The sequence below is a fragment of the Musca autumnalis genome, unplaced genomic scaffold (genome assembly GCF_047663935.1).
Source record: "Musca autumnalis isolate F117 unplaced genomic scaffold, ASM4766393v1 scaffold_3, whole genome shotgun sequence".
In the NCBI taxonomy this organism is placed as follows: domain Eukaryota; kingdom Metazoa; phylum Arthropoda; class Insecta; order Diptera; family Muscidae; genus Musca; species Musca autumnalis.
Genome location: NW_027411866.1, coordinates 190,291,815 through 190,435,993, shown reverse-complemented (window position 1 = coordinate 190,435,993; position 144,179 = coordinate 190,291,815). Strand labels below are relative to the sequence as shown.

Genomic DNA, 144,179 nt, shown 5'->3' with positions numbered 1-144,179 from the left:
TGGATTTTTGCTAAAAGAATGTATATATGTAAAGAACTTGGATTGGGCGCCAGAATTTCATTTCAAAAGAATTCAAGACTGGTAGTCAGAGTTTTCCTAGTTCCTGATCAATTTATGAGAAGATCCACGATAGGAAGCCAGAAGTCCGACGATTGGACGCCGAAATTAGTCTACTGACAGATGCATGATTGGGCTACAGAATTTGTCATTTACATACTGTCGATTGGGTGCTAGAATTTCATCATGGATAGACTCACTATTGCTCAGCATTATTTCTCTATCAAGAAAACCACTATCGGCCTTCAGAAATTCTTTGTGATAAGATCTACGATTGGACACCAAAATGTCTTTAAGAAAATAACTACAATTTCTTTATGACAACAACAATTGTGCACCTGACATAATAATAATTGTTCCACAAACATCCCATGAAAAATTGAGCATATTCTGACACCGCAGCGTGATAAGAATCCAAAAAAATAAGACACGAGCCTCGTCGTTTTTTCCTTCTAAATTCTACCTGTAAATATGAAAAATACTAGTGGATACTAATGCCATTTACCATCTATAAATTACTCAATAAAATTGGAGCGGAAAATTGAAGCCGTGATTTTTAACTTTTGTGAAGTAGGAAACAAAGGAAATGTCCTCAACATTCCATGTAAACAAAAAATGAAATGTTAAGATATTTCTAAGGTTTTGAGATAATATACTCTTTCTTCACTGAATTACATAACACTCACTGTAGTTGTGAGTTATTTGATAAATTATACAACGAAAATATATGCGATTATTAATATATCCATTGTTTGGAACATATTATTATATTGTCAAAAGTTCTGAAAACAAGGGTAAATTGGTCAAGAAGTCTTACGTCATTGTAATTAAAAAATAGCAATGCAAATTTTTTCATCGGTAATACATGTCTAAAAAGGGTGTATATCATTGCTAAATAAGAAATGTTCGCTAATATGAACTTTCAAAATTTTTGTAGTGGTCAGAAAATATTTCCACCAAAAACTATGAACCAATGAACGGAAACAAACAAAACGATTCCCGTACCAATCACACAAAGCCACAAACTTTTCAGCTTCTCTGTATCGTTTCACAAACAAAAACACAAACTTTTCAATGTAAAAAGATGAAAACTGTACGATTGCTGTAATGTAACTTCGGCTATGCTTTGCCGAGTTGTTTCATTCACCACCGAAACGACAAGTATTTTTGGGAAACGTTTGCCGTGAGTATTGTCAATGGCACACTCAGACACACACATGTGATTGCTTAACAACCCTATAAGTTAGCATCAGCATACCACAGTGAATTTTATTTATTGAGTACTTTTCGCTTTTCGTTTTGTTCGTACTCACGAATGTAAACAAAACTAAACAGCGAGCTCGGCCAACGTGGGTTATGTTTCGTTTTGTATTGTTCCTATGGAAAATACGAAACGAAACGATTGGAAATGTTATTTAAAGTATTTTTACGTACGCTGCTATGAACATAGGTCCACGTTTTGATATACATAGCCCCCATGTAACCGTATCTCCCAATTTAAGGTATTTTGAATATCATGACTACATTTTTAATTCAACTTGGCTGTAATTTTGCATTCCGTGTTCTCACTGCGTATAAATCTTCTTGCAAAACATTTTCAATACGGATTTATGTTTCGATGTAGCCCCTTTTATAGTACCCCCGATTCGTTGAATTTTCACTTGTTATCCCATATTTAACACGTTCGCGGACGTGAATGCTATAGCATTCCGATGCAAAATGACGTGAATTCTATAGCATACACATTGTCAGCCAATTTTTGTTCATTTACTTGTATACAATCTTAAGTTTTGGTGATTAATATACATAATACGATTTATTTCAACAAGATACATTCTATAATAAATAAATAATAATAATAAGGAATAATTAATAAATAAAAACAAAAAACTAATTTCGAAAATAATTGGGTTTCACCACTCTGAATTTGCTTGCATCCGCGAACGTGTTAATAACATATTTAGCTATAATATGGTATTATAGTGTCTCCGGGGGTAGAACTCCTCCTTACAAACATTTCTCAAGATAGGTCCATACTTTGATTTAGCTCCCATACAAATGCACAGCTAAATTTGTATGAATTTCATGCAAAATCCCTTATTTTAAAAGTCCAGTCATCAAAAGATTTGCAAATATTTGCAGCCCGAATGTGGTTATTCAGTATCCAGAGAGTTCAATTTCATTCCCCAAAAAATAATCGGACCTATGTTCGGCCAAGTTTACAAGATGCACTCTATGGAACAAGCGCGTACAACCCAAAAAAACACTAAAAATTGAATTTTTTGAAAATGTATTGCTATATAACAAAGACCCCAAACTAATTTTTATAATTTAAATCACATCCTCTGCTATTAATTAAAAATATATCTTGTCCATTTTCATTACGAATTTATTTAACATTTAAACAAATATGAAGTTAATTTTTTGCAACAATTTTTTAAAATCTGATGCAACAAAAACTCTTGTCTTTGATAGTGAATAACTGAGTGAATATTTACAACAACAAAAATGAAAAAACAAAATCTTTGTCTGCAAAGTGTATGTAATCGATACAATGGAAAATATTTCGCAATTTTATAGTTAAATTCTTTGACTTTCGCGCCGCTACATCATTGGCGACGCATACATTAAGATATCTATGCCGTCTGGAGGGTGCAGAATTTCATAGAGGTAGAGGTTAAACAAATCCGGAGATATCACTCCTCCTTGGGGAAATCACTAGCGGTATTCACTCATGTTGGTAGAGTGGTGTTGTAGATCTTGTACATCTTGTTAATATTGTAGATCTACAAGTGTTTACAATACCACAACAACAAAATACATGAAAGTTTAATTTACAACAGGGTTGTTAATTTACTCGACCTAAAAGTATTGTAAACATTCCATTGTACTTTTACAAGGGTTAGAACAGCTGATTCTTGTGTCGTCACTTTGTTGTGAGTTTTATTTATGTCAGAGTTTTGTTTTTTTTGGTAAAAAAATGGGAAAAATAAAAAGAATGGAGGCAAGAAAAAACAATTTTTATGAAAAATGTGTAATAAAACTGAAACTAAAAGATAGACTTACGACGACGTTAAGATGCTTTGATTTGTTTACGATATTCACAAAAAAGACATTCACACTTCGTTGTAAAAAACCCTGGTACATATAGTACATTAACAAGAGTTGTAAATCTACCACAATGAGTGAATACCGCTACTGTTTTGAACATATTGTGTCTGAATTCCACAAACGAGAGAGTCTTCTCTATATCCTCGAACAGCTTGGCATGATTGACAGTATCGAAGGCTTTCGATAGGTTAAGACCCACCATAACTGTTCGGTCGCACGGCCTGTTCTGGTTCAGTCATCTATTGAAATGTGTGGATATGACATCTAATGCTGTTGTAGTACTATGAATTTTTCGAAATCCATGTTGATGTTGGGCAACTGGAAAACGGCTTCTCATTGTAGGGAGGACTAGTGCCTCTAGGATCTTTGCTACTGGCGACAGGAGTGAAATCGGCCTGTATGATTCCCCTCTGCTGGCATCCTTGCCAGGCTTCAGTAGCGGGACCACCCTGTCAACTATCCAGGCTTCTGGTACAATATGGGTGGCTAACGATAGTTTGTGGACATTTGTTAAAGACTCAACTCCGGGTTCATCCAATTGCTTAATCATTACCATCGATATTCGGTGTGGGCCCAAAGCTTTAGATGATTTCGTGTTTCGGATGGCATCTGCAACATCGCGCATTATTGTTGTTGTTGTAACAGTGTTTATTATTATGTTTATATGTTCGCATCGCGCATCGTAAACTGTGGTGGTACCTCCTCGGCTGGGAGGGCTCTTCTTATACGGCGTAGCAGACTCCTCTTCGCCCTATCACTCTCGGGGTACTCTATGAACTGCCGGTTAAAATAGCAACTCTTTGGGTCAGTTAATTTAATTTTAAATACAGTAACCTAGCCCATAGAGCCATGAGCGGTCCCAAAAACATCTATACAATAACTACTCTCAGTTGTCACGCCGTTGAAAGTAACAGGCGTTCTATCATCCTTCTTTCCCGAATTCGAGATTGGTTTAACAGTTGCCCACAAATTACTTAATCCTGAACCAATGTTGCATTGCTTCAGATGATCTAGTCATTTTTTTCCGCTTATGTTCGCCTACTAGCCTGTTGACTTCAAGAGTAAGCTCTCTAAGTCTCGGGTCTTTAGGGTTCCTACGACGAAGCTCATTGCGCTCATTTGCTAGTCTCGTCGCCTCTGCTGGGAAATTTTGTCTTATTTCGAGTATACGACCAGCGGATGCTATGATGATGTCCCGGAAAATTAACTCAGCTACCCGAGGATCTGAGGGGATGGACAGTTCCCTGAATATAGGGATGATAGGGAGGTGGTCCGAGCCAAGGGAAATGGTTTGCCAGGATACGTCATTTATCAGACCAGTAGTGCGATTCTCTAACTCATTTTTTAAGTTACCGACAGTTGTCAGTAAAATTAAAATGCTTATAATTTCGGTAATTACCGATGTTTCTTGGTAAGTTAGCGACGAATAGAAAGCAGTCGTAACGTTCTACTGATAGCAAGGGCGTTCTCAATTTTTATTTGAACTTTTCATTCATAATTTTACGTTTTAATTTTACAGATTTTTGTCGGTAACGCAAAAAAATGTGTTAGAGAATCGCACTACTGGGGCTGGATTCTTGTTCTATGAAAATTTGAAATGAAAAATATTTTCTTTATAAAGTTTTCTTTTGAAATTTATTTCCTTTATAATTTTTTTCATTTCAAATTTTCATAGAACAAGAATTGAGCCCCTGGAGCCACAATGGTGATATCTGGCGAGCTGAGGCAATCTTCTTTAATCCTCGTAGGAGCGTCTTCATTCACCGTGCAAAACGTGGAGCCAGCGCTGTACCCCTCTGGTCATTACCTAGGACGGAATGACAAAGCTCATGATGAGAATTGAAGTCCCCTAGCACCGGGATGAGCATTGAAGTCCCCACAGCTATTCATCGGAGGTATGTACACATTAAGCAGCTCTATCTCGGCAGTATCACACTTTACTGCTACCCCCATACATTCCATGTATGGCTCACTAGAGTCAAGCTAAAGCGAGATAGGTATTAGCAAGACAAGTCTTCCTCCTCCGTTTCCTCCTCCACCCATTTCATTACATTTCACCGATACTGACAGGTGGTGGATGCGGATCTGGCAAACGGAACAGATCGGGGTTCATCTCAATCACGGCACGGACCAAAAGAGTTCGGAGCAGGCATACCGTGATAAATTGCCGCTCCCATGGTGAAAAAATACACGAACACAACACATAATTTACGGTCCCTGATTGAAGATTCCTCCGAGTCAATCCGGTACATAGAACCGGCCGTCGTGAGACTGTGTTTGTTGTTGTAACAGTGTTTTTATTTTATGTTTGTACGTTCATTTTCTGCCTAATCTGGCTCAGGATCTATCTCCTGTTCTAGGAATGTAACTGCTTCTAACCACAGATATACTAAAGTTAGTTGATTAGGTTTGACAGGGCAGTTGAAAAGGTGCACTGTGTCGATCCTTGCTCTAAAGGAATTCAGACCGCTGCACCATGCCGAGCATAGTTGAACCAAAACTAATCTGGTTTGTCGTTGCAGCTGACGCTCATCAGCTGCGATAGATGGGGGATGTTCTCCGAGGACCGCATTCACACGATTGTTGTTTACGGCATCAGCGACTGCATCCATGTGAATACTATTTATACCTGCCTGTGAATACTATTTATACCTGCCTGATATCGAATCGTAATGAAATTTTGAAAGCTGATTTGGGTTTCCAGAGAGGAAAAAGGCTTATGTTTTTGGTGATGGTCGGATAATATTCAGGGGTCTTCGCCGAAAGAAATGTTTACCAGTGAAAAGCCTATGCACAGGGGTAGTTGTTGTTGTTGTTGTAACAGTGTTTTTGTTATGTTTATTTGTTCGTTCCTCTGTTCAATCTGGCTCTGGGTCTATCTCCAGTTCCAGAAAAGTGGCTGCTTCGATGGGATGTAGCCACAGATCCACTGGAGTTAGGTGGGTAGGTTTGGCGGGGCAGTTAAAAAGGTGTTGTGTGTCGTGCGGGCCCATGTCGCATACTGGGCATATGTCTTGCACGGCGCGATCGATTTCCGCCCAATAAGAATTTAGGCGACTGCAATATCCCGAGCGTAGTTGAGCCAAAACTACTCTAGTTTGTCGTGGCAGCTGACGCTCCTCAGCTGCGATAGATGGAGGATGTACTCCGAGTACTTTATTCACACTATAATTGCTTAAGTTGTGTGTGTTTTTGCTTTTGGTTTGTGTGTGTGTGTGCACAGGGGTAGTGTCACATAGTAGATCCCGTTCTGACTATAGCCTTTGTTCACTTGTTATATATATGTACGTATGGAAAATTCGGCCTTCCATTTCTTCTATAATTGTTAACACTTCATCTTCATCAAGATAATCTTTCTTTTATAAAAATAAAATTCACTTTACAATAATAAATTTTTTTCATTTTATATTCATTTATTGAATATTTATTTTTTTCTTTTATTACAAAGTAATAAAATATTTATTTTATATTTATATTTATGTTTTTTCTTTTCTTTTATACAATAAAGGAACTATTCCAAAAATACTAGAGAATAAAATTTGTAGGCGCGTAAATATAAAAAGTATTATTTCAAAAATTAAAACTAAATGAAAAATTAATGCATTGGTGTTCATTTTTTTACACAGTGGTATAATGGGCTTTGCAGTGAACTGAAAAAAGAAAATAATATTAGAAATTACAAAACAAGAAAATAGCCAATAACTTACCTATAAACTCTGAAACTGGATCATTATCACCTTCACCTCTCATCGTGCCGGTAATTTCTTCATTTTCCACCATAGGCAGAAATAGCTGTACAAATTCTGATGAATATGGATGTGTTATGGTTTCCAAAACTTCTGTAACAAAATATCGTATCAGCGATATGTCTGTGTCACCTTTACCCCAACACTGTTTAATGTATTTAACAACGGGTACCACACAACCTCGTGTCAACAGATTAACCATACGATCTAGCAACATTTTCTTCATTTCTAGCTGCACCAATATTTCCAATTCATCTTGTTTCGATTCGAAGAGACGTATTAGCAGCGTTAGAATTTGTTGATGTAGAGTGGGATGCACAGCAGCCACTTCATCCAAAATTGCCAAATGTGTCGGGCAACTGTCGGTGGAAAGTTTAAAGTATGAAGGTTCGGTAACTGTGTTTTCAATCCAGCGTATAACACCGACACCAACAACGGGAAATCTGGAAATAAAAACGAGAACATATTAGGAAAACATATTAGGATTATTACGTCGTAGAGCCGTTCCTTCAGAGTAACCTGGCGGTACCCTAATTAGCAGAACGTTTAAATCATTATTATTAGGCGATATTTTTCTGGAGAAGATTTTTTGGAAGGTGTTTTAGCCAAAACAGAAGGTTTTCTATCTATAGAAGACTTCCAATACATGGTAAGATCTCTTATACATGGGAAACCGTTGGGAAATCTTCTATTTATAGAAGAACTTTAATTGGTGGTTTATTCATAGAAGGCCTTTACGAGACATATCTGTTGAAGACCCTTAACAAATCTTCTATCAACAGAAGACCATTAACAGGAGGGCCTTCGTAGGGCTTCTACTTACAGAAGACACCTAGCAGTTCAGCTTCCTGGCTTGCCTGTTGATTTGTAAAAGATCAGGCAATACTTGAGCCTGGCAACAACTTGAGGACTTCGTTTCCACTTCTGAACTTATCGTAAATAGCACTGGCTTTCCCGGACGACTTTAATAAAGTTTCGAAATCAGCATTCTAACGCCCTATAGGTTAATGGGAGATTCATTTCAGCCGTTCAAGTGGCAAAGGATTTGGGAGTAAATTGGACGGCGGATATTTGTTATTCCTCATATAGAAAATGTGCATTGAGTCAAGTTTGTACACATTTAAATCTATGTCCTCGAACCGTTTCTATAATGAGGAGGAGTAGTACCCAAAGAATCTTCAACTACAGAAAGAAGGGAAATCGGCCTGTGTGTTTCGCCTCTGTGGACACCCACACTTCTCTTCCCCATTTGAGCAGTACGGAGCCAAATATTAAATTGACGAATTCTCAAACCAGGAATACGACGGTATATCAATCCCCATAATAAAATATGGTCCTGCAATTTGTTGTAGATACTTACTTAATGCAATTATATAGAGTCTGTAGTTCAGCTATAAGCTCCGTTGATCCTTTGTTGACATTGCAAATTGCATGAACCTTCTCGATAGCTTGTATTGTACTTTTCAGTTCATCTTTATTCAAAACTCTATCCGTTAGGGGCCTCTTCTTGACTGGTGTATCCACAACGGAGGCTGCATATGCCAACAAGTATATGTATTTGGATTTATGTTCTGGATTTATTTTTACTCCTGCTTTGAACAGAGAATCCACCAACAACTCCAAAAATTGGGGATTTCTTATCAAATCAATTGGTGGAGGATCTGCACCCGAATAATTACGATACAGCACAGTTATATCCGCTGGATTCAATGTATTGCGTGACAACATGGAAGATAATGCCTGGCAAGCCTGAGGATAGGCAGCGGAACCATTTAAAGCCATTGTTATGGGAGTTACGTTTTGATTGCTGTAAGAAGGGATAACAAAAAATTATAGTCTTTTAATACTTTCAAAAAAATTTACTTACTTTTGCAAGGCATATTTAGTGATTTCCTGCGACAAGCGCTTCATATTAAAACCACCCTTGGTTTCTTGACTCAAGACTTGTATCAACACCTGCGAGTAAACATATGTATGCTGGCCATGACAAACCATGCGAGCACACTCCTGTATTGCCCCTTGGATATCCTCGGGGTTGCTAAGAAATTTCGTTATCGAAGTCTTTAGCACCCGTGAAAACACCTCAATCTGTTGGGCCGCTGTTGATATCGATGTAATTTCACTTTGAAACCCAGCATCCGATATTAATTTAATGGTAAAATTTAACATTAAACAATCTGGATACTCTTCAGCCAAACGATATATCAAAGATCTCCAGGTTGGATGATCAATCATTTCTGTCAACCAATCAGGTGTCTCACCCTCTTCGGTGAAAATGGTATCAGCCTTTTTGGGATCGAATGTCTTCAAAATCATATCCTTTAAATGATTTTCAACCATAGCCTGAACATCGGTCACCTTAACTCCCGCCAAGATAAGCCATTCTGCCAACAAGTTTGCCATTTGTGCTACAGCTTTGTAGTTTTCGGAGAGCATCATAATTACTTCTTCCGGAGAGCCACCGGATTGAAAGTATCTTTTCAATTGTGTAAATATTCCCGGTTCCATAATATAATCGGGTGTTAGAAACTTTTCCAAACACTCTTGTATTGTTTCCTCGGGTGGCATTTCCTAAAAGAATAAAAGAATGCTAATTGTTTTTTGCCAAGACAAGACAATCATAACAAACCAACTCACCTCATCTTCTCCTTTCGGCCTACCTTGTTGCCAACCACTTTCATCATATTCCATTTCCATAGTTTTAAATGCTTCTCGGTTTGAATTTTAATGAATTATTCTTTAATTTATATAAATTTAAATTATTTATTTGGAAATTAATTTTTTTTCTCTTTTTCAGCTAACTTTTCTCCGTTTTGTTTTGCCACACGTAAACAAGCCAGAGGGATCTGTAGATCGAAAAATTTGAGTACTCAGTACTCTTGCCCAAGTTTTAAAGTACATTTATAACAGCGTTTATTACTATGATGTACTTTTATGGTAGGTTTACATTTACGAAATCCACTCGATTTCAACTGTCAATTCCATTGGTTACACGTCAAATGAAATCCAATTGATTTCAGTTGAGATTTCATTTGACGTATACACAAAGGAATTGACATCCACTCGATTTCGTAAATAAAAACGTACTATTACATGCATCCTTTATTGGATTAGAGGAAAATGAGCGTTGTCGAAATCAGGGCTGCTCATTACTTCACGGTAGCGTAAATTGAGAGTAAGCATCAGTCGTTGTTTGGCCTGCAACGGAGAAACACATCTTCAATGTGAGCACTCCTGGTCTAAATCATGGTTCATACATACGCAACAGTTGCTGCAATTTTACAATTCCGTTTTGACCTTCATTTTCACATTCTGCAGGGTTAGAAAAAACTAGCAAACATGGGTAGAAAACGTACAATGAAATTATGGTAATTCTTCATCACGCGTTTTTTGGAGGAATTTTTAATTGTATGGTTGATTTTCATCCGAATTCATCTCTTTTTAAAATCCCACACACATAGTTTTGAGCCTCTTTATTTCATAAAAACACACAAATTTATTTTTTATTACAGGCAATTCAAATTGTTTTGGTACATGAAAAGTACATTTTTGTTCACAAAGTAAGTTTGTTAGGCCCATACCTATATAGGGAGTGTGTGGTGAAAAAAGTAGAACACATGTATTCTTATGAGAACTACCGAAATACGTCGAGCGTATACTTTTGGTCTGTTCCTTTACTTTTGAAAATGTTAAAACCGGCAAAATTAGCAAAATTTGTAATCTGCTTCCATATAAATTGTATGGTGTCTGAAGTAAAGGAACGCTTTTCGAGTAAAAAGTTGCAAAACTTGAAGATTCTTGCACGTAAAGGAACAGACAATTTTTGTAAGTTGAACTATGACAGAACGTTATTGTTTGTATGTGTGTGTGTTTTGTATTTTAAAAACAAAAGCCCAACAAAACATGAAATACAATTCATTACAAAGAAAAATTATTTGTTTTACGAATGAAAACATTGAAGTAAGTTTTGGTCGCGGATTTTGTGTTTTAAATGTGATTTTGGACTCAACGTATTTGGGTAATACGGACGCTCAGAGCGTTGTTATGGTAGAAAGGTGAAATATTTGTGTACGTCCCGTCGTTATTTAGGTTTAGCAGTTACAAAAATGCTAAAGAAAATGCAACCCTTCTGTTAAACGTAAGAAAAGCGGTCAAAAAGGAATTGAACAATTGCAGAAACTGTTGCGTTTGTGTGAACCATGAGTAAATAACAATTAGTATGGAAACTGAGTAATCGGTACCCATTTCCAACTTAAACCACTTAGCGCCGAGATTTTTTGCGAGAAAACTTAAAATTGTTTATGAAAATTATATTTTTGAGACTTTTTAAGCATTTTTTATAAAATAACTTTTTTCTCTAAAACGTATAGTTTTCTTGCAATTGGGCCTTCTTTTAAAAGTGCCAAAAACTTGGAAGGGTAATATTGGTGTATCCTTCATGGTACAAATACACAAGTAGCCGCATCGGTAATTGTTGGGAACATAAGGTGTCAAAATTTGACATCAATTCAATGCAGTTGACATATTATGTTACCATCAGCTGGCATGATAATGCTACCTGTATTATTGTACCATGGTATCCTTACATGCCAATCCCTTGGTTTTTGATTGAGAAAATACTCTTACTATATTCTCTTACTATATTCTCTAACATTTATGATTAAATTTTTATCGCATATTTAAATTTTTCATCAAAAGTCGAAAATTACAAAAAGTCGATTTTTTTGAATATCTTGAGTTTTAGGCCAATTGCGTGGAAATGCGTAGGTCAAATGAAGGTAGAATTAGACGTGACATGGCCATAACGCCATAACCATAACCATAGACATAAACATAAGAACTTATTTTTGCCGGTTAACCCTTTCGGTGCTTCTTTTTTGTTTTTGATCTGAAAAATAAATTTTACCAATTTTATATATACTTAAACCCACTATATGAATAATCAAAACTATTTTTTTAACATTTTGTTTGGAAAAGTGGTTTTTGGACACTATGCCATATGGCATAGAATGTATTTAAAGGAAAAAAACCAAAACTAACATATTCAAGTTTTTACATGGTTTAATAATAAAGGTTAGCTAAAGCTTCCTGCCAATTTAAATTTTTTTCTTTCGACTGTTCCTAAAACTTCAAAACAATATACACAATCTTTGTATGTGTGTGTGATGTTTGAATAATATGCCAACAATTTTAAAAACAATCAAATTCAATGATTTTCAAAATTGTTTTTGGAACATTTGTATTGAAACAAACATTTTATCATATCCACAACTCGATTATGTGGAGAAACCTTGGCCCTTCATTCATTTTTCGCGTTTTTTATAAAATGCTCAAAATTGGTATTTTGTAAACAAACCCACTTGTTGCCTTTTTGTTTACTAATCTTGAAGTTTTATGAATTCAGGAAAAACATGGGTTCTATAGATTTTTTTCATTTAAATCTACCTATTTACTTATACCATGAGTTTTTAATTAAATTTCATCTTATAGAAGACCAGGAGGCCTTATAGAAGAGGAAGAGGTCTTCTTATAGAAGAACAGGACGTCTTCTCATAAAGGAGCAGAAGGTCCTCTCATAGAAGGGCAGGATGTCTTCTCCTGGAAGAGCCAAAGATCGTCTCATAGAAGGACAGGATGTTTTCACATAGAAGAGCAGGACGTTTGCATATAGAAGGGCAGGAGGTCTTCTTATAGAAGAGCAGGAGGTCTTCTTATAGTAGAGCAAGAGGTCTTCTTATAGAAGAGCAGGAGGTCCTCTTCTTGAAGAGCAGGACGTCTTTTCATAGAAAAGCAGGACGTTTGCATATAGAAGGGCAGGACGTCTTCTGATAGAAGAGCAGGACGTATTTTCATAGAAGAGCAGGACGTTTGCATATAGAAGGCGGGAGGTATTCTTATAGAAGAGAAGGAGGTCTTCTTATACAAGAGCAGGAGGTCTGCTCATAGAAGAGCAGGACGCCTTCTCGTAGAAGAGAAGGACGTTTGCATATAGAAGGGCAGGAGGTATTCTTATAGAAGAGCAGGGGCCCTTCTTATAGAAAAGCATAAGATCTTCTCATTGAAGACCAGGAGGTCTACTTATAGAAGACATGAAGGTTTTTAATAGAATATCTGGAGGTCTACTATTAGAAGATTTGGGGGTCTTCACATAGAAGTTCTTCTTATAGAATATCTGGAGGTCTTCTTTTAGAACATTTAAAGCCTCTTATAGAAGACCTAGGGTCTTCTTATAGAAAAGCTAGGGTCTTCTTATAGAAAACCTAGGGTCTTATGGAAGATTTGAGGCCTTCTTTTAGAAAAACTGGAGGACTTCTTATAGAAGACCCGAATGTCTTCATATAGCAGATCTGAAGGACTTCTTATAGAGCACCTGAATGTCATCCTATAGAAGGGCTGGAGGTCAGCTTGTAGAAGACGTGGGGGCCATCTTATATAATATCTGGAGGAGTTATTTTAGAAAATCTGCAAGAATTGTTATACATCATCTGGGTGTTTTCCTATGGTGGATCTGGAGGTTTCCTTATAGAAGACCTGGAAGTCTTCGTATAGAAGACCTGGAGGTCTACCTATACAATATCTGGAGGTCTTCTTATAGAAGACCTGGAGGTCTATTTATACAAGATCTGGAGGTCTTCTTATAGAAGATCTAGGGGTTTTACAATAGAAGATCTGGGAGTCAAACAAAGTGAAACATTTCCGTTGGGAAAAATCTATGTCATATGGCATAGTATGAGTTATAAAAAATCTGGCAGCTCCATTGAACTATATTTCGGATCTTTTTTTCGTTTTAATTATTAAGGCAATGATTATCTACTAAATTAAATACAAAAAGTAAACAAAAAAATATTTTTGTTAATAAAATATATAAAATTATAAGATGGTATTTTCATGCAAATTTTAAATCGAACGAGGAGCGCTTGCTCTTTGAGACATTACAATGTATAGGGTCCACCAATCAAAAATGTTTGTTGAATTATTTTTAGATAACACTTCAGGGAAAAATACAAAATTATTAAAAAAAGAGTGCCCATAAGTATTTTGCCTTAAAGCGGGCTTCAAAAACTGGTTATGCCATATTTATTTATTTATTTATTTATTTGCTTTGCAATTGAAGCCAATTTTGAGGCCAATTTATATAATTACAAAGAATCCACCTAGATATCATAGCTACTCTAAAAACAATTTCATATATATAATTCATCTTAAACCTAGAAATTGGAGATCTAATTATTTTGGTTACAATTATATTCTTTAATTTTTTTTTTTTTAAATTCTTCATTACGTCATAGCTACTCCAATTTTAAAGCAACAGATTGATAATAAGTATATCGTATAAGTTATTAGTTAAATTATGAAATGATCATTAAGAGATGTATGATGTGGTATGCAAATGATAATAAGTTTTCGCGCAGTGATAAAAACTGGTTAAAGCTAGAAAAAATTCTTCATTACATCATAGCTACTCCAATGTTAAAGCAACTTGTAAATTGAATACAAATTAATAATACAATATAAAAAATTTAATGTTTATAATAATCAACAGATATATGATGTGGTATGTATGTAAATGACAATCAATTTTCGTGCAGGGAAAAAAGTTGTTAAAGCTAGAAATTGGAGATCTAATTACTTTAATTACGGTTTGCTCTTCCGTTTTTTTTTTTTTTTTTTTTTTTTTTAGAAAGTTCTTCATTACATCGTAGCTACTCCAATTATTTCATAGCTACTCGGCCATATGGCATAGAATCACCGAAAGGGTTAATTATGCCATAGCCGTAAACATTTGTTGACAATAAAAATATAAACAAACATTTTGTACAAAAATTAATCGAAATCAATAAATAATTTTTTTGTGCAAAAATTAAACGCCCAATCAACAAATGATGAGCAGCGACGACGAAATTGATAGTTTATTCATTTCTATAATTGCATTATACTCCAAAAGAAGAAAGTTAAAACGTAAAAGACGATGGCGTTTCCGGCCTATCAATACTGACTGGTTCCAAAACGGATATCAGCGGAAAGTGTTCCTTAGGATAAGGGAAATGGACGAGGAAGAATTGTTTCCACATACAAGAATGAGTCGTAAGATCTATGACCTATTTTCAAGGTTAATGGTTCCATTTATCCGAAATTTCAAGTGTTCTATTGGCGCGGAAGAACGAATTTCTCTCACACTATTGTAAGATTGACCATTATTATTCATCGGGCTAATTAACTTGCCTTTAATTTTTAGGTACTTAGCTCATGGAGTCCCTCTCAAAACACTTGCATGGAGCTATAAAATCGGAAAAACTACTGCAAGGAATATTGTATTGGAAATATGTGACGTTATATGGAATGTACTTTCACCAATATATTTAAGTGAGCCAACGGAGAGACAATATAAAGACATTTCCAATGAATTCAAAACTATGTGGAACATGCCAAACTGCGTGGGTGCCATTGACGGCAAGCATATTGCCTTAAAGTGTCCTCCCAAATCAGGCTCCATGTTTTATAACTATAAAAAATTTTTTTGCATCGTACTTTTGGCAGCCTGTGATGCTAAATATACGTTTACAGCTGTAAGCGTGGGAGCTTATGGAAGTGAAAGTGACGGCGGTATTTTTAATGTTACAAGGTTCGGAGAAGATCTATTACAAAATCGATTACCACTTCCACCTGATACTCCTCTCCCTTTAACAAATACTCCCTTTCCGCATTATTTCGTCGGTGATTGTGCATTTCCCTTAAAAAACAATCTTATGAAGCCATATCCAGGCACAAACACAACAAGAGAACAACGAGTTTTTAATTACCGTCTTTCGCGGGCTCGACGAGTTATTGAAAACGCCTTTGGAATTTTAACGACAAGGTGGAGAGTATTAAGAACAACATTGGAGTGTCACCCACAAAATGCTGAAAGAATCGTTCTAGCGTGCTTAGTTCTCCACAATTTCATTATGTTGAACGATACGGATCGATGGTACTGTCCAGAAAATTACGCTGACAATGAAGGGGAAAATGCAGAATGGAGAAACGAATTAAGGAGCTGCGGTGGACCATTACGATCAGTACAAACATTCCGACGCAGGGGTCGAAACAGTGCTTACGATTACAGGGAGTACCTGACTAATTATTTTATGAACGAAGGTGCAATCCCTTTTCAAAATAATGTAGATTAAAAACCCTACATTTTTAATATTTATTTATTACAGTAAATAGTTACATAAAAACGGTTAACAAATAATTACAAAACTAAAAAAGTCTTTTCATCTTTTGTAAAACAAAAACTAAAAATCCATATTCTTGTGAATTCAATGAGATCAATTGCGTATTTTGTAATTGCTACAAAGCAGGAATTTTCTGTTTTTTACTGTCCTTCATTTTCACTAATCTGGGCATCCATTACAATGTTTGTACATTGGCGCATAACAATCGCTTGGGTGCTTTTTTTCATTTTGGATATAGCAGAGCATATCATGGCACCGAAACTGCTGTATTCCTCTCGACGTGCTTTACGTGCACATGCATCCTGGAATGTTTTCATTGTTTCCATTATTGTGCTGTCCAACTCGTCCAGTTCCTTTTTTCGTTTTTTTGCCTTTGATGATGACGATGTTGACGTTTGGTCCAGGTCCTCCTTGTTTGCCTGTGATGAAAATGTTGATGACTGTGTGGACAAATCTTCCATTGAATCTGATATTGTTAAAAATTCCTCATTCCACTGGCATGTTTCATCTTCAAGGCTATTGGCTGCATGCACTTCAACAAGTGGTGCACTCTGTCTCATTCTATTAAAAATACTCATTGTAATCTTTTTAGCATTATACAAATTGTTTAAACTTACGGGCGAGGAATAATATGGTCTCTCAAAAACTGCAAACTATCAAAAAGCGGCCATTGCTTTCCTAAAGAAGCGCGACTTCCAGACGAGTTTCTCGGATTTCTCATCTCTTTGCTGAACCGCTCTCTTAAATTTCCCCATCGCTTCATTACTGTTGACTCTAATTAGAATAGACAATTTGCTTTATTTTTTTATAAACGAACACAATTCGCACTTACCATCTGCTCCCATATTTTTAGAAATTTCCGTCCAGGCCAGACGTTTTTTTTCGCGATCCTTGTACTCGGCGTTTCTTTTGTCATAGATGAGTGGAAAACTTTTCACTAAATCTATTAGTTGTTCGTCATCCATGTTCTAAAAATAAAATAACGTGTATAGTAATGAAAAAAATAACAATAATATAAAATGAAACTTACCGACGATTATCACAGCCGCTTCAAAATTAAAAATTCCAAGAAGAAATAGGTACAAAAATGTAAACAATAATCAGCTGTTTTCTATGGTTATGGCAAAAAACCAAAAACCAATTGGTTCTTATGGTTACGGTTATGGCTATGGCATTATGGTATGTTACTACTAATCGAATACATTGATTTCCATAGGTTTGGTTGAATCAGCTGATTGATATGGCCTTATGGCTTTATGGTTATGTCACGTCTAATTTTACCTTAACGAAGTGTTTTGAGACCCATACGTCCGCATACCCAGGGCGTGTGTGAAGAAAAAAGTAGAACACATGTATTCTTAAGCTGGGTACACATTGTCAGTTTTGAATGACAGCTTTGTTGTTGCTTGCTAGTGTGGCCGTTAATTTTTGTCATTCATCATGCAACCACAAAATGTTTTGTGGTTGCTGGACGGTTTGACAGTTATCGATAATTGCGAAATATCGTCATTCAAAACTGACAATGTGTACCCAGCATTACGCTGCAGATACACATGCCAGTAAATTAGTGCCAGTTGAGTACATGTATTATACTCGAAAATGCCGAAAAAGTGTTCGACTGGCATGCAGTTGTCTTGTGTGTTTACACATACCAGTGCATGTTCAATTTCAAAATTATTTTAAGCCGCATATATATTTCAGATTTAAAACATAATTTACAACATATTTTATTATTTTTATTTTATTTCGTTTTAAAAAGATTATTTTCAATCATAAACATTATGAATCTGATATTGCCGAATTTTCAATATTATATAATCCCAGAGGGGAAATTATTTGTCAACCTATATTTTCATGAAAAACATCAAAATTATGTATTTGCCACTAATATATTATAGCTATACCTAATTTAAGCCCTGACGTACAAAAAATATTCACCTACCTTCCACAAAAACGCTCTCTGAGCGTCCGTATTACCCAAATACGTTGAATCCGAAATCCCATTTAAAACACAAAAACCGCGACAGAAACTTTATTAAATGTTTTCATTCGTAGAAGAAACATTTTTCCTTGCAATAAATTGTATTTCATGTTTTGTTGGCCTTTTGTTTTCAAAATACAAAACATACGCATACATACAATAACATATCATACGTTCTGTCAAAGCTAAAAATGTTCAACTTACAAAAAGCTCGACGCATTTCGGTAGTTCTCATAAGAATACATGTGTTCTATTTTTTTCACCACACACGTCCTGGGAATACGGTCGTATTTAGGCATAGCAGTTACAGCTACCGAGATGTACAAATACAAATAATATTTCATAACTTTTTTGAAAATATGCATTAAATCTTTGCATTCTTAAAAGACGCAAAAATGTACATGGATTAAAAAAATAGTCTCGGCAACTCTTTTTTCATTTTCGACATATCACTGGCAAAAAGTTCAAAATTTTACTGGCATGAAAAATCTAGTGCCAGTGAAGTCGACAATTCAAAAAATGTAATTGTGGTAGTAAAATATTGTGAATGTATTGACTTTAGCTTTGTTCCTTTACTTTTTTAATGGTAAGAGTGGTAAAAGAGAAACATGTCATAATTGTTCAAAATTGCTCGCTCATGAACATTTTTACCAGGAAAGTAAAGGAACGGAAAAATGGTAGGTCTGGCAGCAATGTCAGAAAAAAACATAAAAAAATCAATTTTCGTCTTTTATTTCACAGTTTTTAATTTAGTGTTATCAGTGTTCGACTTTTTCTTCGGTTTTTCGTCCATTTTGTGAAATAATCGTCAAACAATAGTCGAAAAATCAGTTCTGCCATTTTCTACCTGCAGAAATTTTGCTGGTAGCCTGTGGTAGAAGAGAAAGCCATTTTTGATTTCTCTCCCCTCTCACTCTCTTAAAAATTGCTTCCAGTTTTGCCACTTTTCGGGGTTAAGGAACGCTTTGCAGGTTAAAAATGGTAACAAATGGTTAAAATGGTAACCTCAGGTAAGTAAAGGAACACAGCTTTTTTCGAACTGTCACTGGCTTGTGTAAACGCTGGGTTATGAGAACTACCGAAATACGTCGAGCGTATACTTTTTGTAAGTTGAAAAAATTTAACTTTGACAGAACGTTATTGTTTGTATGTGTGTATTTTAAAAACAAATGCCCAACAAAACATGAAATACAATTCATTGCAAACGAAAATTTTTTGTTTTACGAATGAAAACATTTAAGTAAGTTTCGGTCGCGAATTTTGTGTTTTAAATGTGATTTTGGACTGAACGTATTTGGGTAATACGGACGCTTAGAGAGCGTTGTTTTTGTAGGTTGGTGAATAATTTTTGTACATCGCGCTGATAGTTAAGGCCAGAACAGAATAAATCGTCGCTTGCCATGGTTTAATAAGAAAGGTTAGCCAAAGCTTTATGTCAATTTAAATTTTTTCATTCGAGTATGCCTAAAACTTCAAAACAATATAAACAAACTGTGTATGTGTGTGTGGTGTTTGAATAATATGCCAAACAATTTTAAAAACAATCGAATTCAATGATTTTTAAAATTGTTTTTAGACCATTTGTATGGAAGAAATTGGTGAGATTTGCATTGAAACAATCAGTTTATCATATTCACAACTCGATTATGTGGAGAAAACTTAACTCTTCATTCATTTTTCGCGTTTTTATAAAATGCTCAAAAAATGCATCGTAAACAAACCCACTTGTTGCTTTTATTTTGAAGTTTTAGGAATTCAAGAAAAACAAGGGTTCTATAGATTTTTTTCATTTAAATCTACCTCTTTACTTATACCATGTCGCTTGCTTCCCCAAATTTCAAATTATAAAGGAATGCCAGAGCCTCTTTGCAAATCCGCCTGTGTTCTCCGTTAGGAGGCTCTGGCATTACTTTATAATTTGACATTTGGGAAGCAAGCAAAGCAAGAGACGAGTGATTCTGTTCTGGCCTTTAAGCGGGGTACACACGATCAGTTTTGACTGTCAGTTTTGCTGAAATAATCGGTTGCTTGCCAGTATGGCCGTTCACTTTTGTCAGTCATCAGGCAACCACAAAATATTTTGTAGAGTTGGGCAATATAGTTCCTGGAGCGGATCGATCTTTCTAGTTCCTTTTGCCAAAAGGAACTAGTTCCTTGATATAGTTCCATAGTTCCAAATAGTTCCGAGAGCGATATAGTTCAATTCATCTTTCTCGTTCCACGCTCTTTATATTTCATTCATTCCAAATAGTTCCGGGACCGTTATAGCTCAATGCATCTTTCTCGTTCCTCGTTCTTTTTATTTCCTTCATTCCAAATAGTTCCGGGAATGAAGTAGTTTAACGCATCTTTCTTTTTGTTTTAATTTTTTGGTGGATGAATTGACATAAAAATAAATAAATTGCAGCAATGTAACGAGGATGTAATTTACATTTATTAAACAATGTGGCCGCATTTGAATGATGAAGGAACCAAACGTGAAAGATCGAAGAAAGAAAATGAATTATATAAATGAAAGGAATTATATGCACGGCTGGAACTATATGAACTAAAGGAACTATATAAATGAAAGAGCCGGATATAGTTCCAATAGTTCCTTGTCCGGAATAGTTCCTTGGAACTAGTTCGTTCCGGAACTACACAACTCTCATGGTAGAACAAATACAAGGTAAAGTTAATACTACAACAAATACAACTCGAACAACAACCACAAAGGAATTTGTTTTTGTTTGTAAACCTTAGTGTCAACGTAAATGTAAACAAAACAAGGAAATGTCTATAAATTATTGGAATTTAAAAATCTAATAATTTTTCACATTTGATTGAATATTTTGGAAAACATGAATGAAAACTCGTTAGATTTTCAATTTGAATGTTTCCATATCATTCCACTAAATGCATAATTTCTCGCAGAAAGTAGAATACTTGCAAAAATGTTTCGGGTCGCTGGTAATTCATTGAAAAAAGAGAAGATGTTTCAATCATTTGCTTTTGAAAACAAAAAAGCACATGTTTATTAGGGCTTTATTCTTTTCAAGTTTAACAAAATACCACACATATTAACAAATATTGCACCGCCTCTATGAGCGGTGTTTTAGTCTGCGGCATGTCGTTCGGACCTGGAGGAGGTTACATGTCAATGATATGAAGCCGTCTTTATGGGAAATAGTTTTTTCTGATGAATAAATTTGTTCTTCAAAAATATATATCCCTAATATACATCGAACATAGAAATAAATACATAAAATGTCGAATGGAATTTGACACTAACACTACAACCCAGTTCCGTCAGCTGGGTATTGCTGCTACCTTTTCTTGTTCTACCATGCACAACTCTAATATTTTGTGGTTGCTGGACGATTGGACAATTATCGATAATTCCGAAAAATCGACAGTCAAAACTGATCGTGTGTACCCCGCTTTAGGTATAGCTGTGATAGCGACAGTTTATTTATTTAAGCACAGTACACATTGTCAGTTTTGAATGACGATTTTTTGCAATTATCGATAAATGTCCAACCGTCCAGCAACCACAAAATATTTTGTGGTTGAATGATGAATGACAAAAATGAACGGCCACACTAGCAAGCAACAACAAAGCTGTCATTCAAAACTGACAATGTGTACCCAGCTTAAAACGCAGGTCTGTAGAGCTGGCAATTCATCGATATTCCCAATATTAGATATTATCGATATAATTTCTTGAAATACCGATTGCTATCGATATTATCGTTAAGTTGTCAACACCATTAATTTGGAGATGAAAATGGCGGAAACGTCAAAGCTTTTCTTGATATTTTGCACAAGTAGTTCCCAGAAATGTATAAAAATATTTAAAAAAATGCATTTTACTTTTCCGATAAATGTGTACGATTAACCACGGACATAAGCTGTGTACACTGTACACATTGTCAGTTTTGAATTACAGCTTTGTTGTTGCTTGCTAGTGTGGCCGTTAATTTTTGTCATTCATCATGCAACCACAAAATATTTTGTGGTTGTTGGACAGTTATCGATAATTGCAAAAAATCGTCATTCAAAACTGATATAATTTTTCGTTTAAATTTTTGCTTTTTAATTTTGTGTTTTCAATTACAACAACTTTTGGTCTGTTCCTTTACTTTTAAGTTGGTAACAGTGGAAGAAAATGGTAGAAGTGGTAACTGTCCTCATATAAATTGTATGCTTTTAAAAGTAAGGGAACACTTTGCGGGTAAAAAGTGGTAAAAACTGGTAACCTCTGGCACGTAAAGGAACACGACTGTTTTTGACAGCTTACAGTACATCAGCTGGGCTGCTGCGGGTACCTGTATGATTGTTCCATGCTGAGAACTTAAAAGTTTTTGGAAGCAAAATTTTCCTTGTAAGAATTTGTAATGTTGATCAGCTGATTTAAATTCGAATGTTTTGCGGCGGTCTTTGCAATTCTTGGCAAAACATAAACAAACATTTGGTTATTAAAATAATTACAAGATTAACAAGTAAAAAGTTGTTAAGTTCGGCCAGGCCCAACTTTTGATACCCTCCACCATAAAATAGTTTTAATTAAAACGGAATAATTAGTTCTCTTTCACAATTTTAGGTAGAAACATGTTTCGATTATGGATACCCCAAATGCCAAAAATATCTAATCTAATCTTAAAAAGGTGTTTAGCCAGGTGAAAGGTATATACATATATATCAAAGTATCGATCTATATTCAAAAAATTTTGTTGAAAAAATCTATAACTGCAGATAAGCTAAAAAGTGAAATTATGGACAGTTCCGTCCATGGCACAATTATAGTGGCATCGTAAAATTTTGAATATGTTATGTCAAAACTTTCTTTATGTTGTTGGGCAAATTACAACAAAAATACTTTTTTTATAAAGGGATTTGACTTTTCATATTCGATCAACTGGTGTGATACCACTACCTGGTAGTTCTGCCATGGTTCCGTCAAACAATATAGCTAAGACCCTCAAACTACCGAAAATCTTGAGGTACCGTTATATGGGAGCTAAACAAAAACATGGACTTACATATGTTAACGATTTTTAATGGAGAAGTTTCGTCTCTACTGAAAACTTCAAATGTCAAATTACAGCCAGTAGCTAAAATCCTCAAAATACCGAAAATCGGGAGGAAGCGTTATATAGGGGCTATATCAAAACTTGGACCTATACACATAATTTTTTATAGATATGTTGTTTGCCCCCCTGGAACCCTAAATCCAAATTATAGCTAATTCGGTCTGCAAATGTACCCCCGTTATATGGGGGCTATGCCAAAACTTGGACCTATATACATAATTTTTTTTAGATATGTTTCTTGGCCTCCAGGAACCCTAAGTGCCAAATTATAGCTAATTCTGTCTGCAAATGTGGCAAATAACGTCAAAATACCTCAAATCCGAAGGTGCCGTTATATGGGGGCTGTACCAAAGAGTGGACCGATATAGCCCATCTTCGAACTTGAACTGCCAATGAAAAAAAGACCCTCGGGTCCAAAATTTCAGCACTCTATCTCAATTATTGCGGACGTTAGAGTGATTACAACAGACGGTCATGGCTAGATCGTCTTAGAATTTTATCCTGATCAAGAATATATATACTTTATAGAGTCGCAAATGATTAGTTCGATGTCATGATACAATGATACAAGGTAATCTCATTTGAAAACCCAGTCCTTGAGCTGTCAAATACAACCTTGTGTCGAAACATTATACATAAATGTTGTTTTTGTAATTGTATGCCAATGACAACAACAACAACATAACATACTGTTTGTTTACGTTCTCCAATAAAAATATTAAAAATAAATTATTAAAATATGTATCTCATAATTTTGGGAAAAATTGCCAAAATAAAATCGTAAGTAGCATATGTTGGAATGAAACAGACGTCGTGGCCAATGCGGAAAAATCCAAGTAGTGTAAAAATTCGCTAAAATAGCTCTGTAAATGCCAATCGGAATTTTGTTATTTGTTTCTCGGAAGTAAAAAAGTTTTAACTGGAATGTATTTCTATTGTTTTCCGTGTTTTTATAGGCCAACGCTGTTTGTGCTGAACTCTTCGTCAACGATATCCACCAATTGATGTGGCGTAACTGGCGCCAAACTTACATAAGCCGGTAAGTAATTGGGTTGGAGAGAATGATAAACGAAGCTAGCTGTCTCCGCACGAAGATTAAAAAAACATACCTACTTTTAATTTTTAGGTAATTCTGTTCTGGGAATGGCTTATTCATTTTGAAAAAAACATGCTGGCCGCGGTACCATGCTTGATCATCGTACACTTCTCATTGTTTGAGTTGTTTGTACCTTCTGTAACATTTCCGGCATCGAAACTATGAGTGTTGACAAGATGAACATATGAAATTGGCTCTTCCTCAAACTCTGATCCACGTAAGAAGATTGTGGTTTATCTTTCCTTTAGGTGCACCTGGCGGATACATACCGAATTACCACCACAGGTAGCCCTTTCTGTCATACTTCCAACGATGTACAACTTTTGTCCCGCAAATGTATACTTTAATAGTATAGGCTATTACCAAAAAAAGTTTACAGTTAAAAAGAACGTTTGTATCCATTTCCGAGATTTGTACATGTCTATAGGAGAAAGTCTCCTATCCCCGGCCAAAAGCCGGCTACTTGACGAATATTTACAATTTAAAGGAACAGCTACAGACGAACTCCGCGATGGTATATGGCCTGTAGCAGATTAAGTTAATTCATAAAGAGGTAGGACAGATCTGCATTGTCATACTAATGGAATATTCCATACCCAGAAATACTCTTGTTGTGCATTCATCACTCTCAAAACAAACCAATATATTCCCTTCATTCAGCTGTGCATGGCGGAATCTAAAGTGTTATATTTGATTGTAATATTACAAGAGCCAACTGTTATACTATCGAGTACAATGTATGTCATTTGATGTGGCTCTATTTTACAAGCAGTGGACAATTTTTTTAGTATGCAAATGTAGTCGCCAAAAACAATATGTAATGGTAGAAATCGTTTACAAGACAAGACAAAGCTACAAAAATTAAAAAAAAGAAAGACAAGAAAACCTGCTATGTTGCTAGGGTAATGAGGAATTTAATAATTCTGTTTCGATCTCTTCTATTCTGATCGTTGACCACTCAAGTTAAAACATTTTTCTAGTGGAACAGTATAATAAGAAACAAAAAGATAAAATGTACTTTGAAAGAACTTTGAAATTAAATCATAAACCTTGATAAACGATTTAAGTAACCAAAATACTGTTTTTGCAACGAACAATTAAATAATTTAAAAAGTACCGTGAAAATTATAAATGAAATTTAAAACAAAAAAAACTGGCATTTCTCATGGCTTAATTAATGCCTTATAATTCAGCGATATTATAAAAGTTTGCCCGTTTTTTGGACAAGTGCATCATCCAACGTGGAAGCATCCAGGCTCTCCTTACCGTCTCGCTTACATAGCGAATCTTCATAACCAACGCCCATCAGTAATTTGCCAATGGATACCCATAAGAGGGAGTGAGACATATTAATGGTGTTAATGGTGATTTCTAATGAGCTCTGCTGTTCCTGATATGTACAGTTTCTAAATAATGATAGCTTTTCGATGATTTTGATGATTTGCCGTCGGCTAAACAAAGCCAGAAATAATTTATATAAAAAAAAAACAACTTTTAATAAGTATTATTGGGAATTTTGTAATTTTTTTATGTGATTCTATTTTTGCCAATAATTAACTTAGCCTTCGCTAAATTTATTTTATCTCGATAATTAAAACATAAGAACGGATCATACAATTTTGCTTAAAACAATGCGATTTTCACTTGTGTGAATGTTTCATTAATTAATTAATCTTAAAATGTTTAAAAATGTAATTATTTGTAAATAATTTCTATATAACTTGCATGTTAGAGTTTATTAAAGTAAATTCTTTTTATTGCACGGTTTACCCCGTGAATAAAAGGTATAATCAATGTAAGAATTTGCATCAAAATTGAGAAAAGAGGTTAGGGTTTGGATAGGTGTTAATTGCTTTCTTTATATTTGCAGAATTATACAACACCGCATGTATTGAGCTCGATCCATCGGCAGTTTAAACCAAGGTAACATAACCTACAAATAATTCATCAAAACCTAAATCATCATCCTAACCTAATTTCATACCACTTCGTGTAAGTAGTCGTATAACATGCAGATTATATAATTTATGATAGACTTTTACCTTTATCTTTAAATTACCCATTATTTGAGATAATTTAAAAAAAAAAAAAAATCATTTACTTATAAGACACTAAAAGTGTAATCGATTTAAACAATGCATCTTAAAGAATTTCCTATTAATAAATGAATTGTAAGTTGTATTCAAAATGAACTAATTAGACCTTTTTATTGGAATTGTTGATAGTGATAACATAGCGGTTTAGTTGGTCTCATAAATGATTAGGGAAGTAGCTAACAGAATATCATGGACACTAGTTACTTATGTTTTATAGCGGGTGGGAACAATTTAAAAAGGTGTCTCAGCGAAAACATCATTCGCATACTCTTACAGTCTGTGATTCAAAAATTATAATAAGTCAGGTACTAGTAACAAGTCTTGGAGTGGTTACAACTTATTTCTCTTTGAACAGTTTAGCATTACTGGTTTGGAAAGAACCTCCCCCAATCCGGCGAGCTCAGCCCTTTTCAATACCACTCAAGCACTCCAAACCGTAGTGGAAAAATGCAAAAATTAAAATTATTCAAACAGACTGTTACAAAAAAGAGAATGGCGCCCAACGAGATTGGCAAGTTTTAATAATTTGTTAATGTCGTATTTTAGTTATTCATAAAAACGAGTCCTCGTGATAATTAGTATCGAATTTAACGCAGTGCTTTCGTTTTTATATCTTCCATTGTTACTTACTTCAGGTCATATGTTTTTTTTTATGAATAAGAACATATTGTTGTTGTAGGTCTATTTCTTTTGCACATATACCTAAGTGTCTATGTATAGAATGAGTCTAGAACATCATATTTAAAACTGTTGATTTCTTTATAGCAATTCTTACGTGACATTTTTTTTTTTTTTTTGCTAACCATAAACCATTAGTTTCAATAGTTTTTGTTTGCAATTTATGTAAGTCATATATATACTAAATTGGAAATCTGGAGTATTATAGCGACATGAATTGCATATAAAATTTACAAATGAGGGGATTTTTGGAACACAGATTGTAATTTAGACCATACTATCCGTTTTTGTTTTAATTCACTATCAACAATTCCATATACATGAAAATTTATAGATTGATACGAGTAAAGCTCGCATTTAAATTTTCAGACTCAGTTTGAGTAATGCCAAGGAAAAGAAAAGTAGTTAGTTTGTCAGATAGCGAAGATCCGCATAGTAGAAATACTGCATTAGAATATACTTTTGACGAAGATTCAGTAGTTCAGGCTACTAATAGACCTCGTTTTAATATAAGTCCTATTCGGACTAGATCTAGAGCTCTATTATATCAGCAAAATCGTATAAATTATTCGGATATGTCGGAACAAAATAATCTACCGGGGACTTCCCAGCAATCGATTAATGCACCTTCCACAAACGGGGTAGCAGACTTAACTGCTCGTTTGGAAACTGTTTTCGTGACTGAGTTTACTGCTTTACGACAACTTTTAACCGAAAGTTTAAACGCAAATAGGAATCAGTCTGCAGGTAATGAAAACATAAACCTTCAAAGTAGAGAAACTATGTCTAATAATGATCATTCATTAAACGAAAGTTTGAACACTTCTCGTTCAGGTGCACCTTCACCAAATATTTCTATCAAAGTTGATAAATGGAACATTTCATATGATGGAACTGAAGATGTGTCAGACTTTCTATTCAAGGTAGATACCTTAGCCAAACGTAGCAAATGTTCGGACGAAACTCTAATAGGCAGTTTTCACATTTTACTAAAAGGAAAGGCTGAAACATGGTTTTGGGCCTATTTGAGGCAAGTTCCAAATACCTCATTGCCTGATTTAAAGAGAGCCATGAGGAAACAATTCGGTAGAGCAGAAAATGAATGCGATAAAATTGTTAAAATCATAGAGAGAAGACAATTACCAAAAGAGTCATTTGACGATTTCTTTACCGAGGTAATTACCATGAATTCTCGTTTATCTCAACCTATGAGTGATATGAAAATGATAGATTTGATTAAAAATAATGTGAAAGAGTCAATAGGGGCTTTATTATTTATGGATGACTCACTTGATCTGGATAGTTTGAGAGATGCAGGGAGGAAAGCAGAGAGATATGTAAAACGGCAATATCAGCATAAAAATCGCAAATTTGTATCTGAAATAGAAAACTCCACTGAATCTGAAACTGTTGATGATAATGATTGTGACGTAGAAGCATTTAAGTTTCATAAAAATTCCAGTTTTGGAAAAAAAGAGATGGATACCTCTCGATTTAAATGCTGGAATTGCGACCAGATGGGTCATTCTTATTATGAATGTCCATCCAATGTAAGAACTCTCTTTTGTTATAGATGTGGAGAGAAAAATGTAACGACTCCGCTGTGTCCAAAGAGACATCAGGAAAACAGAAAAGTGAACGAGTAAATGAGGGTACCTCGTTCCCAATTCTGTATCCCTCTATCGATATAGACTTAAAGGCAACAACATCAGCAACAAATTGTCACACTGACACAAAAACAAACAATTCGCAAGACTGTAAACATACAGCTAATCAAATAGATTCTCAATTATCGTTGCATGAGAGAAAGCTAAGGTACGAAGAAATAAGAAATCGGATTTTTAATAAAAAACCATTGTCTAAAAAAATAATAAGATGTCGTGAACGATTTCAGAAACGAAAAGCTTTTAATAAATTAGTAGCATCCACTTGCATAAATGAGAACCAAGACTCAAGGCCGTATGCCAAGATTAATTTGGGTGAAGTAGAGCTTTTCGGATTGCTGGATTCAGGGGCATCAATAAGTGTTTTGGGTAAAGGTTGTCAAGACCTCTTAGAAAACTTAAAACTTGGGTTTACACCAATATTTAGCTCCCTGAAGACAGCAGATGGGGGTTCACAACGGGTTATTGGTTTTGTAGAAATTCCTGTTACTTTCAAAAACACCACTAAAAATATCGTATTTTACTTATCTCCTTCTTTGCGACAACCAGTTTACCTGGGTGTTAATTTTTGGAAACGTTTTAATATAGCCCCAGAGATTTTTGTGTCCGAAGTTTCTTTAGATAGTGAAGCTTTTATGACATCTACTGAAAACATGCATACTTTAACCGATTTCCAATTATATGATTTGAAACGTGTCGTTGAACTTTTTCCATCTTTTAAAAAACTCGGTCTTGGTCGAACTTCGATGGAAATTCATAACATTGATACGGCAGATTCAGAACCTTTTAAAATTAAACATTATCCTCTTTCACCACCTCGACAAGAAGAGGCATATAAAGAGTTGGACCGAATGTTGTCATTAGGAGTAATAGAAGAGAGTAATAGTCCGTATTGTAGCCCGATAGTTTTGGTCAGAAAACCTGGCAAAATAAGACTTTGTCTCGACTCTAGGAAACTAAATTCCCTAACAAAAAAAGATGCGTACCCTCTCCCACATATCAATGGACTTTTGAGCCGATTACAGGATACTCATTTTATATCAGGTATTGACCTAAAAGATGCATATTGGCAAATACCTTTAGATGACGTATCCAAAGAGAAAACAGCCTTTGCAGTGCCTGGACGGCCATTGTATCATTTTACAGTAATGCCGTTCGGACTCTGCAACGCGGCTCAAAGAATGAGTAGACTGATGGATAAAGTTATCCCCAGTCGACTCAGAGAAAACGTGTTCATCTATTTAGATGATTTGTTGGTGTGCACATCGGATTTCAAAAGTCACCTTGAGATGTTGGAAGAGGTCGCAAAATGCTTGTCTAATGCCAATTTAACTATCAACGTCGAGAAAAGTCGTTTTTGTCAGAAAGAAATCAAATACTTAGGGTATATTGTTGGTCAGGGTTGTTTGCGTACAGATCCAAGTAAAGTTGAGGCTGTTGCTAAATTTCCAATACCTAAATCTCCACGTCAGATCAGACGATATATTGGTATGACTGGCTGGTACAGGCAATTTATAGCCAACTATGCTGATTTAGCTGCCCCACTGACCGATTGTCTGAAAAAGACTAAGCAATTCGCATTGACTGACGAAGCAAAACTTTCCTTTGAAAAATTAAAATATGCTTTAACGACAGCCCCTGTACTAGTTCAACCCAATTTTGACAAAATGTTCACGATACAATGCGATGCTTCCCGAGTAGCAGTAGGAGGAGTCTTAACACAACTTGGTGACGACGATAAGGAACATCCGATTGCGTATGTTTCCCAAAAATTGAACAAGTGTCAAAAAAATTATACGGTCACGGAGTTAGAATGTTTGGCCGCGATAGTATGCTTAAAACGATTCCGACCGTATGTTGAAGGACTGCCATTCAAGATTGTTACTGACCATCATAGTTTGCGCTGGCTTATGTCGCAGAAAGATCTCTCAGGTCGACTTGGTAGATGGAGTTTGCTGTTACAAAGCTTTGATTTTGAGATAGAGTTTCGAAAAGGATCCACTAATATTGTTCCGGATGCCTTATCTAGGTTAGATGTAGACGAAGTTGATATACCTGATGAATCAGTACCTATAGAAATAGATCTGGCGTCGGAATATTTCAAATCAACAGAATATTTGAAGCTTATATCAGTTTTCGAATCCGAACCCGAAAATTTTCCAGACACGATTGTTTCCGAAGGTTATATTTATCAACGAGTTAAGTTTAGAAAAGGTGTATTCGAGGACGAAGATTTATTGTGGAAATTGTGGCTTCCTTTGGAACTAAGAGCCGATTTGATTGAACGTGTCCATAATGTTGCATCCTGTCATGGAGGATTTAGTAAAACTTTGCACAGAATTAGAGAGAAATATTTCTGGCCAAATATGGCAAAAGATATTAAAAATTTTATTTCCAACTGTGAAATTTGTAAATCTGTTAAACCCACTAACCAAATATTGAGACCTCCTATGGGTAAGCAAATCCTAACCGAACGTCCTTTTCAACGAATCTATATGGATTTGTTAGGACCTTACCCTAGGACCAAATTGGGGAACTCGATGGTATTTGTAGCCATCGATCATTTTACAAAATATATATTTTTGAAACCTTTGAAAAAAGCGAATAGTGCTACTATTATAAAATACTTAGAGGAGAATGTATTTCACCAATTCGGGGTACCCCAGTTTATACATTCCGATAATGGATGCCAATTCGTTTCAGCACAAATGTCCGAATTCTTGAAATCATATGGAGTCAAACATATTAAAACGGCCTTGTATAGCCCACAAGCCAATGCCTCAGAGCGAAGCAACAGAGAATTTATTATAAAATTGAGGATTTTATTAAAAGATAAACAAGACAAGTGGGATTTGCATGTATCTAAAATAGCCAGTATACTCCGAAGTGACTTTCATGAGGCAATAAAGTGCTCACCATACTTCGGTGCATTTGGATACAATATGGTGCTACATGGATCTTCTTATGCTGTAATGGACAAATTAGGGTGTATGACTGAGGGACAATTCAACTATACTTCAAACGATGTAAAACTTCAATTAGTACACGAAAAAATCAAAGAGAATCTCGTTATTGCTCACGAGAAAGCAACAAAAAGCTATAACACTCGAAGCAAAAATATACAGTACAAAGTTGGACAAGAAGTGTTTCGTAAAATGTTCCAGCAATCGGACTTTAAAAAGGGAGTTAATGCTAAATTGTTACCACCGTACTCTAAGTGTCGAATTAGGAAAAAGGTTGGCTCATCCTGTTACGAACTTGAGACGTTAAGTGGGAAATACATTGGCCTTTATCATGCTAAAGATCTTAAGCCATTTTGAATAGTTGCCCAGCTAACTTAATCTCAGGGTGTGGTCGTGTCCCACGTAAAAAATTTTAGCATTAATCTGTTTTCCTTATTTTCGTCTTCTTCTTACTCAGACTGCAAAGAAGGTTTGTAGCAGATTAAGTTAATTCATAAAGAGGTAGGACAGATCTGCATTGTCATACTAATGGAATATTCCATACCCAGAAATACTCTTGTTGTGCATTCATCACTCTCAAAACAAACCAATATATTCCCTTCATTCAGCTGTGCATGGCGGAATCTAAAGTGTTATATTTGATTGTAATATTACAAGAGCCAACTGTTATACTATCGAGTACAATGTATGTCATTTGATGTGGCTCTATTTTACAAGCAGTGGACAATTTTTTTAGTATGCAAATGTAGTCGCCAAAAACAATATGTAATGGTAGAAATCGTTTACAAGACAAGACAAAGCTACAAAAATTAAAAAAAAGAAAGACAAGAAAACCTGCTATGTTGCTAGGGTAATGAGGAATTTAATAATTCTGTTTCGATCTCTTCTATTCTGATCGTTGACCACTCAAGTTAAAACATTTTTCTAGTGGAACAGTATAATAAGAAACAAAAAGATAAAATGTACTTTGAAAGAACTTTGAAATTAAATCATAAACCTTGATAAACGATTTAAGTAACCAAAATACTGTTTTTGCAACGAACAATTAAATAATTTAAAAAGTACCGTGAAAATTATAAATGAAATTTAAAACAAAAAAAACTGGCATTTCTCATGGCTTAATTAATGCCTTATAATTCAGCGATATTATAAAAGTTTGCCCGTTTTTTGGACAAGTGCATCATCCAACGTGGAAGCATCCAGGCTCTCCTTACCGTCTCGCTTACATAGCGAATCTTCATAACCAACGCCCATCAGTAATTTGCCAATGGATACCCATAAGAGGGAGTGAGACATATTAATGGTGTTAATGGTGATTTCTAATGAGCTCTGCTGTTCCTGATATGTACAGTTTCTAAATAATGATAGCTTTTCGATGATTTTGATGATTTGCCGTCGGCTAAACAAAGCCAGAAATAATTTATATAAAAAAAAAAACAACTTTTAATAAGTATTATTGGGAATTTTGTAATTTTTTTATGTGATTCTATTTTTGCCAATAATTAACTTAGCCTTCGCTAAATTTATTTTATCTCGATAATTAAAACATAAGAACGGATCATACAATTTTGCTTAAAACAATGCGATTTTCACTTGTGTGAATGTTTCATTAATTAATTAATCTTAAAATGTTTAAAAATGTAATTATTTGTAAATAATTTCTATATAACTTGCATGTTAGAGTTTATTAAAGTAAATTCTTTTTATTGCACGGTTTACCCCGTGAATAAAAGGTATAATCAATGTAAGAATTTGCATCAAAATTGAGAAAAGAGGTTAGGGTTTGGATAGGTGTTAATTGCTTTCTTTATATTTGCAGAATTATACAACACCGCATGTATTGAGCTCGATCCATCGGCAGTTTAAACCAAGGTAACATAACCTACAAATAATTCATCAAAACCTAAATCATCATCCTAACCTAATTTCATACCACTTCGTGTAAGTAGTCGTATAACATGCAGATTATATAATTTATGATAGACTTTTACCTTTATCTTTAAATTACCCATTATTTGAGATAATTTAAAAAAAAAAAAAAATCATTTACTTATAAGACACTAAAAGTGTAATCGATTTAAACAATGCATCTTAAAGAATTTCCTATTAATAAATGAATTGTAAGTTGTATTCAAAATGAACTAATTAGACCTTTTTATTGGAATTGTTGATAGTGATAACATAGCGGTTTAGTTGGTCTCATAAATGATTAGGGAAGTAGCTAACAGAATATCATGGACACTAGTTACTTATGTTTTATAGCGGGTGGGAACAATTTAAAAAGGTGTCTCAGCGAAAACATCATTCGCATACTCTTACAGTCTGTGATTCAAAAATTATAATAAGTCAGGTACTAGTAACAAGTCTTGGAGTGGTTACAACTTATTTCTCTTTGAACAGTTTAGCATTACTGGTTTGGAAAGAACCTCCCCCAATCCGGCGAGCTCAGCCCTTTTCAATACCACTCAAGCACTCCAAACCGTAGTGGAAAAATGCAAAAATTAAAATTATTCAAACAGACTGTTACAGGCCCCCATTAAATTACAAGTTGAGAAGTCTCAAAGAATACATCTCCATATAAAAAATAAAATAATGTTTATTTGCATTTTTAACATTAAATTTCATTCCTATACAAAACAGAACAAGAAACTTACAACTATTTTTTATTTTACGTATTAAAGAAATAATTAAAAAGAATTAAAAAACGAGATGTTGGTAAATCCATGTAGTAAATCGTTGTATTTTTTCATATTGATACCATTTTCGGTTGCTTTTGCAGTTATCATTACATCTTTACTACTGGTACTGTGCTGATAGATACTTTTTGGGGTACACATATTTTCATAACTGGGAGAATTTTGGTCGAGAGTCCTTTACCCAGCCACTTGGACGTATGAAAAGAAAGAAAAAATATAGGAAGAAGAATTAAAATAAAATGAAAATAAAAATAACTTTTCAAACTTACCAAATATGACACATTTCCCATGGATGTTTAAGGAGCACAGCATTAAATTGTTTATCGCCTATTGTAGCTAAAGCTTTACTACGACTCTCCTCAGTCCAAGCCAAATTCCTCAGGCAATGAAGACCAAACAGATAGATAGTATCCAAATAGATGATATCAATAGTGTTATTCCAAAGGGTAGGTTCCTCTTCCATACCATGCCAAGTACGAAAATCTCAAGTATGGAGTATACATTTCTTTGTCTTCTCATTCTTATACAATAACATGATGTCATCTAAAGCAGTAATTTCAATGTTATTTACTACGACAGGTTCATTGATAGCTAATTCGTATATATCGTTCTTCAGTGGGTATAAAGGTTCGTGGTATTAGTTATTTTCGTTTTTATATTGATTCATCTTTAGGAGTATTTGATGATGTTGATCTGGGTTGAGTTGTTAGTAGATATTTAGCAGCACCTGGTTTGTCCGAATCAAAGACTTTAGGTCTGGAGGATGAAGATGTTATAGGTTTCGAATAGCCACTTTCTTCGTCGGATAAACATGTCGTACTAATAAGTGGCATTTCTTGTTTACTGTCTTATTGACATTTACTTGCGAGATAAATTCCTGATGTGGTTCTACAGGTTGCACATTCGCACTACACTTGTTCTTCCTCATTTTCCGAAATGCGATCATTGGATTGTTTTTCATTGCATTTTCATGACTACCGGGAGATTTGTTACTTTTGGTTCTTATGTCACCCAATAATTTATCATCAACAGAAAGCCTTTTACGTCTTGTCAATTTGGAACGTGCTTTTTCAGATTTCTTTTAACTTTGAATTTTCTTCACCTACCATGTAGCTGTCACCCCTTCAACTGTTCTATTGTATAATAGGCTTTTTTACAAGTCTAAAAGAATGCATGGCACGCAATTGATTGGGAGATGGCTCCTTAAGAACATGTTTTGAACGTTTTCCTATTGTTGGAGGCACATCAGGCAATAAACGCACTTGGACTTGGTGTGTTTCAGTGTTCAACTGTTGCTCCTAACGAAACGTTTTTCTTTGTTACGGATGTATTTGTTCAAACGCAGGCCAGGCTCCAGCTCCTCCAGCTGGACGAACGAACAGGAATAAACGACTGCAAATTGTATGAAATATTTAAATTCGAAAGTTTGAAATAATTAAATTTGTTATTAAATTGAAAATGTAAATATAACTGACATATGTATGTATGTTTTAACATATACATACAAAGTTTGTCAAAGTAATTTTGTCAATGAAGGGACGGCAAAGCGAATACAACTCTGTGAGCTGTGAGCGTGAGGTTACCTTGTATCATTGTATCATGGTTCGATGTGTTACAAACGGAATGACAAACTTAATATACCCTCCATACTATGGTGGTAGTGGTATCACACCATCGAATATGAAAAGTCAAATCCCTTTATAAAAAAATTATTTTAGTTGTAATTTCCCCAACAACATAAAGAAAATTTTGACATAACATATTCAAAATTTTACGATGCCACAACCTGGGTAATTGTGCCATGATTTGTACCATGCATGGTACAAATACACAGGTAGCCGCATCGGCAATTGTTGGTAACATAAGATGTCAAAATTTGACATCAATTCAATGCAATTGACATATGTTACCATCAGCTGGCTTGATAATGCTACCTGTATAATTGTACCATGGTTATTGAATGAATGTAGGGATTGCAGCATCGACATACTTGACAGTTTAATTGAAAATAATCCATATATTCAATAAAATTAATAGCTTTTACGCGGCATAAATCAGTCCTTACTCGCCCCATGATAGTTTAAGCTAAAACCAATGATGAAAATGCAAAGAAATTTAAAAAGTTCTGATTCAGATTTTCAAAATTGAAATCCCTATTTTTTCAAATTGAAAATATGACAATTTTCAAATTGAAGTTTAGTCTGACAAGCCCCCCCAAAAGGTAAGAACATCAAAAAAGGAAGAAAAGGAAAAAAATAAAAATAAACCGCCAAAACATGGAAATTGTGAAATTTATATTTCAAAAAGGTGTGGAACAATTTGGGTAAGTAGAGTGTGAATTAAAAACAAATAGTGATTAGTGAAATGAATGATTTTGTGGATTTTCTTCTTAAGATATCCAAAAATGTTTTGGTTTTGCGGAATATCGACATTGTATCTGTTGCAACAATTTATTGCTATAGCAGTTAAATGTGTTTGGTGTATTATTAAAATATTGGATACAATTATTTGGCACGATTTCCGCAATACCAATTCGTGGATATTCAAGATAGAAAAATCATTTGGATTTCATAAGAAATGTGTCATCCTACCAATTTTTATTGTATTTCTTATTTATGTTATACATATATTAGTAATAATATTTTTCATATATTTTGTCATATTGTATATCAAAATTCTTTGGTATTTATTTTGGAATTATTTATTATTATTCCGTTAATACCATAATCTTATATATTGTTTTGTTTTTTGTTGTTGTATGAATTTGAGAAATAAAAAAAAAAGAATTTGACAAAACTAAAACAAATATTTTTCTTTTTATTTTCCAGACTTTTCATTCAAATGCAAATGGAATGCCAATGGCTATGTGGAGGCTAACTTGAAATAAAAACTGAAAAAAGGACACAACAATACAGTCAATAAATATTAACGGAAAACTAGGGTGAACACAATTCAAAATAGTAGGATGACTGCATACCGTATGAGGAGAAGACATCTTTAGGAATTTGGATCTTGTTGAATCCTTGTTGAGAAAGGGAGGTATTCCTGAATTAGGCCACTATATTCTTTGAGGGGATTGGAGTCAAGATGAAATCAAGTTTTTATAAATCTGTACTTCAATAAATGTAAATGATGTATATGTTGCAATAAAATACAATACATTGTCTCTGGGCCAATATATATAGCGATATATGTTCTCTGAACTCTTATATAGAACGATAGGAGCCTCTGAATCCATCCATAGAACGACGATGATCTCTGATCCCATTTATAGAAGGATACATGGCCTCTGAGTTCATCTGTAGAATGATAGATGGCCTCTGAACCCATACATACAATGATAAGTGACCTATGAGCCCATGTGTAGAAATATAGATGACCTCTAATCTCATATATAGAATGATACATGGCCTCGAAGACCGTCTAAATTACCATAGATGGGCTCATAAGATATATCGTTCTCTAATTAACCCAGAGATCATCTATAATAGTTCATTGTATTAACCCCAGGCGATTATCATTCTATATATGGCATTAGAGGTCATCTATCATTCTATAGATGGACTGAGAGGCCATCTATCGTTCTAATGTTGGACTCAGAGGCCATCTATCGTTCTATAAAAGAAGTGATAGACCATCTATCGTCCTATAGATGAACTGAGAGGTCGTCTATTGTTCTATAGATGTACTCTGTGGCCATCTATCATTCAATTGATGGACTCAGATGCCATATATCGTTCTATCGATGGACTCTGAAGCCATCTTATCTCTCAGTCCATTTATAGAACGATATATGGCATCTCAGTCCATGTATAGAAGGATATATGACCTCTCAGTCCATATATAGACGATAGAGGGCATCCGTGTTCTTCTACAGAACCAGAGCTCACTGGTCTCTCAGTTCTTTTATAGAACGATAGATGGCCTCTGAGTCCATCTATAGAACGATAAGATGGCTTCAGAGTCCATCAATAGAACGATATATGGCATCTGAGTCCATCAATTGAACGATAGATGGCCTCTGAGTCCATCTGCAGAATGATAGATGGCCTCAGAGTACATCTATAGAACGAAAGATGGCCTCTCAGTTCATCTATAGGACGATAGATGGTCTCTCAGTTCACCTATAGAACGATAAGATTGTTTCAGAGTCCATCAATAGAACGATATATGGCATCTGAGTCCATCAATTGAACGATAGATGGCCTCAGAGTACATCTGCAGAATGATAGATGGCCTCAGAGTACATCTATAGAACGATAGACGGTCTCTCAGTTCATCGATAGGACGATAGATGGTCTTTCACTTCTTTTATAGAACGATAGATGGCCTCTGAGTCAACCCTTAGAAAGATAGATGGCCTCTCAGTCCATCTATAGAACGATAGATGACCTCTAATCCCATCTATAGAATGATAATCGCCTAGGGTTAATACAATGAACTGTAGATGGTCTCTGGGTAAATTAGAGAACGATATAACTTATGAGCCCATCTATTGTAATTTAGACGGTCTTCGAGGCCATCTATCATTCTATATATGAGATTAGAGGTCATCTATATTTCTACACATGGGCTCATAGGTCACTTATCCTTGAATGTATGGGTTCAGAGGCCATGTATCATTCTACAGATGAACTCAGAGGCCATGTATCCTTCTATAAATGGGATCAGAGATCATCGTCGTTCTGTAGATGAATTCAGAGGCTCCTATCGTTCTATATAAGAGTTCAGAGAATATCTATCGCTATATTTGTTGGTCCAGAGGCAATGTATTGTATTTTATTGCAACATATACATCATTTACATATATTGAAGTACAGATTTATAAAAACTTGATTTCATCTTGACTCCAATCCCTTCAAAGAATATAGTGGCCTAATTAAGGAATGCCTCCCTTTCTCAACAAATTGATTCAACAAGATCCAAATTCCTAAAGATGTCTTCTCATACGGTATGCAGTCATCCTACTATTTTGAATTGTGTTCACCCCTGTTTTCCGTTAATATTTATTGACTGTATTGTTATGTCCTTTTTTTCAGTTTTTATTTCAAGCTAGCCTCCACATAGCCATTGGCATTCCATTTGCATTTGAATGAAAAGTCTGGAAAATAAAAAGAAAAATATTTGTTTTAGTTTTGTCAAATTCTTTTTTTATTTCTCAAATGCATACAACAACAAAAAACAAAACAATATATAAGGTTATGGTATTAACGGAATAATAATAAATAATTCCAAAATAAATACCAAAGAATTTTGATATACAATATGACAAAATATATGAAAAATATTATTACTAATATATGTATAACATAAATAAGAAATACAATAAAAATTGATAGGATGACAGATTTCTTATGAAATCCAAATGATTTTTCTATCTTGAATATCCACGAATTGGTATTGCGGAAATCGTGCCAAATAATTGTATCCAATATTTTAATAATACACCAAACACATTTAACTGCTATGGCAATAAATTAACAGATACAATGTCGATATTCCGCAAAACCAAAACATTTTTGGATATCTTAAGAAGAAAATCCACAAATTAATTCATTTCACTAATCACTATTTGTTTTTAATTCACACTCTACTTACCCAAATTGTTCCACACCTTTTTGAAATATAAATTTCACAATTTCCATGTTTTGGCGGTTTATTTTTATTTTTTCCTTTTCTTCCTTTTTTTGATGTTCTTACCTTTTGGGGGGGTTTGTCAGACTAAACTTCAATTTGAAAATTGTCATATATTCAATTTGAAACAAATAGGGATTCCAATTTTGAAAATTTGAATCAGAACTTTTTAAATTTCTTTGCATTTTCGGCATTTGTTTTAGCTTAAACTATCATCAGGCTAGTAAGGACTGATTTATGCCGCGTAAAAGCTATTAATTTTATTGAATATATGGATTATTTTCAATTAAACTGTCAAGTATGTCGATGCTGCAATCCCTACATTCATACAATAACAAATCATTTTAATAATTATTTCCATTGACAATTAATAACAAAACCATCTCTTCCAAGATCTGAAGAAGGTGGTCAGGCGCGAGGATGGATGTATTGCTGGTGTCTTCTGTGTGTAAGGCGGACATGGGAACCATAATCCCCGATTTTCGTCCCCTTGTTTGAATAGGGTGATAGCAAATCGATAGTTGCTGAGCTATAGGTGACCATAGTGGTAATCTATCGAATTATAGGTGACCACAGTGATAATCTATGTAGCTAAACTAACCCAACATCAATTCTAGGCTGCTACATCAACACAACTTTCACATTTGCCTAATAATCAACAATAAACTTCTTTACAGATTACATGAATCTGCGAAGAGGACATCACATAGTGGGCTCTCTTATTAGAAAATGTTCGAACAGAGGATGGTCAGCGAATGAATGTAGTAAGCCGTAGTAATCTAATCATCTCATTAATAAAGCAATGCCTGCCGACTTAACTCTATGGCAGAGACGTTTATTGTTGGAAAAAGGTTTGGCAGTAGTGGTTTCAAAACCCACCTTCTTGCTTAGGAATGATAGTGAAGATGAACGTAAATAGTATCAGGAAGCGTTGGAAAAACGTCTATCACAACAGGAGAAAGCTTTGAAAGATGACAAACTAAAACAATTTAAGGAAAATATTGATAAAAGTATGGCATAAAGCGTAAGAAACTATTGGAACAGGAAGTTGCAGAAAAAGGTAAGAGACGAAATGAAATTAAATTTATTTGAAGATACTTGGATAATAATTGGAACATAGAAGTTTGGTTTTCTATTCAAAAGAATCTGTTTGGTGTTAGCACAGCAAGGCCTACCTCCAGTGAAGCTATCAACATGATTCGAGTGAAGCTGGACTATACTTATGGCAGACTTGTACTGTTTTTATCGATGGTCATGGGTTAGGTTTTCAACACGTCCATATTAAGAGATTTTTTTTAAGTTGCATGACTGACCAGAAATGAGTCTCTACACCTGACTTGGTAATAGTAATCACATCGTCGTTCCTTGCTAAAGATTTTTAAAACTAATTGAATGGAATCTGTTCAAATCGATCACAAATAAGTTGTTGGCAATATCATTAAGCGCTTCCATGACCAGAATGCTGCCTATTTCAATGACCGGACGAGCGAATTATTTAGACAGTAGAGTTATGGACTTTTTGATGCCAATCTCAAGACGACAAGAACTTGTCATTTAGTTGCAGAATAAAATGTCTGTGCAGTGAAGAAGAAGTGAGAATGGCGTATTCAGTAACAAACAGGGACCTTACCGATCTTATTTTAGATGACAAGGTTGTTGTTATTATAAGAGCTATTATTATCAGTAATCAAATTCTGCCTCCAATTCTAATTTCAGAAATGAAGGAAGAAAGGGCATTTAGAAGCTCCTTTCCTTTAAGAAATTATCTTTAGAGGCATATTTTCTTTTTGAAATGGTCTTTAGAAGACACCTTTCTTTCAGAAAGAGTCTGTACAAGCACCCTTTGTTTCAAAAAGGGTATCTAGAAGCGACCTTTGCTTCAAGGAAGTTCTTTAGAAGCAATCTTTCTTTCAGGGTCTTTAGAAGTGCCCTTTCTTTCAAAGTGAGTCTTTAGAAGCACCTTTTATTTTAGAAAGGATCTTTAGAAGCACCTTTTATTTCAGGTAGGGTCTTTAGATCGACCCTATCTTTCAGAAACGTTTTTTAGAAGCACCATTTCCGTCAGATAAGGTCTTTACAAGCACCATTTCTTTTCGAAAGGGTCTTAAAAAGCACTTTTTCTTTCCGAAAGTGTCTTTAGAAGCACTTTTTCTTTCTGAAAGTGTCTTTAGAAGCGCCCTTCCTCCAGAAAGGATCATTAGAAGCTACCTTTCTATGACAAAGGGTCATTAGAAGCAACCTTTCTATGAAAAAGGATCATTAGAAGCACTCTTTCTTTCAGAAAAGATCAATAGATTGCAGTTAAAATTCCACGCTTCTTTGTTCCGATGATCCAAAAAAAAAATATCCATAAACATTTTTTATCCACCACAGGCTAGAAGATATTTTAGTAAAATCTTTTCTTTTTCTCCTTCTTTTTATAGACATTAAATTGGATCCCCAGGAAATTCTTGCGAAAATTCGTCCAGGTCTCAAATTTGAAAGAAAAAATGCTTTGCTTGAAATACCCTGTGCACACCCTGAAACACATGGTAAGTCCAATGAATATCCTTCATATTTTTTCCAATAAAATACCTCTTTCCGTTTAGATGTCCACAGAGTGAATTTCCGAGCCTCTATATCCTGTCTCAAGTACTTGATCTTTCGTGATTAATGGTCACGGAGGAAATATGTCACTTGTGGTGATGCTGGTGCTGACTTTCTTATCTATCCAGGAGATCCCTTGCAATATCATGCTTCCCATATCGTTTTACTGCCGGAAAGTGGTACAGTGGAAGCTTTAACTAAGTTTTTTCTTACCGCAGACTGGTTTAAAGAGAAATAAAATGAAATAAAAAGAAAAAAAAAAATACCAACGATACACAAAAGGATAGATCCACTTCGTTTCAGACTATTTTCTTCTGGAAGGGATTATGTAAGCACCACTTCCTTCAGAAAAGGACTATAGAAGCCCCCATTCTTTTAGAAAGGAACAATAGAAGCAAAAAGGTTCTACAGAAGCACCCTTTCTTGCAGAAAGGTATTTGACGTAGTATTTTCATTCGGTAGCATTTTGACAGTTGAATTATTATTTATTTATTTTATATAATGCAATTTTAAGCCCAATGGCCGATTACAATTAAATTGCAGATTGAACTGCTCCATGATGATAATTATAAAAATATTAATATCTTAAAAATAAGTTATAATTATGATTTAATCTTTGAATATGACGTACATTGAATGTTTGACAAGTAAATAACTACTGTGGTATAATTTTTATAATTTAGAATAAACCTCCTTCTTCATCACATCACAGCACATTGGTGCAAATATTTTATTAACTACAATTTGTTAAGGGAGGGCAGGGTGATTGTAAAAACGGCCTGTATGATGTGATAGGAGCAGCCAATTTTTTCTTTACACTCCTTTCTATTCCATTAAGAAATGGTCCTGGCGGTAAAATGCCTTGTAGTTTTATAGACAATAAAACACATTCAAAGTGATGTTCATAGGAGTTCATAGCAAGTTGATCATTATTAAATGATTACGGCATGCCTGCTGTTTGTTGGTGTTAATCGGTTTTAAGCATTTCTTTCGATGAGTAAAGGGTAAGTTTTTGAACGTAAGTTTCGCAGGGGATAAAAAACTTCTTGTAAAACAATAGTCGCATAGATCTGCTTTTTCAAATGTACTTTCTTATGTCCCAATTTACATTAGGCGAGTTTACTTGCGGCAATTGTCAGTTTGTAGGTGAGAGAGGGTGCTGAGAGGCAAAGGGTTACCATATGCCTCACCTCTCTCTCCTACAAAATGACAATTGCCGCAAGTAAACTCGCCTAATGTAAATTGGGACTAAACGTTCAGAATAAAAAAGAAACAATTTTGTTCAAAAGATCCGTTTAACTGTTTGATTTCAGTGCAATATTTAGAAACCACCTTCGCGTTAACATGAAAGCATTAGCACACTATTCGATACAATTTTAAAACTCCATGGTATTACATGCAGAAACATTCCATACATGTTAAAGGCGGATTTTTATAGACATTCTCAATACCAGTGCTTCAATATTAAGTACTATTAAATACCTCCAGTACACTTATTTTACTACCACCTCTAACAGTGAACCTGACAACTTCTCCTTAACCCTCACACTAACTATAAAATTCCAGCATCTATTTTGGTACTATTTTGTATTTCCAATATTTCAGTCCTTAGCGACCTCCATACCTAATTTCAAAATTTGTATGCATTTCAAAAACTCCTTATCTGAACACCAACAAACAACCAAATTCAGTACTTATAATAGGTAAACGTTTCAAAAATAACATCGCGATATCCAAAATTATGTCCCAACCGCGATACTAATTTACAGCTTCATCTGAACAATTTTAACCAAATTTTGTGGCGTTTCGTAATCTTCGTTCACTTATCTCAACCCTACACACCAACAGCGACTATAATACCAAATTTCAGAATTCCACCGTTATTCGTATATCATTTAATACTTTTTGTACGATAGTTCGAATTTCAATAACTATCTCAATCCTCCACTCCAAATTGTACCATATTGTACCCATTCCCAAATGGTACCAAATTTAGTACCATTTGAAAATTCGTACTTATGTGTACTACAAAAAGTATTTTGTACACATAAGAACGAATTTCCGATATCTGTCTCAATCCTCCACGCAATAGTAATCATAATTCCAAATTTCACGATTCAGGCTCTATCCATTCCACTTTAGTAGTTTTACATATCTCAAACCTACACTTCTACAGTAATCTTAATTCCAAATTTCAGGTTTCCAACTCTATCTGTTTACCCAAATCCAAATTGTGCCAAATATAGTACCATTTAGTACTTTCCGTACACATAAGACACATAAGTCCGTTTTTCCAAAGCGATCTCATAAGCGCAGTCATAAACTTTAACAGTAATATTAGTTCTAAACTTCAGGATCCCTGCTCCATCCGTTGACCAAAACCAAATTGTAACAACTTAAGTACAACTTAGTACTTTTTGTACGCAATAAGTACGAATTTCCAAACTACCTCAATCCTATACTCCAACAATAATCTTATTTCCAACATTTAGAATTCCATCTCTATCCGTTCAATCAAATCCAAATAGTACCAAATTTAGTACCTGTTAAGTAGGAATTTCTAAAAATAACTACATATCTCAATCATACACTTCAACAGTAATCATTATTCCAAATATCAGGTGTCCAGCTTTATCCATTCACCGAAATCGTACCAAATTTAGTACCGTTTAGTACTTTCAAAAACTACCTCAATCCTGTACTCCAACAGTAATTATTATTACAAATTGTAGGTTCCCAGCTCTATCCGTTCACCCGAATCCAAATTGTACCAAATTTATTACCATTTAATACTTTTCGTACACATAAGTACAACTTTCCAAAGCTATTTCCATAACTCAATCCTACTCACAACAGTAATCGTAATTTCAAACTTTAGGTATGCAGCTCTATCCGTTCACCCAAATCCAAATTGTAACAAATTTAGAACAGTTTAGTACTTTTCGTACACTTAAGTACGAGTTTCCAAAACTACCACAATACTATACTCCAACAGTAATCACTATTCCAAATTTTCCACAACCACATTTATATCTCACACCAACAGCGGCTATAATGCCAAATTTCCGAATTCCATCTCTATTCATAATACCAATAACACTTTTCGCATGAAAGCACAAATTTCAATAACTATCCCTAACAGTAATTCCCAATTTCAGGATCTATCCGTTCACCCAAATCTAAAATGTAGCAAATTTAGTACTTTTCGTAACAATAAGTACGAACTTCCAAAACTATCTCAGTCCTACACTCCAAGAGTAATCTAAATTCCAAATTTCAGGATTCCAGCTCTCCCCGTTCACCCAAATCCAAATTAAACCATATTTAGTACTTTCCGTACCCATAAGTACGAATTTCCAAAACCACCTCAAACCTACACTCCAACAGCAATCTTAATTTCAAATATCTGGATTGCAGCGCTATCCGTTCACCCAACTCCACATCGTACCAAATTTAGTACTTTTCATAGCCATAAGAACGAATTTCGAAAACTTCCTCCAACACTAACCTTAACTAAACAATTTAGGATTCCAGCTGTATCCGTTCATCCAAATTTTAATTGTAAAAAATTTAGTACCATGGTACCAAATCTAGTACCATTTAGTACTTTCCGTACCCATAACTACGAATTTCCATAACTACATCGATCCTACACTCCATAAGTAATCTTAATTCCAAACTTTACGATTCCAGCTCTATATGTTCACCCGAATCCAAATTGTACCAAACTTAGTACCATTTAGTACTTTCCGTAACCATAAGTACGAATTTCGAAAACTATCCCATATCGAAATCCTATACTCCGTCAGTAATCTTAATTCAAAATTTCAGGTCTCTAGCTCTATCCGTTCACCCAAATGCAACTTGTACCAAATTTAGTACCATTTAGTACATTTCGTAAACATAAGTACTAAAAGCACCCCATATATCAATCGTACACTTCAACAGTTATCTTAATTAAATATTTCAAGTTTCCAGCTCTATCCGTTCACCCATATCCAAGTTGTACAAAATTTAGTACCATTTAGAACTTGTCGTACACATAAGTACGAATTTCGAAAACTACCCTCATATCTCAACCCTATACTCCGTCAGAATTCTTAATTCCAAATTTCAGGTTTCATGCTCTATCCGTTCACCCAAATCCATGATGTACTAAATTTAGTACCATTTAGTACTTTTCGTACACATAGGTACGAATTTCAAAAACTACTCCTATATCTCAGTCCTATACTCCGTCAGAATTCTTAATTTCAAATTTCAGGTTTCCAGCTCTATCCTTTCACCCAAATCTAAATTGTACTAAATTTAGTACCATTTAGTACTTTTCGTACAAATGAGTACGAATTTCACAAACCATTTCCTTTTATAAACACCACTTCCCAAACTTCATATCCACACCAAATTCCAAGTTTCTAGCTAAATCCGTTCAAAATATACAATTGGTACTAAATTTAGTACTTTTTGCACACTTAGAGGTCGATTTTCCAAAAACCCTTTGGTACATCTTTCTAGATCTCTATTAGTTACCCTCATTCCAAATTTCAGACTTCTAGCTCTTACCGTTTCCCTAATACAAAGGGTACTATATTTAGTACCTTTTAGTACTTTTCGTACACTTCTGGGTCGAATTTCCAAAAACCCAGCCTTATCTCACCCCTACACACCAACAGCAACCTACACCCAAAATTTCAACTTTCTAGCTTCAGCGGTTTCGTCTGGGCGGTGATGAATCAGTCAGTCAGTCAGTGAAGACCTCTCCTCACTGCTCTTTTATATATATAGACTAGCAAAGTGCCCGCTACTTCGTATGCGGAAAGGATATAAAAAACATATAAACAATATATAATATGGAAATGCCGAGCACTGAAAATTAACAGCGAGACCAACATTGCACAGCAATACTCTAAATCCAAAAAATACCGATTCCAGCACTGTCCCTACACCCAATAGTACGATTTTCCAAAACTGCCTCAATCCTTCACTGGTATAATTAATTAATTACTGGTGAAATCTTAATTCCAATAACAGGATTCGTGCCCATAAGTACGAATTTCAAAAACTACCTCCATGTCTCAATCCTATACTCCAACCGTAGTCTTACCAAATTCACCTGTACCAAATTTAGTAATTTTCGTACCCATAAGTACGAATTTCCAAAACTACCTTAATCCTATACTCCAACAGTAATCTCAATTCTAATTTCAAGGTTTCCAGATTCCAAATCCCAATTGTACCAAATTTAGTACTTTTCGTTCCCATAAGTACGAATTTCCAAAACTACCACAATCATACACTCCAACAGAAATCTCAATAACACATTTCAGGATTCTAGGTCTATCCGTTCACCCAAATCCAAATTATACCAAATTTATTGCTTTTCGTATCCCTAAGTACGAATTTCCAAAACTAACTCCATCTTACACCCCAACAGCAAGCTTAATTTTAAATGTCATTATTCCAGCTCTGTTCGTTCACCCAAATCCAAATTTTGTACTTTTTGTACTCATAAATACGAATTTTCAAAACTACTTCCATTTTACACTCCAAATGTAGCCTACGAAGTACGAATTTCCAAATTATCTCAATCCCATACTCTAACATCAATGTTAATTCGAAATTTCAGGGCTCTATCCGTTCACCCTAAATCCAAATTTAGTTCCACTTAGTACTTTTCGTAAACTTAAGTACAAATTTTCAAAACAACTTCCATTCTACAATCCAACAGTAGCCAGTCTTATACTCCAGCAGCAAATTTTATTCCAAATTTCAGAAATTCAGCTCTATCCGCTGACCCAAATCTTAATTGTACGAAATTTATTACTTTTCGTAACCCATAAGAACGAATTTCCAAATTGTCTCCATACTACAACATCAATCTTAATTCAAAATTTCAGGATTCCAGCTCTATCCGTTCGCCCAAATCGTAATTCTACCAAATTTAGTACCATTTAGTACCCATAAGTACGAATTTTCAAAACTACTTCCATTCTACTCTCTAACATCAGCCTTAATACAAATTTCAGGATTCCAGCTCTATCAGTTCGCCTAAATTATAATTGTACCAATTTTAGTATCATTTAGTACTTTTCGTACCCATAAGTACGAATTTTCAAAACTACTTCCGTTCTACTCTCCAGCTCCATCCGTTCACCCAAATCGTAATTGTACCAAATTTAGTACCATTTAGTACTTCTCGTACCCATAAGTACGAATTTTCAAAACTACTTCCATTCTACCCTCCAACTGCAGCCTTAATTCAAAATTTCCGGACTCCAGCTCTATCCGCTCAACCTAAATCCAAAATGTAGTACCATTTAGTAAGTCCATATTTATATTAGGCAATTTTCCTTTCGGCAATTGTCAGTTTGAAGGTGAGAGAGGTGAGGCATATGGTAATCCTTTGCCTCTCAACACCCTCTCTCACCGACAAACTGACAATTGCTTCAAAGAAAATTGCCTAATGTAAATGTGGACTACTTGTCGTACTCATAAGTACGAATTTTCAAAACTACTTCCATTCTACTCTCTAACAGCAACCTTAACTCAAATTTCAGGATTCCAGCTCTATCCGTTCGCCCAAATTGTAATTGTACCAAATTTAGTACCATTTAGTACTTTGCGTACCCATAAGTACGAATTTTCAAAACTGCTTCCCTTCTACTCTCTAATTCAAGTTTCAGGATCCCAGCTCTATCCGTTCGCCTAAATTATAATTGTACCAATTTTAGTATCATTTAGTACTTCTCGTACCCATAAGTACGAATTTTCAAAACTACTTCCATTCTACCCTCCAACTGCAGCCTTAATTCAAAATTTCCGGATTCCAGCTCTATCCGCTCAACCTAAATCCAAATTGTACAAAATGTAGTACCATTTAGTAAGTCCATATTTATATTAGGCAATTTTCCTTTTGGCAATTGTCAGTTTGAAGGTGAGAGAGGTGAGGCATATGGTAACCCTTTGCCTCTCAACACCCTCTCTCACCGACAAACTGACAATTGCTTCAAGGAAAATTGCCTAATGTAAATATGGACTACTTGTCATACTCATAAGTACGAATTTTCAAAACTCCTTCCATTCTACTCTCTAACAGCAGCCTTAACCCAAATTTCAGGATTCCAGCTCTATCCGTTCGCTCAAATCGTAATTATACCAAATTTAGTACCATTTAGTACTTTTCGTACGAATAAGTACGAATTTTCAAAACTACTTCCGTTCTACTCTCCAACAGTAGCCTTAGTTCAAAATTTCAGGATTCCAACTCCATCCGTTCGCCCAAATCGTAATTGTTCCAAATTTAGTACCATTTAGTACTCTTCGTACCCATAAGTACGAATTTTCAAAACAACTTCCATTCTACCCTCCAACTGTAGCCCTAATTCAAAATTTTAGGATTCCAGGTCTATCCGTTCAACCTAAATACAAATTGTACAAAATTTAGTACTTGCCGTACCCATAAGTACGAATTTTCAAAACTACTTCCATTCTACTCTCTAACAGCAGCCTTAATTCAAATTTCAGGATACCAGCTCTATCCGTTCGCCCAAATCGTAATTGTACCAAATTTAGTAATCTTCGTACCCATAAGTACGAATTATCAAACTACTTCCATTCTACCCTCTAACTCATGGTAGAATAAGAAAAGGTAGCAGCAATACACAGCTGACTGAACTGGGTTGTAACGTTAGTGTCAAATTTCATATGACATTTTATACATTTATTTCTATTTCGATGTACATTAGGGACATATATTTTTTGAGAAAAAAAATATATCATTCGGAAAAAACCATTTCCCAGAAAGACTTCTTTATATCAATGATATGTAACCTCCTCCAAGTTAGAACGACAAGCCGCGCAGTAAATCACCGCTTGTAGAGGCGATACAACGTTTGTTAATATGTGAGGTATTTTGTTAAAATTTAAAAAAATAAAGCCCTAATAAACATGTGCTTCTTTGATTTCTAAAACAAAACATTGAAACAGCTTTTCCCTTTTCTATGAATTTCCAGCGACCCCAAACTTTTCTGCAAGAATTCTACTTTCTGCGAGAATTTATGCATTTAGTGGAATGATGTGGAAACATAAAAATTGAAAATGTAACGAATTTTCATTCATGTTTTCCAAAATATTCAACCAAATGTGAAAAATTATTAGTTTTTTAAATTCCAATAATTTATAGACATTTCCTTGTTTTGTTTACAAATACAACTGGCAGTAACGTTACAAACAAAAACAAATTCCTTTGTGGTTGTTGTTCGAGTTGTATTTGTTGTAGTATTAACTTTACCTTGTATTTGTTCTACCATGCCTCTAACTGTAGCCTTAATTACAAATTTCAGGATTCCAGCTCTATCTGTTCAACCTAAATCCAAATTGTACCAAATTTAGTACCATTTAGTAGTTTTCGTACCCATGAGTACGATTTTTTAAAACTACATCCATTTTACTCTCCAACTGTAGCCTTAGTTCAAAATTTTAGGATTCCAGCTCTATCCGTTCGCCCAAATCATAATTGTACCAAAATTAGTACCATTTAGTACTTTTCGTACCCAGAAGTACGAATTTTCAAAACTACGTCCATTCTACTCTCCAACAGTAGCCTTAATTCAAAATTTCAGGATTCCAGCTCTATCTGTTCAACCTAAATCCAATTGTACCAAATTTAGTACTATTTAGTACTTTTCGTACCCATGAGTACGATTTTTTAAAACTACATCCATTTTACTCTCCAACAGTAGCCTTAGTTCAAAATTTCAGGATTCCAGCTCTATCCGTTCGCCCAAATCATAATTGTACCAAATTTAGTACCATTTAGTACTTTTCGTACCCAGAAGTAAGAATTTTCAAAACTACGTCCATTCTACTCTCCAACAGTAGCCTTAATTCAAAATTTTAGGATTCCAGCTCTATCTGTTCAACCTAAATCCGAATTGTACCAAATTTAGTACTATTTAGTACTTTTCGTACCCATGAGTACGATTTTTTAAAACTACATCCATTTTACTCTCCAACAGTAGCCTTAGTTCAAAAATGCAGGATTCCAGCTCTATCCGTTCGCACAAATCATTATTGTACCAAATTTAGTACCATTTAGTACTTTTCGTACACATGTGTACACTTTTCCTAAACCACCTCCTTATGTCAACTGTACCTTTTAACCTTGATTCTCACACCAAATTTCAACCTATAACCTTTATTCGTTCACAAAGTACGAATTGGAACCAAATTTAGTACACTTTAGTACTTTTCGTACACTTATAGTTCGAATTTCTAAAAACCCTTTAGTGCATCTTTCCTACACTCCATCAGTAACCTTCATTACAAATTTCAAAGTTCTAGCTCTACCGGTTCGCCAAATACAAATGGTACCATATTTAGTACCTTTTAGTACTTTTCGTACCCTTCCGGTTCGAATTTCCAAAAACCCAGCCTTATCTGACCCCTTCGGACCAAGAGTGATCCACACCCAAAATTTCAGGATTCTAGCTTCAGCCGTTTCGTCTGGGCGTTGATGAATCAATCAGTCAATCAGTCAGTCAGTCAGTGAATCAGTCACTCTACTCTTTTATTAATATAGATTAGGGATAGGTGAAAGTTGGTGATCTTGTAGCAGCCTAGAATTGATGCTGGGTTAGTTTAACCGCATAGATTATCACTGTGGCCACATATATGTAATTCGATAGATTACCACTATGGTCACCTATAGCTCAGCAACTATCGATTTGCTGTCACTCTAGTTTAAGCTAAAACCAATGCCGAAAATGCAAAGAAATTTAAAAAAGTTCTGATTCAAATTTTCAAAATTGAAATCCCTATTTGTTTCAAATTGAAAATATGACAATTTTCAAATTGAAGTTTAGTCTGACAAACCCCCCCAAAAGGTAAGAACATCAAAAAAAGGAAGAAAAGGAAAAAAATAAAAAAAATAAAAATAAACCGCCAAAACATGGAAATTGTGAAATTTATATTTCAAAAAGGTGTGGAACAGTTCGGGTAAGTAGAGTGTGAATAAAAAAAAAATAGTGATTAGTGAAATGAATTAATTTGTGGATTTTCTTCTTAAGATATCCAAAAATGTTTTGGTTTTGCGGAATATCGACACTGTATCTGTTGCAACAATTTATTGCTATAGCAGTTAAATGTGTTTGGTGTATTATTAAAATATTGGATACAATTATTTGGCACGATTTCCGCAATACCAATTCGTGGATATTCAAGATAGAAAAATCATTTGGATTTCATAAGAAATGTGTCATCCTATCAATTTTTATTGTATTTCTTATTTATGTTATACATATATTAGTAATAATATTTTTCATATATTTTGTCATATTGTATATCAAAATTCTTTGGTATTTATTTTGGAATTATTTATTATTATTCCGTTAATACCATAATCTTATATATTGTTTTGTTTTTTGTTGTTGTATGAATTTGAGAAATAAAAAAAGAATTTGACAAAACTAAAACAAATATTTTTATTTTCCAGACTTTTCCTTAAAATGCAAATGGAATGCCAATGGATATCTGAAGGCTAACGTGAAAGGGAAGTACTCCTGAATTAGGCCACTATATTCTTTGAGGGAATTGGAGTCAAGATAAAATCAAGTTTTTATAATTCTGTACTTCAATATATGTAAATGATGTATATGTTGCAATAAAATACAATACATTGTCTCTGGGCCAATATATATAGCGATAGATGTTCTCTGAACTCTTATATAGAACGATAGGAGCCTCTGAATCCATCTACAGAACGACGATGATCTCTGATCCCATTTATAGAAGGATACATGGCCTCTGAGTTCATCTGTAGAATGATAGATGGCCTCTGAACCCATACATACAATGATAAGTGACCTATGAGCCCATGTGTAGAAATATAGATGACCTCTAATCTCATATATAGAATGATAGATGGCATCGAAGACCGTCTAAATTACCATAGATGGGCTCATAAGATATATCGTTCTCTAATTAACCCAGAGACCATCCATAGTTCATTGTATTAACCCTAGGCGATTATCATTCTATAGATGGGATTAGAGGTCATCTATCGTTCTATAGATGGACTGAGAGGCCATCTATCGATCTAAGGATTGACTCAGAGGCCATCTATCGTTCTATAAAAGAAGTGAGAGACCATCTATCGTCCTATCGATGAACTGAGAGGCCGTCTATCATTCTATAGATGTACTCTGATGCCATCTATCATTCTGCAGATGTACTCTGAGGCCATCTATCATTCTATAGATGGACTCAGAGGCCATCTATCGTTCTATTGATGGACTCAGATGCTATATATTGTTCTATTGATGGACTCTGAAGCCTTCTTATCGTTCCATAGGTGGACTCAGAGGACATCTATCGTTCTATATATGGGCTTAGAGAGAATCTATCGTTCTACATATTGACTTAGAGGGAATCTAACGTTCTATGGTTGGACTCAGGTGCCATCTATTGTTCTATAGATAGGCTCAGAGGCCATATATTGCTCCACAGATAAGCTCAGAGGATCCCACTGCAAAAACGACACAATAATACAGCCAATAAATACTAAACAATATATTGAAATGTTAACGGAAAACCAGGGTGACCACAATTCAAAATAGTAGGAAATTTTGATCTTGTTGAATCCATTTGTTAGAAAGGGAGGTATTCTTGAATTAAGTCATTATATTCTTCAAGGGGATTGGAGTCAAGATGAAATGACGTATTAATAATTCTGTATTTCAATATATGTAAATGATGGATATGTTGCAATAAAATACAATACATTGCCTCTGGGCCTATATATATTAAGATAGATCTACTCTGAGCCCTTATATAGAACGACAGGAGCCTCTGAATCCATCTATATAACGATGATGACTTCTGATGGCCTCTGAGTCCATCTATAGAATGATAGATGGCCTCAGAGTACATCTGCAGAATGATAGATGGCATCAGAGTACATCTATAGAACGATAGACGGCCTCTCAGTTCATCGATAGGACGATAGATGGTCTCTCACTTCTTTTATAGAACGATAGATGGCCTCTGAGTCAATCCTTAGAACGATAGATGGCCTCTGAGTTCATCTATAGAACGATAGATGACCTCTAATCCCATCTATAGAATGATAATCGCCTAGGGTTAATACAATGAACTATGGATGGTCTCTGGGTTAATTAGAGAACGATATATCTTATGAGCCCATCTATGGTAATTTAGACGGTCTTCGATGCCATCTATCATTCTATATATGAGATTAGAGGTCATCTATATTTCTACACTTGGGCTCATAGGTCACTTATCATTGTATGTATGGGTTCAGAGGCCATCTATCATTCTACAGATGAACTCAGAGGCCATGTATCCTTCTATAAATGGGATCAGAGATCATCGTCGTTCTGTAGATGGATTCAGAGGCTCCTATCGTTCTATATAAGAGTTCAGAGAACATCTATCGCTATATATATTGGCCCAGAGACAATGTATTGTATTTTATTGCAACATATACATCATTTACATATATTGAAGTACAGAATTATAAAAACTTGATTTTATCTTGACTCCAATTCCCTCAAAGAATATAGTGGCCTAATTCAGGAGTACTTCCCTTTCACGTTAGCCTTCAGATATCCATTGGCATTCCATTTGCATTTTAAGGAAAAGTCTGGAAAATAAAAATATTTGTTTTAGTTTTGTCAAATTCTTTTTTTATTTCTCAAATTCATACAACAACAAAAAACAAAACAATATATAATATTATGGTATTAACGGAATAATAATAAATAATTCCAAAATAAATACCAAAGAATTTTGATATACAATATGACAAAATATATGAAAAATATTATTACTAATATATGTATAACATAAATAAGAAATACAATAAAAATTGATAGGATGACACATTTCTTATGAAATCCAAATGATTTTTCTATCTTGAATATCCACGAATTGGTATTGCGGAAGTCGTGCCAAATAATTGTATCCAATATTTTAATAATACACCAAACACATTTAACTGCTAAAGCAATAAATTGTTGCAACAGATACAATGTCGATATTCCGCAAAACCAAAACATTTTTGGATATCTTAAGAAGAAAATACACAAATTAATTCATTTCACTAATCACTATTTGTTTTTAATTCACACTCTACTTACCCAAATTGTTCCACACCTTTTTGAAATATAAATTTCACAATTTCCATGTTTTGGCGGTTTATTTTTTAGTCCGGTCAAAATAGACATGCGTATAAGGGGGAAATAGCAAAAATTCCCACAAAGCTGAATTTTGGTGGAGTGCTAGGGTTGGCCATTAGAAGCAACGTCCTAAAAGTCCCCATCGATCCCATGTGTGCAAAACAAGTTATTCGAGGTCAAAGGTCATTTTTGGAGGCATTATTCAGTTTTTTTAATTTTTCTCAAAAACGGTAATACTTAGCAAAAGCCCGCTAAAGTAAAAGTTGTAGATTCAATAATTGTCTACAAGATTGGCCTTTATGATTCTTAAAAACTACTTACCATTTTCGAGATATCTCGATCTAAAGGTCAAATAAAAAATTAGCCGCGTAAATACATTATGAGGCGAACCGGTTAAAGTAACGACACTATGTGTTAGATACTTCCGTAAGCTTTCAAACTATATCCACTTTGCAGTAATCGGTTCAGTAGAACCGGGTCTAACCCGGTTTTTAAATTTGGCCTTTCGGGTCTAATAACCGGCGAACCGGATCCGCAACCGTTGAAAATTATACATTTCCGTAATCAGCGCAACAAACCCTACCTTCGGACAAAACTTGAAAAAAAATCGGAGAGTTTTCGTTGGGGTCGTTCCCGTTGGTCTTTCGATTACACGTGTGGGTTAAATGGGCTATTTTTGCATAAAATGACTCTAATATTGAATAACTCTACTAAGCACGCTCCGATTTTGTTGGAGTTTTTTTTAGAAGATAGCTATAATTTCGTTCTTCAAGAAAATATATATTTTTTGGGGGGACAGACCCGATTATTTCGCTTATTTTAGCCGGTTCGTCTGAATATGTGCATATTTCCCTTATAAGTGCATAAAAATCATGTGTTTTTTAGAACAGCTATATCTCAAAAATGGTTCATTCTAGGGAAAAAATATAAAAGCCAAACTTGTAGAAAATTTCTCTGTCTACAATATTTACTTTAGACACTTTTTGATTAGATCAACCGTTTTCAAAAAATAAGTCCGAAAACCTAAAAACCCTTAAAATTTGACCTTTGACCCCGAATAATTTTTTTTGCACACATGGGATCGATGGGGACTTTTAGGACGTTGCTTCTAATGACAAACCCTAGCTCTCCACCAAAATTCAGCTTTGTGGGAATTTTTGCTATTTCAATGTCTATTTTGACCGGACTATTTGTTTTTTCCTTTTCCTCCTTTTTTGATGTTCTTACCTTTTGGGGGGGTTTGTCAGACTAAACTTCAATTTGAAAATTGTCATATATTCAATTTGAAACAAATAGGGATTTCAATTTTGAAAATTTGAATCAGAACTTTTTAAATTTCTTTACATTTTCGGCATTGGTTTTAGCTTAAACTATCATGGGGCGAGTAAGGACTGATGTATGCCGCGTAAAGCTATTAATTTTATTGAATATATGGATTATTTTAAATTAAACTGTCAAGTATGTCGATTCTGCAATCCCTACATTCATACAATAACAAATCATTTTTATAATTATTTCCATTAACAATTAATAACAAAACCGTTTCCTCCAAGATCTCAAGGAAGTGGTCAGGCGTGAGGATGGATGTTTTGTCGGTGTCTTCTGTGTGTAAGGCGGACATGGTAACCATTGCAACCCGATTTTCGTCCCATTATTTGAATAGGGTGACAGCAAATCGATAGCTGCTGAATTATAGGTGACCACAGTGATAATCTATGCTGCTAAACTAACCCAGCATCAATTCTAGGCACCAACAACTTTCATTTTCCTAATAATCAATAATAAACTTCTTTACAAATTACACGAAACTGCGATTATAACATCACATAGTGGGCTCTCTTGTTGGAGGATGGTTAGGAAATGTGGTAAGCCATAATTATCTCACTTTGATATGTTTCCAATCTCATAATTTCATTAATAAAGCATTGCCTGTCGAGTTGACACTTCTATTGGTGGAAAAAAGTTTGGCAGTAGTGGTTTTAAAAATGTCATCCTTGCTTCAAAAAGAAACTGAAGAAGAACAACGTAAACAATATCATGATAAGGTCGAAAAACGCAAATATATCCCAACAAGAGGAAGTTTTGAAGGAAATTATGGGAGGAAAACGTAGAAAATAGTAAGTTGCTGAAAAAGGTAAGGAGACGAAATGAAATGCAATTTAGATGAGGATGAGTGGATAATAATTTGACAATAGAAGTTTCGCTTTCCATTCAAAAGAATCTGTATCGTGTTGCTGTTAGCACACAAAGCCCTACCTATAGTGAAACTATCAACTGGACTATACTTCTAATAGACTTGTGCGGATTTTATCGATGGGTTTTCAACACGACAACATTTGTGACTTGAACTCGTGATACAATAAGAAAGTAGCAGCAACTGCCGTTTTTGGTAACATAAGATGTCAAAATTTGACATAAATTCAATGCAATTTACACATTATGTTACCATCAGCTGGGCTGATAATGCTACCTTCTTATTGTATCATGCTTGAACTTTAAATCGAGTTTTTGGAGGAAAATTTATCATATCTGAAAAATGGATTAAACGGATGCCACACATACTCAATCACACACGTACACAAGGGTTCATCGCTAGCTGTCCTGCATGCCCATAGTGTATGGGCCGCATTATATAAATGTGCCTTGGCCGTGACCAAAAAGCCGAAGGGAACAAGGCCAAACCAAATAAAAATTTCTTTCACGTATCCATACATTACAACTAACACAAGTAATATTTACGTAACTTATTTTTTATTCTTTGGTAAAAATTCCAAATGTCCTTATTAATTACTTACAATTCTATCGACGAGATCATTGCGACGCTGCAACCCCTGGACATTCTGTTCACTGCCCACAGCCACAGCAGTGACATTACTATTTGTGTCAGTGGCCCAATTGAATTTAACAACTTCCCGTTTCCGCTCAACATAATCATCTTCAATGGCTACACTAAGGTTATGAAGAGCACATACAGTTTCCAGAATTTTACGAACCTCCGCCAGATCACGAGCCTCCAATGCATATAGGGCATTAAAACGTTTAGCCATAATATCCAAAGTATCCTGACCCAGACGTAGTGCTGGCTCCAGTAGACGATTAAATTCCTGTTCTTTACGAAAACATGGATTGCTAATGGGTTTCATAAGATACGGTTTTAGCGGAAACGTTTTGTCACCAATTAAATAACATCCCTTGGGCATGGTATTTTCATTTAATGCCAATATTTGTCCCATTGGTGTTTCATCGAAGCTATATTCCTGTTCCAATTCCACAAAGCAATCGATTACTTTTTGATCAACGTTACATACGATTTGTAAAATAATCGAAATTTCAGCATCTTCTGAGGCGAGAAATATATCCAAACGTTTTATGGCTAAAATGCCAAAGAGGTTTGGAAATATTTTTAGCTGTGGATGTTTTTGAAAGCCCTGCAGTTGCAGCTGTTGGAACAGGTGGGAATTGGGCCACTTGATGTAGGATTCATATTTATCCGAAATGATGTGCCAAAATTGACTTACTATTAGCTCACAGTCCGGCTGTGGTATGTGAAACCGCCGCGATATTTCCTCAAAATGTTCATCTGTTGTTAGCTTCCATAGGGCCAAAGAGAACACTGTTTGCGCCGGCACACCGGCTGGAAATGTGGATTGTTGCAGCAAATGTTTGATAAATTGAAAAGTTTTCTGCAAAAAAAAAAAAGAGTGGACTTGTACATATATCATCAATGTTCCAATAAGAAATTCAGTAGTTTATACCAAAAAACTCATTTTACTCATGTGCAAATATCCTTCAAATTCAACATTCTCAAATTTGTTGAGCAAGTTTAATTCTCTAGGTTTTTTTCTGGTTCGGGTTTCTGTACATGTTTCACTTCCCGTCCTCTGCTGTGGATCGTAGAACTTATTCTGCTTCCTTGCGGCTGTTAATCTGTTCCTCAGTATATGACTTCCACTGGTACTTGGATTTGTTGTTGTTTTATTATCCTCCTCTTTGTTTTTAGTTGTATTACCTACACCGCTAAAAAATTGTTGCTTTGCACAAAAATCCTCATCTTCATCGTCCATTGATGCCAATAATGGAAATCGCATTTTATCTTCATCGACATTCTGATTACTATGCCAAAGAAAATGTTTGGGTTTCTTTTGACTATTGGCCTCATCGACAAGTATGTCCTTGGTAATAATCATGGTTATATTTGTCAACAGAGCACTTTCCTCCATGATGACTTCTATTCCTGAACGGGCAATGTGAGCAATGTGGAAGTAATGATAACTTCACCCCAATAATCCAATAATGTCCTGTGGGGTAGAACTGGCAAACTATCGATATATTTATATTTTTAGTTGGCAACATTATTTATAAACAAAAATTCACAATAGTGTTGTTAGCCACGGTGGCTCGCAGCAGAACTATAATACAATCATAAGATGACGTAAAACGGCCAGCAGAATTCACTTAACTATCAAATAACAAGTTTAATTCTCTAGGCATTTTTCTGGTTCGGGTTTCTGTGCTTTTTTCACTTCCCGTCATCTGCTGTGGATCATAGAACTTTTTCTGCTTCCTTGCGGTTAATCTGTTCCTCAGTATATGGCCTTCACTGTTACTTGGATTTGTTGTTGTTTTATTATCCTCCTCTTTCTTTTTGGTTGTATTACCACCACCGCTAAAGAACTGAATTCTCATCTTCATGAAAATCGTATTTTATCTTCATCGACATTCTGATTACTATGCCAAAGAAAATGTTTGGGTTTCTTTTGACTATTGGCCTCATCGACAAGTATGTCCTTGGTAATAATCATGGTTATATTTGTCAACAGATCACTTTCCTCCATGATGCCTTCTATTCCTGAACGAGCAATGTGGGAGCAATGATAACTTCACCCCAATAATGTCCTGTGGGGTAGAGCTGGCAAACTATGGATAGTCGTTTATATTTAAATTTTTAGTTGGCAACACTATTTATAAACAAAAATTCTCAATAGTGTTGTTAGCCAAAGCAGAAATATTACATTCACAATGGATGTTGTATTCTATAAAATACGTTTTCGAACACTACATTAAAACAGCTGAAGCAAATTGTGAATGATTTTCAGATTCCTTCTTTCCTCTTTCGCAACATTCGACACGTTTTTTTAAGTTGAACAGCGGCAAACAACTGAAGTATATTTTGTGAAAAAACATTTGTTAAAAAATATAAAAAATTAACGAGGAAGAAAATGGATGCGCATGATTTATTTCATCAACTAACAAGAGGAGTTAGATTCACTAAAAAACGAAATGAATCAAAAGCAAAGGTATGCCCAGTATCATTAATGTACAGAAGAACATAGAACATTCACTCATGACTTCTTTTTCAGAATGCTCCCGAAAAGTTAGCCAAACATGAAGAGGAAATGAAAATCAAAGATGAAGGTATTGCCACAGATGAAGAGGATGATGAGTACATGGACCACGACGACGAAGAAGCCGTGGACAATTCCAGCGATAAAGAAGAAGAGGAGGACAATGAAGAACAGCCATCATTTGAGTTTCTTTCGGGTGTAACAAGTGCTCCCAAAAAGTCGAAAAAGAAAAATAAACATACCCTCACAGAAGAACAGAAGCAAAAGCAATTAGAAGAAGAAATGATAGCAACAATACGTAAAGAGAACCGCATCAATGTACTGGGCAAAAATATTCCCCCACCCATTACCACTTTCCAAGAGCTACATACCACCTACAAAATGAACGAAAGATTAGTTGAGAATTTAGTGAACTGCAATTATGCCCAACCCACAGCTATACAAATGCAAGCCATACCCATTATGTTACAAGGACGCCCCCTAATGGCTTGTGCTCCCACAGGTTCGGGTAAAACAATTGCTTTCTTGGCACCCATTATAAATGATTTGAAAGGACCCAAGAAAGTTGGATTTCGGGCAATAATTTTAGCTCCCACCCGTGAATTGGCACAACAAATCTATCGAGAATGTGTGAGGGTATGTGAAAAGACTGCTTTGAAAATACACATTATAAGCAAAGTTAATCAAGCTAAACAAAAATTGGGAGAAGGCGCGGCTAAGAAATATGACATTCTTATATCAACACCAAATCGTGTAAGATTTTTGTTACAGCAAGAACCTCCACTCTTAGATTTAAAATCCATTGAATGGTTTATTTTGGATGAAGCTGATCGTCTCATGGAAGAAGGACAAAATAACTTCAAAGAACAACTGGATGATATTCTTGCCGCCTGTACAAATCCTAAAAAGAAGTTGGCACTGTTCAGTGCAACATACACAGTGCCGGTGGCTAAATGGGCCCTGAAGAATTTGAAAAATCTTGCTCGTGTTACGGTGGGTGCTCAAAATTCAGCCACCGATACAGTTGAACAGGAGCTACTGTTTGTTGGCTCTGAAAGTGGTAAACTGTTGGCAATGCGTGATTTGGTCAGAACTGGCCTTAAACCGCCTGTATTAGTATTTGTCCAGAGCAAAGATCGTGCCAAACAGTTATTTGAAGAACTTCTATATGATGGTATCAACGTAGATGTAATACATGCTGATCGAACCCAACAACAACGTGACAATTGTGTACGTGCATTCCGTGAGGGGCATATTTGGGTGTTAATTTGTACAGAACTTATGGGTCGTGGTATTGATTTTAAGGGTGTCAATTTGGTCATCAATTATGATTTCCCACCATCCACGATTTCCTATATTCATCGTATTGGTCGTACCGGTCGTGCTGGAAGACCCGGAAAAGCTATAACATTCTTTACACAAGATGATACACCAACGTTAAGGAGGTAAGTGACATTTTGTTTACGTATTGACATACAAGTTTCTGCTCAAAAATATAGTGTCAGAGAATCAACAGTTTTACATTTCTGACTATTTCGGATATGTTAGACTTTTCTGCAAGGCGAAAAGAACTGTTGTGCGATTATCTAACTAATTTTTTGAGTTTCCGACAAAAATCGGTAAAATTAAAATGCTTATATTTTCGGTAATAACCGATAAAAACTAGTGGTAAAGTTCTACCGATAGCAACAGTGTTGTAAACTTTTATATGCATTTTTCATTCATAATTTTGCGTTTTAATGTTACCGATTTTTGTTGGTAACTCAAAAAATGAGTTGGAGAATCGCACTACTGGTCTCACATCATTGAGATTTCAATAGGATTTTAAAGACGCCCCTTGCTTCTTATTTGTATACCCTCAGAATTTATGCTAACGAGGGTATATGAAGAAAAGATAAAAATTTTTTAGTTTTCCATAAAAAAAAATTGAAAATTTTTTTTTAAGCTACATGAATGATTTTTGGTACATACATTGGGAAAAAAATCCCATTCTTAAATCTGTTCGAGATACTAATTTTGGTTGTTGCGCGCAAAAGTTATGGCGGTTTCAATTCTGATAAAAAGAAAAAAATCTTTAAAAGACTCTAATCATTATATTGAGAAACTCTCTTAATTAGGGGCTCCCTACATACTATATGGTTACTGAGGTTCCATAACTTTAGTGAAAAAGTTGTAAATTTTCGCGGAAATTAGGAAAGTATTCAAAACAATTGGTAGTTTACAACTTGTTCTAATAAAATTCAAGCTGTTTATGCATCTGAAAAATATATATATATAATAAAAAATATGTACGTAATCTAAACATCGCGAAGATTCAAATGAAACCAAAACTATACAAATCCGTTTAGCGGTTTGCATATTATAGCAAAAAACAAAAAATATATTCAGGAAATTTATAAAATTTTTGTAAGAGAAAATATTTATTAAATTTATTTTGTGAGTTAGTTGAACAAAATGTAAGAAAAATAGGTCGGAGTTTTTCTTCTATTTTAGTTAAATTTCACGCAATAAATCACATTTTTTATTCTAATCACTTCTCGAAAACACGCTAACATCTAGCAGAAGATATGGATATCTTTCAAATAAATGTTGGGTTCCTTTAAATGGGGTATAATCTTGAAATAAAATTGTATCGGGTAATGTTCATTTTGAAATGTGTGTAAATCGCGAAATCCTCAAAATCACTTGATGCGCATGCGGTTTACCAATACAGCGAATTCTTCTCTTTAAATTTGTACACATTTGCCAGGATTTACTTTGTCCGCTAAGATGTAGCATCGTCTGCAGTTTAGTGTGCAACAAACTGTATAACGCTTTAATTTTGCACAAAGTGCATACACTTTTTATGCGCATCCGATTTCACTATCAACCGTGAAAAAATACATCGATCTAAACATATTTCAATAAAATACATCAAGAACCGTGGATGTAGCATCGCACAGTATTTTTTGGATAAATCGGATACAGCTCCCACGCCACTAAATTTTTCAAACCGCTGTTTTCGCACAAACGCGAGTGATGATTCACTTTCTTCATTGAAATGGAAACGATCCACATATAACGCGAATTAGTCAGCGATATTTTGAAAAACATTTTTTGCAAATTTTCCAATTTTTGCAGTAGCCATTTCCGCCGTTCTAGTAGATGGATTTTTACGATCTGTGATTCATATGATCCGGATCGTCGAAAAACTAAAATATCGCGGGGTACCAGCACACTCAAAACGATATTGTAAATACTGTACCCAAAAAATAGGTTTTTTAGAAAAAATATCGCACTAAATTTTTGCCTTTGGCAGTAGATTACTCTGCTGCTGTGTGGGCTACATACTCAATATACATATCAGATTATGCGAAATCGCGAGTTCTTTAATCCTATAATTGGTTTTTCGAAATATCCGAACGCGCGTCCCAGTTACATAAAAAATACAAAAAACACCTGAAATCCGGCTTCAAAATGTCAGCATCCATAAAAGGTGGATGCAGTGGAAATTTTGGAAAGTGATACATTAGTAGTGTAATCTTCATTTTGTATTCTCCAACTTTTACTTTGGACAGATGTCCGTCATTTGAATGGTTTAATCAGAAATCGAATAGCAATGTAAAAAACCTGTTTAGATTCAACGTGTTTTTACCTATGGTTTTTCCTTTACGCGGTCGTAACTACCACGTAAATTAAATTTTTTTGCTAAATTTTTGAGCTTTGTACAAAAACATCTAAATTAATCCAGCAATAGTCATAGTTACTGGCAAACTACAATAGTTCGCGTATTATAATAGTGCAAACCTTGGCTTCATGGAAACTAACAAATTTTGACTTTTCCTCATATACACTTTCATACGGGCAAAATGTGCCTCAGCGAAATAATGGTTTTAGACCCAAGTATGTTTGGACGAAATGTGTTTTAGACAATTTGGAGTTGATTTAGCAATGTCCGTCCATCTGTCTGTCTGGCTGGCTGGAGCGCACGATAACTCTCGAACGGATCAACCGATTAGGTCCAAAATTTGGCTTTCGTAATATTTTGTCCAAACTTAGGTTAAGTTCGAATATGGGCTATATCGGTCCACTCTTTCCGGTACCTCCCCCACAAAAGTTCGAAAATGTTCTGAAAATTTTTGCGCACGGTAACTCTTGAAAAGAGTAACCGATTTGGTCCATACTTTGCACATCGTGAAATTTCTACCAGACTTAGGTGAGGTTTCAATATGGACTCAATCGGTCCAATCCTTCGAGTACCTCCCACACAAAATTTCGGAAAAGTTCAGTATAGGACCTGCTCTCGAATCGCTTTGATTTTTGTTGTAACAACATGTATTCTCCGCCCCCCATACGATGGTACAAGTTTCATCAAGGGCAAGTCCATACTTCTTGAGAAAATAGCCTTAAAGGTGCAAAAAAAACCCTTTGACACCGTGTGTAGTGGTTGGAGCGCAAGATAATTCCGGAACGGATCTACCGATTCGCTCTACAATTTGGCCTTCGTAATATTTTGTTCAAACTTAGTTTAAGTTCGAAGAAAAGCCATATCGGTCCACTCCTTCAGGTACCTCCCCCACAAAAGTTCAAAAATGTTCGGAAAAATTGTGCGCACGATATCTCTTGATGGGAATGACCTATTTGGGCCATACTTTACACAACCTGATATATCTACCAGATATAGATCAGGTTCGAATATGGACTATATTTCTCCACTCCTTCGGGTACCTCCCACACAAAATTTCGGAAAGTTCACTTTAAGACCTGCGCTTGAATCACTTTGATTTTTGTTGAAGCAACTTGCATTCTGCTTCAATTTCGACGGTAAACGTTTTTTTTTTTAGGGGCAAGTCCATGGTTCTTGAGAAAACAGCCCGAAAGGTGTAAAAAATCCCTATGGTACCATATGTATAGGCTGGAGAGCACGACAACTCTCGAACTGATCAACCGATTTGGTCCAAAAGGTGGCTTCATCAAATTTTGTCCAAACTTAGTTTCAGTTCGAAGATGGGCACTAACTTCCGGTACTTCCCCCCAATATTTAAAAATATCACTAAAATGGTATGCACGATATCTCTTGAACCGGGTAACAAATTTGGTCCAAACTTTGGATATCCTAATAGTTTATCCAAATTTAGTTTAATTTCTAAAATGCCGATATCGGTCCTCTCCTTAGGGTACCTGGACAAGTCCATGTTTCCTGGAATATTGGTCCTAAACTTTTACGATGATCCACTGAAATGACTAGTGGGCGCGACATCTATCGAAAATATATCACTCCCAAAATAAGATCCACTTCCAGAATGGATTATATCGTTCCATTCCTCTAAATACCTCCCCAATCCTTTTGAACTTTAATCCTAATCCACATTTTTGTGCGTATGAATCGCCCAAAATTTTGAAAGCCCCCTAAATACATAAGTATTTTTCGTAATAAAGTTTTTCAAATTTAACAGGCTGAGGGTATATCTCTGTCGGCTAAATTTTTGTCGGAAATAAAATCCACATTGATTTCCATTTTTTCTATGGTTCAGTCAATATTTAGGTTTAAACTTGAATTATTAAAAATATATATTAATTCCTTTTTATTCCCCTTTTCTAGTATTGCCGAAATCATACGAAATTCCGGTGGTAAAGTTCCTGAGTTTATGCTGAACATGAAAAAATCGAAAAAATCTGATAAAAAGAGATTGGCTAACTTTGCTCCGAAACGCGAGGACATATCCACTAGAATAAAACCAGAAGAGGAGAGACAAGAAAAGCTAACAAAAATTGAAAAATCCCTTAAAAAGAAACAAAAATCTCCAAATGTTGATGATGAAACTAAAAATCGGAATAATCAAAAATTAAAGAAAATACAAAAATTGAAGACTGATTTTCAAAACAACCACCAAAACAAAAATAAGAATGCCAATAAACAAAAACATCAACCACAACAAAAATCAATGAAAAGTAAAAACCCCAAGAAAGCAAACATCAATCAATAATCTTCATTTAGAGTAAAATAAAAAATACACTTTATTACTAGCTTAGGATAATGATGATAATAATGTATAACAAATGTTGTATATTTAGTGTTATTATTTTTATAAAATAAATGTTTTATAACTTAAAAAATATATATGTTTTTAATTGCACTTGTCTTGATATGAATTTGTTTTTTAATGTATATATTATATAAAATATTTAGGCACATTGTTTTCATTCTACTTGTTTTACATATAGTTTTGACATTTAAAGCTAATAATTTCTAAAACAATTTACTTATTTTTTAAAAATAATTTATAATTATGACTCACAAAGCCAATCACATGGTAATTTTGGCATTTTACTCGCTGGCCATGGTAAATATCCAGCTGTTTTGAACACCCAATAATCGTAGGAAACTTTTGTTATTAGCGCCACCAAAAGTATAACTTCGGTGGCAATTAAATAATAAACATAATCAGTCCAATCGTGTGGCGATTGACACACTTTTAATTCCTGTAATTCCATAATGCGTTGTGGCATATTACGGCATAATATTTCATTGTAATCGGGTATATCACGACTTCGTTTTAGTAACCAAAGCTGCAAGAATTAAAAGGAATTAGAAATTTGATAATGAAGTGAAAATAGGGGGGTGTTGTTTAAAAATACCTTTAGAACCTTGGCTGAATTACAATCACACATTAGCTTGTTGCCACCCAAAAAGATAACACGTCCAACATTGCTGTCCAGCACATTTGTTAGCAGGTATTCTGGAAGCTGAAATCATGGAATTAGTATTTTGTTTATTTTTTTAAGTTAAATAAGTATTTTTTTCAAGTAACGAAATAACCTCCGTAAAGTAGATTTTCGCGGTTAGAGTATTGGACTTACCCTTTTTAAATGATTATTTCGAAGATACAGCTTTTGAAAATGGTCCATAAATTGTGTGCCCTCCAAATCGTGCATGGACTCAATGTGATTATTATCGGCAAACAATTTCACAATGCTTTGATAGGTGGGATTATTGTGGAAATGGTCACCAATAACGGTAATCTAAAAAAAAAAAACAAAAACACAACAATTATAACATAGATTAACACTAACTCGAATCATCATATACTTACATTATTATTTGTAATATTCAATTGAAAAGTGTTTTCCGGCAATTTTGGTGGTAATTCTGTTAAACCCAAATTGGAGCAGTCAACACGGCAAAATATTTTGTTCTTAGAGGGATCACCCTAAATGAAAAAAAAATGTGCAAATACATATATAAATGATGAAAATTTACTAAAATGTAAAATATTTACCGCCGACAACATATGTTCGGGATTACAGGTACAATTACCTTTGCCCTGTATAACAGGACAATCTGTATAGAAACGTCGTATTATATCTAATTGACTGATGGCTATGTAATCCGTTGAATTGAACCAATTGAAAGCGGAATCCAATAGGCAATATGTACTGTTGGGTGAAACAAATTTAAAAGATCCCCGAAAGATGGTGGCCATCAAATTATTGCACAGCATACGTTTATTTTGTCTGAAAGTAATGTAAAGTATTATTGAGAAAAATTAAGGAAATAAAGGAATCTATGGGAATATCAAATATCGGCTACACAACCGGAATCCTTTTCTCCAAAACTGATGGAATTCGGGAGGTTTTCCGAATTTTGTGATCTTTTATGGAAGCATGAACTTGTCGACAAAATACCTTTGGGGTATTTATTTATCATAAAGATTGTGGAGGTTCCGAATAAATGCTGTCGCTTTGCTCCTAACTTTGATTTGGGTGAAAGCCTAAAACTTTTGAAGTTTTACGGAGTAAGTACCCGAAGAAATAGAGTATGTCAGTCCAAAATGTCAATTGGAAATGGATCTTATGTTGGTAGTCATTCCTTTTGATTTGATTGATTTTTACCGCATGAGCTAAAAAAGTAAAAAATTCCAAAGCTTTTCGGGACAGCCCTCAAACTATGTTGAACTATTGTGAGTAAGGTACTACCCGATATAGACCCTCCAGGAACTTGATGTACCTTGGGAAGAAATTTTAGTTTAGGACAAATCGAATACTAAATTCGAAAGTTATCTTTCTCATAACATGTTTTAGATGGCACCGACAGAGTTTTTGAGCTTTTAATCTATTACCTCAGGAAATATGGTCTTGCCCCCGAAAAAAAAATATTGTCCTAGTAGAGGCCTTGAGGACAACATATTGCGAAAAATGTCAGTCCGAAGGAATCGGATACCGCCTATCTTTCAAGTTAAACAAGGTTTGGACAAATTATATAGTTGGGATCAAATAGTTTGATACAATCGAGAGTTATAGTGCGTTCAGCCATACATACGGAAGGACAGGTTAAATCGATGGTGGTAAAAACATACATGAAACCATTATTTCGATTAGGCAAATTTTGTGTATATACCCTCGTTAGACTAAAGCCTGAGGGTGTAAAAAGGATTAAAGTACTTTGTATACATTTCACCATAACAATACCCCTAAAACTTTGGATCTTCTCTACAAAATATGCAACTGCAGAAAGTAAAAAATCAGTCGGCTTTGCCAATGCCAAACACCAGCTTCTTCCGATACCGGATTGACGGGAGGGGGTGTATTTAAGGGTTTGCTCTGTACTCGTCCATGTGTGGGACTACGACAGGGACTATGTTGTCGCATACTGCGGAACACAGCCCCCAGTGAGTCAGGAGCATTTAACTCTCGTCGTTGTACATTCTCATGGCGGACGGTTTTGTATGCACCGGACTGACTCGGATGAATCTTCGACCAGAGGCCGTAGAACCCCGTGCCAGTATGGATCTGTTCCGTTTGCAAGATCCGCACCCCCCACATGTCAACAATGCACTGTGGTTCCGCCCGTGGACAAAAATCGAAAATTTTATGGCGACAAATTTGATTGCGATTGAAAGAAATATACATTAAACACATTAAATTTTTAATATCCAATATTATTTTTGCCGATTTCCAGCGGTAATATGTCAAGTTAAGTCGAAGAAGTTGAGACTTGTATGCGGTGCCTTAAAAACGAAAAATAGTTCCGCAAAGCATTCGTAGTTTATGAGTGAAATTAACAAAAATTAAGAGGTAAATGCACAATTTAGAATATGAAACTTTTAGTTGATGGCATTGACCATGGTACAATCATTACAAGGTAGGACACAGCAAACATATGATTACAATTTTTTCTTGAGGTCCGCCTATTGTGTCAAAACAGTTTTGACAAAGGTTGACAAACGACAAAACAGATGTATTGAATTCAAATATTTATTAAATTTATGTAAACAGATTTTGTTGTTTTTATATAAAACTTGATAATTCACAAACTAAATTCAATGCGTGCTTTATCTTGGTGGGAAAACTACATTTGCCGTGTTTTTTATATCCGAGCTATGCCAAACGTAAAGAAAGCCGGAAGTTGGAAAAAATGTTTTGGACGAATCCAGTGCCACAATTTTAGATGTCTTGGAGGAAGAATATGCTGCTTTATTAGGAGCATTTGACAAAAAGGTATGCACATATACGCAGTGTCCCGTTAAATGACAAGCATTGTATTCATGTCTGACTTGCAGCCCCAAAAAGCCACGATGATTTGTCCAAATGAGCTGGTGTCTGTTTGGTATGTACTTATCAATGCCACGAAAACCTAGAATTGCTTGAATTGAAATTTTCGCTGCGATTGTATAACTGAACCTACGGGTAACTCTAACATATGTATGTGTCTAAATCCTAGTTTGTGCAACAAATCGGAATAAATTGTACAATTAATATTTCCAGGAACTTTATTGCAATTGTACAAGCCGGCTGCTGAGAGCCCTCATTCAAAAAAGCCTAAACTGGACAATGATAATAACGAACCGAAGTCGAAATGTACTGAAAAGGGGACCTACATTAAAGGGCCAACATTTTAAGATACAGATTGGAGAAATTCACTTTTCATTGTCCATCGTACATGTTGATTTAAAAAAAAGAATAAGGTTCGATATCTTCTCGATTCCGAGGATTTGGCTAAAAGTTACGAAGAACGTGGTATGAAGAACCGCTGCTGAATCATCATTTCGGATGTTCATACATATATGTTCAATACAACCGGATGAAGGATAGATTAAATGACTACTTGTAGACAGTTATTCCTAGTAAAAAAATGACATAAATAAATGGCTTCCAATCTGGTTGATTGGACAAGCGAAACCACAAAAGACATTGTCTATGTCTTCATAAATGCTTTAACCTGGTTTACCAACTACATCGCGTTCATGCCATTATCACAACACTATACTAGGCAATCCTTAAATATGTCAATCGTCTGTTCATCCTTCTCTTCGGTCGGGCTTGGAAGCAAAGTAGCCAATGCAAAAACAATGGTTTAAAAATAACCTTTTTGATTGGGGCTATATACAAAATTTTGGACCGACAACTCTGTACAGAAATATATTATATCTCCAACAGATATAGGTACCGAGGTACCAAATTTTAGCCATTTCGCTTGAATAATGAACCTTAAAAACACCAAAAAAACGGGAGGTACGGCTCTATGGGGGCTATATCAAAACGCAAACCGATTTAACCGTTTTTAAGGGCAAAGATCCTAGGAGTAGTACAACTTACTATGTACCAAACTATAAAGGTCTCTCTAAATATTGTTTTATTTAATGTTAGCATTTTAATAAATGAAAATGAGTGGTTCCCATTTTAACAGCCAATGGCTCCCAGTTACAATCGCCTTCTCCCGAGTGCGAAGCATGTTTTGCTCTCAAAGCAGTTAACTGCTTGCAAGTCCAAAGTTGTTACAAAGACATTTCAATGGAACCAACACCAGAAATCAGACGTGGTTCAATTACCAAGTAACGTGCAACATGCAAAGCTTACATGCACCTGTCAACAGAATGGTACAAGTCTTGGGACTTCATCTACACTTGGTAATGTAGCTGAAGTACTCATAACCAACTTTCTTGTATTCAAATAGACCAGCCTGAGAAAGAGACCGAAGAGAGAGAGAGCCTGCGGTACTGAGGCGCGGAAAATATATGTAAATCATTAGTCTTACGCAAGTGTCTAATGACAATTACAAATTAAGTCAAACAAGATAAAATAAACAAAATGTAAACAATACAAACTTTGACAACATTTCAAATGAACGACACTTGTTGCATTTGTTATTATTAATTTTGAAGTTATAAGCAAACTGGCTTCAGAGTTGTTTTTTAAAAATTTTATCAACCTGCCCAACCTTCTAATAATTGAACCATGGGCATTGACTATGTTTTTACGAAAAAACTTATTGAAAATTCGTTTTCTAACTTCCTTTTAAATAAATTCTTTGTAAATGACTTTTTGTGATATTTTTAATATCATTACTATAAATTTATGTTGAGTTTTACTAATGTTGGCCCCGTAAGGGCAAGTCCATATATTTTTTTTAAATACAGGGGAAGGTCTCTAGTTTACGATAAAACGAGATCCAGCTGCCCCCAGCTGCCACCCTGTATGTTATTCCCCCTAAACCACGCCGTCGTCAAAATTCCGAAAAATCGGGAGCTATGTTTAATTGGGAGCTATACCTAAACGTGGACATATAGTAAACATTTTTTGCAAGGAGGTATGTTGTTCCCTCAGAACTCGAAATGCAAAATGACAGCCAAATCGGTTGAAAAATTTGGCTAAAATCTTCAAAATACCGAATATCCGGAGGTACGTTTATGTGGGTGCTATACCTAAACATGGACCTATATTGAAAATTTTTTGCACGGAGGTATGGTGTTCCCTCCGAAGTCAATATACAAATTTACAGCTAACTCGGTTAGAAAATTTAGCTAAAATCGTCAAAATACCGAATATCGGAAGGTACGTTTATATCGGAGCTATACCTAAACGTGGACCTACATTCATTAAAATTGTTTTTTCTCTCTTTTAGGTTCCTTATAAAACTATGTTTAAAATTTTGAGGCGGTTGCTCGATTATAACTATTTTTGGCACTTCTTTCCATTCAAGTGGGACGACTGTGGGATGTTATGGATGTAGGGAATGGGTGCACTTCCGAGGGTCTCTGGCCTTAGTCGCACCCAGGATTACTGCGATAGGTATGTTGCTGCATGCTGCGCCAGAACATCTTCCCCAGAGAATCTCCATCTTAGTCGTCGAAATACGCCTCCGCAGTCTCCCCAACAACAAACGCAGAATCTAACGCCACAAGTTGTTGTTCATCGGCCAGGAAATGCATCATTCCTGCAATTCAATTGAAATGGTCTTCGCAATAAGGTCAGCGAAATTGTGAACTTTATGAGTCGGAAAACAAAGCTCACCCCAATCTGTAGCTTGCAACGTTGTGATGGTTATAACGATTTGCGGAAGGATCGCACGAGAAGCGGAGTAGGAGGGCTTAAATTCCCAATACAACTTGACTCTAGTGACAATACATGGAATGTATGGGGGTAGCAGCAAAGTGTGGTACTACAGAGGCAGAGCTGCTTAATGTGTACATGCCGCCGATGAATAGCTGCGTTATATGACCGATATAAGTTCGCTTTTAGAGTGCAATAACCGTCTGGTGCTAGAGGACTTCAATGCCGACCATGAGCTTTTCCATTCTGTCCTAGAAAAGCGGATTGGCAAGGGTTCATCGCTTCAGAGAGACTTTTCCTGGACAGAATCACTGCAGCAGCCGTTCGCTTCATAACTGCTGGTCGAATACCCGAAATAAGACCAAATTTCCCGACAGAGGCGACGGGACTAGCAAATGAGAGTGATGTGTTTCGTCGTACGAACCCTGAAGACCCAAGAGTTAGAGAGCTTACTCTTGAAGTCAACAAGCTAGTAGGCGAAGCGGCAAAAGTGGCTAGACCACCTAAAGCAATGTAACATTGGTACAGGATTAAGAATTTCTGGGCAACGGTTAAATCATTCTCAAATCCGAAAAAGAAGGATGATACAACTGCTGTTACTTTCAACGGCATGACAGTAACTGACCCAAAGATGTCCGCGTGTTATTTTAATCGGCAGTTTATAGAGCACCCCGAGAGTGATAGGACAAAAAGGAGTGTGCTACGCCGTATAAAAAACCCCTGCCAGCCGAGGATGTACCACCACAAATTACGATGTGCGGTGTTGCAGATGCCATCAGAAACGAGAAATCATCCAGAACGTTGGGCCCACACCGAATATCGATGGTAATGCTTAAGTAACTGTATGAACCCGCAGTTGAGTATTTTATTTAACAAGTATCCCCAACCTATCGTTAACCATTATATTGTACCAGAAGCCTGGAAAGTAGGCAGCGTGGTCCCGCTACTGAAGCCTGGCGAGGATGCCAGCAGAGGTGAATCGTACAGGCCGATTTTACTCCTGTCGCCAGTAGCAAAGATTCTAGAGGCACTATTCCTCCCCATAATGAGAAGTTACCCAACATCAACATGGATTTCGAAAAATGCATAGTACTACAACAGCGTTAGGCGCCATATCCACATATATCAGTAGAAGGACCGAAGGCCGTGCGACCGAACAGTGGCACTTGAACTATCGAAGTTCAACCATGCCAAGGTATTCGATAATATAAAAAGACTTTCCACCAACCATGTTTTAAACGTTGGATAATCAACTTTAATGTGTGGACGCCAATCGTTTGTGGAATTCAGAAATAAGAATTCTAAAAACTGTAGAGTGAAACAGGGAGTTAGTTCTCCAAGGCGGGTTGATATCTCCGGAAGTGTTTAACCTCTACTTTTCTGAAATTCCACACCCTCCAAACGGCATAGAGATCGTAATGTATGCGGATGATTGTACGATCTTAGCGTCGGGTTCTATCATCCATGACATATGTGATAGGTAGACAGCGGAGGGAGTCATTTCTGTTGAATAATGTGGCTATAACTAACAAACTATCGAATATCGGGGGTAATGTTCTATGGGGCCATATATGTATGAAGACGTGGACTTATACCGCAATTGTTTTGGTGTAAAGTTGTATACCACCAACAAAGACTAAATACCAAATTTCAGCCATTTCCGTGGGATGTTGAGACCACAACCTTCAAAAACCCGAAAATCGGGAGGTACAGTTCTGTTGGTCTATATGAAGACATGGACCTATATAGACAAATTTCAAGCGGAAAGTTTTATACCCCCAACGAAGACTAAATACCGAATATGGCTGAAATTCGGTATTTAGTCTTCGGAGGGATATTGAGGGCACAACCTTCAAAATACCAGAAATCCGAAGGTACCGTTCTATGGGGGCTTTTCAGTCATCTCGGTGGGATATTGAGGCTAAAACTTTCATGGGCGCTATATGATGACGTGGACCTATGCGGACAGATTTCAGTTGTAAAGTTGCATACCCCTAACGGAGACTTAATACCAAATTTCAGCCATTTCGGTGGGATATTTAGACCACAAATCCTTGAATATATGTTTGCATGTGCTCATTTTATGCAGATAGGTAAAAATATGTCAAAATATGCACGATGTGCAAAATATGCAAACATTTTTGGGCCTAATTCGTTTTGTTTTGCAATAAAACGAGTTTTTGTCTAATCAGATTTTCTTTACGACCATCCTAACCATATATGCATTTGCATAGGATTCCGCAGTCTAGTGATAGGTTAAATGTCTAACGACCATTAACTACCCCAAGATAGTGGGCGTAACTTTCGACAGCATGTTTAAGACGTTCGGGTAAGCCTCAGTTATTTGCGATAAGATCAGAAGTAGGAACAAGGTTCTCAAGTCAATGGAAGTCCAGTGTGGTATGCAAATATTAACGCTACGTAGTGAAAGAATATTTAAACCTGCCAGAATGCCGCCGATACGACTGCAACAGGGTGCCTCCTCATGACACCAGTAGACCATCTTCATGAGGAGACGAAGATTTTACCGGTGCATTAGCACAACAAGACGTTGTCGATGCAGTAGTCGCTTGGGTGTTATTGTCATGGACATCCCTGTCAATCAATCATGTGGACAGGCTTCTCCCACCCAGACGCGCCAGGGAGGATATTCATGATCTAGGGAGAGAGGTTCAAAGATACAAGCGGGAACCTCTAGGCAGACTTGAATAGCATTTACACTGATGTAGTTGCACAGGCAGTACAAAGGTACAGTGTGAATGCCGACCTCGGAGACCACCTCCTAAGGCCAAGGCAAACACGAGTGGTATTAGCAGATTTAAGAAACGGACGATGTAGCCGCATCGATTCGTATTGGGCCCGAATTTATGGCACGCCACGCCAGTCCAGGTTGGAAAATTTTTGAATCTGGACACAGAAAAACCATCACTAAATTGTTCGTCGAAAATGTGTCTAAACACTTCTTTAACAAGTAAAAAAGTGTCAGTCGGCTTTGCCGAGAGATATATACCCTCAGCCAATGTGAAGTGAAACTTTCACCTAAGGTCTTTAGGTGACCTGAATTTTGTGGCCCTTTTTGGAAATTTAAACTTGCCGACAAAAATGTGGATTAGGAACTAACAGCACTATGACAAAAATGTTGAACTTTGTGGGGGTACCCTTAGAGAGGACCGATATGGGACATTTTAGAAGTTAAACTAAAAATTGGCAAAATATTAGGAGATGCAAAGTTTGGACCGAAAGTTAACGTGCGCTCCAACCACTACACACGGTGTCATAGGGGCTCTTTGCAACTTTTAGGCTATTTTCTCAGGAACTATGGACTTGCCCCTGATGAAACTTGTACCGTCGTATGGGGGGCAGTGAATACAAGTTGTTGCAACAAAAAAATCGATTCCAGAGCAGGTTCTAAACTGAACTTTTCTGAAATTTTGTGTCCGAAGGCGTGGACCGATTGAGTCCATATTGGAACCTCATCTAAGTATGGTAGAAATATAACGATATGCAAAGTATGGACCAAGTCGGTTATTCCCTTCAAGAGTTATCGTGCGCACAAATTTTCCGAACATTTTCGAACTTTTGTAGAGGAGGTACCGGAAGGAGTGGACCGATATAACCCATCTTCGAAGTTAAACTAAGTTTGGACAAAATATTGCGAAAGCCAACTTTTGGACCAAATCGGTTCATCCGTTCGAGAGTTATCGTGCGCACCAGCCAGCCAGACAGACAGACGGACGGACATTGCTAAATCGACTCCACATTGTCTGAAACACATTTCGTCCAAACATACTTGGGGTCTAAAACCATTATTTCGATGAGGCACATTTTTCCAGTATGAAAGTGAATATACCCTCGTTAGCATAAATGCTGAGGGTATAAAAAGGACCTATGTGGACGATTTTTGGTTGTTGTTGTTGTTGTAACAGTGTTTTTGTTATGTTTATTTGTTCGTTCCTCTGTTCAATCTGGCTCTGGGTCTATCTCCAGTTCAAGAAAAGTGGCTGCTTCGATGGGATGTAGCCATAGATCCACTGGAGTTAGATGGGTAGGTAGGCGGGACAGTTAAAAAGGTGTTGTGTGTCGTGCGGGCCCATGCCGCATACTGGGCAGATGTCTTGCACGACGCGATCGATTTCCGCCAAATAAGAATTTAGGCGACTGCAATATCCCGAGCGTAGTTGAGCCAAAACTACTCTAGTTTGTCGTGGCAGCTGACGCTCCTCAGCTGCGATAGATGGAGGATGTACTCCGAGCACTTTATTCACACTATAATTGCTTAAGGCCTTGGCAACTGCGTCCGTGTGAATGCTATTCAATCCTACTTGATATGCTTGTTGATCTAGGGATTCTCTCCTGTATCGTTGGACCTCTCCCTCTAGAGCATGTATATCCTTCCTGATCTCCCTGAATGGGCTGGGCCTACCCACAAGATGGTGATTGGGACGGCTCACACGATAACATCCAAGCAGGTACTGCAACGAAAGCATCTCATTGTGTTGCTTTACAGGAAGAATTTTTGCCTCCTCATGTAGATGGTCCACTGAAGATTTGAGGAGGCACCCTGTCGCTGTTCTCAGGGCTGTATTCTGGCAAGTTTGAATCTTTTTCCAGTTCGAATCACACAATCTCGGGGACCAGACTGGAGCCGCATAGCTTACAATAGACCGACCTATCGCGTTATATGTGGTCAACAAGGTTTCTTTATCTGCACCCCAAGTGCTGCCGGCCAGGGACTTGAGGACCTGTGTACGATTTTTGGTGGAGAAGTTTGGTGACCGCTGAAAACCTCGAGTGTCAAATTACAGATAGTTCGTTTAAAAATTGTAGCTAAAATCTTCAAAATATCGAAAATCGGGGGTGCCGTTATATGGGTCTATTCCAAAACATATACCAATACGTTTTTGGGGATTTTCGGGACCAATGTCAAATTACAGCCAGTTCGGCCAAAAAATTTAACTAAAATCCCCAAAATACCTTAAATCGGGAGATAAAGTTATATGGTACCAAAACGTGGTGGGAGCCGTACCAAAACGTGGACCTATATTGATACATTTTTTTGTAGAGAAGTTTTTTGGTCATTGGGAACCTCAAATGTAAAATTTCAGCTAATTCGGTCCGAAAATTTAGCTAAAAGCCTCAAAATACTTTAAATCGGGAGGTATGGTTATATGGGGATTTTATCAAAACGTGAACCTATCTAGGCAATTTTTAATGGAGAAGATTTGTGGTCATTGAGAACATCAACTGTCAAACTTCAGCTAATTCTGTCAAAAAATTTAGCTAAAATTCTTTAAATCGGAAGGTGCCTTTTTTATGGGACTTATATATACCAAAACATCGACCTATTTCCACCATTTTTGGTGCAGAAGTTTTTTGACCGCTTGAAACTCCAAGTGCCAAATTTGAGCCAATTTAGCTACAGCTAAAATCCTCAAAATACCTTAAATGGGGAGATAGCGTTATGTGGGGGCTATACCAAAACGTGGACCTATCTTAACAATTTTTAGTGGAAATTCCTTGGCCATTGTCAATTGTCAAATTTCAGATAGTTCGGTCAAAAAATATAGATAAAAATCTCAAAATACCTTAAATCGGGTGGTACCGTTATATGGGGGCTATACCAAAACGTTGACCTATATAGTCCATCTTCGAACTTGATCTGCCTATGGAAAAAAGACACTCTGATGCAAAATGTTAACGTTCGATCTCAATTATTTCGGACGCTAGAGTGATTACAACAGACGGACAAACAGACAGTCATGGCTGGATCGTCTCAGAATTTTATATAAATATATAAATATGTACTTTATATGGTCGCAATTGATTAGTTCGATGTGTTACAAACAGAAAAACTAACTTAATATACCATCCATACTATGGTGGAGGGTATAGAAATGGGTATAAATGTGATAATAATGAAATAATATAAAATAAACATAACATTACCTACCTTATATCCAATGTTATGTTATGATTTGGTGTTATTTGTGGTATCTCCGTTAAATTATTATTGGATAAATTTAAGAACTTCAATTGTATGGATGCCTTCATTGTTACGTTAGACAGATTATTATTTGACAGATTCAAACATTTCACTTTGTTCATACGTGAAAATTTCTTGGTAATATTTACAATATTACCATCCGTTATGGCCAATGATTGTAACGTTTGAAATATGGATAGCGATAAATCGATTTCCGGCATTGTCATATTGTAAATGTGTAAATTGGTCCAATTACTATAGTTTGGACACGATGAGACCATTGTCAACTGTGTAATGTTACAACAATACCAATTATTGTGGGTCGAATTTGAATTAGGATATTGACGACACATACAAGTATTTGCTGTTGGCGCAGTGTTATTGAAAAAATTAAGGCACATATTCTCCTCCATGGTAAAACAAAAATCAGGCGTTGTTTCGACATTACTGGTGGTGGCATTTGTGGGATTGGCGGTTTCGGTTGTTGTTGTTGTTGTGAGGCCATTGTTATTATTGCTAGGGTCGACGATGACATTCATATTGGGTAGAGCCGATTCTTGTTGTCCTGCAGCAAAATTTTCCTCCTCCATTCTTCGACCACTTGCTATGGCCACCATGCCACCATAGAGTAGGAGCAACGTCAGTAATAGCCGCCGCTGCAATTTATCATAGTGCTAAGAAAAGAAGAGAAGCAAGAGAAAATGAATGTTTTATTCAATAACCAGTGCAAACAAAATGCTAATAGCTGTCTTGTAATTGTTTAGATAAATATTGACGTGTGGTTTCGTTTTATTTGCATAGAAATGGAAAAAGGAGGGTGCATGTGAACAGTTTGGGAAATTAGTACAATATGTTTGACGTTAATGATTAAATTTTGAGGAATTTTTATTGGACTTTAAATTTCCAAATAGCGAGGATGCAATACAAAATATTTTATCTAAATTTACAGCAAGTTCAAAGATGGGTCGTATCGGTTGGATCTGTTCCATTAGCCAGATCCGCATCCACCACATGTCAATATCGGTGAGATGTAATGGATGTAGGGAATGGGTGCACTTCCGAGGCTGTTCAGGCCTTAGTCTCCTCCAGGATTACTGCGATAGAAGTTGCTGAGCATGAACATCTTCCAGCGTTTCTCTAACTTCGTCTTCCGATTCTCCGTCGTTGTCGAAATACCGCGATCCAAGAATCAAAAATCACCGTCACATGTAGCTTGCAACGTTGCTATGGTTACTACGTTTGGCGGAAGGATCGTACAAGAAGGGGAGGAGGTGGACTAGTCTTGCTAATATACCAGTCTGTCTAGTACAGACCTATCTCTCTTGAGCTTGACTCTAGTTACCCATACTTGGAATGTATGGGTTTAGCAGTAAAGAGGTAGAGCTGCTTAATGTGTACATACAGCCAATGAATAACTGTGCAGCGCGTTATATGTCCGATATTAGATTGCATTTAGAGGACAATAACCGTCTGGTGCTAGGGGACTTCAATGTCCATCGTGAGCTTTGGCATTCTGTCCTATATTTTGCACGGCGAACGAAGACGCTCCTACGAGGATAAGAGGAGAGTACCCAGCTCGACAGACATCATCATTGTGACACCAGGTCAGATAATGACGTATCCTGGCAGCCTGTCATTTCCCTTGTCTCAGACCACCTTCCTATCATCGTCTCCGTAAATAGACCACATCTAAACGTCTTACTTTTCTAAACCATGGGAAAGCTGATTGGCAGGGATTCTGAAAATTTACAAATAACCGCTTCAGAGAGTTGATCATTTTCTCAGATCCTCGGGTAGCTAAGAGAACGTTGTGGGAGGCTACTGTTGTTGTTTCCTAGCAGAGGCGACGGTATTAGCAAATGAGCGTGATGAGTACGAACCCACGAGTTAGACAACTTACCCTTAAAGTCATCAGGCTAGTAGACGAACATAAGCGGAAAATGGTGCTAGAGTCCCTGAAGCAATGCAACATTGGTACGGGATTAAGTAATTTGTGGACAGCGGTTAAATCACTCTCGAGTCCGGGAAAGAAGGATGATAGAACTGCTGTAACTTTCAACTGCGTGACGGTAACTGACCCAAGGAGGTGCGCGTGTTACTTTAACCGGCAGTTTATAGAGAACCCGGAGAGTGATAGGTCGAAGAGGAGTGTGCTATGCCGTATAAGAAGATCCCTGCCAGCCGAGGAGGTACCACCACAATTTATGATGGGCAATGTTGCAGAAGTCATCCGAAACACACGGAATATCAATGGTAATGCTTAGGCAACTGGATGTTCCCGGGGTTGAATATTTAACGAGTCTATCTTTAACCACCCATATTGTACCAGAAGCCTGGAAAGTTAGCAAGGTTGTCCCGCTACTGTAGCCAGCCGAGGGTGCCAGCAGAGGTGAATAGTACAGGCAGATTTCCCTCCTGTCGCCAATAGCAATGATTCTAGAGGCACTACTCCTCCCCGCGATGAGAAGCTGTTTTTCAGTTGTCCAACATCAACATGGATTCCGGAAAATGCATATAACTACGACAGCATTATACGCTATATCCACGCATATCAGTAGAGGACTGAACCTAACAGTTTATGGTTCTAGATCTATCGAAGGCCTTCGATACCGTCAGCTATGCCAAGCTGTTCGAGGATATAGAGAAGACTATCCTTTGGATAATCAACTATATATGTGGACGACAGTCTATTGTGGAATTCAGAAACAAGCAGTCCAAAACCCGAAGAGTGGACCAGTGAGCTCCCCAAGGCGGAAATTCCACACGGCACGGTCATCGTAATGTGTGCTGATAATTGTACGATCTTGGCGTCGGGTCCCATTGTCGATGACGTATGCCTACATAATAGCTGATCTAGAGCAGTTCTTCCATCTGAGTAATATAAAAATATCCGCCGCCTCTTCATGACACCAGTGGACCATCTTCATTAGGAGACGAAGGTTTTACTGGGGCATCAGCACAGACATCTTCATGATGTATAGAGAGAGAGGTCAAAAGGTATAAAATAGAAGCTCCAGACTAACGAACCTATCAGGCAAGCTTGGATAGCATTCACACTGACACGGTTGCGCAGGCAGTACAGAGATACAGAATACCGTACTTCGGGACCACCGCCACTCATCGCAGTAGAAGAACTCCAGCAGCAAGGCAAACACGAGTAATTTTTCCAAGTTAAGATCCGGACGATGCAGCCGTTTCAATTCGTATTGGAACGAATTGATGCCACGATACCCAACATATGCCCGGCATGTGAATCGGGACCACACGACGCACTGCATTTGTTTAGCTGCCCAGCTAACCCACTCAAGCCGCAAGTCCAAGTTTGCTGTATTTTTGAGTCAAGATAGAGAGGTTTCAGAACCAGATAACTGTAATAATTCACGAACGAACACATTTGCGTTGCTACAACAACAAAAATTGTGAGGGAGCAAAATGATTAGTGGGCCTAATAATTATCGAATGGAGTGATATAATAATTGTTCCACAAACATCCCAGAAGGCACAAGGAAGACTTCTCTCATATCAATGAGTGCACACCGATTCATATTAGCTCAATGATATGGGCCATACGCTGTTTAGCGCCGAGTCCGAACGGCGTGTCGTACGACACCACTTTATAGAAATACTGAAATATTTTGCCATCGTTGAAAATTTGATTTCTGATTGCAAGGCGGGTGTGCATACCGTTGCACCACGGTGGCGTGACTGCTATTAGCCCAATTTTCCGGTACCTCCCTAACAATAGTTTACAATTTTTGCTCAAGTGATGTTAAGGAGATATTCGATGATTGTTTTGAAATTTTCATCAAAGGTAGTACTGTGATTTCCATTACAACAATATAATTTTCTTCGTGGTCAAGTCCATTCCTCCTTTCATAATGACTTGAAAGCTCTAAAACTCTTCGGTGACCAACTAAATTATCGGTTGGCACGATAACTATCTTAAGAAATGACTCCCAAAATTCAATATGACTCCAATATTGACTATGTCAGTGCATTCTTTCTGGTACCTCCTCAACAAAAGTTCAACACTTTTGCGGTTTAATCCAAGGCCATTTCTGGGATCCTGTTGAAATTTTAATAGCGAGTAGTCCTTGTAATCATGGCAACATTATATATATATTTGCTAGGGGAAGCAAACACTTCCTAAGATATGGGACCCGAAATATTTCAATATTTAGGGTCACTCCTTCATACACCTCTCGCACTAAGGTTTAAAGGGGTGGTAAAAAGTTCAATTCGATCGGAACAATATTTACTGAGATATGAGCGTCGGAAAGAAAAAAAAAATTATAGAATTTAAAGAAACTAAAAAAGAGTTTTTCACAATATTACATTCTGAAATTGGTGCCAACTCTAGCATGAAAACTAACTAAAGGCCTCGTCACATAGGAGGATTTCTGGCTTAATTCATTAAGTTGTATGTTATTCCGACTTTAAGTCAGAAGTCAAAGCATACGAAACTGGTGTTTCAGCACACATTCAGGCGCATAGAGATGCGGCAACTCTACGCGGCTGAATGTGTGCTGAAACACGATTTTCGAATGCCTTGACTACTTTACAATCAGTAGCAACGCGTAGCGCACGAGAGAGGTATCGGGAGAAAAGAAGAGAGGAAAAACGTCTTTTCCGCAGGAAAAAGAGAGAGATGGAAAAGCGGGAGTGTGAACAAATCGAGATGTAGAGACCAGCAAGGTAATCTGGTAACTGATACAGATAGTGTGCTAAGGATATGGAGAGAGCATCCAAACTGTTGGTATCCAATAGTAGCAAATTCGACGAAGATACCACAGATTCTATCCCAGAAGATGGTATTGAATGTATACCACCCGACCAAGATGAGGTAAAGACAGCAATAAATCGGCTGAAGAATAATAAGGCAGCAGGAGCTGATGGCCTACCAGTCGAGCTATTTAAAACCGGAGGCGACACGCTGATAAGGTGTATGCATCAGCTAGTTAGCTCCATCTGGCAGGAAGAACGCGTACCCGACGATTGGAACCTGAGCATCCTGTGTCTAGTCCATAAGAAAGGAGATAAGACTTTATGCTCCAACTATAGGGGCATAAGTCTTCTCCCTATCGCATACAAAGAAATAGGAAAGAACCTCTCCGAAGAGTTTTGTACCAAAAGAGGTTTCAGGCAAGGAGACAGCCTTTCGTGTGAACTTTTCAACATCCTGCTAGAAAAGCTTATACGAGAGGCAAACGTAAAAAGAAGTGGCACAATCTACACCAATAGCCACATGTTACTTGCTTATGCTGATGATATAGACATCACGGGACGATCAGTAAAAGAAGTAACCGATACCTTTATGAAGGTCCAAGGAGAATCTGCTAAAGTGGGTCTGGTGGTAAATGGCGAGAAAACCAAATTGATGGTGTCGACGCGCAATGCGTCCATTGAGATCGGACCAACTGTTGAAGTTGGTTCCTATAATTTTGAGGTAGTAAAATACTTCGTATACCTCGGCACCGCCGTAAACACAACAAACGACATCAGTTTGAAATAAAAAGAAGAATTGTATTGGCCAACAGATGCTACTTTGGCTTAAGTAAGCACTTCAAAAACAAAGCCACAACTCGCCAAACAAAAATAACGCTTTACAAAACACTGATACTACCCGTGCTGATGTATGGTTCCGAAGCCTGGGTACTTGCGCAAGCAGATAAGGCAGTGCTTGGCGTGTTTGAGAGAAAAATTCTTCGAAAGATCTACGGACCAATCTGCGTGGACGGTGAATATCGACGTCGTATGAACCACGAGCTGTATCTGCTATACAACGACATCAATATAGTTAAACGTATCGAGATGCAGCGTTTGCGTTGGCTAGGCCATATAATAAGAATGAACGATGATGAACCCGCTAAAAAGGCGTATAAATTCGAGCCACATGGCGGTGCACGCAGAATTGACAGGCCAAAGAATAGATGGCACAAACAAGTGGATGAAGAGATGACGAGGCGCGGTATGGAACAAATGTTCTGTAATGGACCACCTAAGTAAGTAAGTATCAAGGATATTAAAATATTTTGTCCTTTTTATGACCAAAAACGTAAGTTTTTTAAGCCAAAAATTATGTTTTCACTTTTTTCCTCCACCATTTCCGTAAAAACAATTATTTTCTAAAAAATTGATCGATGACGGACTAGATCTTTATGTTATAAAATTTATGACGATCGGGTTATATGTTTTCGAGCTAAAGTTGGCAGCGCGATCGCTTTACCATCTTCGCGGACGCAAATACTCGAGGGCTGCAAAAAATTACACCCAATTTTTTCGAAATTAGTTTTTTTGTATTTATTAATTAACTAGGGGACCCGGCGAACTTCGTCTCGCAGTTTGTTAGGTACAGAACTTTATGGCTTTGGTTCAAACCTATAATACTATTATTGCTGTCACCTTGTTCAATGGCAAATTTTTCTTTGTTTTGAACTGTTTAGGACAATCTTTGAAGCAGATGCACATTAGACAATTGTACTTTCGACAACTGTCAGTTTGACGAAGAGAGAAGGTACTGAGAGGCAAAGTGTTTCTATTTTCCTCGACTCTCTCTCTTCTATAAACTGACAATAGCCGCGAAAAAATTAGGTAACTCTAAATCGGGACTAAGATATATTTTTTAAGCAAATAACACGTTTTGCGATGTAAATAAAAATATTTGGTAGCGCAGTTGAAGCAAAATAATATCATAACGCCCTACTCGTTTCATAATCGATGGTTTTCTGCAATTCTTGTTTCCACCACTGAACACGATATTTCACTCAAGCAATTGAATATGAATTTGAGTTTAATGCTGAATATAGTGCTTATTTGAATTTGCGTTTTAATCAATTAACCCATTTTAAACCTATTTACCCATTTTGATCCGATCGTTATCAGGTAACCACCTCGTCTGTTTTTATACCCTCCACAATAGTATGGAGGGTATATTTAGTTTGTTTTTCTATTTGTAACACATCGAACTAATCATTTGCACATATATTCTTGATCAGGATAAAATTCTAAGACGATCTAGCCATGACCGTCTGTCTGTCTGTTGTAATCACTCTAGCGTTAGCAATAATTGAGCTAGAGCGCTATATTTTTGCACCCGAGCGTCTTTTTTTCCATAGGCAGGTTAAGTTCGAAGATGGGTTATATCGGAACACTTTTTGGTATAGTCCCCATATAATGCTACCCCACGTTTTTCGGTATTATGGGGATTTTAACTACATTTTTTGACCGAACTACCTGTAATTTCACGTTTGGGGTTCTCAGTGGTCACAAAACATCTCCACCAAAAACCGTCAACATAGGTCCATGTTTTGGTATAGCCTCCATATAACGGTACCTCCCGATTATCGGTATTTTGAGGATATTAGATAAAATTTTTAACCGAACTACCTGTAATTTGACAGTTGAGGTTCCTAGTGATCAAAAAACATCTCCACCAAAAACTGTCAACGTAGGTCCATGTTTTGGTAGAGCCCCTATATAACGGTACCTCCCGATTTTCTGTATTCTGTGGATTTTAATTACATTTCTTGACCGAACTATCTGTAATTTCAGGTTTGGGGTTCCCAGTGGTTCCCAAAGTATATCCACTAAAAACAGTGAAGGTCCATGTTTTGGTATAGCCCCCATATAGCGCTACCTCCCGATTTTTGGTATTTTGAGTATTTTAGCTAAAATTTTTGATCGAACTACCTGTAATTTGACCGTTGAGGTTTCTAGTCATCACAAAATATCTCCACCAAAAACTGTCAACATAGGTCTATGTTTAGGTATAGCCCCCTATATAACTGTACTTCCCGATTTTCACTTTGATATAGCCCCATATAAGGTTCCTTACCGATTCAATAAATTTTTTATGTTTTTTTTTACCTTTTTTAGGTATCAGAGGTCACAAAATATCTTCGTCTAAAATTTTGGACAGGAAAGAATATAATTATTCCGTTTTAGTTCAGAATATTTAATGGTGGAGGGTATAAAAAGTTCGGCCCGGCCGAACTTAACGCTTTTTTACTTATTTTTTCTGACTTCTCTATTTAATGTGATCTCCCGAATTCTACTTGCACTGCAAATTCGGTATTAGATGCAATGGCTCTGTCAACATGGACGTTCTTTGTGTGTTTCGGATGCTTGAAGTCTTGTCACACTAACACGTGACTGTTGTCGATTTATTAATTTAATTTCGACGTAAATAACATAGTCAAATTAATATCACAAACTAATTAGCGATTAATAAGTATTTACCTACTTATGTCGCCGATAAAGAATGTTTGTCAGATATTTGATTCGACCAAAAAAATCTCCAGTACCTCCGATTTCTTGTTTTTTTCCAATTTGAATATCATCCTTTTTTCGAATGACATACATACAGTGTACCAACAGTACCAATGTACATATGTATGTTTTGTATGTATGTATTTGGCCGTTTGTAATTGCCTTCCAGCTCTGCGGGAACTAAATTGATTGAATTCATACTCCTTTTACAGTGGGGGCATCATTTTTGTTGTATCATGGCAGAATCTAAAGTATCAAATATATCTGGTACAGCTTAAATATTATACCGCATACATCGGAAGTTTATCTTTCGAAGATGTTTTTACCTACGGTTTAAAAGTATACATATGTATATGCCACAACTTCACTTCCAATGAAATTACCTCGGAGCTCTTGACGTTTCAATTAACCCACCAATTTTGTGGATTTGTACCTTTTTCCTCAAAACCTTGGAAACCACTTTTGGCATTATCATCTTAGGCTTTTCAATCGGTATCTGACAGAAACCTCCACTAATCTTTACAAACTCTAAACTAAGCCCTTTTAACCATTTTTCGCTGTTAATTTCCTAAAAAGGCGCTTGAAAACAAAATTTTCGCCAAAAACTGTCCAAATAAGTGCCAAGATTTACTCCAAACGCGAAGCTCGATAGAAATTTGTGGAAAAATTGACATTCTTGAAAAAATATTTTTGCAAATTTTTCGCAAATTTTCGCAATTTTTTTAGGTTTTATCCTTTTCTGCCATGAGACCATTCCGAATTGGTGCGAATTGTCAAAATCTGTTCAGCCGTTCTTGAGTTATAAGCGTAGTAACTAACATCATCCTTTTTTATATATATAGATTATTAATATTATATTTTTTATTTATTATATTATGGATATTTATATTAATCATATACAAACATACGGGCAAGGGAGACTTCTCTCATATCAATGAGTGCAGCCCGATTCATATTAGCTCAATAATATTGGACCTACTGTTTATTTCCGAGTCCGAACGGCGTGTCTTAAGACACCACTTGTAGAGAAGTTTTACGTGTCGCTAACATTACTGAGGGGTATTTTGCTACCGTTGAAATTTTTGATGTTGCCTGGCCGGAGAATCGAACCCACGACCTTTAGCGCGCAAGGCGGGTGTACATACCATTGCACTACGGTGGCACCAATCTAATCTAATCTAACGTCACCATGAATATGTATGCTATAACATTCAAGTCCGCGAACGTGTTAATAGAAACAGGGAATCGTATACGGTAATTTGCTACAAAACTGGGTCATATGTTTCAATATAAAAAATTCAAAAAGTAGATTAAGATTTGCTATTTGAGATGAACAAATCTACCAAAATAATCCGTAATTTTCTAAGAAAAAATCTTCTACCAGTTATGATGAATACCTTCTGAAATTATTTAGAAAATCGTATGCAGTCAAGATTCTCCTGCTAAATTGATTTCTTTTACCAAGACTTATAAACTATACTCGTTTATGCAAAAATGTACAAAAGTTTATTTTATTGTACTTGTAATTATTATGAAGGGGTAAAGAAGGTGTGGTAATAATTAAATAGAAACAACAATTTGAGAGGTTGGGCAAACGAAATTGAATAAAGCTATTTGTTTATTTTTCTTCTTCTTTCCGCGTTAAGACATTTGTTTTTGGGCAATGGCCTTGCAAAATATACATCACTTAAAACGATAATAAATCATTGAAAGAAATTTTACAATAAACGTGAGGAACTGTTGCAAAATTTTCAAGTAATAGAATGCTAAATGAAATGTATTCGTTTATGGCCCTCCCGGAAGGAAGGCCTAGACAAAAATTATTTTAGACTCATTAGAGTGCTCCTCTCCACGGAAATCTTTAGTAAAAGGCGAAAGATTTATTCGACAACTGAAGAGAAGCCAGAGTGATTTGAATCGCTGTCAAGCAAACATTAAGTATGAAGGTGAAAATAATGTCAATGAGAATTATTGTTAGGCAAGGGTAAATGTTTCTTTAACATTTTGGCACTCATCTTAATAAAAATAGTACATTAGGGTAGTAAGATGAAAACTCATTTCAAAGTCTGCTTTGAAGACAATGCGTTCTATAAATAAAAAAAACAGCTAAATGCATAATTTTTACCTGAGTAGGTAAAAGTGTTTGTGTGTTTATCATCTTGTCACCATGTGTACATTGTGCTAGGTAGTTGAATGAAGAATGATGATTGCAGTAGCTGGTGTGCAATTTGTCAAAGATCACTACAATTTGTTTGTATAAAATGTATTTGTTTATCATGTAAGTTAGTTATACTTATCAAATGTGTGCCGTGAAGAGATTAGCAACACGTTGTTTTTATTTTGTTAGTAGGTATGAAGAAAATATTGGGTAAATAATGCTTTATAAAATAAATAAAACAATATTCATGCTTGTAATGCTTTTACTACGGATAATCGATTATATAGGATATCTTCTTTAGATTTCCAACATATTTTGTTGTCTGTTCTAAATTCAAATATGTATGTATGTATTTTCAAGCAGATTGGCCACAAAATGCCATTTAACCAGTTTTAACTTTGATTTTGATTGATACAATTTTTGATAATCGTTGATTCTTTTTCAAAATTTTTATACCCTATACCACTATGTGGGGAGGGTATTATAAGTTGGTTTTGGGCAAAAAGTTTGTAAATACCAAAATGATTATCTCGACGAGCTGAGTCGATCTGGCTATGTGTGTGTCTGTCCGTCCGTCTGTCCATCTAAACCTTGTAATCACGCTACGGGTCGCAATTTTAATCCGATCGTCACCGGAGGGGAAGAAGCCTATTGATTTTGGTGATGGTCGGATAATATTCAGGGGTCGGAATGGGCAAAAAACTTATTTGGAGAAAAAGTCAACATTTTATTTCAAAGCGCTTCTATAAGGGGTACATCAAAAGCAAAACCTGCTAATGAAAGTAGAAAACATCACCTTTGCAACGATGCAACGTAGGTTGTCGCAGGTGGTCAAACAACGAAGATATCGCAATAGCCGCTAATATAACCCAACTTTTCATTTATAACAAGTAAAAAAGTATCAGTCGGCTTTGCCGACCGATATATACCCTCAGCCTGTGCAAATTGAAACACTTTTTTCACAAAAAAAAAAACTTATGTATTTAGGGGGTTTCAAAATTTTGGCCGTATGAACCGATAAAAATGTTGATTGGGATTAAAGTTCAAAAATTTGGCGGAAAAGGTACTTAAAGGAATGGACCGACATGGACCATGGGGGTGTCATAGGGGGTTTTTACACCCTTCGGGCTGTTTTCTCAAGAAATATGAACTTGCCCCTGAAACAACTTTTACCATCGTAATTGAGGCAGCGAATGTAAGTTTCTTCAACAAAAATCAAAGTGATTCAATAGCAGGTCTTAAAGGGAACTTATCCAAAATTTTGTGTGGGAGGTACGGGATGGAGTGGACAAATATAGTCCATATTCGAACCTGATCTATATCTGGTAGATACTATGAGAATGTGTAAAGTATGGACCAAATCGGTCACTCCCAACAAGAGTTATCGTGCGCACAATTTTTCCGAATATTTTTGAACTTTTGTGGGGTAGGTACCTGAAGGAGTGGACCGATATGGCTCATCTACGAACTTAAAGTAAGTTTGGAAACAATATTACGAAGGCCAAATTTTGTACTGAATCGGCATTTCAGTTCGAGAATTATCTTGCGCTTCCACCCACAAACATGGTGTCATACGGTTTGTTTTTCAACTTTCAGGCTATTCTTTCAGGAAGTATTGACTTGCCGCTGAGGAAACTTGTACCTTCGTATATGTTACAGCGAATACAAGATGTTACAACAAAAACCAAGGCGATTCGAGAGCAGGTCCTAAACTGAACTTTTCCGAAATTTTGTGTGGGAGGTACTCGAAGGAGTTTACCGATTTCCATATTGGAACCTCATCTATGTCTGGTAGAAATTTCACAATGTGCAAAGTATGGACCAAATCGGTTACTCCCTTCAAGAGTTATCGTACGCACACATTTTCCGAACATTTTCGAACTTTTGTGGGGGAGGTACCGGAAGGAGTGGACCGATATAATCCATCTATTAACTTGAACTAAGTTTGGACAAAATATTACGAAAGCCAAATTTTGGACCGAAGCGGCAGATCCATTCGAGAGTTATCTTGCGCTCCAACCACTACACACGGTGTCATAGGGTTTTTTGTAACTTTCAGGCTATTTTCTCAGGAAGTATGGACTTGCCCTAATGAAACTTACAGCGTCGTATAGAGGACAGCGAATACAACTTGCGTAAACAAAAATCAAAGCGATTCGAGACCAGGTCCTTAACTGAACTTTTCCAAAATTTTGTGTGGGAGGTACCCAAAGGAGTGGACCGATTGAGTCCATATTGGAAACTCATCTATGTTTGGTAGAAATTACACGATGTGCAAAGTATGGACCAAATCGGTTATTTCCTACAAGAGTTATCGTGCGCACAAGTTTTGCGACAATTTTTGAACATTTGTGGGGGAGGTACCTGAAGGAGTGGACCTATATGGCCCATCTTCGAACTTAAATCGAATCTGGACAAAATATTTCGATACCCAAAATTTGAACCGAATCGATTGATCCGTTCGAGAGTTATCGTGCGCACCAGCCTGCCAGACAGACAGACGGACGGACATTGCTAAATCTACTCAAAATTGTCTGAAACGGATATCGTACTTGGGGTCTAAAACCATTATTTCGATGAGGCACATTTTTGGTCGTATCAAAGTGTAAATACCCTCTTTAGCCTAAAGGCTGAGGGTATAAAAATAGTGACGAATACCACAGCTTTGGTCGGGGACCTTCCAAAAACAAAGTCTTCATACTCAGACATAGTAGAAAATCCCATCTTTACAATGATGCAAAGTAGGTTAGCGGAGATATCGCAATAGTCGGTAATACATCCAATTTTTCTACTTTTTTGTAATCACGCTACATATAGCAATTTTGACCGGATCGTCACGAAATTTTGGGGGGTTAATGGAGGTTCCATTGAGGAACAATTTTTTGATTTTGGTAATGGTCGGATATTATTCAGAGGTCGGAAGTGAAAAAAAAACTTATTTGGAGAAAAGGTCAACGTTTTATTTCAAAGCGAATATCTCTCTTCTGTGAGAGGTATATCGAAAGCAAAACCTGACAAGGAAAGTAGAAATTATCACCTTTACAACGATGTGAAGTAGGTTGTCATGCACATCCGCCTTGCATGCTGAAGGTCGTGGGTTCGATTCCCCGGCCAGGCAACATCAACAAATTTTCAACGGTGGCAAAATGCCCCACAGTAATGTTGGCGACATTTAGTGTGTATTTCGGCCGACACGCCGTTCGGACTCAGCGATAAACTGTAGGTCCCATATCATTGAGCTATTATAAATCGAGGTGCAGAAGTCTCCCTTGTCCCGGCTGGGATGTTGGTGGAACATTTATATAATATTATTTGGTAGTTGGATTCGACTGATTACTATTTTTCTTAATTTTTTAAAATCCGCAATACAATTGCTCTTTTACACCAGCGTGAAAAATTTGTTGTTTTACCAAAAAAAAAATAAAAAAATACATTTTTTAACATGGATATTGTTGTTTTATTTAGGAGTTTATTTTAAACATCTTAAAAACCCCTTCGATTTTTCCAGCCGGATAATAAACTAACTAAACTGATGATCAAATAACTACAGCTCGGGAATTATATGACTGTGCATCCGAGCCAAATAATCTACCAAATATTAAAGTGATATTTTCTTCAGAAGATGATTGTTTAAATACGAAAGAGGATTTGAATTTGAAATATGCAATGTCTAAACATATCACGGGCATAAAAAACATCATTCAGTAATCCCCACTAATGATGGTACACTAATTGCTAAACCACACTTAAGGCGCGATATCTCTGGAACCTTTAGTCAAAAAAAATCTGAAAATATACTAAAATGTTTTGCTTATGAGCAGAATCATCACAGCAACAAATAAAGCAAATTTCAATCAAAAATCCCCATACTTAAAATATATACATACATAAATGTGTTAATTTTTAATGTGAATCTTTTGTTAACGATTATAGATAAGTATTATGATAATTACAGTGATAATTGAAAATACCAACATTTCTGCATCACAAGAAAACTTCCGTAAATCGTCGTACGTCATGAAAACTGAGATGCAAGAAATGGGTACTCCAATGCGGTATGTCCACAGCAAATTTAAATTTTGATGAATACAATTTGAAATGTCATCTGTTAAAAGGTGACAGGTCAATGGATCAATATACTATTTGGACGGATAATCGGGCCTAGAGGACTACATTTTTTTTCTATATCCCTGATTTACTCAAAAAGTGTCATAACCCAAAAAAAAAGTTTTTGCTCAAAACGGATTTTTTACTGAATTATTTGATTTTGACATAATTATTAGAGATGGGTAAGGCCCATACCTATATACGGACGTGGTGAAAAAAGTAGAACACATGTATTCTTATGAGAACTACCGAAATACGTCGTGCGTATACTTTTTGTAAGTTGAACAAATTTAACTTTGACAGAACGTTATTGTTTATATGTATGTGTGTTTTGTATTTTAAAAACAAAAGCCAAACAATACATGAAATACAATTCATTGCAAAGGAAAATTATTTGTTTTCCCAGCAAAAAGTTTGCATCCACGGAAGCAGTTAAATCACTGGTGCAAGTGTCACGAAGTGCTTCTTTTTCTATGAATTCCTCAGTGAATTTTACAAGGGAGCGCGCAGAAAGGAAGCACTCCATTTTGCTTCCGCAGCACGCAGTTAGGAAGCACTCCATTTTGCTTCCGCAGCACGCAGCTAGGAAGCACTCCATTTTTAAAATTTTTACCACTTTTACGAGTTTTGCGTTCCTGTACACAAAATTTGTATGAAAATCGTTTACGACTTTTACCACTTTGTAAAGTACGGGAACAGGCCATTAATAAGACATTTTAATTTTATTCTTATAGGCCGTTTATATATAACAAGGTTAACCCAGTGGGTCTGGGTTTCAAATGTCATTTCCATTGTATATACTTCAAACAAATCCTCATAAAGAAGGTTAACCCTGCAAAAAACTATAATATAAACGCCGTATTACTTTAATTTCATTTGTTGAATGAAATTTGAATTTTTTATCGTTTATACATAAAAGTGCTTGTTGGATGTAATCCAAATGTGAGGAAAAGGATTGCCTTTTTCATTAGTCCACTGGAAGCGCATCCATGCATGTAATGAAATCCTCACTCCAACTTGCACCACTTCCATTTTTTTTTGCTGGGTTACAAATAAAAACATTTAAGTAAGTTTCAGTCGCGGATTTTGTGTTTTAAATGTGATTTGGGGCTCAACGTATTTGGGTAATACGGACGCTCAGAGAACGTTGTAGGTAGGTTGGTGAAATATTTGTGCACGTCCCGTCGTTATTTAGGTTTAGCAGTAATGGGCAAGGCACATTTATAGAAGGTAGAAGTGACAATCAGCTGTATTTTTACCTTTTTGTAATTTTGGTTTTCAAAATGTAATAGGGTCATGGTAGAACAAGAAAAGGTAGCAGCAATACCCAGCTGACTGAACTGGGTTGTAGTGTTAGTGTCAAATTCCATTCGACATTTTATGTATTTATTTCTATGTTCGATGTATATTAGGGATATATATTTTTGAAGAACAAATTTATTCATCAGAAAAAAAAACTATTTCCCATAAAGACGGCTTCATATCATTGACATGTAACCTCCTCCAGGTCCGAACGACATGCCGCACACTAAAACACCGCTTATAGAGGCGGTACAATATTTGTTAATATGTGTGGTATTTTCTTAAACTTGAAAAGAATAAAGCCCTAATAAACATGTGCTTTTTTGTTTTCAAAAGCAAATGATTGAAACATCTTCTCTTTTTTCAATGAATTACCAGCGACCCGAAACATTTTTGCAAGTATTCTACTTTCTGCGAGAAATTATGCATTTAGTGGAATGATATGGAAACATTCAAATTGAAAATCTAACGAGTTTTCATTCATGTTTTCCAAAATATTCAATCAAATGTGAAAAATTATTAGTTTTTTAAATTCCAATAATTTATAGACATTTCCTTGTTTTGTTTACATTTACGTTGACACTAAGGTTTACAAACAAAAACAAATTCCTTTGTGGTTGTTGTTCGAGTTGTATTTGTTGTAGTATTAACTTTACCTTGTATTTGTTCTACCATGTAATAGGGTCTACTCATGAAATTTGAAACTTCGAAATTTGCTAACAAAAAATACTTCTTTTCATCATAAACGTGTAATAAAAATTACCTACGAGATTTCTGAATTCGATATATTTACATTTTGATTCAAATTTGTTATATTTTAGACGATTTTCAAAACGTATTTATGTTTTTTCTAAAAAAAAATTTATTTATCTTTGACAATTAATTTTTGTAAATTTTTTTAGCCCGTTTCCACGGTACGTCGTTCGTTCTCTATTCGTTGTTCGACCCATAACTACGAATAAATTACTTATTCGTCCACACAAAATTCTATGAACGAACGACGATTTTTCTACGTTGTTCGATTATGAACGACGAATAAGTATGTCCCATCCCTAAGTCCCAATTTACATTGCAACAATTGTCAGTTTGTAGGTGAGAGAGGGTACTGAGAGGCAAAGGGTTACCATATGCCTCACCTCTCTCTCCTACAAAATGACAATTGCCGCAAGTAAACTCGCCCAATGTAAATTGGGACTATCAAATGAGAGAATTTATCGAAAAAATTTATTATGACATGTCTAAATTCAAAATTGAAAAATTTGTTGAAACACACAAAAATTTTTAGAAAAAAGAAAAAGATGAATAAAAATTAATGAACTAAACATTTTATATAGATGCAGTAGGAAGATGATTGTGTTTCCTTCTTAATTCCACACACATTAGTTTCCATTAGTTCAAAATCGCGTAAAAAATCAGTAACAAAAAGGAAACAAATTACTGAAAGTCTGTATCATGGCACAATTACCCAGGTAGTGGCATCGTAAAATTTTGAATATGTTATGTCAAAACTTTCTTTATGTTGTTGGGGAAATTACAACAAAAATAGTTTTTTATAAAAGGATTTGACTTTTCATATACGATCAGCTGGCGTGATACCACTACCTGGTAGTTCTGCCATGGTCTGTATACACCAACATTTTTTTTGGCATGTCTCTCTCTTTAATTTTGAAAATAGAAACATATAAAAATATATTGAAAATACAAAAAAAAATTAATGAAATGTGTGTAGTTAAATAAAGAAGATACATTTAAAGGAAAGTCTATTGCTTTTCCTATTTATTCAACTTATATTTAATGTGTGTTTCGGTGGAAACAAGGAAACAAAAATTAAGGAAATTTTGTTTATGTTTCTGTTAATTACGAATGGTGTCGTGGAAATGGGTTAATTCGTGTTCGTCGTTCGACAGACGAACAACGTAATGGAAACGCTGGGTAATGGGTAAATTGGGTACAAGATGCAAAAACGCAGTGTTTTAGCAAATTTTAACTGACTATGAATAACATTACGTTTTTGAATACGGGGAAAGTTAAAATATAAAATAATTTTGGTCCATATTTTGATAAATCTCTCATATATTATGACAGCATAATTTTGATATTTGAGAGGTTTTATAGTGGTTTGTTGCAGTTCTCCATGCAGGAAAACATTAATGCTGGATCGAGATCCAAACTTTATCATATATCAGATGGATTATCCCACGATTTCAGTGGATAATCTTGCGATTTAAGTCCGCCTCGACAAAGCTATAATTTCGCATTCATTGTTAAATTGTTGGCACAAGCAACTCCAACGACCGATGTGACATATAAAAAGTTAAGTCCGCGTGGTTAAACCGTTATCTGGTATTCTTTCTTTTTGATTTTCTGTTTAACAGAGAAAAAACATTTTGATTTCAAAATAAAATTTTATTTACCCAAATAAACACCAAAAAAATAAATTCATGTTTTGGGTAAATACCGTGTAGAATCCCTATTATAATAATTATACATTTTCTGTTAATAATATTTATGGGCGAATATTATGAGAATGGCAGTGATAATTGCAAATACAAATATTTCTGCAACACAAATAAATGTCGAAATTCAATTTTTTTATGAAACTCTGAATTGTGTGACTAACGTCTGTTTGAATATGTCGATATAAGATCGGGAAATTGTTATGTCTCGTTTTGCTGTTTTACAAATGTCAGAAAAAGTCGTATATTCACAGTCAAAAGAAAATATTTTAGAAAAAATATTATAAAATATTTAATTTCCCTACTTCAACATTAGGAACAACATTAGCGAAAAATTGCAAAAAAAAAATAAAAAATAAACAGAACTCTTAATAAAGATTTTTTTCTACAAAATTACACTGTGCGACAACAAAAAAAAAATGACGAGGAAAATCGAGTAGATTATGAAAGTAGAGCTAAAAAGATGAGACACGTGTATCGGCGTTTTAAAAGTTTACGTCGGAAAGTAACCAAAATAGTCGGGGCAAGTTCCGCCCATTTTTAATTTTTTCGAAATATTCGAGTTAAGATATCTTTGAATCCTTGCATTTCAGGTATATATAGTGTCTTTGGAAACTTTACAGAAGAGTATGTGGGCAATATTTTTGTTAAAAAGTAGGAGTTAGTCCCATCATTGTAGTTTTTTGGACCACACCAAATTGTGCATGTGAGAGCCCATACTTACAATATCCAAACTACGGAATTTAAGTTGAAAGTACTAAAAAATAGCAATTTGGGCAGGTCCAATGTGGGTTTTTATATTCCAAATATATTTATATGCACCACAAAGCATTATGAATGGAACGCACAACATCTTCTATATGAATTCACAACGAAAAACCATCAATATGATATTTACAGTATCCAATCACAACGACAATCTGTATGAAAATTGGGAAATATGGCCCTAAAACATATATATTAAAAACAAGTGGTGCTAAGAATGTTATATGCTGTGGCTACAGATTTCTTTTATTCAGAGACCCATAATGAAATTTCATTTGGAACATTTCTTTCTTTAACAATACTCCCAAAAAGTAAAGGATTTTGCTAGATTTTGATCCAGTATGGAATTATGTAAAATTAACAGTCCAAAATTAAAACATCTATTTTTTTAAGGAAATAGTATACATAGATATATGGTTTATTTTGAAACTTATAGTGAAATTTTGTGTAGAATTTTTGATCCTTTGACACTTTTCACCTATAACCAAGTTTCATATAACTTCCATGTACCAACTCGAAAAAAGAAGGAAAAATTGTTCACCAAAAAATTGGGAAATATTTTCATGCTTTTTCAGCAAAATTGATACTGATATTTTAATGCTATAAAATATAAATAGACATTTCATTTCTTTGGTGACCCATAGTGAAATTTGACGAAGAATATTTTTGTCTCTGACATCATCTCTCTAAAATTATGTTTTGTGGGACAATTTTGAATAAACTCAGATGAAGTCCGACTTTAACCCTAAAACGTGTTTTTCATTTTTAGAGATTCCTGGCGATTAAACAAGAGTTACAGATTTGGTGTATTCTGAGACCTATAGTAAAATTTTATGGCGAACAATTTTGTAGAATATTTGGATTTGATACAATCACATTTTTAAGGAGTTTTTGAAAGATTTTTGAAAAAAGGACAAAAAAGAGCCCTTTGATGAACCGCATGAGTGTTAAAATTTTTAACAAAAATATTGCCCACATACTCTTCTGTAAAGTTGCCAAAGACACTATATACCTGAAATGCAAGGATTCAAAGATATCTTAACTGGAATATTTCGAAAAATTTAAAAATGGGCGGAACTTGCCCCGCCTATTTTGGTAACTTTCCGACGTAAACTTTTAAAAGGCCGATACACGTGTCTCATATTTTTAGCTCTACTTTCATAAACTACTCGATTTTTCCCATCATTTTGAAAAAAATTGAATTTTGTTGCACAGTGATATTAAGCATGCTCTGTACTTAGGAGGGGGTGCCACCGTGGTGCAATGGTATGCACGCCCGCCTTGCACGCAGAAGGTCGGGGGTTCGATTCCCCGGCCAAGCAACATCAAACATTTTTCAACGGTGGCAAAATACCCCTCAGTAATGTTGGCGACATTTCCTGAGTATTTCAGCCTTGAAAAACTTCTCCATAAGTGGTGTCTTAAGACACGCCGTTCGGACTCGGCGATAAATAGTAGGTCCCATATCATTGAGCTAATTATGAATCGGGGTGCACTCATTGATATGAGAGAAGTCTCCCTTGTCCCGTATGGGATGTTGTGGAACAATGTTTTGTTTTGTTCTGTACTTAGGAGGTCGACCATTGATTATAACGAGGCGAAAAGGTTGATTTTTCTTCTTTCCGCCTTAAGACATTTTTGAGTAATTATTACAAAATGTACTTACATTATTTGAAAAGATAGTAAATCATTGACAATTTTACAACAAGTCAGGAGTTGTTGAAAATTTTTAAGTAAAAAGAAATGTAATTTGATGTATTGGTTTATGGCCCTCCTGAAAGGAAGACCTAGACAAAAATAATTTCACACTAACTAGATAATTTCACACTAACCTCTCCACGGAAATCTTTAGTAAAAGGCGAAAGATTTATTCGACAACTGAAGAGAAGCCAGAGTGATTTCAAATGGTCTAGATGATTTCAAATGGCCAATGAGAATTATTTTGAGTTTAAGCTAAAAACGTTTTTAACATTTTGACACTCATCTTAAAAGAAACAGTACATTAGGGTGACAATATGAAAACTCATTTCGAAGTCTGCATTGAAGACAATGCATGCTATTAATAGCAAACTCAACAGCAGTATTTCTTACCTGAATAGGTAAATGTGTTTGTATGTTTATCATCTTGTCGCGATGTGTATATTGTGGTAGGTAATTGAAGAATAACAAAAACAGTAGATGGTGTGCAATTTGTCAAAGATCACTACTCGCTTCATGCTGTTTGTATAGTATGCATTTGTTTATCATTGAAGTTACTGTTATCAAAGGTGTAATTGTTGCCGCGAGGAGATTATCAACAATATATTATTTAGTTAGTACAAAATATTGGCTAAATATTATTTTATTAAAATAAATTGCAAAAGGAGGCTTTTTATATGCTTGTGCACAAGGCAAATATAGAAGGTAGCCGATTCGGCGAATTTCTACAACAAAGCAACTTTTGCCGTAACATAATACGTCAAAATTTGTAAAGAGAATCAATTCGCCTTGGCGCTTAAACTTGCAGCGATTTAGCTTCGGCCAATCAGAACAAGATGCTTGTTTACATTTCACAATTACAACAATTTTATTTGACATTTCATATTCAATCAGCTGATACGAGTCGGCTACCTTCTTTAATGTGCCTTGCTTGTGCATTATCTTTTTGACTTTCCAAAATTCGAAATATTCTCTGCATTCTACAGTTTAAAATATACCATACAAAATTAACGATCACTAACTAAATGCGGTTTTCGGTAGTTTTAACTTTGATTTAAAGGTGTGATACAATTCTTTGAAAACAATTGATTTTTTCAATATTTCTTTTAAATGTAGCCACGTAATGAACTATGATAATCGTTTGTATAATGTCGAAATTCTGTTTTCATAAATTCACACCTTTAGCAATGTACTATATACCTACCCAAACTATATAAATTAATTCGATAAATACATACACATGTCTAGCTAAGATAGGAAAATGCTTTTATAAATACATACAAATATGTATTAGCGCACCCATTTAAAACACATACTAAATGTGTTGATTTTTAATTAGGAATCTTTTATTAACGTTAATAGGTATTATGATAATGACTGTGATAATTGCTAGTGCAAATATTTCGGCAACACGAAAAGACGTCCGAAAGTTGTACGTCATGAAAACTGTGATCCAATAAATTGGGGCTCAAATATCGTACGCCCAAAGCAAATCAACATTTCGAGAGATAACTATCGTTAATGTTAAAGAATGAGTCTTCAATTTGCAGGGATAATCAGATAATAATTAATGTAAACATTTCTATACTCTCCACTAAGTTCACGTTGGATGGAAGGTATGATTATATTTGTCATTCCGTTTGTAATACATTGAAATATTCGTCGGGGACGCTATAAAGTATACCTACATATTCTTGATCAGCATAAGTTTCTTAATTGAAATAACGATGTCCATCTATCCGTCCGCTTGTCTGTTGAAATCAAGATACAGTTTGAAATATTTAAGACAGAGCTTTATGGAATTTGGTACAGAATTTCCTATTACTCTTAGGATGATTGATATTGAAAGTGGTACCGTACCATTGAACCGTACCTCCCGATTTTCGGTATTTGAAAGGTTTACCGAAACAGCTGAAATGTTTCTTTGGAAGCTACTAAAGTTTTCCTCAAAAAATTGGTCAGTATTGGTAACGTTGTGACATAGCCCCATTGAACGGTGCCTCCCGAATTCGGTAATGACTGAAATTTGGTATTTTGTTTTTTTGGGGCTATACAACTTTCTACCCAGAAATCTGTATATGTCAACGTTTTTATCTAGTCCACATTATCTAACCGGAATAGCTGAAATTTGGTATTTAATCTTTGTTGGGGGTACAAAATATTCCCAAAAACCAAAAAATCGCCTTAGGGATTTTTAAATAAGTCGCGACCAAAGGTCACATTTTTAGGGGTTTTTTAGTTTAACTTGTTATTGCATGGAAACCGCAAGCCCTATCGAAATGGGACCAACAGCCTGTTTCTGTATGTCGAAAGAAAAATGTGTGCGAATGAAACAAGCCCAAACTTCAGTTTTCGAAACAGTTTTACCTTTGCTTCAAAACAAACAAGTAAAAAAGTATCAGTCGGCTTTGCCGACAGAGATATACCCTCAGCCTGTGCAAATTGAAACACTTTTTTCACAATAAACATATGTATTTAGGGGCTTTCAAAGTTTTGGTCGTATGAACCGACAAAAATGTTGATTAGGATTAAAGTTCAAAAATTTTGCGGAAAAGGTACTTAAAGGTATGGACCCACATAAACCAAGGGGGTGCCATAGGGGGTTTTTACACCCTTCGGGCTGTTTTCTCAAGAAGTATGGAATTGCCCCTGAAACAACTTTTACCATCGTAATTGAGGCAGCGAATGCAAGTTGCTTCAGCAAAAATCAAAGTGATTCGATATCAGGTCTTAAAGTGAACTTATCCAAAATTTTGTGTGGCAGGTACCGGATGGAGTGGACAAATATAGTCCATATTTGTACCTGATCTATATCTGGTAGATATATTAGGATGTGTAAAGTATGGACCAATCCGGCCACTCCCTTCAAGAGTTATCGTACGCACAAATTTTCCGAACATTTTCGAACTTTTGTGGGGGAGGTACCGGAAGGAGTGGACCGATATAATCCATCTTTGAACTTGAATTAAGTTTGGACAAAATATTACGAAAGCCAAATTTTGGACCGAATCGGCAGATCCGTTCGAGAGTTATCTTGCGCTCCAACCACTACACCACACGGTGTCATAGGGTTTTTTGTTACTTTCAGGCTATTTTCTCAGGAAGTATGGACTTGCCCCTAATGAAACTTACAGCGTCGTATAGAGGACAGCGAATACAACTTGCCTAAAATCAAAGCGATTCGAGACCAGGTCCTAAACTGAACTTTTCCAAAATTTTGTGTGGGAGGTACCCGAAGGAGTGGATCGATTGAATCCATATTGGAACCTCATCTAGGTTTGGTAGAAATTACACGATGTGCAATGTATGGACCAAATCGGTTATTCCCTACAAGAGTTATCGTGCGCACAAGTTTTGCGACAATTTTTGAACATTTGTGGGGGAGGTATCTGAAGGAGTGGACCTATATGGCCCATCTTCGAACTTAAATCGAATCTGGACAAAATATTTCGATACCCAAAATTTGAACCGAATCGATTGATCCGTTCGAGAGTTATCGTGCGCACCAGCCAGCCAGACAGACGGACGGACATTGCTAAATCTACTCAAAATTGTCTGAAACGGATATCGTACAAACATACTTGGGGTCTAAAACCATTATTTCGATGAGGCACATTTTTGGTCGTATCAAAGTGTAAATACCCTCTTTAGCCTAAACGCTGAAGGTATAAAAACAAATTTGAAAAACACACAAGATTTTGGGCGTCTTTCATTCGCACACATTCTTCTTTCGACATACAGAAACAGGCTGTAAGAAAAATTTTGCAGCAGTGAAAATCCTCTACAAGACTGACCTTTATGAATTTTTCCTTTTGAGATAATGAAGTTAAAATTGGGACAATGTACGGGCTGTATTGCCGCCATATAAAACAATGTCATGCTTTTTTATACCCTCAGCATTTATGCACTTTCATACGGGCAAAATGTGCCTCATCGAAATTATGGTTTTAGACCCCAAGTATGTTTGGACAAAATCCGTTTCAGAAAATTTGGAGTTGATTTAGCAATGTCCGTCTATCTGTCTGACCGGCTGGTACGCACGATAACTCTCGAACGGGTGAACCGATTTGGTCCAAAATTTAGCCTTTGTAATATTTTGTCCAAACTTAGTTCAAGTTCGAAGATGAGCCATATCGGTCCACTCCTTCAGGTACCTCCCGTACAAAAGTTCGAAAATGTTCGGAAAAATTTTGCAAACGATAACTCATGAAGGAAGTAAACGAGTTTGTCCATACTTTACACATCGTGAAATTTCTACCAAAGATGATGTTCCAATATGGACTCCATCGGTCCACGCCTTCGGGTACCTCCCACACAAAAATTCAGAAAAGTTCAGTTTAGGACCTGCTCTCGAATCACTTTGATTTTTGTTATAACAACTTGTATTTTATGTTCCCCATTACAGAAGTAAAAGTTTTATCAAGGACAAGTCCATACTTCCTGAGAAAATAGCCCGGAGTTGTAAAAAACCCCTATGGCACCATGTGTCATTTGGCCATCGTTATATTTTGTCCGAGCTTAGTTTAAGTTCGAAGATGAGCCATATCACTCCTTTAGGTACATCCCCAACAAAAGTTCAAAACATTTCACTAAAATGGTGCACACGATAACTCATGAAGCAAGCGACCGATTTGGTCCATACTTTGCACATCGGCTATATATGTCAATTCTTTCAGGTACCTCTCACACAAAATTTCGGGAAAAATGCAGTTTAACAACTTTGAGTCGATTTGGTCCATAATTTACCTTTCGCAATATTTAGTCCAATCTTAGTTTAAGTTCGAAGATGACTTATATCGGTACACTCCTTCTGGTACCTCCTCCACAAAAGTTCAAAAATGTTCGGACAATTTGTGCGCACTATAACTCTTGAATGAAGTAACCGATTTGGTCCATACTTTACCCATCGTGCAATTTCTGCCAGACTTAAATGAGGTTCCAATATGGACTCAATCGGTGCATTCCTTCTGGCACCTCCCACGCAAAATTTTGGAAAAGTTAAGTTTAGGACCTGTTCTCGAATCGCTTTGATTTTTGCTTTATCAACTTGTATTCACTGTCCTCTATACAACGGTACAAGTTTCTTCCGCGGCAAGTCCGTACTTCCTGAGAAAATAGAAAGATCCACTATGACACCGCGTGTAGTGGTTGGAGCGCAAGGTAACTCCTGAACGGATCTGCGATTTGGTCCAAAATTTGGCCTTCGTAATATTTTTTCCAAACTTAGTTCAAGTTCGAAGATGGGCCATATCGGTCCACAAATTGTGCGCACGATAATTATTGATGGAAGTGACCGATTTGGTCCATAATTTACACATCCTAATAAATCTACCACATATAGATTAGGTTCGAATATTGACTATATTTGTCCACTCCTTCGGGTACATCCCACACAAAATTGCGGATAAGTTCACTTTAAGACCTACTCGCGAATCACTTTGATTTTTGTTGAAGCAACTTGCATTCGCTGCCTCAATTACGGTGGTAAAAGTCTTTTTATGGGACAGGTCCATACTTCTTGAGAAAACAGACCGAAAGGTGTAAAAAAACCCCTATGGCACCTATTATAACTCTCGAACCGACCGATCAACCTTCGTCAAATTTCATTCTAACTTAGTTTCAGTTCGAAGATGGGCAATACCGGTCCACAGCTTCCGGTACTTCCCCCCAATATTTAAAAAACGTCACTAAAATGGAATGCACGATATTTCATGAACGGGGCAACCAATTTGGTGTAAACTTTGGATCTCCTAATATTTTGTCAAAGTTAATTTAACTTCTAAAATGGCCCATATCGGTCAGTTTAGAGTAAGTTCGAAGATCTTTAGATCCTTTAAGTACCCCCTCCGCAACACTTTTGAACTTTAATTCTAATCCACATTTTTGTCGGCACACTCAAATGTCCACAAAGGGTCAAAAAATTCTGAAAAGACCCTAAATATATTCGATCTGTCTGTAGATGAAAGTTTAAATCCACATAGGCTGAGGGTATATCTCAGTCGGCAAAGTCGACTGATACTTTTTTACTTGTTTTTAAAACATGTAAATAAACCTCGTCTGTCATTGTTTCCTCCAAAGTCTGGATGTCACCAACTTCGCTGCTTCGTATACAACCCCATACCATAACAGACAGTTTTCCGAACTTACTTACTTACTTAGCTGGCCTATTACAGAACATTTGTTCTATAGGCCGAACTAAGAAAAGATCTCCAATTCTCTCTATTTGTTGCTTCGCTTTCTGGAATACCGCGCCTTTTCATCTCATCATCCACTTGTTTGCGCCATCTATTCCTTGGCCTGCCAATACTGCGTGCACCGCCAAGCGGTCCGTGTTTATACACCTTTTTAGCGGGGTCATCATCGCTCATTCTTATGATATGGCCTAGCCAACGCAATCGCTGCATCTCGATACGTTTAACAATATTGATGTCGTTGTACAGCAGATACAGCTCGTGGTTCATACGACGTCGATATTCACCGTCAACGCAAATTGGTCCGTAGATCTTTCGAAGAATTTTTCTCTCAAGCACACCAAGCACTGCCATGTCTGCTTGCGCAAGTACCCAGGCTTCGGAGCCATACATCAGCACGGGTAGTATCAGTGTTTTGTAGAGCGTTATTTTTGTTTGACGAGATGTGGCTTTGTTTCTAAACTGCTTACTTAAACCAAAGTAGCATCTGTTGGCCAATACAATTCTTCTTTTTATTTCACAACTGATGTCGTTTGTTGTGTTGACGGAGGTGCCGAGGTAGACAAAGTCAAAGTCTAAAGGTATCAGTTACTTCTTTTACTGATCGGCCTATGATGTCTATATCATCAGCATAAGCAAGTAACATGTGACTATTGGTGTAGATTGTGCCACTTTTTTTGACGTTTGCCTCTCGTATAACCTTTTCCAGCAGGATGTTAAAGAGATCACACGAAAGACTGTCTCCTTGTCTGAAACCTCTTTTGGTACCAAACTCTTCGGAGAGGTTCTTTCCAATTTTAACTGAGGATCTCGTGTCAGTTAAAGTCATTTTGCAAAGACGGATGAGCTTTACGGTGATACCAAATTCAGACATGGCTTGGAATACCTTTGAACGCAGCGGGCTGTCGAAGGCTGCTTTATAATCGACAAAAAGGTGGTACGTGTCGATCTGCATCTCTTGGGTCTTCTCCAGGATTTGCCGCAGGGTAAATATCTGGTCAATGGTGGACTTGCCAGGTCTAAAGCCGCATTGGTATGGTCCAATTATCTCGTTGACCATTGGCTTTAGTCGTTCGCATAATATCCCTGACACGATCTTGTAGGCAATAGGGAGTAGACTTATGCCCCTATAGTTAGAGCATACAGTCGTATCTCCCTTCTTGTGGACGGGGCACAGGATACTCAGGTTCCAATCGTCGGGTACTCGTTCTTCCTGCCAGATGGTGCTAACTAGCTGATGAATACACCTTATCAGCGTGTCGCCTCCGGTTTTGAACAGCTCGGCTGGTAAGCCATCGGCTCCTGCTGCCTTGTTATTCTTCAGCCGATTTATTGCTGTCTTTACCTCATCTTGGCTGGGCGGTATACATTCAATACCATCTTCTGGGATTGGGACTGTGGTATCGTCGTCGTCTTCGCTGCTATTGGATACCAACAGTTTTGAAAAATGTTCTTTCCATATCCTGAGTACACTATCTGTATCAGTTACCAAATTACCTTGCTGGTCTCTACAGGAGGATGTGCCTGTACCAAAGCCATCAGTTTGATGCTTGACTCTTTGGTAGAATTTTCGGATTTCATTCTGGCTCCTGTACATCTCGATTTTTTCACACTCCCGCTTTTCCATCTCTCTCTTTTTCCTGCGGAAAAGACGTTTCTCCTCTCTCCTCTCTCCTTTTCTCCCTGTATCTCTCTCGTGCGCTACGCGTTACTACGGATTGTAAAGTAGCCCTATATGCCGCATTTTTCTCTTCGGTGGCAGCACGACACTCCTCATCATACCATGGATTCCTTGGTGGAGGTCTCTGGTATCCAAGTATGGATTTTGCGGCTGTTTGCATGGAGTGGGCAATGCTTTGCCATTGCGCTGATATGTTATCGGGATGAGGAGTGCTTTGATTAAGCGATTGGGCTAGTTGAGTGGAATATGCTGTGGCTATCTGTTGTGATTGCAGCTTACCGATGTCTAACTTTCGTGTTGTGTCTGTTCGTACTTTGTTTGCTATGTTTAAGCGGGTGCGTACCTTTGCTGCAACAAGGTAGTGGTCCGAATCAATGTTTGCGCCTCGGAACGATCGTACATCCAACACGCTCGATGTATGTCTTGCATCTATCACAACATGATCAATTTGATTTCTTGTTTTCTGATCTGGAGACAGCCAGGTGCCCTTATGAATATCGAGATGATTAAATCTGGTACTGCTAACTACCATGTTTTTTGCAGCGGCAAAGTCTATCAGCCTCATACCATTGTCAGATGTTTCACTGTGGAGGCTGAATTTCCCGACTGTTGGGCCAAAGATATTCTCCTTTCCTATTTTGGCATTAAAATCGCCTAGAATGATTTTAATGTCATGGGCAGGGCAACTGTCATATGTTTCTTCTAAGCGCTCGTAAAATATATCTTTGGTCTGTTCGTCCTTTTCTTCAGTGGGAGCATGAGCGCAAATAAAGCTGATGTTGAAGAATTTAGCTTTTATTCGAATTGCATCAAGTCTTTCATTCACTAGAGTGAAGCTGGATACCAGATGTTTTAGTCTCCGACTAACTACAAATCCGCAACCAAACTCATGCTTTACGTCATGGCAGCTATAATACAGTGCGTCACCTTTAGGTGTTGTTGTGACGCCTTTCCGAATCCATCGTATTTCCTGTATGGCAGTAATATCGGCCTTGTACTTTTCAAGTACGTCTGTCAATGCAAAGACTGCACCTTCTCTATAAAGAGTGCGAACATTCCAGGTGCAGATTCGCAGATCATGGTCCTTAAAACGTTTGCGGGGTTCGTCAACTGTAGAGGGGTTTGTTTTTCTTTTCTTTCGTTTTTTTCATAGTATGCTGTTTTTTCTAGGGGAGGGTTACTAGCCCGACGCCCAAACCCAAGTTTTTAACGTTTTTATGGGAGAACGCGCGGCACATGTTAGCTCACTACCTTTAACGGGTGTTAAAGACAGTTCCCCAGGTGACACCACGGGGAGGTCAGTGTCCACTTGAGATGAAAGAGGGACCAAGATAAATCCTGGGCTTTGCCATGTTAAAACCGGTCAGGACCGTTGCTTGGTATCTTCCATCCCCTACGTCATGGAACTTTTTCCGAACTTTACGGTATGTTTTAAATGTTTGTTTTCCATGGCCCATCGTAATAGTACATCATTTTAGTTTCATCAGAAAATATAACGTCATCCCAATACTTAAGATGGCGTAGAAAATTTGTCTGTAACATGTCTGAATAGTTTCTATATATTGTGCTGGGAGGGCAATGGTTTTTATCTAGTCAATTCGTGGATTTACTATTTTTGGCCAATCACGTAACGTCTTTAGTTTGAGCCTACCTTCTCTCTCGCTGCGGTATACGATGTTGCATGCAGTTCTCAGTTTATGAGAGGTAATTTTAGCGATTTCTCTGGTGGATTTACCGTTATTATAATTGGAATAGACCAAATGTAGCATATTTTCCGAAATCCGCCGGAAAATCCCACGATGTTATTGCACATTCATTCATTTTTCAGTTATTTAGTTGACCTATCCTTTTTTTCCGTTGTTTTTTGTTATTTCCGACCGATTTCTGCATTTATAGGCTTGATTTTGTCATTAACAGGTAAATCAACAGATATGTGCAAAAACCCAACATTATTGAAAGAATTTCCTGTAGTTATTCCCAATTAAACATCTAAATTTTTAAAAATTCATCGTTTGCAATAATATATTTGTTTAACTGTATGTATTATCAACGGGTGACGTTTGTTTGGGTGTTTAATATTTGACAATCTATATTTGCAAGTAACAATAAGGTGTATTTACCTATAGGTATTTATTTAATTTTCGATTTGACAAATTTTTAAGTATTTGCTCATTCCACGATTGTTAATTAATAATTCAATTAACACCCAAGTGTGATAAATCTTTTTTGTTGTTTGTTAAATAATTTGAGTACTGTACGAACATTCTAAATACATACATATACCTAAAAATCCTCTAACAACAATAAAACATTTCAGGATTTGTTTCCATATGAATAGTCATAAATTAATGTGAAAGTAGAGCAAATGATTGATGTCTGGTAATGCAGATACCTAAATATTTAAACATTCAAAATCGATTAAATTTCACACATATCATAAAGAGTGTAGATTAAAATTAAACAAATTATATAGGCCATAAATTTTCGAAAACAGTGTATTTTTAAATGTGTTAAAAAACAATGAGCAACATGAGATTTTAAGCGTAAATAAATCGTGTTTTTATACCACACAGACAAAATGCCTTAAAAAATATAATAAACTGTTGTACAAAGACTAAACACCTATGTATATTTATTTCATAGATAAATATCGACGTCAGCAGAAGCAAACTGAGATTATGAAAATAAATAATAACATTTGTTTTGTTTAACAGACACAATTAATTTGTTATGAATTTTAGCTACTGTATCGCCAACTGAAAAATAACGTTTTTTCACCACTTATTTGTTCTTCTTTACTTTTCAGAATGATGATGCTACATTTATATGGATTCATGTTTAAATTGATAAACAAATTTACTTGGTAATTGCTAAAAAAAATCATCTCTCTAATAAAAGTCATTTCTCATAAGACAAACAACAAATTTGGTGTTTGTGCAGTCATATATAAATAAACACGGCGATAACAATGACATCAAAGATAAATAAAATAAAATATGAAACATATACAGTTGTGGTTAAAGTAATAGCATTAATGTGTGCTGCAACCACAATTTTGAGTTTGGAATCTACGGAATATAAATTGTCGTTGTAAGAAAATAAAAAAAGTAAGAAGGTACCAGTAAAATAAAAATCGTCGATAATTTATTAATCGATTTAGAGCAGTGATGGCCACCAACAACAACTTTCCTATGCCCGCGGGCATACGACACACACGTACACTGTAAACACATTCATTCGGTTAACACATTGTTTACGTTTCCTCTCACACTAGCGCAAGTTGTAATCTGCAAATGTGTGATTTTGGCCATCACTGATTTAGAGCATACCTTGATTTTATACCCTGAGCCTTAAACGTAATAAGGTTAAGTAAATACACTTTGATACGATGAAAAATATGTCTCATCAAAATACTTAGTTTCAGACAATTTTGAGTCGATTTAGTCCTTTTCGTCTGGGTGGTTGATAACTCTCGAACGGACCGATCAATTAAGTCCAAAAGATAAAGGGTGTTTTTTTAAGCTAGATAGAACTTTAAATTGTAAAAAGTAACACAAAAAATTAAATTTTGATGAAACTTTTTTTTTATTTGTTTCAGTATACTCTGACAAATCATCATGAATAGACTCACGCTTGAACAACGCTACGAAATTATCCAAATTTACTTTGAAAATCAGTCGTCGATTGCCTCTAGAGCAGTTGGCAAATGACCCGTTGTTTTATCGCAAAATTGTGTTCAGCGATGAGGCGCAATTGCCGCATATGGAGTGAGACCAATCCACAAGAGACCCTACAGACTCCATTACATCCAGAAAAATGCACCGTATGGTGCGGTTTTCACGCTGGTGGCATCATCGGACCTTATTTCTTCAAAAATGAGCTCGCGTTACGGTCAATGGAGATCGTTATCGCACCGTGATCAATGATTTTTTGTTTGAAAATATGGATGACATTGATCCGGAGGAGATGTGGTTTCAACAGGATGGCGCTACGTGCCATACGGCGAACGCAACCATCGACTTATTGAAATCAAAATTTGGCGATAAGTTGATTTCGAGAAGTGGACCTGTCAATTGGCCTTCAAGGTCGTGCGATTTGACACCTCTCGATTATTTCCTGTGGGGCTACGTGAAGTCACTGGTTTATGCTGATAAACCAGCAACAATTGATGCCTTGGAGGCCAGCATTGTTCGTGTTATTCGTGACATACGGCCAGCAGTGCTCGAAAAAGTGGCCAAAAATTGGACGTCCAGAATGCACTTCGTCAAGAACAGCCGCGGTGCCCATATGCCCGAAATCATTTTCAAATGTTAATGTCACATATTGATCTTTCGAATAAAAAAAAAATTTGATTACAATTTAATTTTTTGTGTTATTTTTTACAATTTCGGGCTTAAAAAAACACCCTTTATGTCATATCGGTTCACTCCTTCGGTTACCTGACACACAAAATATCAAATTTTGTCGCTAAAATTGTGCACATGATTACTCATGAATGGAGTATCCGTTTGGACCAAACTAGTCGCATCGTAATACGTGGATCAGGTTCGAATATCGACTTCGGTCCACTCCACGGGTACATCTCAATTGTTTTTTTTTTTTTTTTGGTTAAGTTATTTTGGCTTAAGGTCAATTGAAAAAAGTCGTTGTTTGTTTTATTTTCTTTTTATTACGAGTATACCCTCAGCATTTATGCTAACGAGGGTATATGGTAAAAACCAAATTTCCTTTACAATTCCATTTAAAAAAAATTAAAAAAAAATCTACGATTTTTGGTATAGAGGTTAAGAAAAAAATCTGGTTTCAAATCTGCTCGTGTTCACAAAATTGGGCGATGCGCGCAAAAGTTATGGCGGTTTTTATTCTCTTATTAAGAAAAAATATGTATGCATATATCAGTAACAGCATTTGATATTCATCCATCATCATAATTTCTAAAATTTGTTTCTAATTTCGCGGAAAATCAAAAAATGTAAAAAAAATCTGGGAGCAAATCTAAATTATGCTACCTCAGAATCCGTATAAATCTCTAAAAAATAAATTAAAAATATCTACAGAATCTAGACAATGCATAGAAAAGTATGAAACCGAATTTGTAGAGATTGGGTATATAAATTGCAAATTTTAGCAACAACAAAAGAGAAAAAACTTATTGTTAAAAAAATATTATTTCAAATATATTTTTTGGTTCGATTAGAAATATTAGAAACAAGTAAGAACGGCGTTATGTTCGGCCGGGCCGAACCTGTTATACCCTCCGCCACAAGTTGTATTGAAGGAAAATGGAATAATTAGTTTCCTTCGTGTATGAAGAAGACTTAGTCCCAATTTACATTAGGCGAGTTTACTTGCGGCAATTGTCAGTTTGATGGAGAGAGAGGTGAGGCATATGGTAACCCTTTGCCTCTCAGCCCCCTCTCTCACCTACAAACTGACAATTGCCGCAATTAAACTCGCCTAATGTAAATTGGGACTTAATACTACATTTCAGCAATTTCGGTAAAACAATGTCAGGCACCGTTCTAGGGGGGCTATTTCAAAACGTCGATCTATACCGACAAATTTCTGGCAGAAAGTTTTTATAATCAAAGAAGACTCAATACCAAATTTCCTATATTTCGGTAAGAGAATGTGGCTAAAACTTAAAAAATACAGAAAATCAAGAAGTACGCTTCTATGGGGATATAGGAAGACGTGGACCTATACTGATAATACTCTTCTAGAATATTTTATAACTCTTTCGAAGACTTAATAACGAATTTCAGACATTTCGGTGGGATATTGACGTCACAATCTTCAGTATTACGAAAATCGGGAGGTACCGTTCAAAGGGGCTATATCGAAACGTGGACCTATACCGACGAATTTTAGTCGGAAATGAAAACGTGGACCTGTACAGACAAATTTCTGGCGAACAGTTTTTATCACATTGAAGACTAAATACCAAATTTTAGCCATTTTGGTGGAATATTGAAGCCACAACCTTCAAAATACGGAAAATCGGGAGGTACCTTCTCCATGGGGGCTATATGAAGCCGTGGACCTATACCGACAAATTTAAAGGGGAAGTTTGAGTACCCTTAACGAAGTCTAAATACCAAATTTCAGCCATTTCGGTGGAATATTGAACGTTCAAAATACCGAAAATCGGGAGTTACTGTTGTAAGGGGGCTATATGAAGGCATGAACCGATTCCAACAAAGTTCTGGGGGAAAGTTTTGTACCGCCAACGTAGACTAAGTACCAAATTTAAGTTTACAATTTCCAAGGTATCTATATCCATGGTTTTAGTGTATGGGTTCGATCGCGGAAGGGATCATTAGATCCGTCTCGTAAAAAAACTAAACTCGCGCGGGGATTTTAAACGCAAAAAATAGTTTTTTTTAAGAAAATTCTCGCATCACATTTTGGCCTTTAGACTCCAATCACTAGGATACTGTAAGGAGCACATTCGAAAAGTGAGTGTGATTCTCATTCATATGGGAATACTAGACACTTAAAGAGTTCGGTTTTTCGCTAAAAAGGCATCATTTCAAAAAACTGAGAAGCCAATTGATAATTCCCTTCGTCGGGATGAAATCATGATATTGGTAAAAAAAATTTTGCAACACTGTCAGTTCGTTTTGAAATACATTACTCTCTGTAATAGAGGGTAATAAATGAAGTTGAGCCAATGGGGGAATACTCCACTCAAGCAATCAAATGAGATTGAATCTTCAACAATAAACAAAAAAAAACAAAGAAAATTAATTTTAATGGACGAAATTATGAGATCCCTCCTAAAACACTTCATTTTAAGGAATTTCAGTCATACTAAATATAATATGTTAACCCTTTCGGCCCCAACGTTGCTTATAAGCAACTTCGATTTTAACGTCGTTTTATTTAAAACTAACGGAATTTTTTCCTCAAAGAACACATTGCTTTGGCTAATTGTAGTCCTAAGAATGCAAAAATTATAAAAAATTGCCAGTTGTATCCCGATCAACAGAACTACGATGCATTATTCAGTGTGAAGTCTGGAAAATCACGGCATGTCAAAAATCGATGTGTACAGTCCAAATTATTTAAATCGTTTCTAAATCCAAATATATGAGCTTTATGTTGAACTTTAGTTTTGATTCTTCAAAAGTAAGGTCAGAGGTATACTTCTATACGATTATAACATTTATATTTACATAATTGCACAAAATAATGAGCAAATAAATTTTAGATAAAATGTACTGTATCTTCCGAAATAGGCGGGGTAACGCCCACCAATTTATGTTATGTCTTAGTTATGACTTATACTTTAATTCTATGTTTTTAAAGTAACTACTAATGCGAGGAAAAAAGTTCGGGGCCGAAAGGGTTAACAGTTCGCGAATTCTAATTGGGTGAAACTCGGATTCATCGATTGTAAAACATTTTTGGTTTTTACCATATACAACTTGATACGACCAAAAATGTGTCTCATCGAAATATCGGTTTTAGACCTCAAGTATGTTTGGACGAAATTCGATTCTGACAATTTGAAGTCCATAACTCAATAACTCTCGAACGGATTAACCGATTCGAACCAAATTTTGAACTTCGTAATATTTTGTCCAAACTTAGTTTAAGATCAAAGATGGGCCTAAGTGAAGTTTAAGATATCCTCTCGGAACATTTTGAAATTTTTTCAACAGGTTGTCCTTGCGGCTCCCTTTACGGCGGTAATTTTTTTCGGGCGCAAGTTCATGCTTCCGCATATAATACCCTAAACCAGTGGAAGGCATTGTGACTCACAAGAGAGCCCATGTGCTCTAAGTGTGCGTAAATTTGTTATCGCTCACAGCCTGTGTAGATGCTAACACGATGCGAGCAACAACAAATTTACGCTCACTCTGCCCTAAACTCTCCAAGAAATCCTGACCGCACGAAATAAGACGGAAACGGAACGGAAGATAAATTTAAAAAATTTCCTACAAATTCGTTTATAATAATTATAATTGTTCCACAAACATCCCAGGCGAGACAGGGGAGACTTCTCTCATATCAATGAGTGCACCCCGATTCATATTAGCTCAATGATATGGAACCTACTGTTTATCGCCGAGTCCGAACGGCGTGTCTAAGACACCACTTGTAGAGAAGTTGTACAAGGCTGAAATACTCAGAAAATATCGCCAACATTACTGAGGGGTATTTTGCCACCGTTGAAAAGTGTTTGATGTTGACTGGCCGGGGAATCGAACCCACGATTGCACCACGGTGGGACCACCCTACAAATTCGTTTAACGTAATTTAATATTTCCAATTATATATGAATCAGAAGATTGCTCACTAAAAAATTTTGGTATATGTCAATGATTTTGTATAGCCCCACCTTACGGTTCCGACACATTCCACTAATTTTGAAGCAACCTCGGGATACAAAATTAATATATTTTTTGGTCAGAGGCTGAGGGTATATCTCCGTCCAATATTTCGTCTGTATACAACAGTCATATTCAGGGAATATTTCATGAGAAAAACAACAGCTTTATTACAACGGCACTAAACCTTTTTGGCAATAGTACATTTTAAGGACAATTTTCGGAAGATTTCAAACTTCTTGCAGCGGGTAGTTCTCGCGGTCTCTATAACAACGATACAAGTTTTTTCAGGGTCAAGTCCATATTTCCTGATATAATGACCAGAGGCGTAGCAAAATGTGCCTCCTCGATATAATGGTTTTAGGCCCCAAGCATGTTTGGACGAAATTCGTTTCAGACTATTTGGAGTCGATTTAGCAATGTCCGTCCGCCTATCTGACTGGCTCTCAATGGGAAAAATACAGATCTAGCGTGTAGAAAATAAAAGTCGATGTTTTATTGTATGTTTATCCACAATTTGGATAAGAATAGCTTTAGCTTTTACTTCATTTATTGATACATTTTTTTTGTATAAATTTTTTTATATTTTTTAATATAGCTCCGATAGAACAGTACGAGTACTTCTCGATTTTCGGTATTTTGAAGATTTCTGTCACGTTACCCAATCGAAATGGCTTAAATTTGGTAATTATTGTCCGTTGAGGGTATAAAATATTTTGACAGAGAATTGTCGGTACAGGGGCTGGATTCTTGTTCTATGAAAAAATTAAATGAAAAAGAATTGCCTTATTTCCTTTATAAAATTTTCATTTTAAGTTTTCATAAAACAAGAATTGACCCCAGGTCCTCGTTTTGATATAGCCCGCATAGAACGGTACCACCCGATTATCGGTATTTTTAAAGCTTCAGCCACATCACCCAACCTAAATGTCTGAAATCTGGTTTGAATATACATACATTATTTATAGTGGAGGTTATAATAAGAGTTCAAAATCGTCCCATCCTGCTCTTTTTAGTAATAAAAACTTGTACTCATCAGTTTGTTTGGAGACGCTTTAATACTTTAATTTTCTTACTAACCCCCCCCCCCCCCCAAAAAAAATTTCAAAATTTTTGAGGAAATTTTCATAATTGCTTGGAACAAATGTGTTGTATTTTGAGGTCCCTGTCTGCAGCATTGTGGGCAAATGTCCTCAACGTCTGTATGATTATGGCCAGGTAAGTGTTGCGGATGGTAGTTCTATGTACGTCGTGCTGTATTGCACGGGTATGAATGGCCTTTAACGAGGCAGACTGTGACAGTCGACCGATGTTCGATGATACGACATCCTGGATGTTCTTCCGAATGTGCCTAGGGGGAGGATTCCGTGATTTAGATGCATTGGCTGATGACATGCCAACAGGAAATCTGGAGTGAACAGCACATTATGTTGCGCATCCACGCTGAAAATGATCCACACTCGACATCAGGACACATCCGGTGACGTCGCAAATAACATTGTTCTGTGTATCATGCAAGGCTTTCTACTGAGTATCGCTTTAAAACGATGTTCATATCTTGTTGTACTGTACGGGTATCAATAGCCTTCAGCGACGCGCCCAGTGACAGTTAGTCGATGTCCGATGGTACGACATCCTGGATGTCGATGTCTGTATCGTCGGTTGCCCTTTTAGATGTGCCTAGGGGTGGATTCTGGACCACTATGATGCGTTGGCTGTTGATGTCGATTGCCTTCTGACGAGTGTAGTCCACACTCGACATCTGGACACATATGTATGTAAGTAGTCAGCAGAATCTACATATATCTGCATATATGTTTTAGCTCTTTATTTTTCGAAATTTTGTTTTAATGGCGAATGTATGTTTTGAGAAAGCTAAGAGGTTGTCCAAGATGACTCCAAGGTTGCTTGGATTCTGAAATATTGGAGAATCTAGATTTTCGATTTTGATGTTGAAGGTCCTCCTCACCTCCTTGGTCCACGATGTAAAGAGAGTTACAGTTGATTTGTGCCTTAAAAGCTGTAAATTTCGATCCTGCATAATTGGGCAGGCGTCTGCATATGTAAAAAGTTTTAAAGTAACAAGAAAATGAAGTATAATAAGACCTCCTTTCGGAACTACTTGAATTTTTTTCAGCACTTGGTCCCTGCGGCTGCCTTTACAACGGTACAATTTTTTCCGGAGTAATTCCATACTTCCTGAGATAATGGCGCAAAAGCTCCAAAAACCCTGTAATTCGTATCGTTTTAGGTGTAATTCGAGAATTCCATTTGTAATTTGAAACATTTTATTTGTAATTTGACAATTCCGTTTTTAATTCGAAACATTTCAATTGTAATTCGATTTATTCCATTTGTATTTCGAATTTATCCATTTGTAATTCGTATTATTCCACTTGTAATTCGAATTACTCCATTTGAAATTCGAAATATTCTATTTGCAATTTGAATTGTTCTAATTTGCAATTGTTTGTTTCGAATTTCAAATGGAATAATTCGAACTACAAATAAAACTCTTTAAATTACAAACTAAATAATTCGAATTACAAATGGAAATATTCGAATTACAGACAGAGAAAATTCAAATTACAAATGAAATAATTCGTATTACAAGTAGAATAATGCGTATTTGAAATTGAATAATTCGAATTACAAATGGAATAATTCGAATATCAAATGGTATAATTCGAATTACAAATAAAATAATTCGAATTACAAATGAAATAATTCAAATTATAAATGAAATTCTCGAATAACAATTGAATTGTTTCGAATTATAAATAGCGTAATCGAATTACAAATGGAATGTTACGAATTACAACTGGAATGTTTCGAATTACATATGAAAAAGGTGTAGCGTGCGAGATAACTCACAAACTTTTTAAAACAATTTCTTCCAAACTTAGTTCAACGTAATTTAATATTGCGAGTTCTCTATGTATCGAAAGTTTACTTAGAGGCAGTTTACACTAGCCATCAATGTCAGCACTTCAGTGAAATCACAGCCTACATTCTTATACGCGACAATTTTGTCACTTTCTTCGGAACTGAACGATTTCATATGCAATTTCCCATATTACAATTATATACCTATCCGAAAGGTGACCGACGTAAAGAATAATAATTGCTCCTTGATTTTGAAGTGTCTTGTACTGTAACTACATTTCTAAAGTCCCATTTTCGTCATTAGTTTTTTATATGTACATCCTACTTTGTTCCATCGAAATCGAAATGTCTATCAAAGATTACAATAAATAAACAATAACATATGGAACCCAAGGAATTCTCTAAAACACTTCAGCTGATAAGAAGAGCATCGTCGCATCAATGGAATTAATACAAAGCGAATAACGATTGCAACAACAATTAAAGCGATCTCAAAAACCATTTACATTATATTGCAGATACCTACTATATTCACATACATAAGTAAATTTTTACATACAATAATAAATACTTCTGTAGTAGGTAGAAGCAAAAAACAACAAGCGAAAAAATAAACCAAAACAAACAAAGCAATGCGCCCATGCTAAAAATAGAATAACAAGGAAGAACGAACAAACCAATAAAAAACCAACGACGACGAACCAATGCGCCAGCAACTCAACACACGATGATAAATAATTAAGAGAAAGAATAGTACATGAACAATTCATATAATTTCGTATTATAACAATGAAAACAATCATTTATTTCCCTACGTTAAATCACGGGAATTTTGGAATGTTCGTTCAACTCACCTTCGAAGACATTTTTGTTTTGAAGAATAATAAAATTTTTGTTGTTACATTTGTCTCAAAATTTAATAAATAATCACTGATCATTTATTTCTTGTTTACTACATCTAAGCAATTGAATTTGTGTATTTTGGCTTTGTATTTATCTTGGCACAAAATGAAATTGTCGAATATTTTTCTTTATGTTTATAATAACATTTTTTAAATTTGTATATTGCACTTCTTTTTATTAATATGTACCACAACACACTTTGTTTGATGTTAACGACCGAACACCAGTTGATTATTTTGTATATTTTCTTTTTCTTGTTTTTCTACTCTATTGTTGTGGAGGAGGCCCCAATAGTTAGTTAATTTACACTTGTAACTTTTCGTCGAAGAAACAAGCAACAAAAAATATATAAGAAGAAAAAACGAAACACCGCAAAGCACCAACCCCGTCTAGCTGAAATCTTTGAGATACTGAGATACAAACGATACCAAAAACAAAAACGAAACGCAACTGAATTAAATAAATAACAACAATCACAGAGATTAAATTATTTGCTCTCTCTAGCTCTCTTCTTGTCAATATCCTCTCCCCTACAGAGTTGCCGTTGTAACCTTTCTTCGAAGGCAACAAGTTGGAAGAAGCAACAGATGGTTTTTATTTAACGTTGATTCTTAGGACATTTCGAAACATAGAAATGGTCGCTTGTTTCAGTTTGGAAATTTTCAACGGAAAATTTTAATAAGTCGAACCTCGTGCGTGAATCGATTTGTTTTATTATTTTGCATCAATTAGCCGTGGAAAAAGTAAACCAAAGTGATTTATTTACTTATTTTTATTTTATTCATACCTGAACACATGGTACAATAATTTACAGGTATAATTATGTGCCAGCTGTTTTGATTCTCATGTAATACTAGTGTCAAATTCCAAAAGACATATTTTGTCTGTTCCTTTACTTTTGAAAAACCGGGAAAAATAGTAAAAGTTGTAAACTGCTCCCATTTGAATTGTATGGTGTCTGAAGTAAAGGAACACTTTTTGAAGATTCTTGCACGTAAAGGAACAGAGCTATTGTATTCTTAATTCTATGTACATTAGGGATATATATTTTTTGAGAGCAAAATATCATTCAGAATAAAAACTATTTCTCACGAATATATCCGAAGATAAAACTGGAAGACCTACCTCATATCAATGAAAGATTCTTCCAGTCCGAATAATCTGCCTCACCACATATGGGGACGTTTCTTCAGAACAATTTCGATCTTCAAATTGCGATCTTGCATATTATTGAATATTACTGTGTGTAATTTTTGAGTCATGTTTTATTAACCATATTCTGACTCCACAATGTGATAGAAAATCAAAAATGAGAAGACACGTGTCTCGCCTTTTTTCCCTATCTCATCAACTTTCGCGGTTATACTCTTCCAAAGGTTTGATGCTTTGATGTAAAAAGGGTCATTTAGTCAAGACTATATCTTCCAAACCGTTAGGAAATTTGAATTTATCTCAGAGGCAAAGTTGTAGCTCTTGTCTTAAGGAACAAAAATTGTGAACACATATAACCCATCAAACTTCATCAGCAAGGTCAAAATCGCCATGGTCAAATTTCTTTTAAAATTTTTCTCAAGTTTTGTTATACAGATATCAAACCGATCAAATTTGAAGCAAACAACCATCTTCAAAAATGTACCTCAGATCTCAATAAACATCTTTCTAGAATATACGAACTCTGTAGAAACGGATCTTAATGGTCAAAATAGCAAAACAATTGCGATTTTTATCCTCTTTTCTCGGCTTCTGCTCCATAGATATTAAACCGTTCAAAATTCAAGAAAACAATCAACCCCAATAGTGTAGCAAAGGCTTCAATAAACAACTTTCTGGAATATGCGAAATGTCTTTGAACGGTTCTTAATTGTAAAAATAGCAAAAATCTTCTGAAAATATCCAATTTTTATACTTTTTTCTCCGACTCTGGTCCAAAGATACACAACCGCCCAAAAATTAAGGACAAACGTCAAATGAAATCCAGATGAGATTTCATTTGACGTTTGAGCTATGGAATTGACAGTTGAAATCGAGTGGATTTCGTAAATGTAAACTTAGCATTACTTACTACCGTGGTCGTTTTCAACAGTTTGTTGTGTATAAGAAAACTAATGAAAATTGCATTGGAAAAATAGCTTTGTTCGTTATGTACGTATTTGCTTATAACCGTTGTTCGTTATATCCGAATTTATCTGTAAAAATCTTTGTTTTATCTTACTTTTACACATAAATAATTTAAAAAGTTGAAAAATCCTTTTATTCCACTGTTATTAATTTTTGCATCAAAAACAGAGCAAATTACCTATAGTGCATAGATCGGAACAAACCCTCCGACTTCTTCTTTTATCATCCTTCCTTTTCACCCTTCTTGAATTTAATATGATGACATGATCTACAAAATATCACACAACACAGATATCCACCGTCGACCCAGATTGGACCTCGATATTTCGCTTTAAAACTGTTTCACGACATAATTTCTAATGAAAACCGCTGAAATCTTTTTTGGTTTTCGATAATATATTCAATTATGAGGATCTTGTACTTTCTTCTCAAATTCTCTCAAGTACCACCAAATGACTCGTATGCATACAGTGACTGTCACTAAAAATGATGCAACATGAAAAAAATTTAAACGTTGATAACTTGGAAACGAGTTGAGATATTTTGGGGTCGATTATGGATAGCAACTCAACTGTAGTTGCGTTGCCAGGAGAGAAAATCATACAATTAAAATAAGTGAAACGACAGAAATGTTTGAAAAATGTATACAATATCAGCTACTAACTTGATTGTAAAAAAGTGTGAATTTCAATGTAGAAATTGGATTTTTATCATTAAATTTGCTACAGGCAATGCAACTGGAGTTGGGTTGCTATCCATAATGGACCCCTTTAACAATTCAAAAAACAATTTTGTAGGCTGAAAAGTTGTCTTTAATATGGCATACAAAAATATTCCGTTTACAGTACCGTTATACTTAAATGTTACGGAAAACAAAACATGGGAATTTTTAAAGTGAGCATTAAAAATTATGCACCTTAATATTCGATAAATAATTTCCAAATTTTTCGCTTTTTATACCATTTCAGTAATCAGAATGGTGGAATAATTAGTTCCCTATCGCCTTCAGTAGTTGTGTCGTTGATTCCGACAGAAAGAATGATGTTCTTGACGTAATTTTGCCATTGTCGTAATTAGTGTCCCTGTGCACTATAGGTCAAACAGCCCATTTTACTGGCCAAAAGTCAGATTTCGCACTTTGTATTTTCACTTATTTTGTGTTACTTTCTTGTAAGAAACACTTCAAATATAATAAAAATAAATTTTGTTTTTGTATGAGAAATTATACCGTTACATGACAGGCTGCCAAATATGTACATATTATCCAAATATCTTTAAAAACTTGTTAACGAAATATGTTTACTTGTATACGTTTAGGGTGAAGCAAAATCACAATATTAGCATAAGTAACGATTTGATTAGAAAGTATTCGATATCTATTTATCAAAAATGCCCTCCTATCATCATTTATGTGTATAAATAGTTATTAAATGGGTGTTAACTTTGAATTTTCGAAGAAAGTGGAACATTTTGAGGTTATGTACGCTTTTAAAGTCTCGGCAACGTTTGGCAATGAAAGTGAAAATTGAAATTAGTTCATTAACTCGTGCCGAATGCAGAAAATTTTATGTGATTTTGCGTAAATTTGCTCGACAAGAATTATACAACTTTTTTTAGGTTACCATATTTTCCATAATATTGATTTTTTTGAAGTCAGGGTTAAACCTCTTACCAAATAATGTTAGCCAAATTGGAGTCTACAGCATTCTACTATGTTCAAAAGTCAAATTATTTACAAATCTTTTATAAATATATACAGTTGTAGTCAAAATATGTCACATCATACTGTGGGATTTATTACCTTGAAAATCCCACAGTATGATGTGACATATTTTGACTTTTAAGGCATATTCACATTAAAACTAAAACGATACACAACAAGAAAGCTTCTGGACTTATCGGACGTCGTTGCCTTCAATTCTGTGGACATATAACATACCTTCCAGTTTTTGTCCCCAAAGGGTTAAGGTACCAGTTGTGTATTTGGTCCATAAAGGGTTAATTTTTTGGCCCACGTTGTTCCATTTTTCTCCCTGAATCTAAAACGCTATATTAACTAAAACCAAATACTTGTTTTAACTTTAAGACTTTTGGCCAATAAAATGGCCCGTTTGACCTATAGTGCTGTGTAGGCAATTTTGCTAGAAATTTCTAGTTTTTGAAGTTATTTTCCAAAAATGGCTATGAAAAATCATAAAGGGGTATGTCCAGAGTACGTACAAACTATCTAATGATATATGGAAATTCTTGTATTAGCCAGGCTTCACCTGTATTATACGAGTCTTTAGCGGCGTTGCCCTGATAGAGGTAAAAATCAGGGCATAGAACAAAATTTTGTGCACTTTTCTTTGAACATATTTTTTAGAAACATTGTTAACAACCCAGCAAAATGTTCGATGCCAAAGATGACATTCAATCATGGGTGCAAGTGATCTAGCATGTCATCTTTTTAGCATCTTCATCGATGAATTTTATATGAGCGTGGACCCCAAAAGATGACATTCTTTTCTGGATCCTAAGCATGTCATTTTAACCAATGCGTTGACATGTCATTTCCACCAATGCTTTGGCATGTCATTTCCACCAATCATTTGACATGTCATTTTCACCAATGCTTTGACACGTCATTTTCACCCATGCTTTGACATGTCATTTTAACCAATGCTTTGGCATGTCATTTTCACCAACCCCTTGGCATGAAATTTTCATGTATTGTTTGGAAAATGGAAATGCTGTATTGAAATATAGTTTTCATCAAAAACAAAACTCTTTATTAATTCAAACGAATTCATGAAATAACTACAATTAATTTGTCCGTTTAGTTTTTCAAAAGTTTACATCAACGAAATTGCAATGTAATCACCACCGCTGCAACGCAAAAGATTACTTCCTCCGTTCTCCGCAACTGATATTCTTTCATCTTACAAAAGGTTTTTTTCAATTATCTTCCCATCACCAGTTCAGATTTCGACATGGACTCCAAATGCACTCCTTTCAGTATTTTTATTTCGTAAATTACTTTTATTTTATAATTTTGTTATTTTATAACAACATTTTGGTAATTTATACTCTTTTGTTTAGTGAAGGAAATATGTAGGGATCTACAACCCGGCTTGCTTTAGGGATCTCTAAGAACAAAATGTAACGAACGGGGAGGAGAGACTTTTTCTGGAAAATACCATTTATGCTTAATTAATTTATTTTTAATTGTTTCTTTCCAAAAGTAGTTTCTTCTTTATTTTCAGATTCTTGTTCCTTTTCGTTTCGGACTTTTTTTTCAAATTCCAAGAAGCGAGATTTGATTGATTTCATTCTATGTCAGATTTAGAACAGACAAGGGAACTTTTAAAATAGCAATGTGTGCAGTCCGTTTCTATTTTTAGCTCGATGGTTGGGACTTCATATAATACCAATTGTTTAGAAGTTTTAGTTGTTTGATATGCAGGAAATGTAAGACAACATCACGACGACAGTTCTAACAACTTTGGTCTGTTCCAGAAACTGCAAGAATCTACTTATTTCTACTACGATAACAATTTTTCCTTTATGTTATCGGAAAAAATAGTAAAAATTAGTAGATTTTTGCAGTACTGGAACATACCAAAATGAAAATAAACAGGTGTGTAAATAAAAACACAAACATCATCTCTATTGGATCGATGGAATGGGTACAAATGCTGATGAAAAGATCGGATCTTTCACGACTTCCTTTGCATTGGTTCAAATCCTAATGAAAAGATCGGATCTTCCACGACTTCCTTTGAACCAATGCAAAAGATGACATGAAATCACGTCATCGCAAAGAACCCCTTCCGTCAAATTTTGCTGGGAATGTCGTAATCATGCTTGCTTTTATAAAACCATTCAAGCACTACTACTGCCTTCGACGAGTTTCATAGTATCGCTCGAATTCTTTTTTGCTGCGAGGTTTTTCAAGCCATGTCGTATTTTTGCGGACATTATGTGGTATAAAATTCATAGTTAGGATGAAAATCTGGATCATATCATCAGGATCATATCTGGTGTAAAATCGAAATTTTACATGTGGAAGAAGCCAAAACACACCTGAGTTTAAATAAATAAACTTTCGCTATCAAAACGCTTCGTAAGAAGTATTATTGTTTAGGCTTGAATGGCAACAAAGCGTGTTGAAATTTTTGTTTTATAGAAGCAAACATGGTCAAAACATTGTTAACAATAATTTTGAAAACTATTTTCAAAGAAAAGTGCAAAAAATGTTCTAAGCCCTGATTATTACCTCTATCAGGGCAACGCTGTTAAAGACTAGTATAATATCATAAGATTGTTTGTACGTACTCTGGACATGACCGTTCGTGATTTTTCACAGCCACTTTTTTTGGAAAATAACTTCAAAAACTAGAAATTTCTAGGCAAATTGCCTACACACATACATATGTACATATGTTCCCACAACATCCCTGAAGGGACAAGGGAGACTTCTCTCATATCAATGAGTGCACGCCGATTCATATTGGCTCAATGATATGGGACCTACTTTTTATTGCCGAGTCCGAACGACACCACTTGTAGAGAAGTTTTTCATGGCTTTAATACTCAGGAAATGTTGCCGGCATTAATGAGGGGGAATTTTGCCACCGTTGAAAATTTGATGTTGCTTGGCCTCTGATTCGAACCGCATACCTTCTGAGTGCAAGGCGGACTTGTTAACCATTGCACCACGGTGGCCCCAAATTGCCTACACAGGGACACTAATTACGACAATGCACAAATTACGTCAGGAACATCATTCTTTCTGTCGGAATCAACGACAAAACTACTGAAAACTATAGTGAACCAATTATTCCACCATTCTGATTACTAAAATGGCATAAAAAGCGAGAAATTTGGAAATTATTTATCGATTATTGTGGTGCATCATTTTTAATGCTCACTTTAAAAAGGCCCATTTTTTGTTTTCCTGTAAAATTTTATGATAACGGTACTGTAGACGAAATATTTTTGCATGCCAAGACAAAAGACAACTTTTCAGCCTATAAAATTGCTTTTCAACTTTTAGAAAATGTCAACTCGTTTGCAAGTTATCAACGTTTACATTTTTTATTTATGGTTGCATCATTTTCAGTGACAGTCACTGTATGCCATTGCGGTGGTGCATCTTCATTCACTCTCTTGATGTGACATTTGTTTTCAATTTTGAGCTATCTTGAATACAAATAAAAATCAAACTGATTGTAAATAAAAAATTATAGAACTTTCAAAAATTTAAAAAACATGGGCGTCAAAACAGCTTACACGGTTGGATTATATATGCCAAAAACTAAACAAAAATATTTCATAATGTACCGCAAATATAAAAGCTGCAAAGAATTGTATTGAAATATTGACTTCCTTCAACATATTTTTTTTTTGCAAATTGTTCGCCAATTTCCCGATTTTTTAGGTTTTATCCGTTTCTGCCATGAAAATTCGATGAGAATCGTATCGTCAGTTGCTTTACAAATGACTAAAAATGTGCCAAGTATTATGTTTCTTAACGCCGTAATACTTATGCTTGGCTTACATTTACGAAATCCACTCGATTTCAACTGTCAATTCCATTGCATAAACGTCAAATGAAATCCTATGGATTTCAGATGAGTTTTCATTTGACGTATACGCAAAGGAATTGACATTTGAAATCGAGTGGATTTCGTAAATGTAAACAAAGCATTAGTCCCGGTCAACACTAGCGTGAATTTCATTAAAAAATGTCATGAAATTAGGCGTTTTTAAATCGAATTCCCCACTACAGGAATTTATGATTTAACTCTAGGTCTGTTCCTTTACGTGCAAGAATCTTCAAGTTTTACCGCTTTTTACTCGAAAAGCGTTCCTTTACTTCGGACACCATACAATTCATATGGGAACAGTTTACAACTTTTACTACTTTTGCCGGTTTTACCATTTTCAAAAGTAAAGGAACAGACCATCTACTATAGAAGTCGATCTAGAGACGCATAATTTCATGCAAGTTTTTCAATGAAATCACTCTAGTGTGGACCGGGACTTAACAACTGCGAAGCTACGTGTTTCAAAACATCAAAAACACGCATTTTCAACGCAGGTAAAAAGCAAACATGTATCATTTTTATTTCTGAAACAACATTCTGATAAACAACACAAATAAAATGACGATACGGAAGTCAGCCTTACAGGTAGCTCACAGCTAAGTCCAAATTTACATTAGGCACCCAGCAAAAAAGTGTGGAAGTGGTGCAAAGCAGACTTATGATTTCAATACATCTTTTGATGCAGTCCACACGGAGTTATGAAGAATGCACTCAGCTCGACACATTTTTGAAGCACTCGCTTAAAGATACCTAGCCAAGCAAGACAATTTTTTGATCCCTAAAAATGTCGCAGTCTTTTTTCGGAACACAAGAAAGAGGGTCTAAAATTATAAGAATTTGTTTAAAAAATAAATAAATACAAACTAAAGTTACGAACATTGCTGTAATTCACGAGAAGCAAATTATTTTTGAAGTGTTGTTGGAGTTTTTAGGATATCTGAACTGGAGCAGGAGGAAAACTGAAAAACCATTTGGATGATGAAGCAAAATCGGTTGCTTCAGAAAAGAGGTGTAAACTCAGTTACGATTAAATTTAGTGGAGCATTTTTATAATTTGTGTTAATGTAATAAAGTTAATATTTTTGTTTTATACAAAGAAGAAATGTATTTTATTTATTTTGGGATATTTTCAATGGCTTCCATTTTATAGCATCTTTAGACTGCATTTAAATTCAATCCAAAACACTACATCAAAGGCTGTGATTTGAATCGAAAATGGAGTGCATCCTAGCTGTGTGCCGTGGAAACAAAATGGAGTGCATCCTAGCTGCGCGCTCTCTTGTAAAATTCATAGGTGAATTCATAGGAAAAGATGTACTCCAGCGGCAATTGTTCTAGTGATTTAACTGCATCGGCGGATGCAAACTTTTTGCTGGGTAGGTGAGAGAGGGCGTTGAGAGGCACCTCTCTCTCCTTCAAATTGACAATTGGCGTAAGGAAAATTGCCTAATGTAAATATGGACATACATCTGACTACAATTTTTTTCTTATTGTGGCATATTCTGTCAAAAACCAGGGTTGACATTTTTATTGTTATTGACATTATGCAATAATAAAGGTAGATGCATCGGTAAATTGTGCCAACAAAAAACTTCTGCTTCAATGCTATATCTTAAAATTAAAAACAAGTTCAAACGATTTTTATTCGCGATTCTTCAAATATTGAAATTAGTTAAAATTTGTTCCAAAAGTACAAGAATGTAAAACATACAATTTTAGTAAAAAATCTAGCTGAAATGTATCTGTATATTCTGGAGCGTAGCTAAAGTAATTTTTATTTTTTACTCTATTTGAGGGTTTTAATATGTAAACAGTGAAATTCTAAATTCCATATGTTTTTGTAAAACGCGGGAACTATGCAGATGCCTTTATTATTGTACCATGCCATTTGACGTTTTAAGCTATGCGATTTTAAAACCAACCCATGGCAGAACTACCAGGTAGTGGTATCACGCCAGCTGATCGTATATGAAAAGTCAAATCCTTTTATAAAAAACTATTTTTGTTGTAATTTCCCCAACAACATAAAGAAAGTTTTGACATAACATATTCAAAATTTTACGATGCCACTACCTGGGTAATTGTGCCATGAACCAACCTCTACTTTTTTGTATCATGATCGGATCTTTCACGACTTCAATTGCACTCATGAAAATTCAATGAAAAGGATCGGATCTTTCATGACTCCAGTCGAACTCATGATAATTCGATGTAAAAGATCGGGTGCAAAAGAACGAGTGAAATCATGATTTCATATGGAACCACTTCCTTTTAATTTTGCTGGGATAAAACCTTCTGTCTGTCTCAATCTTAACTGAATTGCAGGTAAATATCTACATGTAACCATAACGTTTCTTGTACGATATAATAACGTTTGAGTAACTTCACCAAAGTACTTGTTGAATGCTTTGCATGGTACAAATACACAGGTAGCCGCATCGGCAATTGTTGGTAACATAAGGTGTCAAAATTTGACATCAATTCAATGCAGTTGACACATTATGTTACCATCAGCTGGCATGATAATGCTACCTGTATTATTGTACCATGATGCTTTAGGTGTGTACGATAACCCAATAATTTGTACAAATTCGTACAAATTATTGCTGAACGCTGTTCGATAACAAAATTATCCAGCAAAAGAGAGCAAGTTTGGAGAGATTTTTGGAGAGTTTTGTGACTGAGAACTTGCAAATTTTTGCTGGGAAAAATTTGTCCCGCAAAAATTTGCAAGTCTGATCAGCTGATTTGAAAACATTTGTTTTGTTTTATTTTTTATTCTTGTTTGGCGAAAACAAAATTAAACATTGAAATATCAAAAAATTAAACATCAAAAGCTGAAAAATATAAAAAAATCATGGAAAACAAGAACATCAAATTGATACAAAAATTTTATTCTTCTTTTTCTTTTTCAAAACAGTTGGTTCCTTGCAAGTTTTTACAAATTGTTGTTCGATAACTTTCTGCAATTTTTCTTGCTTGAGAGAGTAAAATTCACTGAGAGAGGTTGCTGGAATTGACTGAGTAATTTTTGCTGGGAAAGTTATCGTACACACCTTTTGTCAATTCATAGAGTTGCCATTCACACTGTTTTTTCTTGTTTACCTTCACCTAATCGGAAGTAAAGTTAAGAATATTTTTTGCAAAGATAAACTTGTGAAAGAAAACAATTGATAAAGTCATATAAATCCCAAGTAAAATCGAAAGCAAAGAAGAATTTATTCAAATTCAATTAATTTATAAAAAACACAAATCGATAAAAATCAACCTAATTCGTGGAAATTGGCAATCATGCTTTACTAATCAAAACAAAAATAATTCACATGAGCAATAATACGAACGGAGGGACGGGAAAGCATAAACAGTATAGAATTATTAATAAAACAAATATTACTAATCATTATATATCCGTGATATAATAAAAATAATAAATAAAAACTATTCAACAAAATGCCTATCGATGGTAGGGAGCTGATTGAGGCCATATCTATTTTGGCGGATGAACGAAATGTACGAGTTACAGTAAAACAATCTGGAAAGGGAGCCATCATTTGTGCAGCTTGCTGTTTTGCTGGTGGAGTATTGCTGGGCCCACCGGGTCTGGCGATAGGTGGTGTGGCTGGTGGCGTTACAGCATATAAAATGACCAAAGGTATGTTGTCCTCATGACCCACCAAATGTGAAACTCCATCGAATCACTTATGTTAGATGGACTTTGGATTACGTGGCGATAACAAAGACTGATAAAAATGACTAATAATATTATGTTTATTAATTGAGAAATAATTTGCCGCATTTCTTCTTGTTTTTAACAGGTTCATTCCGGCCTTTGGGTGATGTGATAATAAATGATTTGAGTGACACACAAAAGGAACAATTAGTTCAACATGTAACAAATGCTGTTAAAGATATTCATCCCACCGATTTAGCCCTGCTTTTGCCATTGATTATGAATAATCAGTCTATTCAGACAGCTGTCCTAAAGACAGTTGTCAGTTTTGTTTCGAGTGAATTACGTTTGCAGATTATTGATTGATCTTCAATAATAACAATGTGGAGCATTGCAGAGGAGCGGGAATTAGTTTTTTTACATCTCGTTTAATTTTATACTTCTTTTTTGTTTTTTATAATAAGTAATTTATAAATTCGAAATCCTGGTTTTATTTTCCTGAACAAAAGGTAAGAATTTTTTTAAAGATATAGGAGAATATTATTATTTTTTGTATATACATCTAGGCACGTATGACCTTGATCGCCGGTTCTAATGACTGAGCGTTTAAACCAGTTCTGTGAGTTACTTCTGACGACGCAGATTCTCACGCCTTTACAGTTGTCAGCTTATATTGAGTGTACGCCGATCCATATTGATTCTATAGGAGCACCCTTGGTTTCAGAAAGGGTCTATAGAACTACCCTTTGTTTCAGAAAGGGTCTATAGAACTACCCTGTGTTTCAGAAAGGGTCTATAGAACTACCCTTTGTTTCAGAAAGGGTCTATAGAACTACCCTTTGTTTCAGAAAGGGTCTATAGAACTACCCTTTGTTTCAGAAAGGGTCTATAGAAGCACCCTTTGTTTCAGAAAGCGTCTATAGAAGCACCCTTTGTTTCAGAAAGGGTCTATAGAAGCACCCTTTGTTTCATAAAGGGTCTATAGAAGTACCCTTTGCTTCAGATAGGGTCTATAGAAGCACCCTTTGTTTCAGAAAGGGTCTATAGAAACACCCTTTGTTTCAGGAAGGATCTATAGAAGCACCCTTTGTTTCATAAAGGGTCTATAGAAACACCCTTTGTTTCAGGAAGGATCTATAGAAGCACCCTTTGTTTCATAAAGGGTCTATAGAAGCACCCTTTGTTTCAGAAAGGGTCTATAGAAGCACCCTTTGTTTCAGAAAGGGTCTGTAGAAGCACCCTTTGTTTCAGAAAGGGTCTATAGAAGCACCCTTTGTTTCAGAAAGGGTCTATAGAAGCACCCTCTGTTTCAGAAAGGGTATATAGAATAACCCTTTGTTTCAGAAAGGGTATATAGAATCACCCTTTGTTTCAGAAAGGGTCTACAGAAGCACCCTTTATTTCAGAAAGGTCTTTTGAAGCACCCTTTATTTCAGAAAGGTCTATTGAAGCACTTTTGTTTCAGAATGGGTCTATAGAAGCACCCTTTGTTTCATAAAGGGCCTATAGAAGCACCCTTTGTTCCATAAAGGGTCTATAGACGTACCCTTTGTTTTAGAAAGGGTCTATAGAAGCACCCTTTGTTTCAGAAAGGGTCTATAGAAACACCCTTTGTTTCAGGAAGGGTCTATAGAAGCACACATTGTTTCAGGAAGGGTCTATAGAAGCACCCTTTGTTTCAGAAAGGGTCTATAGAAACACCCTTTGTTTCAGGAAGGGTCTATAGAAGCACACATTATTTCAGAAAGGTCTATTGAAGAACCCTTTGCTTCAGAAAGGGTCTATAGAAGCACCCATTGTTTCCTAAAGGGTCTATAGAAGCACCCTTTGTTTCATAAAGGGTCTATAGACGTACCCTTTGTTTTAGAAAGGGTCTATAGAAGCACCCTTTGTTTCAGAAAGGGTCTATAGGAACACCCTTTGTTTCAGGAAGGATCTATAGAAGCACCCTTTGTTTCATAAAGGGTCTATAGAAGCACCCTTTGTTTCAGAATGGGTCTATAGAAGCACCCTGTGTTTCATAAAGGGTCTATAGAAGCACCCTTTGTTTCAGAAAGGGTCTATAGAAGCTCCCTTTGGTTCAGAAAGGGTCTGTAGAAGCACCCTTTGTTTCAGAAAGAGTCTATAGAAGCACCCTTTGTTTCAGAAAGGGTCTATAGAAGCACCCTCTGTTTCAGAAAGGGTATATAGAATAACCCTTTGTTTCAGAAAGGGTATATAGAATCACCCTTTGTTTCAGAAAGGGTCTACAGAAGCACCATTTATTTCAGAAAGGTCTATTGAAGCACCCTTTATTTCAGAAAGGTCTATTGAAGCACCTTTGTTTCAGAATGGGTCTATAGAAGCACCCTTTGTTTCATAAAGGGCCTATAGAAGCACCCTTTTCTTCAGAAAGGGTCTATAGAAGCACCCTTTGTTTCATAAAGGGTCTATAGAAGCACCCTTTGTTTCAAAAGGGTCTATAGAAGTACCCTTTGTTTCAAAAGGGTCTATAGAAGTACCCTTTGTTTCAGAAAGTGTCTATAGAAGCACCCTTTGTTTCAGAAAGGGTCTATAGAAACACCCTTTGTTTCAGAAAGGGTCTACAGAAGCACCCTTTATTTCAGAAAGGTCTATTGAAGCACCCTTTGCTTCAGAAAGGGTCTATAGAAGCACCCATTGTTTCCTAAAGGGTCTATAGAAGCACCCTTTGTTTCATAAAGGGTCTATAGACGTACCCTTTGTTTTAGAAAGGGTCTATAGAAGCACCCTTTGTTTCAGAAAGGGTCTATAGAAACACCCTTTGTTTCAGGAAGGGTCTATAGAAGCACCCTTTGTTTCAGAAAGGGTCTATAGAAGCACCCCTTGTTTCATAAAGGGCCTATAGAAGCACCCTTTGTTTCAGAAAGGATCTGTAGAAGCACCCTTGGTTTAAGAAAGGGTCTATAGAAGCACCATTTGTTTCAGAAAGGGTCTATAGAAGCACCCTTTGTTTCAGAAAGGGTCTACAGAAGCACCCTTTGTTTCAGAAAGGGTCTATAGAAGCACCCTTTGTTTCAGAAAGGGTCTATAGAAGCACCCTTTTGTTTTAGAATGGGTCTATAGAAGCACCATTTGTTTCAGAAATGGTCTATAGAAGCACCCTTTGTTTCAGAAAGGGTCTATAGAAGCAACATTTGTTTCAGAAAAGGTCTATACAAGCACCCTTTGTTTCTGAAAGGGTCTATAGAAGCACCCTTTGTTTCTGAAAGGGTCTATAGAAGCACCCTTTGTTTCAGAAAGGGTCTATAGAAGCACCCTTTGTTTCATAAAGGGTCTATAGAAGCACCCTTTGTTTCATAAAGGGTCTATAGAAGCACCCTTTGTTTCAGAATGGGTCTATAGAAGCACCCTTGTTTAATAAAGGGTCTGTAGAAGCACCCTTTGTTTCAGAAAGGGTCTGTAGAAGCACCCTCTGTTTCAGAAAGGGTCTATAGAAGCACCCTTTGTTTCAGAAAGGGTCTATAGAAGCGCCCTTTGTTTCAGAAAAGATATATAGAAGCACCTTTTGTTTCAGAAAGGGTCTTTAGAAGCACCCTTTGTTTCAGAAAGGTCTATAGAAGCACCCTTTGCTTCAGAAAGGGTCTATAAAGCGCCTTTTCTTTCAGAAATGGTCTATCAAATCACCCTTCCTTTCGGAAAGGCGTAATATTTAAGTGTGAATTTTGCAAAATATTTTCAAATTAAAAACCTTTGTAATAATACACGGAACATTGTATAAATTTGTGTATATTTATTAGAATATATCGATCGAAATAATTTATTTAACAAATTGGTGTATAATAAAAATAGCTTAAATATAAAACTAAAAGTTACAAATACATATAGAACTTTGTAATAATAATAAAGTAACTAATAATAATAGTACTTAAACTAAAATTAAAGGAATATTTAAACTAAATTAATAACTCTCTGTTGTAGTGTTTTACAGCAATGGAATTTTATATTTCTTAACAAAAGTTTGATTTATAATAGTTTCTTGATTTCAATTTGAAATTTTTCGCCCCTTGGTGAAAAGGGCTGTGACACAGTGCCATCTTTATTTTATTCCCAATCGACATTAACTTGATCCCAGTCTTCAACAAAAGGCTGATCAATTGTCTCAATCATTAGGCCACAATAAACACAATCTGCCGCTAGGATTTCTTCGATTTCTTGTTTAACCTTTTCACGTTTATACTTGGATTCATTTGATTTGTCGGCCATTGCCACAGATTGTGTTAACATATTTTCCAGCTGCTGCTTCAACATTGTCAGCTTTCGTGCTTGATCTGATGTTAAATGTGGTATTACCAATTTCTCCAAACAATCGGCATGAAATTTATGACCACAGGTGAATATAAAAAATGGCTTAACCAACAAATATGTATCACAACCATTGCACTGTTCATGGGCCTCAATGCGTATACAACTTTCGCGTATATTTTGCAAATCACTTTGTACCCGTTCAGCTTGTTTGCTAACTTCTTCCATATCATGTTGCAGTTCTTGGAGTTTGTGATTGTATTCCTAGAGGAAGTTATAATATCGTTGTTATGGATTTTTATGGGATATTTAACAAGTTTTCAAATACCTTGAGGGCCTGACAAATGGGTTCCTTGAAGTCATCAATCTTTTCAAAATCAGAGAAGAATGGTAGCAAATCTTCTATATGTAACAATTCACATTCTTTCAACAGATCCAAAGCCTTCTTTACATCATTTGTGTCCTTAATTTCATGATAAGCTGTTAGAAAAGAAATAGGTAGACATAGAAACGATTTAAACTTCAACAGAGCCACTAAGATTAAAAACTTAAAGCCCCAGAAAATTGTTAAAATATATGATAAAACCATCTAAAAAATTGCAATTGCAAATGCTGCTTGACTGATGAAGATACAGACAAGAAGACGAATCTTGTCAAAAATCATTATATGCAATAGTTTTCTCATATGAACCATCTCAATATTCACGCCATCATCGCGTAACATACCAGATTTGAGTCTTACAAGGATCGAAAAAAAGTTTCCGAATTTAATTTTACTCTGGGAAACTCTCCTAATTCACTCTACGTGTTCTGGGTGCCTCATCCGGATACTTTGGATCCGTGACGGGATGTTACATCCGCATCCACCACACTGAAGCTTCGGTGAGATGCAATAGATGTCGGGAGTGGGTTCATCTCAGGGGTTGCTTAGAACTCAGAACTGAGGGACTATGTCAGGGCCTATGTCACTGCATGGTGCGGGAACACAGCCCATTGTAAACCTAACCTAGTCGTCTTCATCAGAATATGAGACTCCCCACATTCTCTCAACACTAGCTCACACGCAGCACTTAACATGAGCCGTTGCTGTTCCAATATCTGGAAATTCATCCTTTTTGCAATTTAATTGCAATGGATTCCGAGGTAAGATCGATGAAGTAGTGGATTTCATGAGTCGGAAGAATATCATGGTCGCGGCGGTGCAGGAATCCAAGCTCAGCAACAACTGCCAGGTTGCAGAATATTTGAATTTGGATGCAGAGGAACCAGAACCTGATAACTGAAACAATACACGAACGAACATATTTGCGTTGCTACAACAACAACTGCAGCTTACAGCGTTTTGATCTTTACAATATAATGAGAAAGGATCGCACTAGGAGTGGAGGTGGGATTTAGCTTTTCTATTGCACCAGTCCGTTCAATACAGACCTGTCTCCCTTGAGTCCCACGTGGACTGTATGGGGGTGGCAGTCCGGGTGTGGAACTGCCGAAGTAGAGCTGCTTAGAAGAACTGTACTCCAGTTTATTAGCCCACTTTTGGAAGGTCATAACCGTCTGGTCTTGGAGGACTTTAATGCGCATGATGAGTTGTGGAAACGACAAGAGGGGTATAGTACTGGCTGAACAGATTCATAGCTTTACGTTTTGCACGATCAATAAGTACGCCCCTACTAAAATTAGCGGAGTGTTTCACAGATCGCCAGATATAACCATCTTGTCACCTGGTCTGACAAATGACGTCAGCTGACAACCTTGGGTTGGACCATCTTCCCATAATTGGCTCCATCAGCAGACAGCCCGATTTCATCACGTCTGAATACCGCACTTTCATCAAACATTGGAAGGCTAATTGGCCGATTTTCAGAGAGTTCACCAATCACCGCTTCATAGATCTGCCCAACCCTTCTGATATTCCGGAAAGGACGTCCCGAAACATCGGCTCTGTTGCAACCCCTCGCCATATACCTGCTGATCGAATACCCGAAGTGAGACCAGCATAAGGATAAGCAAATGAGCGTAAAGAGCTTCGTCCTGCCAACCCCATAGTCAGGAAGCAGACCCTGTAAGCTAACAGGTTGTCGGTGAGCATAAGCGAGTAAATGGCTAGATCATCTGAAGAATTGTAACATTGGAGCCCGGATAAGTGAATTGTGGGCAACGGTTAAGTCACTCTCGAACCCTTTAAAGGAAGAAGATAGGACATCAGTCACGTTTAGAGACGTTACGTTCGTCTTCGGGTCTGTCCGAAGAGGTGCGCAGAGTTATTTTAATCGATAATTTTCCTCAATTATAATTGTGGAGACCCTGGGAGGTTACTACGTCGCATTAGAATTCTTCCAGCCAAGGATGAAACCCCACAGTTTACAATGGATGATGTTTCCAAATGGCATCAGAAACGCTAAATCATCCAAAGCGTTTGGTCCTGATAGAATATCCGTTGTAGTGCTGAAACAGCTGGATGAGCCGGGAGTGGAGTATCTCACTAAAGTTCTCAACCTGTCGCTAACCATCCTCATTGTTCCATAAGTCTGGAAAATGAGCAGGGTGGTCCCGCTACTGAAGCCAGGCAAGGATGTCAGCAAAAGTGAATCGATCAGGTCGATTTCGATTTTGTGGCCCTTGATGCCATAGTCCTCTACAGCTGTAGAAATAGCTATCTACTTGCCGATCATCAGCGCGGATTCTGTAAGCTACACAGTACGACAACAGCGCTCCACGCCATATCCACACATATTTGTCGTGGACTTAACTAGGATGAGTCGTGTGATGGAACAGTGATGATGGCGCTTGACTTATGAAAAGCCTTCTATACGCCACGTTGTTTAAGGACATTGAGCAGACAACCACCCACCGGCTAAGCTTGAAACTTGTATAATCAATTATATGTGCGGACGCCAGTCGTACGTGGAATTCAGGAACAACAAGTCCAAACCGCGTTGAGTGGGGTGATATCTCCGGAACTGTTTAACCTCTATTCCGCCCCAGACGGCATCGAGATCGTAACGTATGGGGATGATTGTACGATCCTGGCGCAGATACCTACCCGGATGACTTACCACCTTTTTCCACGCGAGCAATATGCAGTTGCTAAGGCATAAGCAAATATATTGTGAATAAAGTCCTAGAAGTAAATCCCCCATCTATCGCAGCTGAGGAGCGTCAACTCGGGATATTGCAGTCGCCAAAATTTTTATAGGACAAAGATCGATCGCACCATGCAAAACATCTGCCCAGCATGCGACATGGGCCCGCACTGCAGACACTGCACCTTTTCAACTGCCCTGCCAAACATACTTATCTAACTCCAGTGGATCTGTGGTTACATCCCATCGAAGCAGCCACTTTCCTGAAACAGAGCCAGATTGAGCAGAAGAACGATAATGAACACTGTTACAACAACAACAGCATATATCATCAGTGGAACATCTGCATAAGGAAAGAAGATAATTCCAGTACGGCAACACAATGTAATGCTCTAATTGCAGTACTTGCTCGGGTGTTGCCGTGAGTCATCCTAATCACCGTATCGTGGATATGAACCCCGACACAGTCATGTTAGGAGTGATCTTCATGATAGAGAAATAGAGAAAGAGGTCCAACGTTAAGAGAGAATCGACAAGTCTATCAGGCATGTTTGAATAGCAATCCAAAATGCAGTCGTAAATGCAATAAACAACTATCGGCTGAACGTGGTTCTACAATTAAGCAAGGATTGACCACATCTGCCCAGCGGTACATAACCGCATAACACACTGCACCTTTTCTGCTGCCTTGCCAAATGTACCTTTGGTGTATTCCCAGACCTGTAGATAAATCCAGTGTCATATTAAGCAGGAAATCGAATATACAACCATATCAAATGCCGTCACAACAACTTAAAATATTCCCAACATTCAGAGTCACTTGAAGAAAATCTAAAATCTATTCTTTAAAATGATTAATGTAAAATTTTCACTTACCAATTTTGAGCCATAACTTTGTTTTAACTTTTTCATCTTTCGGTTTCGACGCCGTCTCCTTGGCCAATTTGATATCAAATGTTAGGGCCAATTCAACAGCTGCTGGCCATAACTTACGTAGAGAATATAAGAATACACATGCAATCTGAATACCAAAATCCATACACACCAACAGGGCATAATTGACATCATAATGTACCAATGTTATATCTTGTCCCTGATTTTCTAAATATTTCATAACTTTGTTCGGTTGATGTTCAGCATATAAACGTATAAGGAAATTGTGAATAGCCTGATAGGTTTCGCCCAAGTTGTAAATGCAGTATTCCAAATATTTGATAATTTCCGAAATATGCAATGGCGAATCAATGGTTGTTATGGTGGGTATTAACTTTTGAACATTCAATTTTCGCCCCTGCAACATCATTAGTTCGATGGTCTCTTTGGGTAAATATTCGATTAGCGTGGGACAATATTTGTAGTACAACTCAATGTTTTTCTGTTTCTGTAGAATATGTAAGGCTTCCAGATATTTTTCAGCTCCTATTTGCTGTTGCAACACCTCATCGTAGTCTTCATTGGCAATGGCAAACTGGGCTAGGTTATGATCATCGGCATGTTGTGTTATCAGATCTTGTATGGCTGTACGATTGGCTCGATAACATTTGATGACGGAAAAGTTCAGCATAAACTCATCGTATTCCATTTGCCATTGTTTCTTTTCTTCCGCGGTGCGTCCTGGATAATTGATTTCCGTTAAATATAGATCAATTAGCCAAGCAACTAAAACAAACAGCTGTTCATCTGCCTCGGAGGGTAATGTTTCCATACGCTTCTTTACATAAGTTATCATGGGACGTTTCTCTTGTAAATCAATAAATTTCAAACACACCTCCTCGAAGGGCATTTGGGTTTCTGCATATATTTTTGCTGCTTCAATGTACTGCTTCTCATCAAATGCTGCCTGGGCTTTGGTTTTCAGTACAGCATTAAGATTTTCATCATTGCCGGCAGCGTGAATTTCTGCCATTTCAAATGCTCCCATATTTAGGTAAATTTTCCAAATATTTCGTTGCTCTTCGCTAACTTTAAAATTGAATACCATTTTCTCGGTATACACATAAATACCACCCGTAAAAGGATCTTGAAAAATATTCAAAAGTTTTCCCATTTGTTCGTGGAAATATTCCTCATAGACCACCGATTGATCCAGCAGGCAAATGCCAGTAATGTGGTCGTGATACATGAGCAAAACATGATATTCGGTAAGCACAAATGCTCGCGGTACATTTAAACGTTTCTCTTCGTATGATAAGTGACGGCGTTGTTCTAAATCTTTATCTAGCGGTACCAAATCTTCGCCCAATAAGAATTTTTCATCTTTGATGGAACTTTGAGCAACCTAGAACAAAGTGAGAGAGATAAATTAGATCATTATTTCCCCAGTAATTAATTCTACTTACTTCTCCATGCCTTAAACCTGATCCACACAGCCAACCCCATTGTGTGGGATATTTTTCATTTGGCTGAGCATAGAATTGCAGCACCGAATATTTAAGATCAGTTTTAGCCACCTCATAACCATGTGACTGGGTACCACTTAAATATGTGTTAAATATCGGCTGTAGTGTCCGCTCTTCCATTCGCAGATGTCCTTGAAATGTAAAAATGCAATCTGTAGCTGTGGCCACAACAATATATTGTCCCGGCGTATTGGGTACATGGCGAAACTCCAAACCGGTTATGGCATATTTTGGTCGTCCTAGGCCCAAATCGTAGACCTGGAAAAAAATTAAAAAGGAAAACAAGTAAGAACGGCGTTAAGTTTTATGGATAGTTTGTTTGCCATTAAGTTTGCTCTCTTCTGTGAACACAAAATTCCAATTCGGTAGAACAATGTGGCTAAAATCTTCACAAAATCTTAAATGGAACTACACTTATATGGGTATTATACCAAACCGTGGACATATACTATCTGATTTTTGCAATGATGTTTTGTTCCTTTAATAATGTTTTGTATCTTTTGGGAAGAAAATCGAGGGTACCGTTCTATGGGGTCTCTATGAAGACGACAAATTTCAAGTTTATACCCCAACGAGGACTAAATACCAAATTTCAGCCATCCCGGTGGGATATTGAGGTCACAACCTTCGAAATAATCTAAATCGGCAGGTACCGTTCTATGGGGGGGCTATATGAAGACGTAAACCTATACCGACAAATTTCACGTGGAAAGTTTTATACCTCAACGAAGACTAATTACCTTCAAAGTACCGAAAATCGGGAGGTACCGTTCTAAGAAGCTATATCAAAACGTGGATCGGTATAGCCCAATTTCAATACCAAAATCCTAGGAGCAATATAATGCATAAATTGAATTCCCTACCAGCTGAAATGTTTACCACAGGTAGATCTTTACGTCCTGATTACAAAAATATAAAGTTTGTTGGGGGGAAGTCCATACTTCCCGAGATATGCGCCTCTGAAGTTCCGAAAATTCCCTTGTTAAAGTAAGAAAAAATTTTAATTAAAAAAAATTTTCTCGTGCCCTAAATTGGCTCCTGTCCATAGGAGAAAGTCTCAAATCTCCGACGAATATTTCGAGGTGTTACAAGGAATGAAAAAATTAATTATACTCTCCTTTTCACGGTGGAGGGTATAAAAATGAATGTGTTTCGTTCATTTACAAAACATGGTCACGCAGTCGAACACGTGCAATCTTCTGCTTTATGAATGGACTGTGATTCCAAGATATTTGAGGTAGGGTGTTGTCGAGATAATTTTGTTGGAACTTGGTATGTTTAACTACAATGATGTGGACTCCTTTGGCACATACATAAAGAGCGGGTTTCTATAATGCTTCTATGTTAAAAATGGAGCTTGTGTAATCAAGAACTCTTCTGCAACATTGTCGTTATGACATTTGTCTTTTTTCTGTAAAGCTTAATTACGCTCATTACCTGTTTTCGATAGAGTGGCTTATCAGCTTCCAGCGTCAACTCTGTTTCAAATATCAAGCCTTTACTGGTACCAAGTAAAATGGGTCCCGTTGTTGATTCTGTACCCATTTCATAATTAAATGCCACCGATGTAATTTCATGGTCCTTAAACTTCTCGATGCGACGAACTTTAGTGCCACTTCCATGGATATAAAGGAAATCAGCCGATAAGCCAGGTGATTTGGGTATTAAGCTAATTAGGATGTGATGACCTGTATAGTCCAGGAATAATTTACCAATTTTATAACCAGCTAAATATTTATCCAATGAGATTTCTATGGGGGAAACAAAAACAATGTCATTAAAGAATAAATGCATGTAATATTTTGTTGCATTACATTACCTAGTGGTGGCAATGTTCTTAGGAGGAAAAAACGAAATAGTGTAACTTGTCCAGATGATGGCTGTGGTGGAGACATTAGACAAACCAACCAATTTTTACATACCGTCAGATGAAGTAGATTTCCACTATAATCCTTGGGTAGGCGTAGTGTCATTTTGCGTTTGCTAAAAATGGGCGTATCATTGTCTTTCTCGTTGGATATAGCCGGCATTGATGAAACACTTGCCCTGTCTCCACCAGTTGATGTGAGAAACTTTGGCTTGGCCAATAACATTCTATCTGTTATATCCAGATCATCATCATTGTTGGCCATATTTTAAGAGAAACTTTCTATTTGTTAGTGAATACTGGAACTGATTACAACTTTTTTTCTCCGCTACAAACACAAATTTACAAATGTCTTCAATCTCCTCTGTAATTGTTTTGTATATGTCACTTTTCTTTGTGTTCTGACAGAACAGCTGATTGCCACAACTAGTGATGTTGATAACTAAAAAAAAGTATGATAAAAATACTCGGTTAGTACGGTTATTTGTTAATTGAAAATTAACGCAAATATCATGGTACAAATACACAGGTAGCCGCATCGGCAATTGTTGGCAACATAAGATGTCAAAATTTGACATCAATTCAATGCAACTGACACATTATGCAAAGACATAAATACAACAAGATAAGACATTCGGTTTGCTATCATTCTTCAGTGAATGGCTTTTGAATTTAACATAATGTTATATCACGATATGGTGATATAACATTTTTTTCTTTTATACATTTTTACGTATTTAACCGAATTTACCGATCCAATTGACATAGAATTATTCTTGAATAGATCCTTGAATTCATAAATTTCGTTTCTGATACCATTACATGAAATGTTCCTCCTTGGTTGCGATTTTGAATTAACTGCAACCTGTTAAGGGTAATGTTTCTATACAAAGTTTCGTAAACATTTTTTTGTTGCATGCATTTTGTCATGTCTTAGTTGTATTTATGTCTTTGCATTATGTTACCATCAGCTGGCATGATAATGCTACCTGTATTATTGTACCAT

At 36.0% G+C, this 144,179-nt stretch overlaps 7 protein-coding genes, 2 long non-coding RNA genes, 1 other non-coding gene and 2 pseudogenes across 15 annotated transcripts; 5 read left to right on the top strand and 7 right to left on the bottom strand.

The window, feature by feature from the left end:
* Window positions 1-6,626: 6,626 nt before the first annotated feature.
* Window positions 6,627-9,769, bottom strand: TH1 (negative elongation factor complex member TH1). Its single transcript, XM_073972513.1, has 5 exons — window positions 9,552-9,769; window positions 8,782-9,485; window positions 8,275-8,721; window positions 6,876-7,357; window positions 6,627-6,818 (listed from the first exon to the last, which is right to left on the bottom strand). The coding sequence occupies exons 1-5, from the start codon at window positions 9,609-9,611 to the stop codon at window positions 6,787-6,789; spliced, it is 1,725 nt and encodes a 574-aa protein (XP_073828614.1). The 5' UTR covers window positions 9,612-9,769; the 3' UTR covers window positions 6,627-6,786.
* Window positions 9,770-16,089: 6,320 nt separating this feature from the next.
* LOC141396835 (uncharacterized) lies at window positions 16,090-17,425 on the bottom strand. Of its 2 annotated transcripts, XM_073972512.1 has the most exons (5): window positions 17,411-17,425; window positions 17,160-17,177; window positions 16,962-17,097; window positions 16,747-16,903; window positions 16,090-16,690 (listed from the first exon to the last, which is right to left on the bottom strand). In XM_073972512.1, the coding sequence occupies exons 3-5, from the start codon at window positions 17,092-17,094 to the stop codon at window positions 16,270-16,272; spliced, it is 711 nt and encodes a 236-aa protein (XP_073828613.1). In that variant the 5' UTR covers window positions 17,095-17,097; window positions 17,160-17,177; window positions 17,411-17,425; the 3' UTR covers window positions 16,090-16,269. The 2 variants fall into 2 exon arrangements, with proteins under 2 accessions (XP_073828613.1, XP_073828612.1); XM_073972511.1 differs by lacking the exon at window positions 17,411-17,425 and having other exon boundaries at window positions 17,160-17,370.
* Window positions 17,426-34,251: 16,826 nt separating this feature from the next.
* LOC141398611 (uncharacterized) lies at window positions 34,252-60,170 on the bottom strand. 3 transcript variants are annotated; one of them, XR_012411676.1, is made up of 4 exons: window positions 59,547-60,170; window positions 58,587-59,474; window positions 34,645-35,767; window positions 34,252-34,563 (listed from the first exon to the last, which is right to left on the bottom strand). XR_012411676.1 is itself a non-coding variant. In XM_073976035.1 (3 exons), exons 1-3 carry the CDS (start codon window positions 60,009-60,011, stop codon window positions 39,423-39,425), a joined length of 1,407 nt encoding a protein of 468 aa, XP_073832136.1. In that variant the 5' UTR covers window positions 60,012-60,170; the 3' UTR covers window positions 39,330-39,422. The 3 variants fall into 3 exon arrangements, 2 of the variants coding, with proteins under 2 accessions (XP_073832136.1, XP_073832137.1); XM_073976035.1 differs by lacking the exons at window positions 34,252-34,563; window positions 34,645-35,767 and adding an exon at window positions 39,330-39,476; XM_073976036.1 differs by lacking the exons at window positions 34,252-34,563; window positions 34,645-35,767 and adding an exon at window positions 55,052-55,256.
* Window positions 40,430-42,833, top strand: LOC141396752 (uncharacterized; annotated as a pseudogene).
* LOC141398613 (uncharacterized) lies at window positions 57,019-60,860 on the top strand. Of its 2 annotated transcripts, XR_012411678.1 has the most exons (4): window positions 57,019-57,249; window positions 57,345-57,656; window positions 57,715-57,908; window positions 60,612-60,860. It is a non-coding gene; the product is annotated as an uncharacterized lncRNA (long non-coding RNA). The 2 variants fall into 2 exon arrangements; XR_012411677.1 differs by having other exon boundaries at window positions 57,019-57,656.
* Window positions 60,861-60,892: 32 nt separating this feature from the next.
* On the top strand, window positions 60,893-67,232 carry ais (DExD-box helicase 52). Its single transcript, XM_073976028.1, has 3 exons — window positions 60,893-61,088; window positions 61,152-62,581; window positions 66,718-67,232. The coding sequence occupies exons 1-3, from the start codon at window positions 61,011-61,013 to the stop codon at window positions 67,100-67,102; spliced, it is 1,893 nt and encodes a 630-aa protein (XP_073832129.1). The 5' UTR covers window positions 60,893-61,010; the 3' UTR covers window positions 67,103-67,232.
* hfw (leucine-rich repeat domain-containing protein hfw) lies at window positions 67,109-120,654 on the bottom strand. Of its 2 annotated transcripts, none has more exons than XM_073976030.1 (7): window positions 120,131-120,654; window positions 79,396-80,102; window positions 68,396-68,630; window positions 68,210-68,326; window positions 67,977-68,138; window positions 67,755-67,862; window positions 67,109-67,685 (listed from the first exon to the last, which is right to left on the bottom strand). In XM_073976030.1, exons 1-7 carry the CDS (start codon window positions 120,212-120,214, stop codon window positions 67,404-67,406), a joined length of 1,695 nt encoding a protein of 564 aa, XP_073832131.1. In that variant the 5' UTR covers window positions 120,215-120,654; the 3' UTR covers window positions 67,109-67,403. The 2 variants fall into 2 exon arrangements, with proteins under 2 accessions (XP_073832131.1, XP_073832130.1); XM_073976029.1 differs by lacking the exon at window positions 120,131-120,654 and adding an exon at window positions 85,831-85,934.
* On the top strand, window positions 70,271-71,268 carry LOC141398614 (uncharacterized). Its single transcript, XR_012411679.1, has 3 exons — window positions 70,271-70,613; window positions 70,676-70,817; window positions 70,881-71,268. It is a non-coding gene; the product is annotated as an uncharacterized lncRNA (long non-coding RNA).
* Window positions 89,488-89,607, bottom strand: LOC141400214 (U5 spliceosomal RNA). The gene has a single exon (XR_012412107.1). It is a non-coding gene; the product is annotated as a U5 spliceosomal RNA (small nuclear RNA).
* Window positions 100,269-100,382, bottom strand: LOC141400215 (U5 spliceosomal RNA; annotated as a pseudogene).
* A 10,323-nt stretch (window positions 120,655-130,977) lies between the features above and the next one.
* Window positions 130,978-132,040, top strand: LOC141398612 (protein Nazo). Its single transcript, XM_073976037.1, has 2 exons — window positions 130,978-131,540; window positions 131,704-132,040. The coding sequence occupies exons 1-2, from the start codon at window positions 131,339-131,341 to the stop codon at window positions 131,922-131,924; spliced, it is 423 nt and encodes a 140-aa protein (XP_073832138.1). The 5' UTR covers window positions 130,978-131,338; the 3' UTR covers window positions 131,925-132,040.
* Window positions 132,041-135,289: 3,249 nt separating this feature from the next.
* On the bottom strand, window positions 135,290-143,610 carry dor (vacuolar protein sorting-associated protein 18 dor). The gene is made up of 6 exons (XM_073976027.1): window positions 143,126-143,610; window positions 142,744-143,057; window positions 141,247-141,564; window positions 139,784-141,185; window positions 136,150-136,301; window positions 135,290-136,085 (listed from the first exon to the last, which is right to left on the bottom strand). The coding sequence occupies exons 1-6, from the start codon at window positions 143,436-143,438 to the stop codon at window positions 135,621-135,623; spliced, it is 2,964 nt and encodes a 987-aa protein (XP_073832128.1). The 5' UTR covers window positions 143,439-143,610; the 3' UTR covers window positions 135,290-135,620.
* Window positions 143,611-144,179: the final 569 nt, after the last annotated feature.

Bases quoted from the DNA above. Each gene is read 5' to 3' on its own strand.
- LOC141398611 (XM_073976035.1), bottom strand. From the start codon at position 60,011: ATGGAGGAAAGTGCTCTGTTGACAAATATAACCATGATTATTACCAAG. The intron at 59,475-59,546 runs GTATAAACTACT...TTTTTTTTGCAG, and splicing joins TGAGTAAAATGAGTTTTTTG to AAAACTTTTCAATTTATCAA. The intron at 39,477-58,586 runs GTAAGTAATTAA...TTTATTTTCCAG, and splicing joins ATGATCTCGTCGATAGAATT to ACTTTTCATTCAAATGCAAA.
- dor (XM_073976027.1), bottom strand. From the start codon at position 143,438: ATGGCCAACAATGATGATGATCTGGATATAACAGATAGAATGTTATTG. The intron at 143,058-143,125 runs GTAATGTAATGC...TTTCCCCCATAG, and splicing joins AAGAACATTGCCACCACTAG to AAATCTCATTGGATAAATAT. The intron at 136,086-136,149 runs GTATTTGAAAAC...AACTTCCTCTAG, and splicing joins CCATTTGTCAGGCCCTCAAG to GAATACAATCACAAACTCCA.
- hfw (XM_073976030.1), bottom strand. From the start codon at position 120,214: ATGATCAGTGATTATTTATTAAATTTTGAGACAAATGTAACAACAAAA. The intron at 80,103-120,130 runs GTGAGTTGAACG...TTCTTTTCTTAG, and splicing joins AAACAAAAATGTCTTCGAAG to CACTATGATAAATTGCAGCG. The intron at 67,863-67,976 runs GTAAGTCCAATA...CCATGATTTCAG, and splicing joins GAAATAATCATTTAAAAAGG to CTTCCAGAATACCTGCTAAC.
- LOC141398612 (XM_073976037.1), top strand. From the start codon at position 131,339: ATGCCTATCGATGGTAGGGAGCTGATTGAGGCCATATCTATTTTGGCG. The intron at 131,541-131,703 runs GTATGTTGTCCT...TGTTTTTAACAG, and splicing joins AGCATATAAAATGACCAAAG to GTTCATTCCGGCCTTTGGGT.
- LOC141396835 (XM_073972512.1), bottom strand. From the start codon at position 17,094: ATGGATGACGAACAACTAATAGATTTAGTGAAAAGTTTTCCACTCATC. The intron at 16,904-16,961 runs GTAAGTGCGAAT...TATTCTAATTAG, and splicing joins TAAAAATATGGGAGCAGATG to AGTCAACAGTAATGAAGCGA. The intron at 16,691-16,746 runs GTAAGTTTAAAC...TATTTTTAATAG, and splicing joins GACCATATTATTCCTCGCCC to AATGAGACAGAGTGCACCAC.
- ais (XM_073976028.1), top strand. From the start codon at position 61,011: ATGGATGCGCATGATTTATTTCATCAACTAACAAGAGGAGTTAGATTC. The intron at 61,089-61,151 runs GTATGCCCAGTA...CTTCTTTTTCAG, and splicing joins GAAATGAATCAAAAGCAAAG to AATGCTCCCGAAAAGTTAGC. The intron at 62,582-66,717 runs GTAAGTGACATT...CCCCTTTTCTAG, and splicing joins GATACACCAACGTTAAGGAG to TATTGCCGAAATCATACGAA.
- TH1 (XM_073972513.1), bottom strand. From the start codon at position 9,611: ATGGAAATGGAATATGATGAAAGTGGTTGGCAACAAGGTAGGCCGAAA. The intron at 9,486-9,551 runs GTGAGTTGGTTT...TTATTCTTTTAG, and splicing joins GGCCGAAAGGAGAAGATGAG to GAAATGCCACCCGAGGAAAC. The intron at 8,722-8,781 runs GTAAGTAAATTT...CCCTTCTTACAG, and splicing joins ACTAAATATGCCTTGCAAAA to CAATCAAAACGTAACTCCCA.